General features: G+C 37.0%; 3 protein-coding genes and 1 long non-coding RNA gene across 6 annotated transcripts in view; 2 read left to right on the plus strand and 2 right to left on the minus strand.

The window, feature by feature from the left end:
- The first annotated feature begins 8,795 nt into the window (after positions 1-8,795).
- Positions 8,796-54,436, plus strand: OSTN (osteocrin). The gene is made up of 5 exons (XM_027582248.1): positions 8,796-8,833; positions 22,968-23,066; positions 25,405-25,619; positions 50,115-50,211; positions 54,267-54,436. Exons 2-4 carry the CDS (start codon positions 22,968-22,970, stop codon positions 50,197-50,199), a joined length of 399 nt encoding a protein of 132 aa, XP_027438049.1. The 5' UTR covers positions 8,796-8,833; the 3' UTR covers positions 50,200-50,211; positions 54,267-54,436.
- LOC113916247 lies at positions 21,668-51,479 on the minus strand. Its single transcript, XR_003517889.2, has 4 exons — positions 51,370-51,479; positions 49,796-50,034; positions 26,793-26,920; positions 21,668-25,594 (listed from the first exon to the last, which is right to left on the minus strand). It is a non-coding gene; the product is annotated as an uncharacterized LOC113916247 (long non-coding RNA).
- A 3,735-nt stretch (positions 54,437-58,171) lies between the features above and the next one.
- UTS2B (urotensin 2B) lies at positions 58,172-76,080 on the minus strand. The gene is made up of 5 exons (XM_027581690.1): positions 75,976-76,080; positions 70,459-70,557; positions 68,831-68,868; positions 67,426-67,516; positions 58,172-58,236 (listed from the first exon to the last, which is right to left on the minus strand). The coding sequence occupies exons 1-5, from the start codon at positions 76,076-76,078 to the stop codon at positions 58,211-58,213; spliced, it is 357 nt and encodes a 118-aa protein (XP_027437491.1). The 5' UTR covers positions 76,079-76,080; the 3' UTR covers positions 58,172-58,210.
- Positions 76,081-96,107: 20,027 nt separating this feature from the next.
- The window catches only part of CCDC50 (coiled-coil domain containing 50), a 67,844-nt gene continuing 19,772 nt past the window's right edge, over positions 96,108-144,179 (plus strand). Inside the window, exons 1-6 of one of the 3 annotated variants that reach the window (XM_027586636.2) lie at positions 96,108-96,246; positions 125,178-125,240; positions 126,047-126,173; positions 132,238-132,328; positions 140,340-140,457; positions 140,770-140,835. In XM_027586636.2, coding sequence (XP_027442437.1) covers positions 96,156-96,246; positions 125,178-125,240; positions 126,047-126,173; positions 132,238-132,328; positions 140,340-140,457; positions 140,770-140,835 — 556 coding nt within the window. In that variant the 5' untranslated portion in view covers positions 96,108-96,155. The remainder of the gene's footprint in view (positions 96,247-125,177; positions 125,241-126,046; positions 126,174-132,237; positions 132,329-140,339; positions 140,458-140,769; positions 140,836-144,179) is intronic. The other 2 variants (XM_027586637.2, XM_027586638.2) reach the window with 2 other exon arrangements.

Raw genomic sequence — 144,179 nt, forward strand, 5'->3', positions numbered from 1 at the left:
AATTGGACTTAATCAAATTAAAAATACCTACTCTGTGCAAGAGAATGTTATGACAATGAAAAGACAAGTCACAGAGTGAAAAAAAATTGCAAAACAAATCTTATAAAATTCTTGTGTCCAGATACACCAAGAACTCTCACAACTGAATATTAAGCAAAAGATTTGAACAGACACCTCACCAAAAATATACGAATGGGAAATAAGTACATGAAAAGATTCTCAGCACCATTAGTCATTAAGAATATACAAATTAAAACACGGTGAGATACCAATATACACTTATTAGAATGGCTACATTTTTTGAAAATGCAATGAGTGTCAAATGGTAGCAAGGGTGCTGAGCAACTGGAACTCTCATACATATCTGGTAAGAATGAAAAATGGTAGAACCACTTTGGAAATCAGGTTAGCTATTTCCTATGAAGTTAAAAATACACTTACAACATGATTTAGGAATCCTATATCTGTATTTGTCCAGGTGAAATGAAAACATAAATATCAACTCAAGGAATTCTACATTAATATTTATGGCAACTTTATTCATAATCACCCCAAAGTGGAAACTACCCAAATTTTCACCAACTCATGAATGACTAAGTAAATTGTGGTACATCCAACCAATAGCACACTCTCATTAAAAAGAAACAAAGTGTTGATACATTTAGCAGCATGGATAAATCACAGAAGATTTATTCTAAGTGAAATAAGACAGACACTAATGACTACATACTGTATAATTTCCTACAGCCTCCTGGAAAATGCAAAATTATAGGGACAGAATCAAATCGGTGGTTACCAGGATCTGGGGGATGGGTAGAGGTTTGACCGTAAATGGGCATGAAGGAAATTTGGTGGGGGGCATATAGACAAAGTATATATCTTGATTTTACTGGAGGTTACAGAATGTTTACATTTGTCAAAACTCCTAAAACTGTACATTTTAAAAAGCCAGATTTTGTGTGTATACATTGCATCTCAATAAATTTGACTTGAAAAAAAATGTTAGAAAATATCAGATTTTAATTCAGGTAAATTGTGGTATTTGCAGGCATTTTGGTCTTCAAAAAGGATCTCATTTGTATGTCTTTTTTTCTTTAAATTTTTTTATTGTTCTGTGAATCACATTATTATATCATTAGTTTTTGATGTAGTGTTCCATGATTCATTATTTGTGCATAATGCCCAGTGCTCCACACAGAACGTACCCTTTTTAATACCCATCACGAGGCTAACACATGCCCCCCCCAGAAACCTCAGTTTGTTTTTCAGATCCATCGTCTCTCATGGTTCGAATCCCCCTCGAAAATCCCCCCCTTCATTCTTCCCCTCCTGCTATCTTCTTTTTTTTTTCTTAACATATATTGAATTATTTATTTCAGAGGTACAGATCTGTGATTCAACAGTCTTGCACAATTCACAGCGCTCAACATAGCCCATACCCTCCCCAATGTCTATCACCCAGCCACCCCCTCCCTCCCACCCCCCACCACTCAGCAACACTCAGTTTGTTTCCTGAGATTAAGAATTCCTCATATCAGTGAGGTCATATGATACATGTCTTTCTCTGATTGACTTATTTCATTCAACATAACACCCTCCAGTTCCATCCACGTCGTTGCAAACGGCAAGATCTCATTCCCTCTAATGGCTGCATAATATTCCATTGTATATATATACCACTTCTTCTTTACCCATTCATCTGTCGATGGACATCTTGGCTCTTTCCACAGTTTGGCTATTGTGGACATTGCTGCTATAAACATCGGGGTGCACGTACCCCTTCGGATCCCTACATTTGTATCTTTGGGGTAAATACCCAGTACGGCAATTGCTGGATCGTATGGTAGCTCTATTTTCAACTGTTTGAGGAACCTCCATACTGTTTCTAGAGCGGCTGCACCAGCTTGCATTCCCACCAACAGTGTAGGAGGGTTCCCTTTTCTCCGCATCCCCGCCAACATCTGTCATTTCCTGACTGGTTAATTTTAGCCATTCTGACGGGTGTGAGGTGGTATCTCATTGAGGTTTTGATTTGGATTTCCCTGATGCCAAGCATTGTTGAGCACTTTTTCATGTGTCTGTTGGCCATTTGGATGTCTTCTTTGGAAAAATGTCTCTTCATGTCTTCTGCCCATTTCTTGATTGGATTATTTGTTCTTTGGGTGTTGAGTTTGATAAATTCTTTATAGATTTTGGGTACTAGCCTTTTCTCTGATATGTCATTTGCAAATATCTTCTCCCATTCTGTTGGTTGTCTTTTGGTTTTGTTGATTGTTTCTTTTGCTGTGCAACAGCTTTTTATCTTGATGAAGTCCCAATAGTTCATTTTTGCCCTTGCTTCCCTTGCCTTTGGTGCTGTTTCCAGGAAGAAGTTGCTGCAGCTGAGGTCGAAGAGGTTGCTGCGTTCTCCTTTAGGATTTTGATGGACTCCTATCTCACGTTTAGGTCTTTTAACCATTTGGAGTCTATTTTTGTGTGTGGTGTAAAGAAATAGTCCAGTTTCATTCTACTGCCTGTGGCTGTCCAATTTTCCCAACACCATTTGTTGAAGAGACTGTCTTTTTACCATTGGACATTCTTTCCTGCTTTGTCAAAGATGAGTTGACCATAGGGTTGAAGGTCCATGCCTAGGCTCTCTATTCTGTTCCATTGATCTATGTGTCTGTTTTTGTGCCAGTACCATACTGTCTTGATGATGACAGCTTTGTAATAGAGCTGGAAGTCCAGAATTGTGATATTGCCAGCTTTGCTTTTCTTTTTCAACATTCCTCTGGCTATTCGGGGTCTCTTCTGGTTCCATACAAATTTTAGGATTATTTGTTCCATTTCTTTGAAAGCAATGGATGGTATTTTGATGGGGATTGCATTGAATGTGTAGATTGCTCTAGGTGGCATTGACATCTTCACAATATTTGTTCTTCCAATCCATGAGCATGGAATGTTTTTCCATTTCTTTGTGTCTTCCTCAATTTCTTTCATGAGTATTTTATAGTTTTTTGAGTACAGATTCTTTTCCTCTTTGGTTAGATTTATTCCTAGGTATCTTATGGTTCTGGGTGCAATTGTAAATGGGATTGAGTCCTTAATTTCTCTCTCTTCTGTCTTGTTGTTGGTGTATAGGAATGCTACTGATTTCTGTGCACTGATTTTATAGCCTGCTGCTTGATTGAATTCCTGTATGAGTGCTAGCAGTTTTGGGGTGGAGTCTTTTGGGTTTTCCACATAAAGTGTCAGATCATCTGCAAAGAGTGAGAGTTTCACTTCTTCTTTGCCGATTTGGATGCCTTTGATTTCTTTTTGTTGTCTGATTGCTGTGGCTAGGACTTCTAGTACTATGTTGAATAGCAGTGGTGATAGTGGACATCCCTGCTGCGTTCCTGATCTTAGGGGGAAAGCTCTCAGTTTTTCCCCACTGAGAATGATATTCGCTGTGGGTTTTTCATAGATGGCTTTTATGCTATTGAGGTATGTACCCTCTATCCCTATACTCTGAAGAGTTTTGATCAAGAAAGGATGCTGTACTTTGTCAAATGCTTTTTCTGCATCTATTGAGAGGATCATATGATTCTTGTTCTTTCTTTTGTTAATGTATTGCATCACGTTGATTGACTTGTGGATTTTGAACCAACCTTGCAGCAGGGATAAATCCCACTTGGTCGTGGTGAATAATCCTTTTAATGTACTGTTGGATCCTATTGGCTAGTATTTTGGTGAGAATTTTTGCATCCATGTTCATCAAGGATATTGGTCTGTCATTCTCCTTTTTGATGGGGTCTTTTCTGGTTTGGGGATCAAGGTAATGGTGGCCTCATAAAACGAGTTTGGAAGTCTTCCTTCCATTTCTATTTTTTGGAACAGTTTCAGGAGAATAGGTATTAATTCTTCTTTAAATGTTTGGTAGAATTCCCCTGGGAAGCCATCTGGCCCAGGGCTTTTGTTTGTTGGGAGATTTTTCATGACTGCTTCAATTTCCTTGGTGGTTATAGGTCTGTTCATGTTTTCTATTTCTTCCTGGTTCAGTTTTGGTAGTTGATACATCCTTAGGAATGCATCCATTTCTTCCAGGTTATCTAATTTTCTGACATAGTTGTTCATAATATGTTCTTATAATTGTTTGTATTTCTTTGGTGTCGGTTGTGATCTCTCCTCTTTCATTCATGATTTTGTTGATTTGGGTCATTTCTCTTTCCTTTTTGATAAGTCTGGCCAGGGGTTTATCAATCTTGTTAATTCTTTCAAAGAACCAGCTCCAAGTTTCTTTGATCTGTTCTACCGTTCTTTTGGTTTCTATTTCACAGATTTCTGCTCTGATCTTTATTATTTCTCTTCTCCTGCTGGGTTTAGGCTTTATTTGCTGTTTCTTCTCCAGCTCCTTTAGGTGTAGGGTTAGGTTGTGTATTTGAGACCTTTCTTGTTTCTTAAGAAAGCCTTGTATTGCTATATACTTTCCTCTTAGGACTGCCTTTGCTGCATCCCAAAGATTTTGAACAATTGTGTTTTCATTTTCATTTGTCTCCAAGAATTTTTCTAATTCTTCTTTAATTTCCTGGTTTACCCATTCATTCCTTAGTAGGATGCTTTTTAGCCTCTATATATTTGAGTTCTTTCCGACTTTCCTCTTGTGATTGAGTTCTAGTTTCAAAGCATTGTGGTCTGAAAATATGCAGGGAATAATCCCAATCTTTTGGTGCCAGTTGAGACCTGATTTGTGACCTAGGATGTGATCTATTCTGGAGAATGCTCCACGGGCACCAGAGAAGAATGTGTATTCTGTTGCTTTGGGATGGAATGTTCTGAATATATCTTTGAAGTCCATTTGGTCCAGTGTGTCATTTAAAGTCTTTATTTCCTTGTTGATCTTTTGCTTAGATGATCTGTCCATTTCAGTGAGGGGGTGTTAAAATCCCCCACTATTATTGTATTGTTGTCAATGTGTTTCTTTGCTTTTGTTATTAATTGCCTTATATAATTGGCTGCTCCCATGTTAGAGGCATAGATATTTACAATTGGTAGATCTTCTTGTTGGTTAGACCCTTTAAGTAGGATATAGTGTCCTTCCTCATCTCTTATTACAGTCTTTGTTTTAAAATCTAATTTGTCTGAATTAAGGATTGCCACCCCAGCTTTCTTTTGGTGTCCATTAGCATGGTAAATGGTTTTCCACCCCCTCACTTTCATTGTGGGGGTGTCTTTGGGTCTAAAATGACTCTCTTGCAGACAGCATATCGATGGGTCTTGTTTTTTATCCAATCTGATAGCCTGTGTCTTTTGATTGGGGCATTTAGCCCATTTACATTCAGGGTAACTATTGAAAGATATGAATTTATTGCCATTGTATTGACTGTAAGGTGACTGTTACTGTACATTGTCCGTGTTCCTTTCTGTTCTATGCTGCTTTTAGGCTGTCTCTTTGCTTACAGGACCCCTTTCAATATTTCTTGGAGGGCTGGTTTCGTGTTTGCAAATTCTTTTAGTTTTTGTTTGTCCTGGAAGCTTTTTATCTCTCTTTCTATTTTCAATGACAGCCTAGCTGGATATAGTATTCTTGGCTGTATATTTTTCTCACTTAGTGCTCTGAAGATATCATGCCAGTCCTTTCTGGCCTGCCAGGTTTCTGTGGATATGTCTGTTGCCAATCTAATGTTTCTTCCATTATAAGTTATATATCTCTTCTCCCGAGCTGCTTTCAGGATTTTCTCTTTGTCTCTGAGACTCATAAGTTTTACTATTAGATGTCGGGGTGTTGACCTATTTTTATTGATTTTGAGAGGGTTTCTCTGTGCCTCCTGGATTTTGATGCCTGTTTCTTTCCCCACATTATGGAAATTCTCTGTTATAATTTGCTCCAATATATTTCTGCCCCTCTCTCTCTTTCTTCTTCTTCTGGGATCCCAATTATTCTAAAGTTGTTTCATCTTATGGTATCGCTTATCTCTCGAATTCTGCCCTTGTGATCCAGTAGTTGTTTATCTCTCTTTTTCTCGGCTTCTTTATTTTCCATCATTTGGCCCTCTATATCACTAAATCTCTCTTCTGCCTCATTTCTCCTAGCAGTTAGTGCCCCCATTTTTTATTGCATCTCATTAATAGCCTTTTTGATTTTCACTTGGTTAGATTTTAGTTCTTTTAATTCTCAAGACAGGGTTTCTCTAATAACTTCCATGCTTTTTTCAAGCCCAGCTAGTATCTTTAAAATCATGATTCTGAACCCGAGGTCCACCATCGCACTAATATCCATATTGAGTAGGTCCCTGGCAGATGGTACTACCTCTTGTTATTTTTGTTGAGGTGATTTTTTCTGTCTTGTCATTTTGTCCAGAGGAGAATAGTTGAATGAGAGAACAAAATGCTAACAGGGTAACAACATCCCCAGAAAATATACTCTAAACAAATCAGAAAAGACCTGAAACCAGGGGAAAAGAAAGGGAAAGAAAGAAAAAAGAAAAAGAAAAATAAAGAAAAAGAAAAAGATAAAAACAAACAAAAACAGAACAAAACAAAACAAAAAACAGAATATGAGCAAATATGATCAGGCTGGTGCATAGATCAGTGCCACACACTAGATTTTGGGTGTATTTTGGTCTGTTAGAAGAAAGTGCCTCCCAAAATTTTAAAGAAAGACTTATATATGTATAAAATAAGGGTTGATATGATGAAGGGATGGAATATGACTGTAAAGATGAAAATTATAAAAAATTTTATAAAAGGAATTGATAAGATAAGAAGTTGTTTGAAAAAGGAAAGAGGATTTAAAAAAAGAAAGAAAGAAAAAAAGAAAAAAAAGTGGAGAGAATGTGATCAGGCAGGAGACTAGAACAAAGCCATACACTAGAGATTTAGGGTATATTTTGATCTGTTAGGAGAAACTGTATCTCAAAAAATTAAAGAGAGAACAACTTATATATATATGCCAAAAATAAGGGTAACTACTATGAAGGAATAGAATATGACTCTAAAAATGAAAAATAAAAATGTTTTTTTTAAAAAAGGGATCGATAAGATGTTGGTTGAAAAAGGGAAAAAGAAAAATTAAAAAAAAAAAGACAGTTAAAAAAATTAACTTTGAATGACTAAGGGATCATGGTAAAAAAGCCATGAATTCTATGTGCAGTATTCCCCTAGCGGTGGAGTTCTGCCGTTCTCATTGATTGGTAAACTTGGTCTTGGCTGGCTGGCTGTTCTCGCTGATCTTCTGGGGGAGGGGCCTGTTGCCGTGGTTCCCAAATATCTTTGCCGAGGCAGATTGCCCCGCCCTTGCTGGTCTGGGCTAACGAATCTGCTCAGGTTTGCTCTGGGGAGCTTTTGTTCCCTGCAATCTTTTGGCACAGCTTTGGAGGACGAGAGTGAAAATGGCGGCCTCCAAATCTCTGCCCCGGCAGAACCAAGAACTTGGGCCCCCACTCCTCAGTGTGCCCCCAAAGAAAAACAGTCAATCACTCCCATCTCCCCAGTCTCCGGCTGCACTCCGTGCTCACCCAGCCTGTGACCGAGCGTTTCTATCTCTGGCACCCGACCCCGTGTGGAGTCTCCAAACCCAGCAGATCCCTGCGGTGCGCTCCCGCGCCGCTCCTCCTGGGGGAGGAAGGGGAGTCTCCCCAGTTCTGCCACTTGTTGGGTTTCTGCTGGAAGAGCAGTGGCCCGACTGTGCTGCGGATCACGGTTTATGGCAACCCCGAGCTGAGAGCCCACGCCTCGGCTCCATCTCTGCAGCCGGCTTCCCCGCTCCACTACCTGGGAGCTCTGCCGCACTCAGGCACCCCCGGTCTTTCTGTGACCCCGAGGGTCCTGAGACCACACTGTCCTGCGAGGGTTCCACCCCCCGCTTAGCCACTGCAGCGACGTCCCTCCGCCGAGCCAACTTCTAAAAGGTCCGATTTTGTGCTCCGCGGCTCTATCACTTGCCAGAAGTGGCCAATGGAGGCCCCCTCCCCAGCCGTCTATCCTCCCGAATATCTCCTCGGATTCACTTCTCCGCACCTCCTACTTTCCAGAAAGTGGTCGCTTTTCTATTCGGAGAGTTGTTGCTATTCTTTTCTTCGATCTCCTGTTGAGTTCGTAGGTGTTAAGAATGGTTTGATCCCTACCCAGCTGAATTCCTGAGACCACAGGAAATCCAGGTCTCCTACTCCTCCCTCATTTGTATGTCTTTTAACACGATTTTGAGGTTAAATAGTTTGCTGGGTCTTTTATCTACCCGCGTTCAATCCCTTTTCCAGTTGGGTTTGACCGAAAGTAAACATAATAGGAGATTATATTGAGAAAGCAAGTGAAATCTTGGTGTTTATTTCCTAAGTTCCCTCCCCTGTAGGTTGCTCTTGACTGGCTGTGTCCCTTGATGAAAGGTCACACTTCTGCCAAGCAACTTTGTCTACCCATATCCCTCTGTCTCTACTTACCTTTAATCCTTCAAGATTAAGGATACCTAGCTATTATTGGTTCTGTGGTACTGTGCTATCCTCTCTGGTTCCTCTACACCCTGCCCACATTAAATTCCCCACAAATTATTCCATTTCAACGTGCCATCCCTTTACTGTCACAATCCTGACTGATACAGAGAGTGAGGTTCAACTCCTGATTCCATCACTTTGTAGCTGTGAGCACTTGGATTATGCATTTCACATATTTGAGTGTTGGTTTTTTCATCTGTTTTTTTAAATATGAATAATAATACCTCTTCAGCAAGGTTGTTATGCAGATTTAATAATGATATACTAGCAGAAAAGTTTTCATTAATATTTTCTCCCTTTCTCATCTTAGTCTCTCCCTTCTATCACTGGATGTGTGTTCTCTTTCAACTTCTTCATATGCTCCTGTTTCTACCCTGTCTTTCAAGGTAACGGAATTTCTCTATCATGTATAAATGCGCAAGCAATTTACACAGGGGTATATAATGTGCAGAACCCTGTATAAATGGCTTAAATGTACCATGGTTATGTTCCTGGAATAAACTTGCTATTTCTACTGCTGCAGAACAGTTAAGTCAAACTTTTGAATTAGGTCAACAAAATCCACAAATAGGGTGGAATCTTTGGACTGTCTAAGCAGGGACAGATCTGGAATAAATCAGCCACAGATATCACTTGTCAGCATACTGAGAGAGGCATTTCAAGAAAGGGTAGAAGGTACGTCAAGAATATTGGCTTCTGGTAGCATTATGATGCATCCGTTAAATCTATATTGAGAGTTTTCCATCATGTGGATTCAAGCTAACATAATCATTTTATGGCAGTAATGTCTAAACAAGGGTCCACAATTAGGCTGTATTTTTATCTTGACTTGTGAACTATCACTGCCAACTACTCAAATTTCAAGCTTGTTGAGACATATGTTATCCCTGGAAACCCTTCATAAAAAAAAAAAAAAATGAAGTATTTTACTGTCCCACCAATTCAGTGTGCTCTGGTCAGTTCCCCATCTAGATCCAAATTAACCATGTAATAGTCTCTACACTAGTGACTAGTATTTTAAATGACTTTTAAAGCAAAACCAAAAAGAACAAATTTACTTCTATTTGCACAAAAGATGATCTGGCTTGGATTCTTTTTCTAGCTTTTTAAACAGTGAGACAAGATGAAGCTGTGGGACAAGAACTGGATATAGAATTAAGATATGCATTTGAAATCTGGTTCTGCTACTAGTTCCTAGCTGTGTGGCCTTGTAAAGTCACTTAATGTATCTAGCCTCAGTTTCCTTATCTGTCAAACAGAGACCTAGTGGTGAATCAAATGAGCTAATAATGATCTAACAGCATAATACCTCTAGGACTTAATAACTTATTTTTTTACAGTCTGTGTGTGTAAGTTTCAAATGTGATTAGTAGGAAATGGGAATGAAGAAAAGTTTCAGAAAGAAGCAGGAATGTTTTGGTGAAAAGGAAATTAAAATACTGGAGAGCAGAGAAAGATAAGAATGATTACAACGTCTGCATTTATAGCCCACTTGTCACAGTTCAGTATTTATAGGTTTGTTAGTGACAACCTTCCCAGTATAGCAATGTTAATTCTGAAGTCGCTGTCAGTTTCACTGACACAGCGCTGTGCACCTGACCGAGGCTGAAACTACTCACCATTTCCATAGATGATCATTGCATTTAGGGGTCCAAAATATACACCAATAAATCAGTTTGGGTTTCTGATTATAATCTCCCTAAATCTTACTTTGAAATACCCTAGTGAGTTTCTTTTTAACAAATCTGAGGGCATTTTTGTTTCCCAAATATGATTTGTAATTATCCGAGCTAGATTTTCTAAAACCTCAGGGAGAAGCGATGGGTCTAAGGCTGAACACAATACTAAATGTATACTTAAATTTTCCAGAGCCCAAGCTCCTGTTGTTACTTAAATACCATGATCAAAGCAATAGATAAATACGGAGAAGAGTAGGAGAGGGAAAGAGAAAGACTGAGAGAAAGAGAATAAGAGAGAGAGTGGGGGGAGAGATGGAAGAGAGGCTTGGGAAAGTGTTCAGTGGAAAATCTAGAAATGATGTAAGAGAAAGCAAAGGCAGGGATTGGAGTGAGGGGTGTATAACTGAGACTATAAAAACTCCGAGAGAAAACTCACCATCAGGGCTGAGTTTGGGAGAAACTGCACAGACAGGACTCTAAAGTTAGAATCTCCTGATTTTTCACAAGGTAAGTTAAATATAAAAGCTATGAGAAACATTTACAGTTTTTTTCCTTTGAGCTACTTTTTTTTTATTTTCACATACTTCTTAAATGTTTTGATTATATCTTGATTTTGAATGTTTTTTGGTGATATTTTCCTCTCTAAAATGAGTAGAAAATCTAAGAAGATATTTTTGTAATACAAAATTAAGGCAGAGCTAATTGTCAGACATTTCATATTTCTTAGATTATTCGTTGCTTTTGTTTCCCATTTCAAAACAAAGAGAAAGACAACTCAAGATAATGATTCTCTGTATGTGTTACTAGTATTAATTTTGCTTTCATCAAAGATGTCCAATTTAGTAAATGTTTAAATGTATAAAAGTGGTCTACTTTTAAAAGCTTAGGTAGAAAAGAAAGGTTTTCTCTTATCTTTATTTCTATCAAAGTTGGAGCTTAAGAAGTATCCCTAAATTAATCAAATTCTAAAGTCAGTATTCTATATTCATCGAACCTAGAGTATCCTCTGTTTTTTCTTCTTGTAAAACCCAAATATACAAGTATGATATTAATAACAGTTTAAAGTAGACTTAAGTCACTATTTTGTATTTTTGTATTCTTTTGTATTTGAAGTGCTCTTGCCATTAAATGATTGAATTAAGAGTTAATTTGAAACATACATTTGAATTATGTTTAAGAACAAATTTAAAACTTTGCTTCAGGTTTTGATCCATGGGAATAGTGTACACTCAATAAATTCAGTTTTACAAATGCAAAATATTGGTCCTTCAAATTATAACGATAGCTGCTATAGGTTTAGGAATGTGATAGTTATTTGTTTCTAAGTTATCTTTCTAGAAATTAAATAATTTTAACAATAATTTATGATAATTTTAATGCCCATATAAGCTATAAAATGGGTGTCTCCCCGAAAACATCAGGCACGGTGTGTGTCTTTACTTTGGCACTGGTCTTCAGCACTCTCCCAGAATTTTTCTGAGGAACTCTCCCATGGATATGAATTCAAGTCTCCTCTTTGTAAATGAATTGCACTGTGGTGTCACTCAATAAGGTATTTAAAGTTGACATTTGTTTCTCTCCCTTATTTCTCAGAGTTTTGAATTGATTCCTATATAATGAATCATGGGCAGTAGAGAATCTGATATGGTTAGTAGACTAGATTTAGGGTCTTCAGGACTACAATTTAACTTCTTATTCAAATACTTTCAATGATTTGAACCTTTGATTAATAAAATTAGACTAATTGAACTTGTCCCAAAGGAATAGAACTCAAAGTAAGCAGTCCCAAAATATTGTCCCAACTCTGTCACTATGTAGTTTATAACTTCAGGCAAATCTTAAGCACAGAGTAGGGCTCAATAATATCCTGTTATTATGGAAAGAGACAAAAGAACTGGAAGTACCGGGGATACTGCGTGGGAGAATGACCAAGGGAAGCTCCCACATCAGCCAGTTTTCCTATATTAGAGAATGAAGACTCAGTTTCACACTATCTTGGGGTTAATCTTTACATATCACCTAATTTAATCTTCTTGCCTATATTTCATCTGCCGACATCCCTACCTACCGGACAACCTTTGCTTAAAGACTTTGGCGCCCTCAGAGGAACACAAGTTTGGGGTCAGGAAACCAGACTTCTAATCCCAGTCCTGACTTCATCACCTTTCACTCAGGCTTCCTGGGGCTTCATTCTCCCCTGGAGACCGGGAGGTAATAAAAGATGAGCCCCAAGTTCCCTCCTAGCCCTGGGCACCTCTCTACACAGGCCAACTCTCCTGTACCTGAGATGTCTCTGATTTAGAGGTCTCTTTTAACTGAGCCCTCCCTCTTCTTTGCCAGATAGTTCTCAGGGTACCTCTCCAGAGCAGTGGTTAGGATCACCTGCCAGTAATTGCCCAGTGCCTTGGTTGGCTTGAACTGGCTGTTGCCCAGCCTTACCCTTATCAATATCCCACCAGCTCAGGCCTCAACACTAGGCTGCTCCCACAGGAACAGTTCCTCCACCATGCTTCACCCTGCTCCCTCCTCTTCTTTGTCCTTCTTAAATCTCTCCTTCATCTCCATTCCCTTGGCCGGCTTAACTGTCTCTGAGCCTCACTCTCTCCATCTGTTGAGAGTGTTAAATTTGACAGTTTCCAAAGAGCATCCCCTCCCTTTCTAAAATTCTATGTTCCCATGAGACATAAGGCTATAACCATGTGGAAAATGCAATTTTACTTATTTTTTTTAAGATTTTATTTGACAGAGAGCATGCCCACAAGCAACGAAAGATGCAGACAGAGGGAGAGGGAGAAGCAGACTCCCCGCGGAGCAGGGAGCCGGATGTGGGGCTCCACCCCAGGACCCTGGGATCATGACCTAAGCCGAAGGCAAATGCTTAACAGACTGAGACACCCAGGTGCCCCTAAGAAAATGCACTTTTAAAATGCCATCCATGCCACCAATGGCAACTTGGCTGTTGATCCACCAAGTCAGAGCTGTGGTTCCCATGGGACCACTTTGGTGGTTGCATTTCCCTGGAAGCTCTGACTTTTCTATCCACACCAGGGCTCCATGAGGCATGCTCTCTTCCTCTGCCTTCTCTGCAGTCCATCCCTTCCCAGCTCTTCCGATGCTGTGTAAGGCCTAGTTCCAGTGACGAGATCCTTCATTCCCATAATGCCCATGGTGGTTCTGCTTTCGTGGCACAGCTGATTGTGCTACGCTATACTGTCAATATCACAAAAATTCTGTGAAAATCACGATCCTAACAACATCGAAATTTTTTTAAAAAACAGTCAATAAAGATATCTTATGAACTAAAAAATGTATGTATCATATAAATTATATTAAAATTCAATTAAAAATTCACTTTTATTACTAGAATTAGAACTTGAATAATTATGTTTTGAGTATAACTGAGATTAATTCTCTTTGTTTTCTTCCCGTTGTGATATTCTGGTGTATGCTAATATTTTCATAGTAATATTTGATAGAAATATTATGGCTGAAATTAATGATAATGCATAATATACTGTAACACCAAATGTTGGAGTGGTTGCCACTTGTAACTCTGGTGAGATATCTTCCCTCACTCAATATTATTTTATTATAATTTATTTTCTATCACTTTGTCATAATTCTAGATTTCAAGTGATTTTGTTCCTTGAAATGAACAAGGATAAAAAAATATTTTTCATAACAAAAAAGTAGTATGACATGTTTTGTTAAGTTGCCAGATTTAGAAGGAAATATCAGGAGAATGATAGCTATTATTTGCGTAATTAATTTGTGTTAGTCACTTGTATTATTCGTAATCCTTATAATAAACCACAAAGTAAATCTTTGCCCCGTATTCTTGATGAAAATATTAAAACGGAGAGGCTAGGTAGCATGCCCAGTCAAGAGTCATATCCATATCTGTGTAAACTAAGGACTGACCCCTTTCTAGTAATTGACTTCATTGTATTAGAGAGTATACATGTGGGATGCATGGGTGGCTCAGTTGGTTGAGTGTCTGCCTTCAGCTCAGGTCACGACCCCAGGGTGTTGGGATCAGCCCCGTGTCAGGCTCCCTGCTCAGCAGGGATCCTGCTTCTCCCTCTGCCTGCCCCTCCCCCTTCTTCTGCACTCTCTCTCTCTCTCTGACAAATAAAAATAAAATCTTAAAAAAAAAAAAGAAAGTATACTTGCAATACAGGGAGTTAGGATACCAGTATTCTAAAGTAACTCAGCTTATCGCAGTACATTTATTTTAAAAAGCACAATTATAATATTTTTCATGTTGATCTAGCATGATTGATGTGCTGATAAAGGAGATAAATTAATTTCAAAATAATAATGTACTATGCAAATGTTTAAAAATGGTTACTTACAACAATTGTACTTGAAAGAAATAAAAGCATTCCAGGAAGAGTCTGGTGTTGCAGTAAGAAATCCCCGGGCAGGGCAAGTGGTTGAGGGGTCTCCATGTTGACCAGGCTGTGAGCAACTGGAGGACAGGGAGGGTGTCTGACTCACTTTTATATTCCTGGTGCTTGATATATAGTATCTGCCTAATAAGTGCATCCTTTTGAGTATGATAAAATTCATATTTTTGGTCCTTCATGTACATTTTAGACAGTATTTTTTAATTGATTATATTGGCTAGTTTAATGCAATTAAAATGTAAATTAATATTTTTATTAAATATTATATGTAGGTACAAAATGGGGTAAAAAGTAAAAGAGGTGGTAACATTCCACAATATCCTGAGGCTTATCTGTGCCATCTTTAATTGCATTTATCCTTTGAAATCCTTGTTATGCCAGACAAAAATTCTCCATGTTTCAAATGGCCAAGCAGCATATTTATGCACAAAGCTACCAGCTTTTCCCTATCCATAATTTTAAAGATTCTTGTTTTTCTCATTATAAAGCATTAGAATTAAACCACAAATCCCCTTACCAGAATTGTATACAATCATACACTAAAGTTTTTTTCTATTTCCAGGTGACATCGTTTTATTTCAAGAAACTTGCATTAATTCAGGGATCTAAGCACAAATTAATGTTTAATAAGGAGAAATCTTAAACTCTCCTGGGATAATTATTGGGGAATATTGATTCATGTTGCTTTCGTTAGAATGAGAATCTGAAATGTGAAACATTAATGGACTTACTGGGATTCTGGCATGAACTTTATCACATATTACTGTGTTTGTACAACTTGGGCAAATCTCTTCCCTTCTCTAAGCCTTGGTTTCCATATCAATAAAGCTGGAATGTTAATATCTGCTCTGCATTCCTATTTGCCTCCCACATAAGGCTGCTTCATTCATATATTCATTCATTCAGCACATCATGTTGACTCTAAACACTTTGTTAAATATATTTACCTGGGCTTTTTAGTAATGCAAATTTCCTTTAAAGTGTCATTGTAGATTTCCTTCTTAAATTTTTGCAAGAAAGAGACTAGTGGTATGATTGAAAATTCCAACCAAGCAAAAACAACAAAATTTTTGAAATTTTCGAAGGCAATAGTGTCTAAAATAGAATGAAAAGGGTGCCAAGTAGAATAAAATCAATTAACACATGTATAGAAGTAAATTCATTCTTCCTGATGCATAGCATTCAAGGAAAGTCCTTTAAAAAGGCAGGTGCCTGCCACATGAAGAACACGTCATCCGTAAACATTTTACTTTATAAGCAGTTTGTTTTGGAGACAGAAAAATGTTTTAGACTTTTACAAATCAGTTATACTTGAAGGAGCATGAAACTGAGAGTCTGAAAATCAAGTTGTTTTTCTGGCTCTTCTAACTGGCTCCGTGATTTTGGAAAACGTACTATTGCTGACTGAAGAGCAATGAGAAATGAGAAAGAACATGTTCCTGATATTTTAATTAAAACAAAAAAAGTGGGAAATGTTAAACTGCTGTCTCAATTTGCACCTTTCTTTTAGAATCATACTCAAAACATAAAGCAAAATACCCACCACACAATTTACTGAAAGTAACAAATTTTATAAAGAGAATTTCAAATAAATATCTCAGCAACACAAGCATTTTTCTCCAATGTATTTTTGTGAGGATGACATAGATAACATATATATATTAATTGACAGAAGCTACAACATGTAATTCAAACTGCTTTGGGGTGAAAATTCTCAGTGATTTTAAGTCTTTTATTTATGAGGATTCGAAAGCAATTCCCCACTCCTAAAGTTCTAAGTGCCACAGCTACACTGAGTTCTCTTGTTTGTGGGGCCAAATTCACCAGAGGCAGGGGAATTGAAGCTCCAGGAAGGAAGAGACCTCAAACTCACCTGGTCCGAGTCTCTGCCTTCCAGCAGACCTGGCTACTTGACTCTTCAAAGAAAACTAGTGGCAACCTTCTTACCACTTTGTTCAAATATTACCACTCGTTGAAATGTCAAAATTATCTGTATAATGTCAAACTGTAATATATCTCTTGGTTGTTTAACATAAATGTTGCACCTCTTGATTGTTTAAAATAAGTGTTGCAGATTGTCTTTATCAATGCCCCCAAATTTTCAGTTCCCTATCTAGTTGTTGAGTATAAGCTTTATGCTCCCTGGAAGGATTTGACTTCAAAGATCTGCCTTCAGCTCAATTATAATCCCCTTCATACCATGTAATTAATCTTTTCACATTATCTTATAGGTTACAAAACTTTTCATGTACAATTTAAAGTTCCCATTGAAAAGTTTTTACCTATCATAAAATAAGAATAAAAATGATAGGGTGTTTTTTTTTCATAAATAATTATATCTTTATACATTTTCAGTAAATAATACTAAATATAAGATTAAATACATGGGGCGCCTGGGTGGCTCAGTCGTTAAGCATCTGCCTTCAGCTCAGGTCATGATCCCAGGGTCCTGGGATCGAGTCCCACATCGGGCTCCCTGCTCAGCGGGGAGTCTGCTTCTCCCTCTCCCACTCCCCCCTGCTTGTGTTCCCTCTCTTGCTGTCTCTCTCAGCAAATAAATAAATAAATAATCTTAAAAAAAAGATTAAATACACTTATTGTTCTTATTTGGCAATCCTAAACCAAATCCATAATGTTTAGGCTATTTGTAAATTAATTAAATAACTTTCAATTAACTAAAATTGAAATGCTGTAAATTCATAAAGTGAGTTTTATTAGACAATTTTGACAACTTAAGCATCTTGTTCAGGGTCACTAAACCAATAAATAGCACAGCAAAGACACTTTTCTCTATCCTTCAAGTCTAATTCTGAGCTTTTTCCTCACCAGCGTAGAAATATTTTTCTGATGTTGTTGAATACTTATTTATTGACTAAAAGAGTTATATTTTTAAAATACTGAGCATAATGACTTAAGCATGACAAAAAAACAAAGTAAAAAGAGTAAGCATTTGAAAGTGCATTAGATGTACCATATTTCATCCATTCTGATGCACATTTTAACATCTCGGAAATTGGAATGAGTCTTATACTTGATAGCATGTCATAATTTAAATCATGTATAAAATGAGATCCCTTACTATAAATGACATCTTAAAATGAAAGATTTGGAGGCCCTCCTTTTCCAGCTGGAAATGTTTTAAATTCAAGAGGAATGTGTTTATGTCAAAACTTAGATGCAATCTTATGCACAGACTGGCTGATTTGAGGGACAACAGAAAGGCCTTATTAGCTAAACCTGCACTAACTATTATCATTACCTACAATGTCTGCACTTACACCAGAAAAGAGCCAACAGACTTTTTAAAAAGCCAACAGACTTTTAAAAAGCTAGAAGCAACATTAGAGTTCATTTAGACCAAGCCCATTTCACTCCGCCTAGAGAGGAAAGGGTTTGCCCAAGCGATATGGCCAACCCAAGGCAAGGACTGAGTCTCCCCAGACCTGGAGCAGGTCTTTTTCTGTTCCAGTGAGCCACACAAACTTTGTGTTAAGCATTGTCCCTTTTAGGTCCTCTTTTGAAATAAAAAATGAAAGTCACGCTGTTATCGACTCTTCCTGAAGCCTTCCTTTGTTAACAAAAGGACTTGGGTGACTATAACTTATAGAGCAGGGCACAGGGCACACTGAACTTACTCTGTTTTACAGACTTACTCAGGGCCAAGCTGACTCACCAATTGCTTAGATGCCCACCATCGCTTTCTGAGAAGACAGTGAGCAGTGTGGTGGGTAGGCTCACACAGTCATTTCATAGTGTCAGAACTAGGGACCCTTTACAACATGTCTTATTAAATCTCACTTAAAAAAATATAAAAGTTTAATTAGTTTGTGAGTTCTTTATCCTTTATCTTTAAGCCCTTTATTTTTAGTTTTTGTTGAAAATAAGGGTGCAGTAAAGTCTACTTTGAGTATTTCCAATCAAGTAACTGGGGTAAATTAAAAATTCCCAAAGTTACCAAGTTCACACCCAAACTCAGTACTCTTGAGACTTTCTAATAGATCTACTATCCATAAGTCAGACATTACTGATAAAGTCTCAGGTTGAAGAGAAATTTTCTTAATCACCAAAGTAAGTTTATTTTTTTTTTCAACACCAGCCCTCAAAATAGATAGTTTAAAAGTGCGATGAAAAAAATGCTTGTGATCAGATATTGGCTCACGTTTTTCTTTTCAGCTTAACCTCTCATTCTAACACCTCCCCTCATTCCTGTTTGCTTTCTCTTTTGGATCTGTGGTGCTCGATCTTTTCTTTTTTTCCATCCCAGCCCACAGGAGAGATTTTTTTGTTTTTATAATAACAATGACTCATTACCTCACCGATTCTCAACAATGAAACATCTTTCTTCATTTTCACAGAATTCTCATTTAATTCTAGCCTAAATATAATTAAATAATTTTTTTGCTACTGTACATTCAGAGCCTTTTATATGTCAAAATGCACTCTCAGTGTTCCTTTAGGGAGTATACGATATATGTTGCTTCCCCAGCTTAAATGACAAAACTTTAACCCCCTTATCCTCCCCAGACTTGCTCCCTCCATTGCCATCCAGCTACTGTCTGGAGGATTCCTTTGGGATATAATTCTGACATGTGGAAAAGTCTTTAAAACAAAGGTTGAGAAGTTACACAGTGTGAATGTTTGTTTATTCAACAGTATTATTTAAAATGTGAAAATGCAAGAACATAGTAGACCAATTGGCTGACAATGAATGAAGCAAGCACCAAATTTTGTAAGGCAGATCGCACGCTCACTGTCTCTTTTGAAGCTCCTCACTAGCCAGAGGAAGATTATCCAAAAATCACTCAATTCAAATTACTGATGTCCTGAAAACATTGCAAATATCTCCACTTTGGTGTATCCCTACAATAAACATCCTTCAGCGTTCTTTCTGTGATTTGGAGTGTACATGGGGCCAACTAGATTTTAAATCATAGGCTATATTTATCCACTATCAACAAAATAGGGAAATGGAGCTGAACCTACTCTTTTCCTTCCCTCCCTATAATTTCCTCTGTTTCTAATTTTGTGGCAATCAAGTTTCAACTAGTTAATCAAATGTCTTTTGTGTGGCAGGTGCCAGGGTGTTTGTTTTCATTAGTGTACCAACTGCCATATTTAGGAACTTGGCCTTCTGGTTAACTGGCTACAAGCATGGGTTTAAACCATTAAGTGTGTGTATTTAAACTCAGCATTTATTTTTACATCTCCCTATCCAAATAATCAGGATGTGGTTATCTGTAAGATGATACATTATGACTTTTTTTCCTACATACACCCAAGCACAAAAATATATGCCTCAAACATAAACATCAATATTATAAATGCCCATCATCCTGTGCCATTTATAATATTGCAGAGATGAAGAGAAACCTGGTTTGTAAAATGTACATAAAAATAGTTAAAGGAAATCCGCATGGAAAGGCTTACAAAATTGGGCCATTTCACACTTTGGAACCTGTTTTTAACATGATAAAAAATGAGGAAGAAAAACATCACAACTGTAGTTTATCTTTGATGGAATGAGAGAGCTATTTAAAAAAAAAAGATATGCCAGAAATATGAAATCATTTTTAAAAGAGTTAAAGTATTGATATATCTTCCTTTACATTGAGGAAATTTAGAGACACCAGCATAATCAGAAGGAAAAAATATGATTCTGTGTCAGATATTCTAAAGAATAGGTAATGTGCTTTTTGTTGGTATTTTTATTAGATAACTGTTGCATTCTTTCTTGTTATTTTTCTACTGTCTCTATTTAGACTCATAGTCATGATTTATTGTTTTTTGATACTTATAAAAATACTCAGCTCAGATATCAATTTGTCAGAAAGAGAACACAGAATACACTGCCCCCTTCCAGAAAGGGTGGAATATAGAGAAGTAACTAGTGAGTAACATTACAGTCCAAAATATGTATTGGTGGCATACTGAAGAACGAGTTTAGACTATATAACATGAAAATTAAAATTATATTCTACAAATGTTATCAACAATGCTAAAATATGTTTATACTTATTTTAAATGTTAATAGACATGGTTAACACAGATACTACCCTGTCTCTATAAAACACTTATTTGTCTATATTCTAGCAGATAGTCTTTATTGCTAAAATCTACACTGAGGTTTCACAGTAACAGTACTATAAGGAAGTTTCATAAAAAAATCTTGGGTCACACCAAAGCAAACATAGTTACTAAAGAAATACTTAGTAATACCTCATCACTGTTCTTTCACTTAAAATTATAAATATATTAGGGGATAAAGAAGTATACATGAATCAATTCAATCCTCTCAAAGTTCTTTTGAAGTGAGAATTACTCCTTGCTTCCTGAATACTAAAAATAAAGCTCAAGTAGATTAAATGATGCACATCCAACATCACTAATACTAAAGCCACAAGGAGACTCAAATCCAATCCCCCAGATCCATCTAAGCATCCCATCCTTTTTGATCCCAGCAGCTTTCCAAATGATTTTTTATGGACATAAATGTTCACTGAGACTTCTCATTCATAATGTATGACCTGGTTGGGCGGGTGGTTGGGGGAGACTTTTCCAATACCATGTACCAAGTGGTGAAGTCAGGCCCATTCTGTTTTAACCCACAGTCTGTAATCTTCCCTAAACCAGGCAATGCCTCCCCTTTTCCAGCAGTCAAATTGGCATCTAGAAGACATGGTATGCACCATAGATTAGCCTTAATTGTCTGTATAGTGTTTTTTAATGTAAAAAATCATAAATGTATAAATGATGTATCTTTGTGATTACTACACAGAATTAACAAATGTGCTATTTAGACATATTTGCTTTAAAATATATAGAGAGAGATAGATTAAAACTAAGTCCTGAGGTGCCTGGGTAGCTCAGTTGGTTAAATGTCTCCTTCGGCTCAGGTCATGATCCCAGGGTTCTGAGATTGAGCTCTGCCTTCAGCGGGGAGCCTGCTTCTCCCTCCCCCTCTGCCTGCCACTTCCCCTGCTTGTGTGTGTCTCTCTCTCTGTGTCAAATAAATAAATAAAATCTTTGAAAAAATAAAAACAAACAAAACTAAGTCCCTATGTTTCCCCCATAATCTTATTTAATTCCCTCCCTCCACAGAGGCAATCATAGTCATGAATCAAGTTCCATCGGTTTATATTTTAATATGTGTATAGATTTCAAAATACATAAAATTGCTTTGTGTATCCGCAATTTAGGTAAATGATAGCATGTCTTATATATTGTTCTACAACTTCCCATTCCCCCCCAAAGTGGTTTCTTTGAAATCCATGCATGTAAATACACATAACATTTAAATCATTTGTTTTCATAGTAGATACAGATATATTTAAGTCATCTGTTCTAAGTCCATACTATGGATGTACTTCAATTGATAAACCCATTTCCTCCTGAGTAGAGTACTTGGATTGATTCCAGTTTTTACCACTATAAACAATGAGTCTATGAACTTTCAGATACATGTCTCCATAAAAATATGTAAGAGTTCTTTTGGAATACATACCAAGAAGTGAAATACATGGGTTATAGGTAGGACATGATCATCTTCAACTTTTCTGGATATCGTCCAATTTTCTCCAAATGATTGGATTCATTTCCAACCCCACCAGTATCACTTGTGTTTTTCTGTTTCCAAGCACCACTCTAATATTTGCAATGTTCACTTTGAATTTTTGCCAATCTGATGTATGTCTCACTCTTTTTTTGCATTAAATAAGTTGCGTGTATTTTTGGATGATGTCTTTTTGGATGTTTATTTTCCATTAGGTTATTTCCTTTTCTCTGAAATGCCCATTCATAACTTTGGTCCATTTTTTACTTAATTGTCAATTAATTGCTATTTTTAAAATTTTATTTATCAGTTTTTAAATATTTCAAATGCTAATCTCTCTTTTATATATTATGTTGAAAATATATTCCATTTTGCACCTTTTGAATCTTAAGAAATCCTTACATGACACAAGGGCATAGATATATTTGTCTATGGATATGTGGTGCTTTGAATTTGTCAATTTAAATGTTTTTAGACACAGTGCATTTTCTCAGGTTCACACAGACCTCGCTGGACTTTATTTTCTAAAACCTGGCCAATTTCACACATTTCCCCTGGATATATGAGGTTATAATCCTTGGATTAGATAGTCAAAGAATAAGATTACACAACTAGATTTCTCAGACTTTGGTTGGTTCGAATTATGATTATGGCTATACAACCCCAGCCTAGATTTCCATGGAAATGAAGCCTTAATAGAATTCATTCCAGTAGACTGACAGCTTCTGTTAAGTATTACTTAATTTTTTCAGAGATGCACTCCAGCACCTAGAAGCTGAAAAATTTGGTTTATCGCCTGCATCTAACAAGTTTCCCAGAGCTTTTGTTTTCTATCTTTATATGCCAAAGTAATAAATGTTGACTTGATGTATGTGACCCTCAGATGCTGGACTGGAGATTGGCAAATGCACATTTTATTCTGGCTGTGATGTTGATGCTGTGGAGTTCAGGAAAAGTACGCTCAGTGGATGTAGCAACAGAGGTAATGGAAACTAGCCTAAGGGACCATATTTTTTTTTTTTATGAACATAAGCCATTTCTACTTATCAGAAGCAGGTGCTGCTGACAAATAGAGAGATGCTTTGATAGCACAAAATCAAGGAAATAGACTTTTTTTTCTATTGTCTTGACCTCACTGTAGATTCAGAGAAGGCCAGTTATCTGAACGCCAAAAAATAAAATGGAAGTAATAAAGATGTGTATTCCTTGAACAAAAAAGCATTAAGAGAAAATTCAATATCCTTTTGGCCATATTTTTAATTAAATCAATTACATTAAGATGAAGTGCTTTTGTGGGAAATTTGAAGTTGTTACATGTCAAAATTTGAGTCGCTTTGGCCAAACTTTGTATGACTATACAAATGTTTTCTTGCTGCCATGACTAAAGTACACAGAGAAATGTTAATTTGGCTAATTTGATCTTATTAGAAAGTGTTCTCTGTACTTTGTAAATAACAAGTGAGAATCTGAAAAGCACTTTGCTGAAGGAAGTTTTACATGAGAGCTATGTTTTTTTTTTTTTCCTTAGGGTTAATTAAGAGTATCTTTAAAAAGGAACAAAACTCTATTTTGTATGTGTGGCAGTTGGAAGAATGAAAACATATTTTTTGGAGGATGCACTAAGAGATGATAAAAGATATCCTATCTTTGCCCTTTGAAAGTTTGTCTACTACTCTCTAGAGTTTCTTTCTCATGATTATAGCATCCTTCCCTTCCCCAGTTTCTATGTTGTCAAGTTTATGGAGGAGAGTGATAGACGTTGAAATTTTAAAAAGGAGTCGGTGGACATTGTGCAGTCTGCATTATAAATAACAAGAGCCAGGAGAGATTTCTTATTTTCTTTCTACCAGATGAGAGTGTGTTTGCAATAATTAGCTTCTTGGCAGTATTCAGGATAGAAGAGAAAAGGGGGAGACAGAGGATAGAGAAGCAGGTTATGAGGTGATTAGGAGTGAAGCTACACTAAGCAGTGAAGAGGAGCTGATGTTAAGTCACTACTGATGGGAATCAGAAAGAGCAAGAGAGTTTTTCCAGGAAGAACTGACCAGACTTAGTGCAAATTTGGCTGGTTTAGGAAAGAGGAGGTTCAATAGCTTTGAGTCTAGGTGTCAGACTATATATATTTCACAAGAGAGAGTTGCTGGAGCCAATGATGAAAAGGCTTGGAAAATGCCGCTCTTTCATTTTATTGGGGAAAATGAAGAACATAGAAAGAGAACGGAAGAAATAATCTAAGAAGAAAGAAAGGAAGTGAAGAAAAAGAGTCTTGCCAAGACCAAGTCTGGCACAAGGAGGAATGTGACATACAGAGGGGCAGGAAGGAGATCCCTGGAGCTAGTTTCTTCCCACAGGGGAATATTCTCACTTTCCTAGAAAAGAAGTAATATCCCCTAGACTCCACAATGACTAGAGGCAGTTAATAGGAACACTTTTTAAAATGCTGTGACCAGGATTAGGAAAGGAAAAGACACCACACTTTTATGTCTTGAATACAGTGCAAAGTGGCAATATATGTAACAAACAAGAAATTTTACACAGGAGGATAAAGTCATTGGGATAGTTATGACTCACTGTAGACACTCATTAACATGTGGTAATACATCACATGGAAAGAGATAGTAAGCTTCCTGAGGGCAGAAACTGGATTTTGTTCATTTTTTTACCCCTCAGGTCTAATGCAGAACCTGGTACATAGTGGGTGCTTTAATGGCTTGATTCAATAAGGTGTGAATGAATGGTGAAACGATAACAGTGTGAGGTTTGCATTTTCAAAATTCATTCAAGAAATATTCAGAAATTTCCTGAGTACTAACTATGAGCAAAATACTGGCTTAAGCATTGAATAGAGTGAAAAAATAAAGGACTAATTAGACATAGTTATTGCCCCCAGGTTACTCACAATCTACTATGCAATACAAATTTATTGTACCAATCTAATACAAGGGAAAATGTAATGAGTACAATGAAGAAAGATAAAGTGCTATGGGAATGATAAGGAAGGATGCAGCTGTTACTGGGAAAGAACCTAAAAGAATGATCAGTTAATATACTAAATTTTAGAGGCAGACCTGTAGTTTTTCCTTTTTTCCTGTGTGTGTGTGTGTGTGTGTGTGTGTGTGTATTGTTTTAATTGTGTTTAGACATACATCATCTCTATGCATTTTTGTCTCCATAAGTCTTTTCTAGAAACATAAAACCATAAGAAATCAAGTATCATGGCAGGCAGGTGAGCTAAAGCTAGCAAAAGCCAAATGCAGATGATTATATATATTTAAGGTTTCTTTTTCTGAACAAATGGAATCACCTTTCTTGCCCTATAGGCTTTTGATTCTGGAGTCATAGATGTGCAGGCACCACCCACAGTCAGGGAAGAGAAATCAGCTACTAATCTGGCAGCAAAACTCTTGCTTCTTGATGAACTTTTGTCTCTGGAGAATGATGTAATTGAAACAAAGAAGAAAAGGAGCTTCTCGGGCTTTGGGTCTCCCCTGGACAGACTCTCTGCTGGCTCTGTTGACCATAAAAGTAAACAGAGGTAAGTGAACTCTTGGAGGAGGAATATTTTTATTTTTTAATTCTTCCACTCTAACTTCAGAAACAGAATTCCACATAAAAAATATAACGAAAACCTTGTAGGTAAACATATTTGACAGTGTTTTAGCTAACTTGTGAGTTTAATAGTATGATTTTGGAAATAATGGTTTAGGAAGGAAAATGACTGCTACAGTATGCATTAATATTCTTGTCATATTTTCCTGAGGAAGCTTCCATTGAATGCAAATGTAAAATAGTTATTATAAGACATTACAGCATTGGGAGATGAACGGGGATGTGTGTATTATGGGATAAATGTTATGGCCACTTCAGTTTTCAATTTAACAGAGATAACCAGAATTCCATTTCTATTTTCACCTATGATACAAAGCTTTCCAGAATGTGTCAATGAGCCCACTCTCATATACCAAGAGGTAGTGAAGATCTCTTAGGACTTGGAGTCAGAAAACATGTGTTTAAATCAAATTTCTGATCATTTCTAGCTATATGACTTGTACAAGAATCTTATTCTCTGTGCTACTCAGCTTATTTATCTGTAAAATGGGGATAATTACTTAACCTCCATAAAACTCAAATGAGTACTTTGTAAGCTGTTATTATAATAGAATTAGAGTAATTAAATCTCCCTTTAATCATTGAGTGAATATCAGCAGTCATTTTGATCTTGATTCATCTTCTACCTCCTCAGTCTTTGTTCCTGATGCCATACATTTCATATTAGCAATGTCACAAGAGACCACCCAATTGCCAAGGTCAGGAATCTGAGGACTTTACTAGGATTCCTTTTGCTTACTTTAAACATTCCATTTTTCATGAAATTCTTCAAATCCTATTTGCTTTGTATCTCAAATATCTCCAGAATATCTTTTTCCATTAAGGCTTTCCTAATTCTGGCCTAAATTATCGTTTTCATATTTGTTTTTTCCTCTGGTCTTTCTTCATTTCCACCTCTACCACCATCATTACCTCTTTAGCACCAATGTATCCTCTGCTCTGCTACCAGGGGGATCATTTAACACCAACATCTTTTGGTGAAACATTCCCATTGCTTACAAGACAAAAGAAAACTCCTCAGCAAACCCTACAAAGAATTTCAACATCTGGCACCCCATTTTGTCATGCACTTGCTTCCATGTCTTTGCCCCAGTCTCACCTGCTTACTTGGAGCTCTGGGACTTGTCATGTGTGTTCATAGTCCAATGTCTCTGCTGTGCTCCAGGATTCAGCATACAGGATGTGATTGGCTAGACTTCTCTTCTTCTTCTTCTTCTTCTTTTTTAACTAACACATAATGTATTATTTGTTTCAGGGGTACTGGTCTGTGATTCATGACTCTTACACAATTCACAGTGCTCACCATAGCACATACCCTCCCCAGTGTCCATCACCCAGCCACCCCATCCCTCCCACCCCCCTCCATTCCAGCAACCCTCAGTTTGTTTCCTGAGATTAAGAGTCTCTTATGATTTGTCTCCCTCTCTGGTTTCATCTTGTTTCATCTTTCCCTCCCTTCCCCTATGATCTTCTGTCTTGTTTCTCAAATGTCTCGTATCAGTGAGATCATATGATAATTGTCTTTCTCTGATTGACTTATTAGCATAATACCCTCTAGTTCCAGCCACGTCATTGCAAATGGCAAGATTTCATTTTTTGATGACTGCATAATATTTCATTGTGTACACACACACACACACACACACACACACACATATATATATATATACCACATCTTCTTTATCCATTCATCTGTTGATGGACATCTAGGCTCTTTCCATAATTTGACTATTGTGGACATTGCTGCTATAAACATTGGGGTGCACAGACCCCTTTGGATCACTACATTTGTATCTTTGGGGTAAATACCCAGTAGAGCAATTGCTGGGTCATATGATAGCTCTGTTTTCAACTTTTTGAGGAACCTCCATACTGTTTTCCAGAGTGGCTGCACCAGCTTGCATTCACACCAACAGTGTGGGAGGGTTCCCCTTTCTCTGCATCCTCGTCAACACCTGTTATTTCCTGACTTAATTTTAGCCATTCTGACAGTGTGAGGTGCTATCTCATTGAGGTTTTGGATTTGGATTTCCCTAATGCTGAGTAATATTGAGCACTTTTTCACTCTTGGCCATTTGCATGTCTTCTTTGCAAAAATGTCTGTTCATGACTTCTGCCCATTTCTTGACTGGATTATTTGTTTTTTGGGTATTGATTTTGATAAGTTCTTTATAGATTTTGGATACCAGCCCTTTATCTGATATGTCATTTGCACATATCTTCTCCCATTCTGTCGGTTGTCTTTTGGTTTTGTGGACTGTTTCTTTTGCTGTGCAAAAGCTTTTTATCTTGATGAAGTTCCACTGTTCATTTTTGCCCTTGCTTCCCTTGCCTTTGGTGCTGTTTCTGGGAAGATGTTGCTGCGGCTGAGCTCAAAGAAGTTGCTGCGTGTGTTCTCCTAAGGATTTTGATGGATTCCAGTCTCACATTTAGGTCTTTCAACCATTTTGAGTCTATTTTTGTGTGTGGTGTAAGGAAATGGTCCAGTTTCATTCTTCTGCATGTGGCTGTCCAATTTTCCCAACACCATTTGTTGAAGAGACTCTTTTTGCCATTGGACATTCTTTCCTGCTTTGTCAAAGACTAGTTGACCATAGAGTTGAGGGTCCATGCCTAGGCTCTCTATTCTGCTCCATTGATCTATGTGTCCATTTTTGTGCCAGTACCAGATCATATGATAAAAGAATAAAAGAAAACAACTGTCTTGATGATGACAGCTTTGTAATAGAGCTGGAAGTCTGGAATTGTGATGCCGCCAGCTTTTTCTTTTTCAACATTCCTCTGGCTATTCAGGGTCTTTTCTGGTTCCACACAAATTTTAGGATTATTTGTTCCATTTCTTTGAAAGAAGTTGACAGTATTTTGATAGGGATTGCATTAAATTTGTAGATTGCTCTAGGTAGCATTGACATCTTCACAATATTTGTTCTTCCAATCCATGAGCATGGAATGTTTTTCCATTTCTTTGTGTCTTTCTCAATTGCTTTCATAGTTTTCTGAGTACATATTTTTTTGCTTCTTTGGTTAGATTTATGCCTAGGTATCTTATGGTTTTGGGAGCAATTGTGAATGGGATCGACTCCTTAATTTCTCTTTGTCTGCCTTGTTGTTGGTGTATAGAAATGCAACAGATTTCCGTGCACTGATTTTATATCCTGCCACTTTACTGAATTCCTGTATGAGTTCTAGCAGTTTTAGGGTGGAGTCTTTTGGGTTTTCCACATAAGGTATCATATCATCAGCAAAAAGTGAGTTTCACTTCTTCTTTGCTGATTTGGATGCCTTTTCTTTCTTTTTGTTGTCTGACTGCTGAGGCTAGGACTTCTAGTACTAAGTTGAATAGCAGTGATGAGAGTGGACATCCCTGCCATGTTCCTGATCTTAGGGGGAAAGCTCTCACTTTTTCCCCATTGAGAATAATATTCGTTGTGGGTTTTTCATAGATGGCTTTTATGATATTGAGGTATGTACCCTCTATCCCTATACTCTGAAGAGTTTTGATCAAGAAAGGATGCTATACTTTGTCAAATGCTTTTTCTGCATCTATTGAGAGGATCATATGGTTCTTGTTCTTTCTTTTATTAATGTATTGTATCACATTGATTTGTGGATCTTGAACCAACCTTGCAGCCCAAGAATAAATCCTACTTGGTCTTGGTGAATAATCCTTTTAATGTACTGTTGGATCCTATTGGCTAGTATTTTGGTGAGAATTTTTGCATCCATGTTCATCATAGACCTCTCTTCTGAGAGTCTCCAAGCTACATGAAGAAATAAAATCACCACTTGAAGACTATAATTTATCACACCTGTACTTGAAAAATAATCCCTCACCTATATTTTGAAATTCAGACTCTATTTTAATTAAACACATACAAATTAGTTCCATTTATTATTCTAGGCATTGTGTTGGGCTCTGGTGGAAAACTGGAGGAATATATAGTCTCTTTCCCTCAAAGAAATCATATACTAATAAGAAATATGAAAATATTGATAATGAATTACAATGCAAAGCAAGAAGAGATATGTTTATAGAAGCAATTTATAAAGAAGGATATGGAATTCCAAGGAAGCAGTGGAACTTTAAAGGAGAAAATATTGTGCCTTCTAATAAATGTGATTTCTTTGATTCCTGGGTCTTGCAACATAGTCTATTCAATAATTGAAAAATCAATTTATAGATGTTACATGTAAATATTTAAATATAAATTTATAATAACATAGATACATAACATATATACCAAATACATATGGCATCAATATCATAAATACATATAATCTATATTGAGGTTTCATCCTAACAATTTCTTCAGGAAGTATCATAAGAGGAGACCATAATTGGGAGATATAATCTATCTCACATAGCTCAGCTTTCAAGAAAGAAAGGGAGATTGGCAAGCATTTAATACCCATTTGAAAAGATTTTCGCATATGAAGGCTACAAATAAGCTATTATAAACATTTAAAAAGTTAGGGAATATTGTTCCCCTGAACACTTCTTGAGAAAGCTGCTAGATGAGTTTCTTTGGATGACTGAAATGACTGGAGAGATATCATCACAAGAAGTGGTGTGAGCATAACTGTGGAATTAAAGTGAAACGATGCTTGCAAGGAAATAAGTGCTATGTGTTATGATTATACAGATCCATCTGACAACATAGACCCAACAAATATCTAACAGTTCGGGAACAGTAGTGAGGACATTTACAGTTTAGAATGAGTTTTAATTGTTTCATGGCTGCTAACTGAAAATCAGGGTTCTCACTACAAATAGTTGCTTGGAGACATGGAGAAGAAGGAAAAAAAAGACTACAAACTAAATTTAATGAATATTTTACTAAAGAATAAAAGAAAACAACTGAAAAGAGCAAAGACGAAGATTTTCATATAAAAATATTACTATAAAAAACATAGGAAAAAATTAAAACTTTCCTATAAAAAGAGCACAAAAATAAGACATATTAAAAACCTTATATAAAATATCAGCATATATAAATATAACACTTAAAATAGATTCTAAAAAATACTGATATTAATAAATGTAAATAGATGTAACTTGCCAATTAAAATGCAAATATTTTCAGATTGTCTGATAAAAGAAAACCCAACACTTTCCTGTGTTTAAGATACACAACTATAAAGATATTTATAAAGGCTGGCAATAAAAGAATGGACAAATTACATCAGGAAACATTAAATTAAAATATATTATAAATAAATAATAAATTAAAATTTTAAAAAGAGTGCAACTATTTTTATCAAAGAGAAACCACAGGGAATGCTAGGAAATAGAAACATATTAAGAATAGGAGACTTTAAATTTTTTAAAACCCAAGGCAGATTTTATATTTAAAATTTATAGAGGACATACACAATATAATCCATAAAATAGAATTTATAGATCTACTTTGAACCCTGATTTTCAATAATAGAAAATATATCTTCTCAAGTGCATCTGGCATATTCATAAAATTTTCTCTATTGGGGCGCCTGGGTGGCTCAGTCGTTAAGCATCTGCCTTCGGCTCAGGTCATGATCCAGGGTCCTGGGATCGAGCCCCCATCCGGCTCCCTGCTCGGTGGGAAGCCTGCTTCTCCCTCTCCCACTCCCCCTGCTTGTGTTTCCTCTCTCACTGTGCCTCTCTGTCAAATAAATAAATAAAATCTTTATAAAAAAAATTTACTCTGAGGTGACAAACCCTCTAGAAATTCTAAAGAACAGATACATTAAAAAAGCATTCACTAACTGAAATACAATAAATTAGAACTTAATAACAAAACCAGAAAACAAGAGGCACTTTTACCTAGGAAATATAAACCATATCGTTAAATAGGTGTTGGGTCAAAGAAGAATACAAAATAAAATTACACACTTTATTGAAAATAATAATAATGAAAACATAGTATTGGGGGGTATAAAACAAATATCAGATAAAAATCATCATTATACCAATAAAAATAAAAAGCAAAAATAAAGCAAATGACACACAAAAAAAATCTAGAAAGAACAACAAAATATGCCAAGAAAAGCCAGGTAAGAAAAATAAAGCAGAAACTAGGAACAATGACAAAAGTTGAAATCAATATTTGTGAAGCAAAACATAGGATAAAAGAAATAAATGTAAAGCCGTGTTTCTTAAATCAAGAAAAATCCAAGCCACTAGTTAAACTAACCTAATTAAGAAAAAAGTAGAAAGCAAACTCACAAAATTAGAAATGACAAGACGGAAACACCAAAATAGAGAATCTTTAAAAAGAAAACAACTTGGCTCAACTGTATATAAATAAACTGAAGACCTGGGAAAAAAAGATAAAATTTTGGAAAAATATCTTCTACAAACATTGACCCCAAAAGAGATGAATAGGCCAATTACCATGGAGATTTTTTTTTTTTTAATTTTAAAAGAGCTTGCCAAGAGAAAGCAGATCCAGATATTTTCATGGGAAGATTTTACCAAATCTTAAGTTATCAGATAATCCTATGGTTATTTTACCTTTTCAGATCTTAATAAACAAAGTAAATTTTCCAAGTTCATTTCCTGATACAAATAGAATATTGATCCCCAAATCACAAACATTACATTTTAAAAATGAAATTTTAGACTCATGTCATGTATGAATATCAATGCAAAAACTATAGATATGAAGTTAATAAACAGAATCCAGTAAAACTTTAAAAATATAACACATCTTAGTCAATTGGGCTTATTCCAGGAAAGTGTCATTCAATATTAGGAATTCCTTTAATGTAATCCATCCTATCAATAGAGCAATGGAAAAAAAGCATGTGATCATATCCATAGATGGCAGAAAAGGCATTTGACAAAGTCTACCATTTATTATATTTTTTTAAAGTACAACAAAATAAGAACTGACAGATATGTCCTTAATATGGTGTGTGTGTGTGTGTGTGTACACCCCAACCCAAAGCCAGTATCTTACCTAATGGTGACATATACTGGAAATTTTACTACATTGAGGAACAGGAAAACCATGCCCATTATTTCTACTACAATTTAGAAACGCATTTAGACAAGAAAAAACATCTGGAGACATAATAATTGGAAAGAAAGAAGAAAAACTATGTTTATTTGCAAATGACAAGTTGGGAGCCCCTGGGTGGCTCAGTGGGTTAAGTGTCTGACTTTGCTCAAGTCATGATCTCAGGGCCCTGGGATTGAGTGAGCTCCCATTGCCTCCGCGCTCAGCGGGGAGTCTGCTTGTGCTTTGGCCCCTCCCCTCGCTCATTCTCTCCCTCTCTTTCAAATAAATAAATAAAAATCTTAAAAAAACAAACAAAAAAATAAAAAAACAAATGATGAGTTGGAAAAACCAAGATAACTAATGGAAAAACTACCACAACAAAACCATGTTGATAAAAATGCAGAGTGCATAAATACATAAAGCTAATAGCACTTGTATATACAAGCAGAGATCAGATAGAAGATAGAAGACCTCCCTTACAATTGTGTAAAAATAGGAAAATATCTAGGCATACAGCTAGCAAAGAATGTCCATCACTCAGCCACAAAAAAGAATGAAATCTTGCCATTTGCAATGACATGGGTGGAGCCAGAGAGTATAATGCTAAGTGAAACAAGTCAGAGAAAGACAACTACCATATGATTTCACTCATATGTGGACTATAAGAACAAAACAAATGAACAAAGGGGGGGGGAAGAGAAAGGGAGACGAACCAAGAAACAGACGAACCTCTTAACTCTAGAGAACGAACTGATGGTCACCAGAGGGGAGGGGGGTCGGGGGATGGGTAAAATAGGTGATGGGGATTAAGGAGGGCACCTGTGGTGAGCACCAAGTGTTGAATCACTATATTGTACACCTGAAACTAATATTACACTGTATGTTAACTAACTGGAATTTAAATAAGAACAACAACAAAAAAGAATGTCCATATATGAGCATATATGAGCATATGAGGAAACCTATAAGAAAAATGCTAACATATGAAAAGTAGATTCTAACAAATGGAGGCTCACACTGTGTTCCTGCAACAAAAGGCTCAAAAGCAGAAAAGATGGCAGCTCTTCTTAAGTTAAACTACAAACTTAACACAATTACAATACAAAAAATACTCTCAGGTTTTTTTGGATCTAAAGAAATTGATTATAAAATTAATTTGAAAAAATTAAAAACTAGCATAGATGGGAAAACCCCAAAGAAAGAAAAAGAGCCCTACCAAATATTTTAAAATATCGTATTTTCCTTTCCATACAGTGGTATAATAGCCCATGGGTGGACCGAAAATTTAAAAAAAAATTTTTTTTAATTAACGGAACAGAAATTCAAGAAATAGACATATTGCTTGATTTAAAAAGCATCAGATATTAGTGAGTAAAAGGATAGACTGAATAAGTGACCTGGAAATATGGAAAACAAAAGATAAAATTGATCCTTTCTCAAACTATACATTATGATAAATTCTAAATGAATTAGAGATTTAAGTGATAAAATAGATGAATCCATTTCTATCAAGAAAACATTGGCGAGTTCTGTTCAGAGAAAGAGTAGGTAAAATCTTCCAAATTTCTGGTGCAAAAATCTAGAAAAGTTCAGGAAAAAAATAAGGAAAAACTAGATACATTTGATTGATTACATATTTTTTAACATTTCCATAGCTTCAGATACCATAAAGCAAAGTAAAAAGAAAAATATCACAGACCTGTACCTCTGAAACAAATACATTATATGTTAAAAAAAAAAAAGGTAGTAGGAAGGGAAAAATGAAAGGGATGAAATCAGAGGGGGAAGTGAACCATGGGAGACCATGGACTCTGAGAAACAAACTGAGGATTTTAGAGAGGAGGGTGGTGGGGGAATGGGTTAGCCTGGTGATGGGTATTAAGGAGGGCACCTATTGAATGGAGCACTGGGTGTTAAACAATGAGTCATGGAACACTACATCAAAAAATAAATAAATAAATAGATAAAAAACCTAATGATATATGTTGACTAACATAATAAAATAAAATTTAAAAAAAGGAAAAAGAATAAATTGGAGAAATGTGTGTAACTTATATCAAAGACAAAGTGTTAACAACTTTAATATATATAAAGAACTTTTAAACATAGAGAAGAAAATGAACAAGTCTATAGAAGAATGGGGTAAAAATAGTTTATAAAAAAGAAATGCAAAGCATGCACAATTCACATAAAAAGATGCTACCCATTGACATAAGAAAAAAGCATTTAAATTTTTCTGATATACTATTCTTGTGTGTGTTCAATTGGCAAAAATCCATCAAAAAGACAAAAGAGTCTTGCCCTAGACTCACCTAGTAGGTGGATTTTCAGGAAATATGGAAGAAAGAGAAATCTTCAGAGACACTGCAAGGATACCAAACAGCAAGAGTCAGACTATAAGATACTGCAAGATGAATAATCCAGTTTCTTCAATAAAGAATTACAAGGTTTTGAAGAAAAAGAAAGAGATGGAGAGGAAAGGACATCCTAAAGATTAAAGCAGAAAAAAACATTTATTAACCACATTTAAAAAAATAACTTTGGGGCGCCTGGGTGGCTCAGTCGTTAAGCATCTGTCTTCGGCTCAGGTCATGATCCCAGGGTCCTGGAATCGAGCCCCGCATTGGGCTCCCTGCTCGGCTGGAGGCCTGCTTCTCCCTCTCCCACTCCCCCTGCTTGTGTTCCCTCTCTCACTGTGTCTCTCTCTGTCAAATAAATAAATAAAATCTTTAATAAATAAATAAATAAATAAATAAATAAATAAATAAATAACTTTGTAGGAAACAATTGTGAATGTGAACAGGGGCTACTTGATGATTTTAAGTAATTAGTGTGTACTTTTAAATATGAAAATGGTACTGTGGTTACATTAAAAGTGAGAGAGATTCTCATTTAAAAGTTTTAACTGAAAGTATTTATCTTGCACTTGCTTCAAAATAGTACAGGAATGAGAATGGAATGGAGCAAGCAAGATTTGCCTAACTGGTGATTGTTGACTTAGAATGAGGGATGCTTGCAAGCTTTTAATACGATTCTATTTGGCAGGTATCTGAAATATCCCATGATAAAATGAAGGAAAAAAAAAAAAACTACACAATGAGAGAAATAGCAGATGAGATCTGGCCAAACAGTAAATGAATTCATCATATAAGAAGGCTAAGGAAATGCCTTCAGAATATGTCAAAAAAGATGGAGAACAGAATGAGAAATTATAACAGATAAATTAATCTAATGAGAGTTTAGTAGGAACAAATAGAACAGAGGGAATCACTATTTGAGGAGATGATGGGTGTTTTTCAATAATTTTCCAGAAGAGGTTAAAAAAAAAAGATAATTTGTCATATTCAGCAGTAATAACAAATTTTGACTGAAATAACCAGTGCTGCTTTTGAAAGTTTAAGTGGATTAAGAACAATTATTCTGTGGAGAGAAACTCATCTAAGAGATGGTTTACAAGCTTGAACATTCTTTGAGGCATGTTCTTATGAGGGCTTAATAGCATGGTGTGGCCTTAATATCAGATACAGATAAAAAGCAGGATAAGAAGTGAACTTGGGAAGGAGATTTGGTGCCACACAGGAACACCGTGTTCCAAAACTGTGTTCAAAAACGGCCGTGTTAAAAAACTATGCAAAGCCCATATAAACTCATTCAGTATCTCTGAAGCTAGACAGTGATGGTCCCATCCAACGTATGTAAAGCAAGAACGGATTTTAGTAGAGTAATTGATGATCTCTGGAGGTCGAAAATCATAGTTTTCAATTTCCTTTTGTTCTACCTTTCCCTTCACTTCCAACTACTTCCAGAAGTTAGAAATGAGTTAAGTAGAACTAACTTTTGCACAGTAGTTTCCCCATGAGCTTGAAAAATTGAGGATTTCCCTTAATCTAGACTTTTTACCTTTCTTCAACTCTGGAATTAGAATACAGAGACTAGGCTTTTCTGTACTCACTGGCATAGCAACAAAGTGAGCTTCAATGTCAGGATTGTTTTATTTAGAATTTATTTAGAATGATGTATACATATTAACAATTTTCTTATGTTGAAATGTTATTTATGCATTTTATATTTTTATTTTCAATAGTTGATGATTTACTCTTTCAAATTAAATTCAAAGGACACATCTTGTGGGGGGTTTTTTTCAGGATTTTTTTTTATAAGAATTCCTGTTCTTGGTCTCAAAATAAATATTAAATTTGGTTTGTATATTAAGAAGGTGGAAAACAATGGAAAATAAATATGCTCTTGCATAAAATATTTCTCTACATCTTCTTAAGTTCTAATAGAAAAACAATTTTAGATTTTTTTCAAAGTGTAATGATAACTCAAGATTAAAGATTAAAATTTTCAAGCATCTGTTAACAAAAATATCTTTGTATCATTGAAATGTATATAATAAAGTGACAGGACAAAAGTCTGCATTTTCCCATATTTAGTATAAAAAGAGTTTAAAGCTTTGCAACTATCTTATAAATAGAAAATTCAGAAAAATTATAGTAAATTTGCTTGGGAGAGTCATACATAAGGTTATTTGCTGCTCTTTTATCATATTTGAGACAATAGCCTTGGTCTACAAATCTGGGTAGCTTTAACCTCTTCCTTATTTATTTTTGAAATTTTCACAAATTAAGAATTATATTACTTTGAGTGTGCACACTTTCTTTGTTGCTTATAAACATCTGTGGTTTTCATGTGTATGCCATCAAGTTTTATCCTTCTCAGGCATGCATTTTCTACCTTCTCATATTCACCCACAGAAGGGCACAGGTCCAAGATCCATTTTCATACTATAGCCCCAAGATTTCATTCATCACTTAATCCTGGGACTCATAAGCTTTTTTGGGTCATGGGCCACTTTGGTAGTTTGGCGAAACCTATGGACTTCTTCTCATATTATTTTTCTTAAGTGATTAATATTCATAAGAGTTCAAAGATTACCAATGTATAGAAATAGAATTATCAAAAAAATTAAAATTAATTAGTATATAGCAACATATATGCTTATTTATTCATACACAAAATAACAAGTTCTAAGAGACAAATCTAAAAAGCAATCATTTCAAGTAGTTCTGAACATAAAAACAATTTCAAATGTGATCTGAACGGATCTGTGATTTCTATTTGTAACAAAGGTCTAGGTACTCCTAATGTTATTGTGATTTGTTCCCTGCGTTCATAAGTGAAGGAATTGCTATATTTCAATTAGAGGGTAATGAAACTGAAAATGTAAAATTTTCCCATCACATTTATGGATCCCTAAATTATGTTGGTACATGACTCCACATTTAAAAACTCAAACTTTTAAGCAAATGACGCTCCTTATTTTATTTTCAATTTTTGTAAGATAGAAAAGAAAAATTTTACACTCTGCCTTTGAAAGACTTCATAAGAGATGGAAACAGAAAGATGAATGACTAGTTGGGTAAAAATAAAAACAAAAACAATCATGAAAATATAAACAGAGCAAAGTCTATGTCAGATCATATTAAAATGAAGCAAAGAACCACCTCTTGGTTCCTATTTTGTATGATGCTTAACTTTTTTCCTACCTCAATTTGACACCAGCTTCATTTTCAAATGGATGTGCAAATTAATTCTCAGGGCAAAGTAAACCATGCTTTGAAGTCCAAAGTATTTTCCTCATTCAGTTCATTTGTTTAAAGCCTGCAGTTAATAAATGGTTTTCTCAATTATGCAAATAAAATGAAGCAGCTATGATTATATCCCTGGCAAAAGAGCATCTACTGTACGAATGACCCTTTAACATTAGAAGATGCTAATAATTGTACTGGAATTTCTCTAAAAACCGTTTGCCCTCACTCCTTCACGCAATGCTGAGAATACCTTGTGGAAAAGAAAACAAAACTAATACTTTATTTCTATTTAGTCACTATAAGCATCTTCACAATTGTTATTGCTTTAATTTTCTCATTAATATCTTGAGCTCAGCATTATTGCGTCAGTCGGGAGTTTCTGCAGGAAACAGGAAGTACATTTGAAATAATTCGAGAAGAGTTTGTTCTCAATAGTACTAGTAGAGGGGAAGAGGGGAATCGTAACGGATGGCGCAACAGCCTGAGACACGGGTCTAAAGGGATAAGGAAGGGAGAGGTTTCCAGAAGTCAGAGAGACAATCCTGAACAGTCAGCTGGGTTGAGAGAAGCAGTGACCTTCAGTCGGGGGAAGCGACCTGGCAAGGTGGGAGGCAGGGGGAATTCTCCTGACCTCGCTTCCTCTGTTCTTCTAGTCTCTTTCCAAGGCTGCCCATTGCCCAACCCAAACTGAAGCCAGAAAGCAAAGGCATTTTTCTGTGATCCAAACAGGTTAGCCTCCTGTACTGAAAGTCAAATGAGTAAAGGCAGAGACTGACTCTGGCAAGCGAGACGGAAGATACCCTTTGTAATTATGCACATTGCACAGATTCAGGTCAATAAACTTTGCTCCGGTACATGGTTATTATAACCACTTAGTTCAAAGAGAAGGACTCTATGCCCACGGAGTGGTATGATTAAAGTTTCTCCTCTCCCGTGCTTAGGCCCCATTCAAGCTGTAAAGCTGCAATGGGAAGGGGGTTGCTTGTAGTCAGTTTATCCTCGCCCTTTCCCCTACTACAGTGGGCTGCCTTCTGCTTCCCTGGTCTTAGGGATGGCAGTGCAGAGAGGTTAGAAAAAATCTGACTTGACTGGTACTATTATGCCTGGCTTTACTGCTCCCTGGTTTCAGTAAATGCTCAAAGCTGATTCCTTATCATGGGATGTTTTTTGGAGTCATCACATAACCGCCATTGGGAACATTGACACAAACATCCTTGCTTCCTGCAGTGTTTCTCCCCTGGTAGGTCATTTTGCCCCTCATCCTCAGCCTCCCTTCCCAACTTCTTCTGACAGCAGCACCAGCATCCTACTGAGGTCGCCTCACCATCACCCCTGGCAGCCAGCCCTTCAGGGAAGGTGCCCTTTATAATGAACCTAGGCCGACTCTACCCATGTGCTGGCCCTGCATCTGCTCCACGGAAACCCACCCCTTTGATTCCGGTCCCTGAAACTGAAGCTGTTCCTTATGTCACCATCTCTTCATTCTTGCCCGGAGCGATCTCTCACAGCGCCTTGCTCTTCAGATTTCACTGACACTATTCTCTCAGGCCTGCCCGCTTCCAGGGGCATATGTCAAGCCATCTAAGTTGTTTTGTTGAAGCCATGCCCCCCCACCCCAGAATATGAAAGAGGAGGAAAAATACCACTGTTCTCCAATAACTCATTCCACAGAAATTCTCCTTCTTCACCTACTCTACCTCTAACCTTTTATTGGACTCAAGTTGGGGAAAATCAGTTTTTAGGAAACCCCTTTGCAAAACCTGCATGAGTCTAGCATCTCACTTTGGAGTGCCAGAAGAAATACTTGCCACCTACTTCTGTTTTTCCTCAGCTTTTTGAGGCCACAGCCGAAACTGAGATAGAAAAAAATCCCATTTTAACATTCTGGTATATATGTTTGTTTGTTTTTTTCCTAATCCCTATAACTCTCTAAGAAGATATTATTATCCCCATTTAATTTGCATATTTTCAGGGAGATAAAATGATTTTCCTGAGATTGCCAGCTAGAACATTAGATTGTTTACCTCCAAATCCAATAACTTTCCAGGTAAATAGCTGCTTCTGATGAAGAGATTAAAGTTCTGCATGAAAAAGGCCCTTTTCCAAGGCCGGGAACAGCAAGGTTCACTTAGAATGTATGTATTAAATAAATAGTTTTGGAAAAATTATACCAATGATATATGGGTTTCTATCCTAAGCCAGACATTAAATTCAGACTACAGTTGAGAATAGCAGTTGCAGTTTCATTTTGTTGAATATGATTGTGCTTCTTGATGACAGTCACAAAGACTAAAGATGAAAATCCTAACATTTCATTTGCCTTTCTAATTAACTGGGAAGCAATGTTAGAGACCTAGGCCAACCTAGACATCTCATGATTTTTGCTATTCCTTTCCAGCTCTTATTTGGTGATGCCCAAAGGAGGTAGTTCAAAATGGGCTCCATTTCAGAGTGAGAAATGCAGGAAAATGATTCAGAGTATGGTGTACTATTTCCCTACTTCCTTCCTCCTAGTTGAAAAGCCTGGCTGTATAACAGGAAAGGCTCTTGGCATAATCTGGGGACATTGTTCCCCGTAATTGCTCTCTATTGCTGGCCTCTCATCATTGCATCTCAATACCACAGACTGAGACAGTCCCTTTGCCTTTGCTCCCTACCCTAACTCATATATGAATGAGTTTAAAACCTCCCAGAAGCGGCAATACTTAATTCCCGTAGATAGGCTTTGATACGTGCATCACCTACCCCCACCCCCAAAAGAAAATTCTAGAGGACATTTTTGTGTAAATCTATTTGCTGGGTAGAAGTTCTGAAAGTTTCATTAGACCTTCACAGAGGTTCATGAGCCAAGCAAATGCAGATCCCTTATGCCTTATCCTAGCACTTTACAGCAATTTCCAAATCAAGCATGCTTATGTTACTTTACAGAAACTTAAATCTCACTATTTATTCAGTGCTCATGGTTTGTTTCTGCCCATTCCTTGGGATAATACTTTAGAAGGTGATGTTATGCTTAGTCAGCACCATCATCATAACTTTAACAGAATCCATTTAAAATTGAATTACTACTTTGAAATAGAATTCCAGAAGTCATACATCAACTTTTTGCTGAGCAAAGTAGCACTTTCTTCCATCTTCCTAAATATATCCCATTTATTAAGCCTCAAATTTCCATGTAGAGGAACTCCAGTTAGGGAAAGACTGCTTCTTGTCCTACCCTAGATTCACTCCCTTCTGGAAGAGAAAGCAGTCATTTATCAAAAAGGCCAGTTACTGAGGAAGAGTGGAGCATGTTTCGTTGATCACCTTTCTTCCTGTCATTACTCGATAACCATGACTAGTCGTATAAATTGGTCTAATCCAAGCAGGAAATATAAAGAAGCCTTTCAAATGCAGGTGTGAAGCCACATCCTATGTTTAGCAGATCACTAATAAAAATGATATTTTGATTTCCATGCATTGATCATAGCTTATTTCTCTATTGTTTCAGAATGTGGACTCCAGGGGAAAAGGGGACATTGTGTATTGGCACCTAAAAACTACATCATCATTCAGACTTAATATGGTCCTCCATCCTAATATTCTGTAATTTGAATTTAAAAGCCTAAATGTCTGTTCCAAACACACTTCTGGGGACTTTGATGATTTACCTTTTCATTCTTTACAGGGCTTTGCTGAGTCCTTCATTTTAGTCTGTCCTCACAGGTCAGTCCTTCCAAGTTCATGTAGTGATAGCTGTCCTCCTATAGTCATTTATTCTTCTTTTTTGAAGTTTATTTACCTATTTAAGTAATCTCTACCCCCAGTGTGGGGCTTGAACTCATGACCCTGAGATCAAGAGTCACATGTTCTTCTGACTGAGCCAGCCAGGCGCCCTCTCGTTCAGTCATTCCTTAACTCTATGCCTTAATTATAAATTGTGAGACCAAGACTGGGACCATCATTTGCTTTATTGTTTCCACATGCTCCATACATTCTTTCTGGAACCCCCAAATTAGACATGATCTCTCCTCTTGTGGAATCCCAGAGCATTTTGAATCTCATGGTATTAGATATCTATTGCTAGGTGGGCAGGTTTACCCAAAACTTAGCAGCTTAAAACATGAATAAACGTTGACGTTCTCACATAATTTCTGTGCATCAGAAATCCAGAAAACTTTTGCCTGAATGCGTCTGGCTCAAGGTCTCTCTAAGGGTTTCAGTGAAGAAGTTGGCCAGGGCTACAGTCATCTGGAGGCTATACCAGGGCTGGATTATCCATTTCTAAAATGGCCCACTCAACATGACTGATGGCAGGAAGTCTTAGTTCCTCACTGGCAGTTGGCAGGAGGCTTCAGTTCATTGCTACATAAACCTCTCCATAGGGCTGTTAGAGTGTCCTTAGGAAGTGGCAGATGACTTCCCTAATGTGAGTGATCCAACAAAGCAGGGCAGAAGCTGCAATATTTTCATGACTTAGCTTTGGAAGTCACACATTCATCATGATATACTGTTAGTTACGGAGGTCAGCCTTGCTCCGTGCTGAAAGAGACTGCATTATGGTGGTATTATTGGGGTTCATGTTGGAGCCTGGCTACTGTACTCATCTAAGCTGTATAGTATAATAACTTAATTACATATTATACTAATCTAAATTACTGAACTACTTAAGGGGCACCTGGGTGGCTCAGTCAGTTAAGCGTCTAACTTCAGCTCGGGTCATGATCCCAGGGTCTTGGGATTGAGCTCCACATCGGGCTCCCTGATCAGCAGGGAGCTTGCTAATCTCTCTCCTTCTGCCCCTTTCCCAGCTTGTGTGTTCTCTCTCTCTCTCTCTCTCTCTCTCTCTCAAAATAAATAAATAAATAAAATCTTTAAAAAAATAAAAATAAATTATTGAACTATTTAAAAGGACATCTTCTGTTAACCATTACTATATCTTCCCTTTCTGCATATTACTCAGAGTTACTGGAGTGGCATGCCCTTGTTGACAGGGCCTAGCATTTTATTGCCCATTTAAGATGTACAGGCAAATGAGACTGTTGTTTTTAGGGAACATTCTCCACACTCTGATTCTTAGGTTTCTTTCCTTGGAACTCAAAATCATAAGCAGGATCAGTAAAAGTCGTTGTTGTATCCAACAATGAGGGAAAAAAAGCCATTTACGTTCACATGAAATAACTATTAAGATCAATGAAGTTCCAGTCCACAAAATAAGCCTTAAAATGTTTAAAGCTTTGGTTACTATATGGAACATATTTTCACAACATGACATAATTAAATAACAATACAATAACCAAAAAAGAAGGTGCAATCCTCAACTCATTTTATGAGAATTCATTATCTGATCAGCAAAACCATATACGGAGAGAACAAGAAAAAATTATAGGACAACTGCATTAATGACAACAGGTACAAATTCCTACAAAAAAATTAACAAAACAATTCCAGTAATGTATTAAAAAGGACAATACAGCATTATCATGTTGGATTCATCACATAAATACAGTAAAAGTTTCATTTGCTTTGGAAAGTCAATTAACAGAGTTAATAGAGTGAAGAAGTAAAGCCACATCATTCAATAGATGCAGAAAAGGTGCTCAATAAAATTAAGCAGCTACTTATGATCAAAATCACTGATAAACTAATAATAGAAATAGAAGGAAACTTGTTTTTTAACCAAGTAAGGGACACCTATTAAAAAACCTACAGCACCTGTTTTTAAATGGTGCCACAACAACAAATCCAATAAACTATGCAAGGTCTTTATGGAGAAAATTACAAAAATTCTTGAGAAGGTATGAAAGGTAACCTAAAGAAAAGATCTTAGATAATAAGATTCAATAGCATTAAGATTTCAATTCTCTCCAAACGTATTTATATTTTAGATTCAAACAATTCAAGGTAAAATTGCAAAAGGATTTTCCATGATACTTAATAAGCTGAATCTAACGCTTCTAAATAATTGAATATGAATATAGAAAAATGACCTTTGTCTCATTCCATAAATAAAAATATAATTTCTAAAGGATTAAGAACATAAATGTGAAAAGCAAAACTACAAAAAGAATTTAGGATGAAATAGGAGAATATCTTCATAACATTAGAGCAGAAGTCATTAATAAACAAAAAGTAAAAATACTGATAAATTTAAAAACAACATTAAGGATTTTCATAAAAGACACAGTAAAGAGTAACCACAAATGGGAGAGGATACTTGCATATAACTGACAAAATCTAACCTTCTGAGTATTTGTAACCCTCCTACAAATCAATATTTAAAAGGAAAACTAACTGGGGTATGTGGGTGACTCATTCGGTGAAGCGTCCCATTCTTGATTTTGGCTCAAGTCATGATCTTAGGGTCCTGAGATTGAGCCCTGGGTCAGGCTCCAAGCTGGGCACGGAACCTGCTTAAGATTCTCTCTCTTCCTCTCTTGTTGCCCCTCCCCCTCCATCTCTCTCCCTTCATCTCTCTCTCTCTCAAAAAAAAAAAAAAAAAAACAGAACAAAACAAAAGAAAAATTAACCAATAGAAAACAGGCAACAGACTTGAACAGACACTTCCAAAAGAAGAAATCCAAGTAGCCAATAAACAAAGGAAAAAGGGAGAAACGTATTCCGAGGAAACAAGTTAAAAGCACAGTGAGGTAAAATTACAAATGCTTGAAATCTTACCATTTGCAGCAACGTGTATGGACCTAGAGGGTATTATGCCAAGCGAAATAAGTCAGAGAAAGACAAATATCATATGATCTCACTCATTTTGGAATTTAAGAAATAAAACAGATGAACATAGGGGAAGGAAAAGAAAAATGAAAATCCCGCATTGCAAGGGCTGGCCTAGCCTTGAAACAATAGGAGCTGTCATACTCTGCTCTTGAATATGTAAATTGGTACAACTTTGGAACAGTCTGGCACTATGCAATATAATTAAGTATAGGCATAGCTGACAATTGTACTTCTAAAAGCACACTTGAGAGAAATCCTTAAATGTGCATTAAAGGCATCTATAAGAAAATTTTCATCTGAGGGATACATAACGACAAAAAAGAAAATAACTGAAATTTCCATCTGTGGTAGAATGTCTAAATAAGCTATTGTATATTAATACCATAAAATATTATACAGCAATGAAAACAAAGAACTTCAGCTATATATCTCAACATGGACAAATCTCAAAACAAAATATTTGCTGAAAGAAGTCAAGAAAACTTCATACACGATTTCTTTTAAATAAAATTTTAGAACCATCTACACTAAACAGGAGAGTTTTGAATAATAAATAGAGATTATAAGGAAAAGCAAGGGTATAATTAAACCAAAATTCAGTCTACAGATTACTTCTGGGACCAAACCATGATAGGGATGCAATTTGGAAGCAAGAACACTGGGGAATTCCAAGGTGTTGGTAATATTCTATTTCTTCATTTGGTGCCAACAGAAGTGTTCATGTTATTTTTCTTTAAACTGAACATAGATAGGGGCGCCTGGGTGGCTCAGTCAATTAAGTGTCTGCCTTCGGCTCAGGTCATGATCCCAGGGTCCTGGGATCGAGCCCCGCATCGGGCTCCCTGCTCAGTGGGGAGCCTGCTTCTCCCTCTCTGTCTGCCTACTGCTCTGCCTACTTGTGTGCCCTTTCTCTCTCTGTCAAATAAATAAAATCTTAAAAAAAAAAGAAACTGAACATAGATAAATCTATAGGCTATTTTGTATGTTGGAGTGATTTTCAATAAAGCATTTAAATACACATGTTCTAACTGTGTTGTTTTAGAATGTAAAAATTTTTTCAGAAACTGGATTATCAAAGAATATAAATGTTTAAGAAATCCTATTTAACGCAAGAAGTATATTTTAGTGTAAAGTTTAAAGTTGTATTTAAAATAATCAATCCATTCTCTTTATTAGTTTGGCAGATATTTTGTATCCTTAAACTATTTCAGAATCTTTTAAAATGGAAAAGGTAACATGGATATATAATATAAGCCATGTCATAACATTATTTTGTCACAAGAGGGACTAGTCAGAAAGTACAGTTTTTCCCTTTGGTCTTAAGAATATTTCACTGTCATAACATTTATGTTTTACACAATGTTTATTCCTACAAGAGTATGTGTTACAGAGTGTGGTACTGTGATACATATTTCATATCAGCAAAAATCTTAAGATAAATACTAGTTTGCCATTTTACTTCTAAATGGTTGGAGACTGTATAGAAATTATTTAACTTACTGAGCTATGGTCATTTTTTTGTTTAATTGCTTTATGGGAATAATTGTTTTAATTTTGTATTCGTGCTAAAAATTTTAAATTCTGAATGGCTTTTCACATATATTTATTTATTTTTCTTATTTGATTTCAAGATACAATGTGAGCACTTGAAACCAATCCCAAGTTTTAGAAAATGAATCAAAGTAATTACGGATCTATGGCTAGAACAAAAACATTCATATCCACTTGATCAGTGGTTTTCCAAACTCTGCTCTAAGCACCCTTAGTGGTTTCTGGAAGCTCTTTCAGGGACCACCATACATGGAGAAGGGGGGGCACTTCTTTCCAGGGACAGTTCTTCACTTAACATTTTAGGTATTGATCTCTTTTATAAAGCTTTTGTTTGTAGAAATAGTAAGCTACAAATAGTTTGAAAGCCAATGGACAGGACTGATAGGAAATAATAGTAGAATCAGTTAAAATGTATAAAATGATTTCAGGTGTGTTACCTCATTAGCTTTTCTCAGGCAATGTATGTCTTATTCATCACTGTATCCCCAGTGCAGAGAAAAACTAACAATGATTGTGCATAAAGCAATCAAATTTACTTAAGAAATAAGTGTTAAATAAACAAACTGCTCTGAAAGATAGGTAGAACAGGTTTTATGTAAATCTTATCAAAAAAGAAAGAGAAGCTCAGAATGACAACAGTCCTACAAATGCTTACACTATGGATAAGTAGAAGAATCAAATCGAATCTAAATCTTTCATATCCTGGTTCCTAATCAAATCTTGGGGAAAGAATGGAAGGAAAGAACATGGAATGAGGGAAGAAGGAAGGAAAAAAGAATTTATTTTGCTTCCGACCACTACAGCTGCCTCTTATTTACTTGAGCAAAAAAGATCAACAGTAGGAAAGAAAGAAAAAATGCTATTTTCATTTATTTTACCTTTATTTTTGAAAAAAATGAATTAGTACTCTTTTTTATTTAAATTCAATTAGCCAAGATATAGTACATCATTAGTTTGCATTAGTACTCTTAACCAATAAATGTTCTGTTCTAATTTATAAAGATGCATGAGACCAAAAGGAAAGCAAAAGTGTTACTTTTCCTGCCACGGTCCATTCCACAGGTGCTTTGAGAGGTCAGGTCACATGTGTGACACTACTCTTCTTCCCAGCTGCCATTTCCTTCCCCTTCTCACTAGTCCTTTAAATACCAGAAGGGGTTGGTTTTTCACTTCCTCTTCCTACAGGTCTGGAACTTCTCCTGAGCACTCTCGTCCACCCTGAGGTGGCTTCTATCTTACCCCTTTCCTGGAGTTCTGATGGAGGTAGTCAGTAAAGGAATTGAAAGGTTCAAGGACTAAAAGATCATAGCAGTCTGATTTTTTTTAATATATATCAACAACATTACCCTCAAGGCCAGTAATGGTGGGTTAAGTCCTTCTCAGAGTGCAGCTCTCTGACCAACCCACTCTTTTTCAGTCATCTTCCGCTTTTTCAGACACTAGACTAGATTACACCTACCCAGATAATCCAGGATAATCTTCTCATCTCATGGTCCTTTTTAATCCTATCTGCAAAGTCTCTTTTGCTAGGTAAGGTGACTTACTTAGGGATTCTGTAGATTATGGTATGGACATCCTTGAGGAGACCTTATTCTTACTACAAGGAAAATAACTGCTTAAAATAAAAGTCTATAAATTATACGAATAAAATAAAAAATATAAGAGGTATTTTTTCTTTTTTCCAACAATAATTATTTATATTTACATCAGAATGCCTAAGCACAACTGATATGCATACTTCCTATGACTCTTCATCATTAATTTTATGCTAATTTTACAGGTAACGTGTTTCTCCTTTGATTATCAAGTTGAATAATATGCAGTCAATGTAGTACCAAAAAAAATCCAGAAGTACAAATGATAGACTTCACTTAAAAGGCTATGTTTTTCAGAAATTTGAAGAGTAGAGGCAGAGGTATGGCTAGGTTAAGAGAAAGCACTAAATATTTTTTTTCCTGCATTTTCCCCCACTGATCAAACTGTTGTCTAGCAGACATCCTTTTAAGATCATATATATGATGCTGTCTGCATTGACTAGCAAAACTAAGGGCCAACCTTCTGAATCAACAGAAAAGAAGGCTGAATTAGGTAAAAATAAACAAACAAATAACATAATGTGGCCCTGTGCCCTATTCCTACAATATCATTTAGGGATAAGCTCCAAATCAGGTTCATGCCTATTTTTATCATCTCTGTCTACATAGTACTAAGCACAGTGCCTGGCATATATAAAGCATTAAATAAATATTAATTACCATCAAATTTATTGTTTTGATTACAATCAAGCAGTGTTCATGGAATGTTCTATGTGCAAGACACAGTAATAAAAATGCCCCATTTTCCATTATTCTCTATACTTCTCAGAGCTTTTAAATCAATTATTTACCTAATAGTGATATAAGGAACACTGATTAGACCTGGTAGTTAAGGTAAAAACTTGGTGTCAATAAAAATGAGAGATTTTTTTCCTCCACTTATTGACATTAAATCATTACTCATCTGAGAGTACTTAATCGTAGGTTTTTGAAAGCAAAGGCTATGTTTGACTTATCAATCCCAAGACAGCCACAAAAACATCCTTACATAAAAGTTACATAATACATGATAATAAGGGAAAATCATATTGAAGTTTTCATTCATTTTTAGTGCTTAAATTGTATAGTGTATATTGACAATCTAATGCAAGTAGTTAGAATAGAAGCTATTCAAAATATTCTGAAACAAATCTTTTTAATTCTTTAAGCTGTTGAAAACTGATTCAGTTGTCTCTGTCTCCATTAAGAAGACTCAAAACTTTTCATAACTCCAAGGCCAGTGAAAGTTATGTTCTGAGAGTTCTGGGACCTCCCCTATTAGGATTTTGACTTGATAGAACTAAGTGTTGACAATAACAAAGCAAATTAAAATGTTTCTTCTTTCTCAAGAGAGAATTTACAAAACATACAAGCTGGAAGTTCTCTTGTTGGATTTTTTAAACTTCATGTTAATAACGAAGCTTATTTCTTCCAAATAACATTTGGCACAGAGAATATATAGCAGACATAGACCACTGTGTACAAAGCTTCTCTGGGTAAAATCCGAGTGAAGACATGAGAAGCACATTTACTCCACATTCAGTGTTGGCATCAGCACATTTTCCTCCCCCAGAACGATTCTTCCCTGGAAGAACAGTTCTGAGTCAGAGACTGGGGAAAACCACTGACCTAGTGTGTCTTTCATTAACAGAGGAATACACCAACATTTGAAGAGAGAAAGGGACTTACCCAAACTAAACACTTAGCAGGTTGGTATGCTGATAAGACCTGGCTTTTCATCAGCACTGTTTGATTTTGGATAAGTAATTTAATTTCTCAAAGCTTCAGATTCCTCAGATATAAAGTAGAGGTAGTTACATTCACTTTGACCGATGTTGAAAGGATAAGAGATAGTGTCCGGCACATAGTGGATGCTGATGAATGGTAACTATCGTGTGTATTCCAACTCCCAGAGAAAGCCCCCAGATCTGCAAGAAATAAAAGAGCAAAAGTCATTAATTGATAACTTAGACTTTAGCTTAAAAATATTCTCCTTGGTTTGTTTCAGAAAAGTAGTAGATCATCCAAAAAGGCGATTTGGTACCCCAGTGGATCGGATTGGTGGAAACCGTCTCTCTAATTCCAGAGGCTAATTGATTCCAACCGTGAGTACAATTTGAGTATATGCAGGCTTCTGATTAACATCTCACAGTGGGCTCATTGATCCATCTTGATTTATAAATTGCCCTGTTACTTTCCTAGCTTACAAATTCACTGCTTCAATTCTTCTGTAATAATTAGTATATTGAGGCTAAGTAGCTTAAATGACACTAAAGAAGCAAAGGAATGTCCTAGATCAACTTCGCCATAAAATACATTCAGTTATTCCCACAGATTCTTATATAATTATTGAATATTAATATGTGAACAATGGTTAAAATTCTAATTGACATAATAAATCACCTTCATACATATACATAACTGTGTAGTAATCCCTCTATTATAAAGAAGACACATTTCAGTGACATACACCATTTTGTTACCAATAACTACATTCCCAGATCTATGATAACATGGAACAGAAGAGAGAGAAGGGTGTAGCAGAAAGAGTATTAGCCATGGAATAACAACACCTAATCCAAATCCTAGCTCTGTCACTCCTTCATTCATTATCCTGTTTCCATATCTTATTTCCGTACATCTTGTATATTTAGATAGTAACATAGTAGTATTGTGAGAATTAAATTAGATGTGTATTGGGCACACAAGACATGCAAGTGATCTTAGATTACAGTTCTGAAAATTTACTCTGTGCTGAGCCCTATACTTAGTACTATGCACATACTGCTTCATTTAAACATCCTGCTCCATAAAGTGGATCCTATTACTGTCTCCAGTATCTTGAGAAGTAGTACAGTGTAAGAGGTAAAAGTAGCAGCTGCAGAGAACCACTTTGTGGGTCAAATCCCAGTTCCTCTATCTGTTAGCGGTGGGACCTTGGTTAAGTTCTGAAATCCCCCTCCGTAAAATGAGGATAATAATAAAGTTCAACCACATTACATTGTCCAGAGGACTAAAGGAATTAATACATATTAAACATTTAGAATAGTGTCTGACATGTAAGTGCTCAATTATTATTATTATTATTATACAATATTGTATATTATATGGCATTGAGCTAGTGATGTAAGTAGCATTTAAATCCACAAAGTTTAAATTCTGAGCTTATATTTTCAAATATTTAGCCATATATATTATATATTTTAAACATGAAATGTTAAACATAAAATCTAGGCAATGTATTTTTTCTCAGGGAAGCTTACCGAGGATTCATCCTCCCTCCCAAGCAGATGAGACAAACTGGAACTGTTTTGACAATTTCAAGCATGACTTTCATGCTTTTTATTTCTCTCAGTATGATCTTTAGACCAATGATGCAGAGTCGCCTAAAGCATCGCATTAACCCTGAACCTCTCAATTTAAATCATGCCAGTTTGTTCTCTTCATCAAAAGCCCTAAACCACAATGAGAAGTGAATATTTTACTTCAACTTTCTTATTCTCAGAATGACTTAGTTAAAAGAAATTTTTTTTTCTTTTATGGAGCTTTGATCGATGAAGTTATGGGGTTACTGAATGTCCACAAATATAAGAGGACTTAACGAGTACTGTGAAGAAAGTGCATTTTGAGGAGTACCATCTTCAAAATGTGGATTGAACTTTATGTCTAGAGATATACCAAGTATGGTCATTCTTCAGAATTGTTAAAAATCACCACATTTTATTTGAGTAGGACCTAACTAATTGCTATTAAAAACCAAGTAACTCCTTGAAATCAGAATCACAATCCTCCAGTTTCTTGATGTGTTGAGAACATTCTGACACTGAGATTATAACAATCAACTTTGATTGTTTCCACATGTACTCTATTACCTTGGACTCCCTGGATTATCACCCATTCTAGTATTTCTGAATTAAACCAAAACAGGTTATGACTTAAAAAAATCATGCAGGAAACTCATTTTCATATAAATTTTCACATGAAGTTTTAGACCATCTAAACTCCAGATAGCCACTAAACTATGGAAAGGTATTTGAATTAATATGTTTCCTGAATCACTATGGGTGAAATCCAAATTCATATATTATGTCCTTGATTTAGTAGGCTTTGGTGAGTATGATGACAACCACTGTCCTTATTATTAAAGTTTCAAGACAGTAATATCACAAAAGAATAGGTTTAGAATAAAACGTAACATCATGTATTTTCTCTTTCCCTTTTGTCAATCATTGCAGGTGCTCCGGTCAACCATTAGATTTCTATTCATTATTTCCTGCCACTATGACCAAGATTTTTCAGATCCTTTTTTACTTCATCTTGTGAAGTTTTATGTTTTATAGTTTATGAATAATAAAAAAATAAAAAATATATGTCTAATTTCCATTTAACTTTTCAAAATCATTTTCTGGTATATTGTTTCTTAGTTTTTGGATTAAGTCACTGAATGATTCAAGAACATAGTCTCATTTAATCCAACCCTTTTGTTTTGTTTTGTTTTTTACAAATGAGGACATTGGGCCTGTGAGAGGAAATTGATTTGCTCAAAATTTTACAGACACTCAGAGCAAGAGCCAGAACCCAGGTCTCTGGACTTCTAGGCCAGCATTCTCTTCATGACCTATAACGTCTTCAGGAGGTTAAGTTGTCATTGCTGGATGCCAACTTCTCGGCTTACACATTTCTAAAACAAACAGAGGCAATATGTTAGACTTTGTGAAAATCTTTATTCCACTTCTGTGGGAGTTAATGTATACTCTTTTAAAGAAGGTTTATTCGTGGGTTTTCACCTTCTGGGTTTCACTATAAGTCTTCACACTAAAAGTGAAACTAGTTCTAATTGTGGAAGTTTTGCGTGGTTTGAGTTTAGATCTAGATATAGCCACTGTATGTTACCTAGTTTCCAGAACAAATGTTAACCTCTTCTCAGTATGTGTTTTGAAAAGGAAGATAACCTGGTATTTGCAACAATGTCTTCCTCAAATCACTAACATATTAGACCACAATTTTGAGTTTTTTTATAGGCGTCAGCTCTAAGCAACTCAAATTCAGAGAGAGATTCTGTGTAAGGTTTCACAGCTTCTCTGAATGGAATTAGAAAGTTCTAGGTCTCTGCCATTGAAAGCAGGATGTCTTCCTGATGAAATTGGGTAGACATAGGACTACTAATTATGCTACCCCTTGCTGCCACATGCACTAAGACTTTTTTTTTTAAGATTTTTATTTATTTATTTGAGAGAGACAGAATGAGAGACAGAGAGCACGAGAGTGGGGAGGGTCAGAGGGAGAAGCAGACTCCCCGCCGAGCAGGGAGCCCGATATGGGACTCGATCCCAGGACTCCAGGATCATGACCTGAGCCGAAGGCAGTCGCTTAACCAACTGAGCCACCCAGGCGCCCTGCACTAAGACTTTTAATAATGTAAGGCACATGTTGCTTATTATACTGACAATTGTTTTTAAAGATTTTATTTATTTATTTGACAGAGAGAGAGAGAGAGAGAAGCAAGAGAGGGAACACAAGCAGAGGGAGTGGGAGAGGGAGAAGAAGGCTTCCCGCTGAGCAGGGAGCCCGATGCGGGGCTCGATCCCAGGACCCTGGGATCATGACCTCAGCCGAAGGCAGACACTCAACGACTGAGCCACCCAGGCACCCCGACAATTTTTTTATTTTAGACCAATATTGATGCACTATCACTCAAATATATTAACAGAACTCTCAAAGAGCAGAAAAATCATATTTAAATGGCAGTATTATGGTTGGTCCCTTTAAGTAGAGCAAAATATACTATAAGTATCAATGTGTTATCATAGCAATAAACAGAAAGTAATAGATTTTCTTTATTTCTTTTGCATGTCATGGCAATGTCCTTGAACCATGATTGAAAACTGAAAAGAAGTAGAATACAGCAGGTACCCAAAGAAAGGAACTGTGGCTTGAGCATAAGCACTGGCTTATACATTGAAGATGTCCTTTTTATTGTGTTTTGATCTGAAATTATCATTTTGTATTATTGTCTTTGCAATTAAAATATGTCCCAGGGGAGAAAAGCTATAATGAAACATGATGTAGAGTTTTAGCTCTTCTCAATTGAAGTTGATGGTATTCCCCTTATCTATGGAGCTCTCAGTAGCTTTAACAATTTCAACTTTCCTTTTTACAGACATGACTTCCTCCGGTGAAATGTCACAGAAACATGGAAGATGCTTCAGTGAAGTTCTTTACATTCATTAATGATTAAACATTTAAGGAACTGACCTTCTGCAAATCCTTTCCACAGTTTGAACTTCAGTCCATCACATCATAGTACTGTTATAACTTCAATTAAATTATGCAGACCATTTCAATGCATGGATGTTTTTTTAAATATATATTTTAGTTACCAGGAATGGTTACCTAGCTCCAAACCTTGCTTTTCTAAGAAACAATCAAAACACACTATACAATGAAATGCTTTCTATAGCATTTATCATTTACATTTATGAATAATAACTGAAGATTGATTTTTTTTCTGTACAACTTAGGTACAATATGTTTGCTTATTATTGAGGAACAAGGAAAGACAATGCTGTATATGTTCTTTTAAATATTTGACTTCTCTTATATCCTTTGTGAGCCTCTTGGGTAATAATTATGAAATTGGGCTTCTTTTAACATAGTCACATTTCAGTGAGGTTCAACCAAATAAAACATAGCCCCAGTTCCAGAAATAAAAGAAGAAAGATTTATAAGCAAGGAAAAAAACAGCAGTAAGGAACCCATTAATTTTATTCTTCCAAAGAACTGAGAAAATACTTGTAGGTCAGAGCATATTGACAAAACTAGGAAATAAAGGATATCACTCATTTGTCAAGTTTGGAGGTCTCATGTCCCCTAATAACTTTTATTTTCTCTAAATTACAACTGGTAGTTAATTAAGAGAGGCGCGGCTAATTATGAGAACAACCACATAGGAGTAACAGATGAAATTATGGGGGAGGGCAAAGAATCACTAAGTAGTAAACCACTAGAGCAGGCTGGGGCTCATTAAATACACATAATTTTAGCACGGTACTTTTTAACACAGTTCAATAAGCCCATCATCTTGATGTTACTGACTCACCCAAGAAACTGTTTGATTGGTTTCATATACTGTATTTAATAAGGCAATGAAAAGTATAATATGTTTAAGAATAATGTCTTTAAAATGATTCAAATTATTTTTAATTGATCTACCAAAGCATAAAGTGTCATGTTCTGGAAAGTTCAATTCTCAACAATAGCTGTGATGTTACTGCAACTTAGGTACATAAGCCCATTATGCATTGGGTATGCTTTCAAAACACAAAGATAACTTATTTCTTGAACCAGACATTTAGCACAAGTTAGCAAAAGTTCATAAAGCCTCTGGAAAACACTTCTTTAAACCCTGCTAATCACTGTCAAACAGACCTGATATATTGGAGGAAAAAAGTTTGGTCAGTAGGACAGATGTTTATTTTAGCATAAAAAAGGAAGAGTATTTGAGAAGGTATATTCATATCACAAGGGGAGAAAAATGGATAGTTGTTATTTTTAACTAAAAAAATGAATAAATGTATGATTCAAAGAATAAAATGAACTCAAAGAAACATGTATATGAACGTGTTTCAATGAACATGGCTTTGTATATAAATTCTTAGTTTTGGGGAAATTTTTCCAACTGGTGAAAATCTTCAAATTTAAGTTTAGGAAAAAAAATAAATGAATGATTCTGTTAATTAGATACAACACTGTCAACTTGACCACTACAAGGCCATTTGATAGTCCATGCCAGGCAAAAGTACAACTGATTTGTCATTGTTCACAACTTAAACCTTAAGCATACAATAGGCAGAATAAATGCCACTGTTTCTTTATGCTTAAAAGAGCTACAATCTTCAAGCAGTAGTGAGTAGCTGTGTATCTTTTTTCTAGTGTTCTTTTTGTATCCAGAGAACAAATTTCAGACACAGTATTTCCAAAAGCAGGCTAAATTTTGCTATAACAAAGAGAAATTCTGCTATAGCAAAGAGAAATGAATTTTGAGAGAGCTAACCAATTCTGTTTCTCATAAACTTGCATAAGAAAATTAGCAGTGATACAGAGGCAAATATCCTGTAGGACTCACTATTTGAAGGAATTTTTTAAGAAGTTAGACTGTCTCTTGCCACTTTTCCCCAACCTTCTGCTGAATTATAAGAATGTGTTCTATTCTTTGGAAGTTCTTTCTTCCCTTTATCTCCATCTGGATATTTGTAAGCTACGTTGGCCTAAAATTTTCTCATGGCGCAGGTTAAAGTCGAATTAAACAAATTGATTTCCTAGCATCTTTATTTTTCAATGCAAAGTTATGCTTATGGCATTCAGTTTAATTAAAGTCAAAGGTACAATATATGGATTTATACTCTATTCTAATATATAATGCATTTATCTCATAATATATACCCGACCTCAATGAACAAAAAGAGAAAAATGTTTCCTCCACTTAAAACTATTTTATTTCATATTTTCATTTCTACCACTACTTTACACAAAGTAGAAAATAAGTCAGCAGTACACTAGTTTGAGATAGGGCATTCTTTTAACACAGCAGGAAATTAAAACATAATTTCTGTTAAGAACGTGATGAGTCATCTCATTCGTTTGTGAAGATTCACAGAGCAAATAGTAAATGTGGATTTCCATGTTCTGGGATCAATTACATGACCAATTTTTTCATGAGGGATGTTCATTCCTGATTACATCATTTTAAAATTTTCTCACTCTACAAAAAGTCTAGCAAATTCTACCTTTAATCTACAGATAGCTTTAGGGAATTAAATTTCTTAAAGCAAATTATTAAAAGACAATTTAATGGATTCTTCTAAAAAGAAGTAGCAAAACCTTTTTTGAATGACCTTAGCCCTGAAGGTTCAAAATGCCTGCATAGTGTTTAACTATTCCAAAGTTAATAAACATGAGATGATGAGAACAAGAGTTATCTTTTTTATAACAATATTATGTTTGTGTTTACAACTAGTGTAAATATGTGGGAATAATTAGGCATTACTGAACAACTAATACTTACGTACATTTGAGTGGCTCCTAACAAGTATATAAATAGCACTACAGATATATTACTCAACTTGGTTTGTTTTATGTTTTTTTAACTTAAACAATATTATTCATACTCTCTTATGAGTAAGTTTTCTCTTTGAGCACCACAAAATTAATATTACGTAGATAAGCTGCATTTCCCCCATATTGTGAAGTAAGGAACTGTGTTTAGGCTCATCTGACCTTCTATTCTAGTCCTTAACACTCTTTCAAGTTACTTTGACAATGTTTCTGTGCCAGTACATGTGACAGACAAAATTGAAGTTCAACTCCCAGCCTTTTGTTGATTAAATAAGCTTATTCAGTTATAAGCAAGAGCATTTTGATGTACAGATGTGAAAAAGAAAAAAAGAAAAAAAAAGAATCAAGAGAAAGCCAATAAGTTTTTGTTTTGTTTTCTTTATTTTTTAGCACAATGAGTGTAATCTCTTACAGACATGCTGAATCTCAAATAGTTCATGATGCTGTGGAGAAGGCAGAGATGAGAATTAAGAAACCAAAAGGCAAATTGTTTTGTAAGAAAGTTTTCTTAGTATCTATCTCTGAGACACCTAGTACTACTTTCTCCTACAGTCCAATAAACCATACATTCCTGCTTTCTAGTAATGTATCCATTTGGTTGTAGTAGTTTCAGTGACAGTTGTCCAAATGAACAGAAAAGAGATAGTAGCCAGCACAATCATAAGAAAGAGAAAGGACAATGATGCATATTTCTTCCATAAATTGAGACAATATAATTTATTTTAATTTTCCAAAGTGCTTTTTAAAATATTTTAATTGATAATAATTAGATACAACACTGTCAACTTGATCACTACAAGGCCATTTGATAGCCCATGCCAGGCAAAAGTACAACTGATTTGTCATTATTCACAACTTAAACCTTAAGTATACAATAGGCAGAATAAATGCCACTGTTTCTTTATGCTTAAAAGAGCTACAATCTTCAAGCAGTAGTGAGTAGTTGTGTATCTTTTTTCTAGTGTTCTTTTTGTATCCAGAGAACAAACTTCAGACACAGTATTTCCAAAAGCAGGCTAAAAGAGAAAGCAAAACAAATTCTTTATTAAGAGGATATTTGATGCGATATTACATTTCAATAAAGTAGGTTATGTGTGCCTCAGTATGAGAGAGTTTTGTAAAAGGAATGTTCTATATGGTTGTTATTAGCCTCATGTGAATCTGCAAATTAATTAAAATTAAATAAAATTTGAAAATTCAGCTTCTCCATCACACTAACCACATTTAGAGTACTCAATAGTGACTTGTAGCCAGTGACTACCATAATGGGCACTGCATTAGAGAATGGTCACATCATCACAGAAAGTTCTATTGGATAGCACTGTTCTACATGATAATGCATGTAATACAGTTCAGAGATTACAGTAGGTCATCCTATTAGATACATCCCTCTGTTTTATATTTGGGGTAACTGAAATTTCAAAGAGGAAGTCACATGAGTAAAAACTATGATAAATATGTTTCAATTTACTGGGGGGAAAGGAAGGAAGAGAGTTTAAAGTTCACTTTGCAGATCACTAAATGTTATTTAAGCAATTTAATTGTCACATTGAGTCTTCACATTCTGATCATAAAAATGATGCTTAAGAAAAATCAGACCAATTCTAACAGTATTTTAATTCCGAGAAACAAACTGAGGGTTTCAGAGGGGAGGGAGGTGTGGAGATGGGAATGGGAGGGGGGTACCCGGTGATGGGTATTAAGGAGGGCACGTACTGCATGGAGCACTGGGTGTTACACGAAAACAATGAATCGTGGATCACTACATCAAAAACATAACATAATAAAATTATATTAAATTAAAAAAATAAAAATAAAAAGCAGTATTTTAATCTTCAAATGCATGAATGAGTCATTTTAAATCTTCTGTAGGTTGTTCCCAATCACCTGACTTTTAGTAGCTTCATAGACTAATTATAAATTTCTCTAATTTCCTTCAAACTAAATGGTTTATAAAATTAAGACCTCGGGGAGACAGGTCTTTGATTCACAATTGATGAATGGGATGCCCAATGAAAAAGAGTTTAAAAAGATACTCTTTGAAATACTATTTGAAATAAATGATGAAAATCTGTCTGCTTGCCAGGTTTCCCTTTCTCTCTATTCACTCTCTAACCTGGAACCCTCAAGTTCATCACCACCTACACACACAGTGTTATGACAGCACTCAGAGTCTACTTTTCATTTCTACAAGAGCCACAGCTTCCTTTAAATGAACCCACATTCAAATCCTATGAAAGGAGTTTATTTTCAGACATTAAACTGAGGAGCCTGGCCCACTACTCCAGTCTTCTCTTTATAGTGTGCTTCGGAAAGTTATCATCACTGCCCTTGCCTTCAGATATCATTGAATATCTCAGTCTGTCAGGAAAATATAAATGTACACATATCCAAAAATTACTCATGAGTAGCTAGATTAAGTATGCAATGGAATATAGTTAGGGAAATTTTCTGGACTTGGATGAAAAGAAGTGTCATGAATGATGACATCCCCAGTAGAGCCAAACTCTTCAGTGCTTATTTATCATGTATCATCATGTGAAGGAAATCTTTTGCTAGCATTCTAGTGTCATCTGATGTCTGTTCGGTTCACTCTGGTAACCCTGTTTTCATCAGGATGCTATGTGTTGGACAGCTATATATTTCTTTTTCATCTCCCATCCCCAAGTTTCTTCAAATGTGCTGCTTCTATCCTACGTCAGCTTCTGAATCCAAAAAGCTAAAGTCATTAGGAGTGCAGCTAAGTAAATAGACCAGAGTGAGAGCTAAGGAGACTTTTTCTTTCTTCTTCTTTTTTTTTATTTGATAATTTGACATTACATTTTGTAAATTTAAGGTGTACAGTGTGTTACTTTGATAAATTTCTCTATTGTAATATGATTGAAGTAGTCTATGTCAAATTACATCTTTATAGTACAGTATTATTGTCCACTTTTCATTACACTGCATTAGATTTCTATGACTTATTTACTGCTCATAACAAGTTTATATACTTAAACACAATCAATCTTATCCAAACCCCTTGCCTCCATGATCCCCTGGTTACCACCATTTTCCTCTTTGGTTTTTCATAGGTTTGACTTTTTTAGATTCCAGATACAAGTGATATCATACAGTACTTGTCTTTCTCTGTCTGACTTATTTGCTTAGCATAATGTGCTCGTTTCATCCAGGTCATTGGAAATAGCAAGTTATCCTCCTTTCTCATGGTTGAATAACATTCCATTATACACGCACACACACACACACACACACACACACACACACAACACACACCATTTTCATCCATTCATCCATTGATATATACCTGGAAGTGGAAGTGTTGGGTCATATGGTAAATCTATTTTTAATTTTTTGAGGAACTTTCATGTTGTTTTCCATAGAGGTTGGACCAGTTTACACTCCTACCAATAGTGTAGAAGAGTTCCTTTTCACCACATTCTCACCTTCACTCCTTGTCTCTTGTCTTCTTGATGACAGCCATTCTAACAGGAGTGAGGTGACATCTCACTGTTTCTGATTTGCATTTCCCTGCTGAGTAGTGATATTGAGCATCTTTTATGTGTCTTTTGGCTATTTTGATATCCTTTTCAGAAAAAAAAATATCTATTTAGTTCTTCTGCCCATTTTTAATTAGATGTTTTTAGGGGTTTTCCTGTTGTTATTAAGTTGTGTTCTTTATATTTTTTAGATATTAACCTCTTATCCAATATATGCTTTGCTAAAATTTTCTTCCATTCCATAGCCTGCCATTTCATTTTGTTGTTTCTTGTGCTCTGCAGAAACCTTTGAGTTTGATGTGGTCCCACTTGTTAATTTTTGCTTTTGTTGCTTGTGCTTTTGATGTCATGTCCAAAAAGTCATTACCGAGACCAGTATTGATAAGCTACTGCTCTATATTTTCTCAGAGGCGTTGTATGTTATCAGGTCTATGTTTAAGTCTTTTATTCACTTCAAGTGAATTTTTGTGAGTGGTATGACATCAGGGTCCAATTTCATTGTTTGGCAGGTGTTTCTCCAACTTTCACAGCATCATTTTTTGAAGGACTATCCTTCTCCCGTTGGGTGTTCATGGCTCCCTTGTTGAGTATTAGTTGACTCTATATGCCAGGGTTTAATTCTAGGCTTTCTGCTCTGTTTCACTCACCTGTATGTCTATTTTTGTGCCAGTACCACACTGTTTTTATTACTATGGCTTTATAGTATAGTTTGAAATCAGTTTTTGTTCTTTTATCCTCAGAATATTTTGGCTATTTGGAGTCTTTTGTTGTTCCACATAAATTTTAGGATTATTTCTCCTATTTCTGTGAATAATGCCTTTGGTATTTTGGTGAGGATTGCATGGAATCTATAGATGGCTTTGGGGAATATGGCTATTTTAACAATATTTATTATTCCAGTCTCTGAACACAGATTTCTTTCCATTTGTTTGTGTCTTCTTCAATTTCTTTCAGCAAAGTCTTATAGTTTTCATGGTGCAGATCTTTCACTTCCTTGGTTAAATTTTTTCCTAAGTAAATGGACAGAGGGCCTGAATAAACATTTCTCCAAGGAATCCGTACAATGGCCAACAGACATATGAAAAGATGTTCAATATCACTAATCATCAGAGAAATGCAAATCAAAACCACAATGAGATATCACCTTATACCTGTCAGAATGGCTGTTATGAAAATAAATAAATAAATAAATAAATAAATAAATAAATAAATAAATAAATAACAGCTGTTGGCAAAGATGTGGAGAAAAAGGAATCTTCATGCACTGTTGGTGGGAATGCAAAATTGTGCAACCACTATGGAAAACAGTATGGATGTTCCTCAAAAATTAAAAATAGAACTATCATATGATACAGCAATTTTACTTCTGGGTATTTAACTGAAGAAAATGGAAGGAGTAATTTAAAAAACTACATGCATCCCTATGTTGATTGCAGCATTATTTACAATAGCCAAGGTATAGAAGCAATCTAAGTGTCCATCAATAGATGAATAGATAGGAAGATTGATTACACACACACACACGATGGAATATCCATTAAAAAATGAAATTTTGCCATTTGTGACAACATGGATGGACCTAAAGGGTATTAAGCCAAATAAAATAAGTCAAAGACCATATGATTTCACTTATATGTAAACTCTAAAAAATAAAACAAATGAACAAACAAAACAAAACAGAAACAGACTCTTAGATACAGAGAATAATCTGGCAGCTGCAGAAGGGAAGGAGTGAAATAGAGGAAGGGGATTAAAAGGTACAAACTCCCAGTTATAAAGTAAATAAGATATGGGGATACAATGTACAGCATAGGGAATATAGTTAAAAATATTTAAAAACTTTATATGGTAACAGATGGTGGATAGATTTATCCTGGTGATAACTTCCTAATGTTGTATTACTATGCTGAATACCTGAAACTAAAATAATATTGTATATCAACTATAATTCAATAAAATTTTATTCCTAAGTATTTTATTGTTTTTGGTGCTGTTACAATTGGGATTATTTTTCCAATGCTTCATCATTAGTATAAAGGAATCCCACTGATTTCTGTCGGTTGATTTTGTAATCTGCCACCTTATTGAAGTATCATTAATTCATTTCAATAGGTTTTTGATTGACTTTTGGGGATTTTGTATATATAAGATCATATCATCAGTAATTAGTGACAGTTTTACTTCTTCCTTCCCAATTTGGATGCCTTTTATTTCTTTGTCTTTCCTAATTGCTCTACCTAGGACTTCCAGTACCATATTGAATAGAAGTGGTGAGAGTGGGCAACCTCGTCTTGTTCCCAAACTCAGAGAAATCCCTTTCAATTTTTCTCCATTGAATATGATATTAACTGTGGGTTTGTTATATATGGCCTTTACTATGTTGAGGCATGTTCCTTCAATACCCAACCTGTTTTTATCATGAAAAGATGTTGTATTTTATTACATTAGACAGCACCATTCTTAGTGAATTTAGCAGGTGTCTATCAGTTATATACTAAATGATTAAAGCAAACTATAATATTCCCCAGTAAGTATAAGTTACTATTGCATTAGCTGAATCTCTGGGTCCATTTTAACTTCACACAATGTTATTTATAGTAGACAACTTCTAATTATGCAGTAGAACCACAGTTTAAATATAATGTGGGTTGTTTTTGTGACCTAACCTGGGCATCTACTTCATATGTTTATCACCACAAATATTTATTTTATTCCTACTACATACAAATATGTTTTAATATCTCCTTGCTTAAAAACAAAGAAGTTTCTTTGACCCACCTTCAAACTTGTCTAGCTAATATCCCAATTTTTTCTATCCTTTAGAACAAAATTTCTCAAATGTGGTGTCTATTGTCAGTGGTTCCTGACTAATGATAAAAATATTGTTTTATCATGTTCTCTTTAGCCCAAAGTCCACCAAACAATTCTTGTCAAAGCCATTAATAATCTTTCATTCCTGTTCAGAAGGAAAGTTGCAGTTGTCAACTTACTGGACATATTATAGCTTTAAATACACTTTCATTACTTCCTGGAAACAGTACAGTCTTCCTTTCTTTGTCACTTCCTTCCTTGGTAGCTACTCCTATTAAGTCTCCTTTGCTGATTCTCTTGTCTGCCCAAACTCTAACCTTGGAATCATTTGGGCTTCAGCCCTGGCAGTCTTCTTTTTTACATCTAGAGTCATTCCTTAGATGGTCTGATCAAAATACTAAGCAATATTGATATGTTGATAACTATCAAATTTATATCTCCAATATGAGCTGCTTCCCTAAACTTCAAATTTATATATTCAATGGTCTACTCAGATCACTACAGAAGTCCCCCCTTATCTGTGGGATGTATGTTTCAAGACCCCCAGTGGATGCCTCAAACTGGAGGTAGTACTGAATGCTATAAATACTATGTTTTTTCCTATACATACATACCCATGATAAAGTTTAGTTTACAAACTGGACACAGTAAGAGATTAACAACAATAACTAATAATAAATAAACTAGAACAATTATAACAGGTGATTCCCTGAGGTTATTAAGTTAGATTAAGATCATGTGCCTAATTTTGGCAGTTAAGAGTGTGTTTACCTCCATTTCTCTCCTGTTCTACTACAGAGACACATAGAGTAGATACAGAGTAAAGGAAAATGACCAACATACATGAGACTTCATGTAATCAAAAAATAAATCTTAAAGCAAGCTAATTCACTGAGATTGTAAGGTTAGTTTGCTAATGTAGTTTGCCTAATTTATCCCCAAATACAATTTGACAACAAATACAAAGGGAATAAAGAGAGTCCAGAAATACAAGGTCTCAAAATGTTGAAAGAACTAAACTCTTCTAGATCCCAAACACTATAAAATGAGATTCAAAACTACTCCAAGCAACAGAGGCTCTGTAAATAGCAGCTGGAATAAAGAACTCAGGGCAAAAATCAGATCAAGCATATAGTCTTTAAGGTATGTTCCAGACACTTTCAAAGCAACAGCTACTAAGTTGGGGGTAAGAATGCAGAATAATTAAAATTGCTTTTTTAAAAAGTATTTGCATGGAGCAAGTACATGAGAAGCTTTCTAAATTTTTGAAAGAACATCGTTGTCAAAGAAACCATAAAGCCTAAAATAAAAATATCTTTGACATTTAAAGACAAAATAAACCTTGGGCTTCCAACTTTGCAAAAGTAGGATAAGACCTGAGAAAACTGTGCCATCCTGGAGAAGGGAATAATCCCCAAGCGGCACATAAGATGTGTCCAGGGATAAAAATGAAGAAGCAAAAACCACAAACAGTGCCACCAGTGAAGCATTACAATGGGCAAATGACTCCTCCTAGGTATTACAGGCTCCAGCCAAGACACCTTTTCTCATCCCCAGGGTAGGAGATCTTTATAATATTTGCCTAGTGGGATTTCAGAATTGTTGGAGGGTAGCACTCTGTGTCTTGTTCATTTCTTTTATGAAAGGGATTATCCCGTCCTTGGTCCTCTACCAATTAGTGGATTTGTCCTTTTAGCTAACAGGTCTGTGAATGAAGAGGAAGAAGCCACATTGTAGCTGATGAAGACTAGTAAGTATCTCCTCCTGGAGACACTGTCCTTTGTTCTGGGTTCAGTCAGTGAAAGAGATCTGGGATTGTCTCTAATGGCAATAGGTTGAGTATAGTCTATGTGGTTAAGCAGAGATCGAAGGATTGACTGTGTGTGGTAGAGGCAGTGCTCCCCAAGTATTATATGTACTTCCTAAAATTTCTCAGCCTATCTTGCCAATAGTTTGGTGGCAGCCCACATGACTAATTCTAGCCAATGGACTTCAGGAGAAGTGTGACACTTGTCACTGAACTGAGGCAGTTTGGAGCTAGGATGTGTCCTCTATCCCTTTCCTGTGTCTTGGCAATATTAGGGACAGTCAAGATATAACAACCTTCTAGATGATATAGTCAGAAAATAGAAGAGTGTTGTACGACATGCATTGGACTTTATTATATAATAGGCCTCTGAGATTTGGATTAAAACTGGTACCACATAATAGCCTAAGCTATGCTAATTATAGGAAGGGCCAATAAATCTCTATCCCAAACCTTCTAGACCACCAAACTTTTTCCTCTTCCAGCTGCCTTTGGCTCAATAAATAGAAATTGCCCTCTTTTTCCTAGTTGCTTAAAACAAAAACTTTGGAATCATTGTTGATGCCTTCCCTTTTTTAAAAAACACAAACCACATGTAATCCTACAACAAATTTTGATGATTTTTTAAATTCAAATTATATCCAGAATCAGACCCCTTCTTATCGATTCACTACTGTAACCCTAATCCAAGCTACTACCACTTACCATCTGAACCACTAAATTCTCTTCATTAATGGTTTCTCTGCTTCTACCTTTGCCCATCTTTTGCAGTATATTCTCCATGAAGCATCAGAGTGGTTCTGTTAAAACTTATCTCATATTACTCCTTTTGCTACAAGTTTCCAGTGACGTCCCATATGATACCCAGTAAAAGCTAAAGTCCTTAGGTTCTGACCTTAGTCCTGAAGGTTCTCTCCCTTACAGCTTCCAATTCATCTTCTACTACCCTCTCCTTCAGGCTCACTAGCTGAGTCACTTAGCAGTTGGGTTATTTTTGGCATATAATTTCACTTCTCTGAGATGTAATTTCCTCATCTATAAAATAAGCGTAGTAATAGCTATCCTATGGTGTTTATGATGAAAATAAAATAATAATTATAGTACTGATCAAAACCACAAAAAACAAGTTAGGCTTACATAGTACTTACTATATGCCAGGCATTACTCTAAACGCCTTTCATATATTTACTCATCAAATCCTCCCGACAATCTCATAAAGATAATTATTGTTACAATTTGCATTTGGGGGCAAAGAAAATGAGACACAAGAAGTTACATAATTGCTCAAGGTCACACAGGTAGGGAATGTCAATGTTGATTTGGACCCAGGCAGTTTAGCTCTAGAGCCTGTGTATTTAGCCACAATATTTTGACATCTTTAAGTATAAAATGTCTGGTATAGGCTAAGCATTTAAATAATACCAGTGCATCCTCTTGCCACTTAGTAGCATTGTGAAATAGGTTTTTGAACAAGTTAAAGACAAATCTGGGAGGAGAGGAAAAATGTAAATAAATAAAATGAGTCTTAGGAAGGCTCACATCACTATATGAATGGAGAAATAAACATACACATTTTTCAAATATAAGAATCAATTCAGCAAGAAACAAGAATTTCCCAAGAAATGTTATAAAAAATAAGAGGGATCCAAAAGACAAATCTTTCTAAAATTAAATGTTATGATTCAAACCTTGAACCCAGTGTTAGAGCAATGAGGGTTCTCCTTACTTCAATAAAGATGTTCTAAAATTTGAATTGATTTAAAACCTGATTGCTTCTATTTGTGATTCTCCCAACTCCAGTCTTTAAGCAAAATAGCAAGCCGTAGTTCACAATTTGAGGCAATAAGGGCCTATTTTACTTAAACCTGGAACGTAAGACATTATTATCCACTCCTGTAAACATGACAGAGCTCAGATATATATATTCATATGGGAACATATTCATTGGCATCTTTTTTAAAAATAGGAACCCTGGTCTTGACAATCACCATAGGGTTAAGAAATGTCAAGTTAACCTCTTCCCTCTTAGTAATAATTGCAAAAGTAATCTTTCAGATGTCAATTTTAAAACTGAAATGAAAATTTACCTCGCTTATTTGGATGGGAAGATAGACCATCTATAGCATAGGATATCTCAGCATCTTTTGCCGCCATGAACTGCTCTTTTAGCTTTTCCAACTGTTAAGAATCAAATATAAAAAGTATTAATCTTTAATAAGAACAATGCTGCTTTCTGTTGAAGAAGAGGAATAATTAGAATAAGAAAGGAAAAAGAGTAGGAAAAATGGAAGAAAGGAAGAAAGAAAGGAGAAAAAAAGGAAGGGAAAAGGAGAAAAAGTAATAAAGAAAATAAACAAAAATAATTAAATGGAAAAATCCAAGGAAATGTATTTAGAGACTGGCTGGGAAAGGTACATGACTCAACAGGATATCAGGGGGGAAAAAAAAACAGTTTATAGTGAAGGAAGTCCACTCTGGGTGTTAATTAATGGGGAGCCTGTTAATACAGCCTGTGTTGCCGGACTGGATTTTATGTCACCTCTAACGAGCAGTTCTCTTAAGGAGCTCCAAAGAGTTATATAAATGTTTGAATTTCCTGAAATATTTCTCCTTTCCAGCAGGAAGTGATTATTTTGAGGCCCTATGGTTTTTACCTGGAATAAAACCCATGTTAATTTTTAGCAAGCTCTCTGATTGCCCATGCCCTGAAGACCTACTTCTTTTTGAACTCTACTCCAAAATAGAGTTCAGCCTGGCTGCTAAGGGTGTCCATGTGTGACCTACTCAGAGTGATGGGGCATGATTCTCTCTCTCCCAAACAGCCACACGGTTTGTATAATAATGGATTTGCATGCATGTATGTGGACAAGTTTTGAAATCATCTAATCTGGTGATTTTTCAAATTTTCTTCCCAGCATGTCAAGCAGTGGGCGAATAAGGCTGCTAAGGGACTCCCTATCAGGAGGGCTGAAAGCAGGTCAGGAAGATGACCCTTCAGGTCCCCAACCAGCTGCTTTAAGCAGGACAGCTCCACCTTCATATGCTTCATTTACTAGGACCACATCCAATTGATTTGGGAAAAAGTATTTCTACTTTTAAAAATAATAAGCATATTATTGAAAATCACCAATCTAAGTATAGCTTCCCATTTTACAGATGAAGAGATTTAAATCCAGAAAATCTTAATTTTTCCAAGGTCTTATAGTTAGGTAATTGGAGAGCTGGGATGAGAATCCAGATTTTCTACACATTTTATCTCAAGATCACTTCAGCTATATATAGTTTTGTTTTGGTTTTTTTTTTTTTTCTTGATTTTTTTAAGTGTAATTTGACTATTTTTTTTTTTCCCTAGTGAATAACTTTACTCTTTCTCTAGCAGGAATACAAAAATTTTACAGTATAGTACTAATAATTTTTCAAACTATGCCCAAAGAAAAGAAAATGCCTTAGAATTATTATTAAAATTGAAATGTAAGTATTTCACATTCTCACCTGGTTAAGTTCTTCCAATTTGTTAACCAGTTCTCTATCTGCAAGATACATTGGTCATATGAAAAATTGCATTGCAAGTAATATTTGATTCACTTCAGGACACACATTCAGGATCTTATGTGAAAGGCAAAGGTCTTTTTCATATGATTTAAGACCACACATCATCCCTGATATAAAACCCAAATGTTTTCTCAATGCCTATAATATTGAATTGCAACCAGTTATATAATGAGAAAATACCTAATTTCTAGCAATAAGCACAAAGCTTTCTAAAATAGGCCATGGGCGCCTGGGTGGCTCAGTTGGTTAAGCGACTGCCTTGGGCTCAGGTCATGATCCTGGAGTCCCGGGATCGAGGCCCGCATCGGGCTCCCTGCTCAGCGGGGAGTCTGCTTCTCCCTCTGCCCTCTTCCCTCTCGTGCTCTCTGTCTCTCATTCTCTCTCTCTCAAATAAATAAATAAAATCTTTAAAAAAATAATAAAATAAAATAGGCCATAGCTCTGGGGTGCCTGGGTGGCTCAGTCGGTTAAATGTCTGCCTTCGGTTCAGGTCCTAAACACAGGATCTTGGAATCAAGCCTGGGCAGGGAGTCTGCTTCTCCCTCTGCCTGTGCTCATGCTCACTCTCTCTCTCTCTCTCTGTCCTTGTCAAATAAATAAAGTCTTTTAAAAAAAAATCAATGTAAAATAAAATAGACCATAGTTCTAATAAACACTATTATTTAGAAATAAACTATTTTACTGACATAAGGAAATCTTCTGAAACAATATTAAGTGAAAAAAGCAGGACACCAGCATCTGTATAATTCAATTGAGAAAGATAAGCCCAAAATATAAATAGTAATTCCCTCCCTTACAGTTTGAGTATAAATTTTTCTTTTTTATAATTTCATTCATTTTCTTCAATGATAATATTTTACTTCTAATTTTAAAATGTTGTATTTTTGAAGTATTTATTAAGATATTGTTGTAGTCAGCACATTGTCCCATGAATAGACATTTTCTTCAGAAGCCCAGATGTTTTCTGAGAGTATATCACATTAACATGTTGTCACATTTTCTCTCAGGCTAGACTTACTAAATTTCTGACAGTATTTGTCATTTCTTGGAGAACATTCTCACACATAATTGTAAATTAGATTCTCCTGTTCTTCAAAGAAAAAAAAAAATCTCAATTGGTGTAGTTTACATTTCCCAATGGTTTATACTCCATCCATTTCCCACATTGGGAGAATTTGATTGCAAAATGTGTTAAAACTGCTATGAGACTGCAGTTAATTTGTGAAATTTCTAGTGGAAACCTATGAACAGATGTGAAGCATATAGTAAAAAAATATATACATATATATATTAACTGTACCAGTGAGGATTTGCAGAGATAGGAAGAAAATATGAGTAAAGATCACTGGTGTGTAACTAGATGGTTACCGATCCCACTGGGACCTTCTAATTGAAGAAAATAGGATTTTAATATTTGTTAATAATGCCATTGCTTTTAGCATGAATATGAAATAATAAAAACACTTAAGCCATCAGTGCAGCATAAAAGGGAGTACCTATTATTTTATTTAATATAAATATGCATTTAGAAAGAGCAAGTCAGAGGACAGAAAAACTTCTTGACTCACCAATGTTAGAAGGTCTTTGGAAATCAAAAGTTTTTTTCAGTAGAGCCAACAGTAGTTCTTCACGATTTGTATCTTCTTTATCTGGAAATGATTCATTCCCTGTAATAATCACCTCAGTGTAATAAAACCTCTATTTTCAATCTGTGTCACTGAAAGTATTTCTAATTAAATACATTTTACAGGTAACTATCAATGCATATAGTCACCAATAAAAGGGGTGTGGAGAAAGGTGTGTAATCCAAAACGATGGGCTGTTAAAAAAAAAAATCATTGAATGTATTGGAGCACTCAAAGAGAGATTGTGAGAGAGGAAGAGGGAGAGACAGTATGTCTGGAGGATGACACCCTAAAATTTACCTGCCATCATTCCTAGGTAGTAGAATCGCAGGTAAATTTATTTTTTACCCACATTGTTCAAATTTTCTACTCTTGTGTTTAATATGAAAAACATAAAAGTTATATTTTTAAAGAAAAAATAATTTTTGATTTTAAGATTTTATTTGCTATACACATTTAAATATGAGCCATTTTGTGTTCGGAGAGTGCCTTTAAACCATCTAGGGAAACCTGTGGAAGAGGTGGTATGATGTCTATTTTCTCCCTATTGACATCTTTCCATCTTTGTCAGTTTCCCTCCCAGCCCATTCATTGATTAGATGCTCAACTCTTTCAGCACTTTAAAAATAGAAATATCACCCACATTTTTGTAAATATCTTTATTCTGGAGTAGAAATCAGGACAATAGCCTTTACTCAAGCTATAAAACATGAAGACTCAACAAGATATCTATTAACAAATAATGCAATTGAAATAACAACTAGTGTATTACAAACAAAATAAACTCTTGTGAGGTGGCCTGAAAAATCAAACCTTTATCATAGAACTTCTATCGGATCATCTTCCCCATTTCCTAGCTCCTCATACTAGCTGACAGTGTGAACAGAAGGTAGATTTGTGAGTTTGAAGTTTAAAAGTGAGAATATTGTGTTTGTAGCTACAGAAATGGCTCATGACTTGACTATATTATTCCGTGGAATCATCTGCCTTTCCTGTGTCTACAAAATGTTTACTGATGAACTCAAAGGACTAAGAGACTAATGAAAGGAATGAGAAGCTTTGGTGAGGAAGCAAATGGATGACTTGGGGCAAGTGACAGCATTGTTTCCACACTGACCGAACATAGTTCACTGGTGCTCAGCTCTTCAATTTCCTTTACTTCATAAACATAGAAATTATCTGTGACATTCTGTTTTTTTCTATTGATTAATTAAAACACTAATAGAATATCAATGGAACTTTTGCTTCACATTAATTAAATGAAGACCCTCAGAGATAGTTTAGTTTAAGACATGGCCATGCAATAGGTAATTGTTACTACAGTTGTTTATGAAAACATTAAATCATAAACTTTAAAATGCTACAATTTGAAAAAGACATAAGGTACATATTATAGCCAGATGATAATGGCTACTTATTTCAGAAAGAGAACTGTCATAAGAGAAACTGATTCATTGCCTCAACTAGAGAAAGTATAAGACTAAAATGAAGTGGGGCACCTGGGTGGCTCAGATGGTTGAGAGTCTGCCTTTGCCTCGGGTCATGATCCCAGGGTCCTGGGATGGAGCCCCACGTCCAGCTCTGCCCCTCTTCTGGCTCAGCGGGGAGCCTGCTTCTCCCTCCCCCTCTGCCTCTCCCCCTCCCCATGCCCTCCCCCTACTCATGCTCTTTCTCTCTCTCTCTCTGTATCTCTGTGTTTCAAATGAATACATAAAATCATAATAAAAAAAAGAAAAAATATTTTTAAAAAAGACTAGAAGCCAGACTATGGAAAGAGCCAAGATGTCCATCAACAGATGAATGGATAAAGAAGATGTGGTGTATATATATATACAATGGAATATTATGCAGCCATCACAAGGAATGAAATCTTGCCATTTGTAATGACGTGGATGGAACTGGAGGGTATTATGCTGAGCAAAATAAGTCAATCAGAGAAAGACATGCATCATATGATCTCATTGATATGAGGAATTCTTAATCTCAGAAAACAAACTGAGGGTTGCTAGACTGGTAGGGGGCGGGAGGGATGGCATGGCTGGGTGATTGACATTGGGAAGGGTGTGTGCTATGGTGAGTGCTGTGAATTGTGTAAGACTGTTCAATCACAGACCTGTACCTCTGAAACAAATAATACATTATATGTTAAAAAAAAAAAAAGAAGAAGAAGAAGATAGCAGGAAGGGAAAAATGTAGGGGAGGAAATCGGAGGGGGAGACGAACCATGAGAAACTATGGACCCTGAGAAACAAACTGAGGGTTCTAGAGGGGAGGGGCGTGGGGAGATGGGTTAGCCTGGTGATGGGTGTTAAAGAGGGCATGTACTGAATGGAGCACTGGGTGTTATATGCAAACAATGAATCATGCTTCTCCCTCTCCCGCTCCCCCTACTTGTGTTCTTGCTCTCGCTATCTCTCTGTCTGTCAAATAAATACATAAAATCTTAAAAAAAAAAAGTCAATGAAAGAACAATTATTTTGGCAGTGAAAACAAAATTGCATAAATCCTCGTTATTTATTTATAGGGATTTTCCCATTGAAAAACAAATTGTCCCAGAGATATAAATAGAAGCTTGGGAATCAAAAAGTCAGGATTTTATCCATGGCTCACATTTTGTCTTTGGCCAGTCAAAATCACTGCACTTGGTGGGCCTCCATTGCTCTTCCTGTGAAATAATGAGATTTTCAATGTTCTTACCACAGTGCAAACATGTGAGGAAAAATGAGACCATTCACTGAGGACTTCACAAAATTAGGATGTTAGTAGTAAATGTTACTTCTGATTTCACGTGGATATGGGATACAGCAAAATCCAACTCTACAGCATTTTTCTAGAATCAAATTAAATATCGCCTCTGACCCCAGAAGACCAAACACTGATGTCCTTCTCTCACTGGCAGCATATTGAAAAGTTTTCTCTCTGGGACTCGCTTGGATCTGTTGCCTTGTGTGTAAATGGGAAGGATTAAATTACTCATAAGGTTATTTTCTGATCTAAATTGTCTATGATTAAAATGAGCTCCTCTCCATATACACATTTGTCAAAGCAGCCAAACGTTTGACTTATTGTGGTCTTTTGACACATTTTTCAAATAAGCATTTGTCTGCTAACAAAGTACAAAGAACACCCCTTGTTCTTTCTGTGTTAGTCAATACTCAAGACAAATGGCACAGTCTGCCAGCTTTCATTTGGTGGGCTATAGAAAAGCCTAGCGTGATGGGTAATGCTCACACTGAGCAAATTGCCTACCACAAAAGATTGAAGAGTGAATATCATGACCCAGAAGACTACAAAAAATTTATTAATTTTTTAGTATTTTATCATTTTGGGGGTTTCCAGATTTCTTTCTGGTAAAATTTCTCATCTGTCTCCACTAAAATGCTTCAAATTTGAACGAAAAGCAAGGAGACAATAAAATCTTTTGAGTCAGTATCTTAAGTAGTAATGAACCAGTTTTATCTGTGTATTTGCAAAAGCATTCACTCTGTCATGTCTGGGTAAATTTGCCATCTTCTGTGCTAAGGATGCATCTACACTCAGGTAATTTTTTTTAAAGATTTTATTTATTTATTTGACAGAGAGATAGAGTGAGAGCATAAGTAGGCAGAGTGGCAGGCAGAGGGAGAGGGAGAAGCAGGCTCTCCGCTGAGAAAGGAGCCGGACGTGGGGCTCGATCCCAGGACCCCAGGATCGTGACCTGAGCCGAAGGCAGCCACTTAACCAACTGAGACACCCAGGCGCCCCTTATACTCAGGTAATTTTTTTTCAAACATTTCTTTTATCAATATTAACTTTTATTTATTTATTTATTTTATTTTTTCAAATGACCTTAGTTCAAAGACAGAAACTTAGTCGAAGTATGTGTAATTTTTTCTTTTAAAACTGTATCTTTTAAAACTAAAAATGAAAACTAGGAAAAAAAGACTTATTTTCTATTATATTTCTTAGACAATATCTTAACTTTAGGAATAAAAAATATTTAAAAAATTTTTTGAGAAAACTTTTTCTTCAGAGATTCCTGTAAACGATGATTGCCTTAAAAGGTAGTGACAAGACTTTCTGAAGACAGTTATGCAAGTGTAGTTACTGGAAACAAAACTGGTAAAGAAAGGCAAATAGATTAATTTTCTTTTGTGAAAAATGTTCCACTTAAATATGCAGAAGTGGATTGTGAATTAAGCACATAAAACCTTCAGCTTTACACTTTCCTCCTTACTTCCTTCTAGTCTTTTTTTATGTTGTTAATGACCATACATTACATCATTAGTTTTTGATGTAGCGTTCCATGATTCATTGTTTGCGTATAACACCCAGTGCTCCATGCAGAACGTGCCCTCCTTAATACCCATCACCAGCTAACCCATCCCCCCACCCCCTCCCCTCTAGAACCCTCAGTTTGTTTCTCATTGACTTTTCTAAAACCACATTTAAGCAACATGGTCTAGTAAAATTGAATTCCATCTAAAAAAGAGAAACTTGATCCCTCTTCTCAACCCAATATCATGTAAACCAAATGTATTATGTTCTGATTTGTTTCCTCTATGTAGAACAAAAGGCTCGTTCCTTCCCATCAAGGTCAGTTAGATGACAGTAACCTCAAAATCTCAAGCTACAAGGGAAAATAGAGAGCACTATTTTAAGTTACTATTTTTCAAACATAAAGAAATATATAAAAGTTTCAATGAGGTTGTTTGCCTAATAAATCAACATTAAATTTAGCTCCACTGATTCTCAGATGAAGAGCTATTTCCACTACAAAATGCATTGAAAATTTTAAAGAAAGATCAATACAAGTTACAGTATTACAAGAGCAGAAACTTATTTTCTCCAACTTTACATGGCAAATATTTGTAGATGTCATAGATTAAATTACTTCATTTAACATAAGTATCGTAAATATGTTAGAAATCTGATAAATACAGTCAATGCATGATGTGGGTGTTAGCATCATCCTCCTGAAAATACTATGTAGATTTCCCCATGCATTATTATTTCCAAATCTCTGCAAACACAAATTTCCATCCTAATGTGTTATTCTCTGAGCCATTCTCCTTTCATAAGTAACATTTATAATCTCATTGGATAAAAATACTGTTTTCTTTCCCCAAAGGTACTTTAATGATATGCACATATTAGTTAATTGATTGTATTACTATTTATACATTCACTACCTTTGGTCATAGAGTAGAAGTAAGAAAAATGTGCTTCATAATTAGAAAAAAAATAGTGTTGTTGAAATAAATTTAGTATAATGTTGGTTAAAATTAATTTACTTGTGAAGAACAGCCTCACAGATTACATTTAATTTAAAACAGCAACTTCTGAAGAGATGTTTAATGATTACATCATACTCATGCCTTAAAGTATTATTTTGATATTGGCAGAAAAACCAAGGCAATGCAAAGAGGGGGATAAGGATTATTTACCCATCTGTAGGATTTTAGACTCATGTGTACATACCTTGGATCAGGTATGGCCGTCCATGCACCAATTCCAAAAAAATCGTTACAGATAACAAAGTTAGGAGTCCAAAGCAAAGAGTGGCTGAAAGGATCTTGTTCATGTTAAAAATCTTCTTCTGTGCTAGCAGAGAAACTGGACTCTCCAGGTCAAGATGAATACTTCAGTGGCTCTGGAATGCTGCAGAGATCACTTTTAAAAAGTGGCAAGTGTGCTTCAGCTACAAATGATCTGAACAAAGAAAAAAGCTTATAAAATGTAATGCATTCTGTCAACGTGATTCACTACTTGGAGAAGTGACAGGTTTGCTACTCGGTCAATGACAGGAAGAACCCAATCGATATATCTCATACCTGCCCATTTCACTAAAAGCAGGCATTCTTATGCACGCCCACGCACTCAGACACATACACAAGCTTAGAGCAAAAATTGGCAATGTAGAACCTGTTGGTCAGATTTTCATAACAATGAAATGGGAACAATGCCTTTTATTTGACTAATTTAGAGCCCCACGGAGGTCTTCCTAAAAGCCCATGTTATTTGCAATCACTGCTTCATTTTTAACCAAACAAATAGATTTGAGTTGGGAAGAGCTCAAATTGGAAATGAATCATAATGGGAACATTAATGTCTTACTACATTGAAGAAGGATGGTTTCATTTTGCTGCAACCAGCACTTCTAGAGATTAAAGCTAAATCTAATTAATTCAAAGTTGGCAAATGTCCCGTCAATTACACTCTTTAGTGCTTGCTTTAATTGTAACGGTTTTCTTTTTAAGTCAAAGTCTTTCGGTATATCAACAATTCCAATTTTATGGCTCCAAAGATGTACTAATGACCTCTGGCCTTGGCATTTACTTCTGTCAGGAGGACTCAATGCATTAGCTCTAAAACTGACTCAGTTCTCTGTGCATAAAGCGCAGCACATGATGATGTGAAAGTAGTGCAATATCCCAACTTTTTGCGAGCCCATTGCTTTAATAAATTCCCTGAATAAAGTGTCAACTACTTAGTTTGATATTCAGGCTTGTTTTTCCTTCACAGGCTCATTTCCACTACATGTCCTTCTGCACCAGTCACGGTAGGCTTTCAATTCCCGAACATATCTTGCACTTCCTCACTTCAGAGCATTGCTGACATATTTCTGTCTACCTGGACTCCTTCATTCCACCACCATTTTACCTACTCATCTCCTAAGCCCCTGATCCAATGCCACCATCTCTGTGTAGTCTTTTGGATCTCTTTCTCTTTTTGCTTTCAGACGTTAACAGTTTTTCTTTTTACCTCCTTTGGACTACCACAAAACTGCTTAGGTATCTATCATCACTCCATTCTTCCTTTCATTACAGTTATGTATCCTGTGTGTTTGCCTCTGCTATTAAATTATGAATGCCAGGATTCTTGGGCCTTTTCTCAGACCGGGGACTGACCATCTCCTTGGCCTCCTGCTTCTTTACAATAGCAGGGGCTGGGGCCAACTTCTTCGCCTCAGCCTTCTTTCCTTTCAAAGTCTTGGATGGCTGGAAGAAAGAGCTCTGATGACTCATTTCTAAACAAAATGTTATGTATGACTTTTGTTCCATAAACATTTGTTTCAGGAAATCTCATGTAACCCCTCTGAATCTTCTGTCATATTTTAACTGATATTGGTGAAGTGATGAAAAATAAGTTCCTTATCTGTGACCATTCCATCTACTTTGGGGAAAAAAAGCCCACGAATATCCTTAACTAAATCTTTTATCACTCTCTCTCTTAATAATAAAAATATTTTACTAAATTCTTCTCATAAGTATATAATCTAATTTGTTGTTCAAATAAAAACAAATTTTCAGGATTGATTGTATTAGACAGATAAATGAAGTTAGAATATTTGTTTCTGGAGTCGTTACTATTTGTATACACAGTAATAGTACATAATTGCCAGTAATTGAGCCATCATCCATGCCAGGCCCTATTCTAAGCATTTCACATATAGTATCTTATTTAATTCTTACAGTAGTCCCTCACAAATTATAAAGTTGTTTTGATTTTTCACCTTTTACAGCAAAGGAAGAAAGTTATGGAGCCAAAAGGAAACCTAGATCTACCTCAGAGTCATACTCCTACCCACGTTGTCTCTTGTCCATGATTGGGAAAACATAGAAATGGAAAGTGATTGGTTGTTCAAATCAGAGAAATCCCAATTTTAAAGGAAACTTACAACATTTTGCTTCAAATTTTCAAAAGTAATCCTCTTGATCACTTAGTCTGTATCTCAGTTGTTGTTTCTAAATAACATTTCTATTTTGTCAATGAAGACATTGTCATTATATTATAATGTACAGATAACTTTAAGATTCATTTACCTCTTAACTATTCTCATAATGAGTGACAGGAAAAGCACAGATAATCAGGGTCCATATGGTGACTCAAATACATTTGAATAATTACTTTCTGACTCTATTAAACAGTTGGGCTTTTTTACCAGTGAGTAAAAAAAATTAAACAATTTCATTTTGACCTCCCTCTGACCCTGTTATTTCTTGGTAGAATTCCTAACATACAGTTAAATGAGTGGAAAAAAAAATAGCAGAGAGAAGGGAGAAGGCAAAAATAGAGGCTCTGGCATTCTGATAAATGTGTACATGGATTTTTTTTCATTTAAAAGAGTTCAGAAAGTCCTTATTTGTCAAAATAAAATAGAAATATCTATTCAAATACCTTTACAACTTTTTAAATTGGGTTATTTGTCTTTTTATTATTAAGATGTGAAAGTTCCTTATATTCTGGATGTCAGTCCCTTATCCAATATATAATTTGCAAATATATTCCCACATTCTATGGATTGTCTTTTTACTTTCTTGATAATGTCCTTTGAAGCACAGTTTTTATTTGGATAAACTCCAATTTGTTTATTTTTTCTTTGTGTGTGTGTGTATTTTTAGTATATCTAAAAACCATTGCCTAATCCAAAGTCATGAAGACTCATTACTACATTTTCTTTTAGAGTTTTATGCTTTTAGCTCTAAAATGTAAGACTTTGACCCATTTCACACTAAATTTTGCATATGGTGTGCCATATGGGTCCTACTTTATTTCTTTACATGTGGATATCTAATTGTCCCAGCACCTTTTGTTGATATGTGGTTTTATTTCTGGACTCTCAATTCCTTTCCATTGATCAATTTGTCTATTCTTATGTCACTACCATACTACCTTTTTTTTAAGATTTTATTTATTTATTTGACAGAGAGAGACACAGCGAGAGAGGGAACACAAGCAGCGGGAGTGGGAGAGGGAGAAGCAGGCTTTTTGCCTAGCAGGGAGCCCAATGCGGGGCTCGATCCTAGGACCCTGGGATCATGACCTCAGCTGAAGGCAGACGCTTAACGACTGAGCCACCCAGGCGCCCCATACTACCTTTTTTTTTTTAAAGATTTTGTTTTTAAGTAATCTCTATACCCGACTTGGGACTCCAACTTACAACCCTGAGATCAAGAGTTGTATGCTCTACCAACTGAGCCAGCTAGGCGCCCCTACCATATTATCTTTTGCTTTGTAGTAAGCTTTGAATTCAGGACATGTGAGACTTCCAACCTTGTCCTTTTTCTGGATCTCTTTCATTTTCATATAAATTTTAGAACTAGTTTGCCACTTTCTATAAAATGGGCAATTGGGATTTTGATAGGAATTACATTGAATTTGTAGATCAATTTGGGAAATATTACCATCTTAAAAATATTAGCTCTTCCAATCCATGAACATAGTCCTTCTAACTGTTTGTCTTTAATTTCTTTCAAAGCCGTTTTGTAGTTTTCAGTAAACAAATAATATCCCCACGGAATCTGTTTATTTTTTAGTATAGAAATAAAACCCTGAAATATTTTGTCACTTCTTTACTAAGAAGAACCATGAGATATAGAGACCTCTCTGGCAGAATCCAGGGCAGAGTAATAATCAGAATAACATATACACCTAATATTGAACACGAGTAAGAATTAACATTCAGAAGAGGCTTTACACCAGTAGATGGGCACGACAACAGAAATTTCCAGGCATAGACATACTGTAATGTGGGAGTTTAGTCTGTTTTCAAGTAGCACTTTTGATAATGGTTGAAAGCGTAGAAGGTGTCTGAGTAGAAGTGAATAAAGGCTTAGATTCTGGTCAGACTGGAGGCTTAAAATCCAGTTTCAAATATAAGGTTCTTCCCTTATAGCACATGATGAAAAACAAAACATCTTTAAAAAAATGTAACTGAGGTGAAACCACAGTCTATGGGAACCGATAGAGAGGAAAAACCGGATTAAAAATCCAGGATCTATTAGCATTGTCTAAGCATTGTCTAAGCCTACAGAGGTTAAGCAGCAGGAAACCAGACTCTTAGAATAGCAATCAGAGGAAGAAACTATCAAAAAAAAGTTTAGGCCTCAGTTTAAAGGCTAGACACCCTGGCCATCAGCAAATGCCTCTAAACTCACCCTCTTCCTTCAGCTACCATGGACATAGTAGCTATAAAGATGATCTATCCTCACATTAGGAATTAGAACCTCTGTTTGCCACTATCATTTAAACAAAGCTATCTCTCTCTCATTTTAAACAACAATAAACTTTACTAGACTACTAACAGTGTCTTCTAACTACTGTCCCTACTTTCTCTCTCCATCAAGACTGAACTCCCAGAAATAATTTCCTTCCTCTGGTTCTTTCCCACATATCTACTTCAGTCCACTTCAATTTTGCTTTTACCATTCTGTTTCCAGCTCTACAAAACAGCTCTCTCCAAGAATCTCATTGCTGCCAAACTCAATGAACCCTTTCTGGTTCTCCTCTCCCTGGGTATCTTTTTCAGAATCTTCTTGGTTGACCATAGTCTTCTCATTGAAAAACTCCTTGGTTTCCTCCTACTTTTCTAGCCATTCCTTTTCAGTTTCTTTTAACATTTCCTCCTCCTCTGACCTTTGAAAGATGAACTTTGTCAGAGTTTTGTTCTAGATTTTCTTTTCTTATCATGCTTCAATCTCTTCCAGGAAATGCCTAACTTTAATTGCTACCTACATGCCAGTGACTCCAAAATGTCTGCCTCTCCTCACCTTTTTTTGAGTACCATACCTGGATTTTTTTTACAAGGTTCTCAACCACATCCAAAAGTGAACCCTTCATTTTCACTTTAATGTTTCACTTCTCTTCCAAAGTTTACTACCTGAGTGAGCAGCATGGCCATTTACCCAGTCATTCACTCAAGAACCCACTTCCTCTCCCTTACTCCCCAACTTTTCTACCCAATTGCAAAGTTCTGCCATTATACCTCTTAAGTATTTTTCAAATCTTTCCACATCTATCTTTTTGGCACCTTCCTAGACTAGAAAGCCAACATCTCACACCTATGCTACTGACATACCATTATTACCAAGTGTCCTTATACCCACCATCGCTCCTCTTTAATCCATTTCCCCACAAAGCTTTTAGAGTACTCTTCTGGAAATGCAAATACCAGTCGGTAATATTCCTACTTAAAACCCTTCAACCCTTCTTTGTTACACTTAAGATAAAGATTGAAAGTCATAACATGGTCCATAAAGTCCTGCATTATCTGCCTCTACCTACATCTTAAATTTGTCCAGACCCATCTATCCTTTACCACAGTTCAGCCACAATGATCTTTAATTCTTCAAAAATGTCAGGCTACTTTCTCCCACAAGGACTTTGTGTCTGCAGGGAGGCACACTCCCTCTCCCTACTTACACACACACACACATATTCCATTTTAAGCTTCAGTTAAAATTCCTCAGCAAAATCTCTCTGATTTTTCCAGTCTAGGTGAGTCTGCCTGTCATAGCTGTCACTGCACTGTACATTTCCTGATTAGCTAGTGTCTCAACTCTGAAAAGTTACTATGTATGTTTTTCTGCATTATCTGTCTTTATTGCACTATCAGATTCAATATGTCAGGGGTTCTGTTTGCTATGTTTATAACCATATTGTCAGCAACCACAAGAGGACCTGGTACATAATAATCCCTAGCAAAATATCTAATGATTAAACGAATGAATAAATAAGTAGAGTAAGAGTCCATTTGTAGTGCTGTTTTGCTTGGGTATCTCCCACTAGTTTGACTATTTCAAATCCACCTGCTAAAGGGAAGAAGGCTACTGACTCTTCTAGATGCAGAATAAGGCTCAAGGAAGATGAAAAGACAAATGTTTCCGAAATAGGCAGGGCCGAGATTTACAAATTCAGAGTCTCAGTGCTCAGAGGAAAAGAGGACAAGAGAAGGCAATGCCTGGCATATTTCTGTTGTTGTTTTTCTCCTAAATAGAGGAAATAGGTGGCATTGAGCAAGTGAGGTGAAGGGGGACCAAACATAGCTTTCATGTAATAGGCAAATTAACTAATATGTGAACATGTGTATAGGCCATGCAATACACTGTAATGATGCTTGCTCTCCTTGAGAGAGAATGTCAGTATCTGTGAGGAAGAACAGTGTTGAAGCCAAGAGATGTCAGAAAAGGAAAGTGACAGGCATCCTGCAGATTCACTGAAGGTCTGAATCAAGGCTTCTTCCAAAGGAGCAAAAAGCATTCTTTTTTTATGAGGATCTCTTCAAATGAAGATCTCCCCTGTAACTTCTGTGCCTTTTCCCCTTGTGCGTGACTCTTGGTCTTGAACTGCAGATTAAAGGGTTTGTCCCTTAGAAGTGTCTAACTCATAGAGGACTATGTCTGTGTTTGATCACTTTCCTGACTTGACGCTTGTTAGGAACTAATCTCGGGAATCCTGTTAGCTCTTCTCTGACCGTGACTTCAGCTTTTCCCTTTCTCTTACTCTGAGAGCCGATTTAGAACTTGCCTCATTATGCAGCGGAGATAGGAGAATATTTTCAAGAGACCATTCTTTTGTTCACACAGTTCCCATTACCTAAAAGATCCTTATCCTTCATTATTCTACACGGGAAACTCACTAAAAAAGGAAAAGTCAGAGGTCCAAGATTATATTTTCCAATCAAGAATTCCTTGATCTTCTTTGGGCAGAATTAATTGCTTCTTCTTCCATATAGGCATAATATAACTTGTGTTATTGAACTTGTTGCATTATGTTTGTTACTAATTAGGTCTGTGTGTGGGTGTCTCTCTAAATCTGAACTGCTTAAGCATAAGGATAATAATTCCTTATCGTTCATCGTAACATATATCATCCAGCCTGTGGTAGGAATTAAATGAAAAAATAGATGTAAAATATTTAGCATGGCTCCTGGCACATAGTTTGTGATTGCAAATGCTAAAGTGAATAGTAATTCCACCATTGATTGTCCTCATTTAAATAATCTCTATTTACTAAAAAAATTAATTTTAAGAAAACATTATTCATCATAGTAATGCACTTAAAGATATGTTTACATTGTCATCCAGCCAGGTTAAATGTTCTTTGGTGACCTAGTTAAGAAAAAAAGTTAACACCTTCTGCCTCTGCCACGTAACATTGGTACTTCCAAGCTCTGGGCTTCAATCTCTCATGTAAAATGTTGAGGTTAATTATATCCGACATCTCTTCCCCTTGAACATTCCATGGCAATATTCTGCTGAACACTTTCTTAAAACCTATTGTCCTCTATTTGTAGTATGTATAATCATCTTTATTAAAAAAAAGGAAAAAGATAATTCAAGATTATGTTTGTACATTAGCACATCCAACATAATATCTAGCACAATAATAGAACTTATAAAAAATTCATTGATGAATGATGAAAAAGTCACTGCTTTGTTTAACTCCAAATGGTTACTCTTTGCCCTCATAAATCTATTTTTTGTGTGCATTTGAGTTTATCACTTCTTTTCCTTTCATTTATAGGAGTGACTTCCTCCTTACCCATAATATGTCACCTTCCTCTCCTTGACTGAGCCATCTCCTCTTTTTTAGGTGAATTCCATCAAGTCATTTTGGGTGACCGAACATATTTATGAATTTACAGAAGACTTAGTCAAACCAGCAGGAGAACTTGTCCCATTCTAGCTGATGGCCTGAAGATTTGAATGAAAAACAATAAATTCAAACATCCTTGGCTTTGCATAATCCACTTTGCTCAGTCCTATATGATTCACAATGCTACCTCACTCTCCACAAATTTCCTTTCATTTCTCACCATAGTATTTTTTCTGAGAAACCATCTATATTATCAATACATTAAATAATGAATAGATAGATATTGAACAATTCAGTTTTATTAACTAAATTCTTGGTGATATTGATACATTTATAGAACTTCAGTCCAAAGAGCAGTGCTTTAGGGAGAAGATGCCATTATTGTAATGAGATTTCTTCCCTTGACACAAACTGTTAGGTGGAGTCAATATTTATGAAGCTTTTATCCTGACTTGTGTAATTTGTAACTCCTGCCTGGGTATGACTTTTCAGCTCAGTTGTTCTTAAGTCCATTAACTACTATAACAGGATGAACTCAGATTTATTGCCGCTACCTGGAGCTTTGCAAAGAGGTGTGAGTTGAAAGCAAGAGAGTCCTTGGAAATTGGAGGACAGAGAAACAATCAATTTTGTTGGCTGCTGAGATTCAGCTCCATAGATAGTTTTGGTATAAGACACCCCCATCAGGCACAACTTACATACCTTGAACAGATATTCATCCCCTCAAAGAGGGAAGAATTTAAGACAAGATTTAGACAGTAGTATCTAAGAACACATTCCCTTTCAAAAACAAAAACAAAAACAAAAACCTCACAGTTGATTCACAGGTGTCTATTTATCCCCAACATTATGACCATCAGTGAGGTGAGTGATATGGGGAATACAGTCATTCAAGAAGCTGTGTTCCATAAGGGAAAAGACCCATCAATAAGATTCATAAGGCCTAAATTCAATCTCTGATACACTACCCATGAATTTCATTACAATTGGTGAGTCCTGATTTCTTTTTCTTCTTCCACATCCAGTGTTCTTCCTAATATTTCAAGCTGATGGTACAGCGAGCAGTTGTCTATGGAGTATTATGTGCATGACCCTGACCCACATCCAACCCATTTGTAGTTACAGTTTTCACTCCAGCAAGACATAGACTAGGGTGAGCCCACTTGTTTAGATGCAAGTTGATACCAGATCCTTCACTGGAAAATTGCAGAAGAGAGATATGGCTGATGACTTTAAAAGGAAATCTAGTAGAGCTCCCTGAAACAGACTTCATCCAGTGAAAGACAGGGATGTGGAAAATAAATATGCTGGCTTTCTTGACCTTTACTGGGACAACTGTGACGTATGTCCTTCACTGTCACCCCAAGTTCCCTAGTGGATTATGCTCCAGTTGCCCACAGTGATAACTTGCTTGATAACATACTGTTTGGGTTTTCTTTCTTTCCCAGGCTCACTTCTCCTCTCCCCATCAGATCTCTTCTGATATTTCCTCCCAAATAAACTACTTTCATTTGAATCCCTGTCTCAAACTATACTTCCACAGAAATCAAATCAATAAACCACTAACACAATGTGAATATAATATTCACATTTCATTTTAACCTCGATAAGGAAACTCACCAAATATATTTATATCATTTATATTTTCCCTCATTACCCCATAAGATAAAGAAAGACTACATTGCTTTAAAACATAAGGAGTTATGTTAAAGTAAGTTAACTTCAGAGATAAAATCAACCTGCTCACTGATTTCACTGACTGTAAATTAGACATAATGATGATTGAACTCTAGCACATTTTATAATTAGGAAACACAGTCTTTTTGTCATGTATTTTGTTAGTTTATAGCTATTCTTGTTTTACCCCAAAAAACGTACATCAGAAACATAAATACAACCAGTGTCCACGTTAGCTTCAGAAATTGCCCAAAGTGTCATAGAGGTATTGGTAATAATCCCGAAGATGTGCTTGACAGTTCTTAAGCTGCTTGAGCACTAAAAAGTCTCTTCTGGTATGGAGGAGAAATTTTCATGCTTAAGGTTGCTGCAGATATCCAATAACTAATTCCCTGAAGAAGCTCTAGTTCACCTCTGGCAGACCTTTCATCCTCAGCACATGAGGGATGGGCTGCTGACAGGAAGCAGAGTGCACCCCACATAATTAAACGAAAGAGAGATTCCTAGTAATTACGTGACAAGAAAGAATCAGCAATCTCTGCTCCCCACTTTCATTAGCTAATGAATGCCTGGACAGGGACTAAGTCATTTTATTGTTGCAGAATTCTGTTCCTACCACTCTGGGTGAATATAGAATCATAGATTCTTGAAACCTGAGCTTCCTTTGAATCCTTAGCTTGACTTTGAATGTGCTCCATGGACTGGCCTCAACCTGCCTCTACTGTCTCCTTGCTGACCATGGCTCCATATGCCATTCCATATTTCTAATACACTGTGTTTTAGCCCAAATTATTCCAAAAAGAAACCCTGAGACAAAATTACATCTGAGCTTTACTGGAGGGTACTAAAGGCTGGCAGAATGTCCCACCTCAAAATACGCCACTTTGACATAAGGATTATTTAGAGTTAAAGACACTTGAAAATCAGCAGGTGCAAGAGGGGAGCTGTGACTCCTCTTTTTCTACCTGAAAGCAGGAGATTAAACCCCAGATGGGAAATATCCCTTCGATATCAGGAGGGATAAGAGCCTTTTTGTGCCCTTGCCTGCTAATTCCAACATCTGGGTCATCTTGGTGTCTGTGACCTCTGATGCTTTTTTTTCTTAATTATTCATCACATTTTCCTACTCCTTTGCAAGTCTAGTAATTTTTGGTAATGATTTCTTTTTTTCTGAATGTTTTGAAAAACACATTTTTAATCTAATTTGGATTAGATTTTTTTTTAAGTCAATTGTTGACTTTTGTCCGGGCAGATAGTTATTCATTAGAAGCTCTCTTTCCTTCTGTCAAGGTTTGGTTTTAGACACTTTAGATTAGCTAAAGAGTAGACTTTGCAAGTAAGCTATCCATATAACTTATGGCCTCTTTGGTAACTTATCTGAATGCTAGGTGTATTAATGAGTTCGCTCCATTCAGAATGCGTCTTTAATCTGACATTTCTATCATCTAGTGACCTCTTGAATTACCATTCCATTCTCTATTCTAGGGATACTGCTGTCTGTTAGGCCTCACAGAGTTTCATTTTGCGTATGTGCATGCTTTGTCCAAGCACTTGGGAAATCCTATGTACAGTAACCTCTTCAGTACCCTAACCCACACATTCCAATCATGTCAGCAGCCCTGCACTCCATTCTGTGCCTCCCCAGAGAGACTCTGCTTGGATTACACCCCCTTTATTTATTTATTTATTTTATTTAGTTTGTTATAGAGAGAGAGGGTGCACATGCATGGCAGGTGGGGGGAACAGAGGGAGAGGGAGAGAGAATCTCAGGCAGCCTCCATGCCCAGCATGGAGCCCAATGTGTGGCTCTGTCTCACAACCCTGAGATCACGACCTGAGCCAAAATCCAGAGTTGGATGCTTAACTAACAGAGCCACTCAGGAGCCTACACCGTTTTTATAAACATTAGAGAATTGTACCAAGCTACAGAGTTGGCAAGAGACCCGGAGGCTCACCTGACGTGTCTATCTTTCCTCGGGGATCATACTACCTATTGCCCAGGACTGGAAAACTGTTGCCACATATGTCTTCTCTAGCTGTACGGTCGCTTATGCAGGGAGGCTGTGTTTAGAACTATTTACTCTATCCTAACCAGAAATGCAAGCCTAAATAGGTTCTTACATTTTGAGTTATGAAATACATAATATTTCCTATGTAAAGAAAAAAATGGAAAATAATACAGTCACCACAGTACCACACCCAGATTCAAGGTCAACATTTTTCCATATTTGTCTCAAATATGTGGCCCTTTCTCAAAGAACTGAATCCTCACAGATACAGTTGAAGCATACTCTTGGTTATCTATGGATAATCTATATTATTGATAATATAGATAATCTATATATTAATATATAGATATATTATCTGTATATCTAGAATATACCACTTTATAGCTTATTAGCTTTAAACAATAACATTCATTTATTTGTTTAATATTCTACAAACTGGGCAAGATCAGTGAGGACATGGTCCGACATGGCTTTACTTAGAATGTCTCAGCTAGGTTTTGAAGAAAATGCTTGGCAATTATCTTGGTGTTAGCTGTCAGTTGGGAGCTCCACTAGAGATGTTGGCTGGGCATCTTTATTCCCTTTCACCTAGCCTCTCCATATAACTAGTTGAGCTTCTCACAACATAGAGATATTAGGACAGTCAGATTTCTTACAAGTCCACTGACTTCTTTCTAAAAGTAGAAGTTGCCTAGTCTTCTTAGTGCCAGAACTTACAAGTCTCAGAATGTCACTTCTGAGTGTCATTTTATTGATCAATGTCATCAAGGTCCAGCCCAGATTGAAGAGGAGGAGAATTAGACTCCACACTTTGATAGGGGCTACAATGTCATTTTGCAGGATGGCACATGTGATAGGAAATAATGTTGTGGTCACTCTTACAGATACAACCTTTGGCACATATTCCTCACATCCCCTACTTCTTTCCCTCAGAGGTGGTCACTGTAATTGATATGTATCCTTCTTATTCATATTTTATACTGTTAGCATAGCTCTTTCTAGCACTGAATCCCTTTTATACATCAAGCATTTTCCACATAGAGCCAATCAAAATATTGAGGAAATTTCACAAATGTGTTATAAGACAGGGATTCCCTCGATGGGTTTACCCAAGAATCTGCTAAGGCCATCACATTTCTGATGGCTTGAGCTTCATAGATTCATCCTTTTTCCTTCTCTCAATTTGAACTTATAGTCCTGCCTTTCTAGTTATAGGTATCATGGGAAAAATCACATGTAGAAAAAGTTTCCTAAATTATGGGTCTCGTGCAGAAAAACTAACAGTGTGGTTCATCCTTTAAAGGGAGATTCCAATCTTTTCCAGGCTGAAGCTCTCCTCTTAATTAAGACCTTTCTCCATACATAATTTTTGTTGTTGTTGTTAACCTTTGGTTGAAAAAAATACCTAGAGATAAAAAGTTATACTGATCTTAGTGATTACTTTGTTAACCTTAAAAATAAAATAGCCAGTATTTTATCAGCAAAATGGGTTTACTCAGGAATAGCAGAGAATTACATCTTGGAACATGCAAGCTATGGAAAAAGCATAGGCAAGTCCCACAAACAAAAGAGAAGAGGGTTATTTCACGGAGAAGAGGGTTATTTCATGGAGAAGAAGGAAGTTGGAAGGGGTTGTTTTGGGTGAAAGCAAGAGTGCAGGGTAATGATGGTTTCTCATTGGCTGGCTTGCAAGGGTAGTTGATTACTTGTAGGAGTGCAATGTACATCTTTCCCTTTTGGGGCCTGTAATTGATGATACTTTCTTGTTGATTATGCTTCTGTTGGGGTCTGTAATTGAAGATTCTTCCTACAACTGACATTTGAATGATGGGGTTCCCCTTTCTATGCTCCCCCTTCTAGCCTCCCATTGCATTTTAGTGAAGTTTCCCTTTATTAATTTTCACAAGTTGTAAATAAGTTTATCAAAACTGTACTTGTGTTCATTTAAAACATAGAAATATGCTTTATGAGAGATTTGTAGTTTATGCCGTCTGCATATAATTGTTGCTGTGTATATGAATTTATGAAACATAGTATAATAACTCCAGCATACAAAGCCCAGAGGTTAGGCACGTTTTACCATAGCTCGTACTACTGAACTTGGCTTTCTTGTGTTAGTTCATGTTTCTCCTTATGCTATGCTCCTTGTACTAATCAATACTTGTGCCAGTATGCTTAAAATCCCTGGTTGTGAAAACGGTTGACATCCTACTCTAGTCCCCACCAAGTCTTCTGGATGAGATTCTCTTGCCCTGGCTCCATATGGACTCACTTTCTTCATCACTGTTTCTTACCTGCACTCTCATGGCAGCCATGGAAACACCTCCCAAATGACAGGGGTGCCCATAATTTTTTTTTCTTTTCCACATTAGAAATATATTTATCTGCAATAAATGAAAGGCCTTTAAATATGCAATGGTATAAGCTACAGATTTCTCTTTCAATATGAGATTTCTGTTTCTCTAAAAATTCTTAATTATGTCTATTATCTATTAAGGTCTTGGTTTTTTCTTAAAACTCATTTCTGAAAAACACATTTTTCTTTTCTTTTTTTTTTAAAGATTTTATTTATTTATTTGAGAGAGAGAATGAGATAGAGAGAGAGAGAGCACGAGAGGGAAGAGGGTCAGAGGGAGAAGCAGACTCCCCGCTGAGCAGGGAGCCCGATGCAGGACTCGATCCCGGGACTCCAGGATCATGACCTGAGCCGAAGGTAGTCGCTTAACCAACTGAGCCACCCAGGTGCCCTGAAAAACACATTTTTCTTAAAAAACTTATTTTTAGGGGCTCCTGGGTGGCTCAGTTGGTTAAGCATCTGCCTTTGGCTCAGGTCATGATCTCAGGGTCCTGGGATCGAGCCCCTGTTGGGCTCCCTTTCCCTTGCATCGCTTGTGTGTGCATGCGCTCTCTCTCTCTCTCAAATAAATAAAATCTTTTTTAAAAAACTTACTTTTTAAAAGATTTGATTGATCAGCAGAGTCATGATCTGCTTTAATAATTCTTCACCAAATACTTTATCCAACTATTTATTCAACATATATTTTATGAGCAGATACTGTGTGCCGACACTATTCTGAGGATATAGTAGTGAATCATATAGACAAAGTTTCACTCCTCTTGGTAGACTGGGTGGACACAATAAACAAACATTTAAACATATAATATCTGCAGAGATAACTGATTTGGAGAGAATAAAAGAAGTATGAGCAAACTATGGAATGACAGAGATTAAGTTACTATTTTAGATAAAGTCAGGGAGGGCTGTCTGAGAAAATGGCATTTGAGCAGATACCTGAATAAAAATGGAGAAGCACATCCTGTAGTTATTTGGCAAGGGGTGGGGCAAGGGTAGGGGGCTTTCCAGGAAGAGGGACTAGTTAAGTGAAAAGGCCCTTGGGAGAAAATGAAATAAGAAAAAAACCAAAGACAAAACAACAAAAACTTTTCAAGAAAGAAGGTAGGATCATATCTCTTAAATAGTAACAATAAGTTAATTAGAGAAGGGCTGAAAACTGAGCTTGGGATTTGACATCATGAAGGTCATTTTTTATGTAATAAAAATTTTTTTTTTGGAGTGGTGGGCCTAAAAAGTATGACTGGAATGGGTTCAAGAAAGGATGGGGAAGTAGCAAGAGGAGATCATTGGAACAGATGAATGTTTCAAAGAGGCTTGCTATAAACAGGTGCATAAAAACGTAGTAATAGATGAAGGGGAATTTTAGATCAAAGGAAGATTTTGTTAAGGTGCAGGAATAATAGTACACTTGAATGTTGTTGTAAAGTATTTACCAGAGAGGAAAAATGATTACTGTTGGAGAGTAATATCCTTGAAAAAGTGAGAGGATGGGATGTAATCGAGACTGATATTCAGCAGATGTGAATAATTACAGACATAATGATTGCCAAAATACTAACGCTTTCAGCCTGGTTTATAATTTAGTGCTGTCTTGAGCCCCCTGATTGCCCCCACCCCCACTTGGACCACATCTCCTTTTCCTTGGGACTCCCTAGGTCTTCTCATCATCCAGAAACCGAAGGGTAACAGCTGGAACAGGGGGAGGATCCAAAACCAGCTCTGTTGCCATGTTTGTACTTCTGCCATTCTGGTTACTAAGTGTTTTGAATATCACCCAAGGATCCAGTGCACAGTGGAAGTGTTAGTCTTATAGAGGAGAAATAGACAGATGGATTGATAGATTTGGAAAGGGTAAGGTTGAAAGTCCTCTTTTCAATGCTTTTATTTTCTTAGTAGTCTAAGAAACTAAGAGTAAAGAGGGGCAAGGGACCATATAGGTAGGAGAGAAGAAGATGTGCAATTAATGTTTAATGGCATAAGAAATAAATTGGTCTGGGCAATACACAGAATTTATAGTCAATTAGCCATGGTTGGGATATTGCCATCCAAGTAGGAAAGAGGAAGACAGAGGTAAGGGAAGTGAGAGTATCTTGTAGGGCGTGATTATAAAAATAGGTCATAGACTAGTTAAAACAGAAGTAGGAGTATAGGGGCAAGTGAGAATCAGTACCAAGGCGGTAGGGGAAAGAGATGATAGGTTCTGCTGCTGTTGAAGAATTGTTGGAGTTGGGGTATTAGTAGAAGTGAGCTGGGGAGATAGAAATGGTAAGTGGAGAATGGCTGTTCAAGATTGTTGAAGGAGCACAGTTTTTAGTAATGCCAAATTCTAGTGAATGACCCTGGGAGTTTGGGGCTGAGATGGGGTGGGGGAGAAAAATCACTGGGCATAAGGAGGTTAAGAAAAGAGAGATCAGGTTGGGAGAAGGACTGTCTATGTAGACATTGAAATCACCAAGTTACATGATGATGGACACAATGAGAAAGAAGCTATCATCTTGAAGGAACAAGAAGTTACCCAAGGGTATGTAAATAACTACCATAGGACATGTAGGGAGTCTGAGGGTATGAACTTCAAAGACGCTAGACATATTTAAGAATAGGGGTGCCAGGCACTGTTCTAGGTATTAGGGATAGTAGTGAATAAAACAGATGAAAAAGCCCTGCCCTCATGGAGTTCACCATCTTGTACCACTTGGCTGCCTCTTGAATGTTCTGGTTTTCCGACTTGACTTCTTATGGCCAAACTCTCCCCATTCCAATCCATGTGTTTTGTTATTCCCAAATTTCCCCTCTTCACGTAGAAAATGTATCCTATAACTCTCCTTTACAATAATCTACTCAATTAGTGGTTTGATATTATCTTATAAATAAATCCTTATTTCTCCCTGTGGCATTTGAGTTGCAATTTAGCTCTGAATTGCTTGTTTGAGATCTGCTTAAAATTAGGGATTGGTACCTCCTCTGGGAAGCCTATCTTTTGATTCTTTTTACCGCAAAATTGACATTTCAGGACATTAAAATACATAAACTAGTTATAGGAATTCACTATACATTCATTTCCTTTTAAGTCATCAAAAGATATTTAGTCATTTCAGTCCTGTGCTGGAAAGTGCTGATCCTGTAACCCCGAGCTCTAATTGCTCAGGTCAGGGGTAGATACAGAGTAAGGGTGGAGGTGGGGAAGGATAGCCTGACTTTTTGGGGGATTTCCAGGTCATCTGGTCCAGCAACAGAAAGGGGCTTCTGGTCACTTTTCATTACTTTTTCTGTTGAAGGTGTCTGATTCCCTAAATAATAGACATGACTTTGTATATATTTATTTGTTTTTTCTCTAGGGCGGAAATGTGGATGTTTTTAAGGAAAACAAAGCAGTGACCCTTTGGCATATCTTATTTACCATATCAGTCAGAGTCTAGGCAGAAAACAAAAGCCACACTCAAAATGGTTTAATTGAAAAGAATATAATGAAGGACTATTACAGAGGTGTGGGTGTGGTTCAAGGAACTAGCAATGGTGGTAAGCCTTTACAACCCTAGGCCTGAAGGGGCACTGGAAGAAAATGGTATTATTAGAGACCGACGAGAGCTGTAGCCATGGAAAAGAAGCTTTAGGCAGGCATTATAATCAGAAGGCCAGGGTATGGCCAAAACTTTGGCCTAGTTCGAGGGGGAGAAGAGTGTAATTCATAAGCTGGTATTTCTCTCCTGCCTTCTTTTGATCTTCTGACAGTGCTTCCCATAGGTCTAACTCAACAGGAAGCACAAGGCAAGGAGGTCCTGGTGATGTATTCATAAATGTCAGCTCCCAGGGCAGAGTATGGCAGAGAAGTGGAGAAAATGGATTTGGAGAGGGAAACCAAAAATATCTATTACAAATATTCTCTACGACCATAAAGTAAAAAAAAAAAAAAAAAAAAAAAGCCAGTAGAAGGCAAGGAACTTAAAAATCACCATACAACTATCTTTCTAATATTATCACCTTCCTTTTCAAACATTTAACTTACTGAGCATTCTTTCTGCTTAATACTGGTCAGCAAACTTTTCCTGAAAAGGGTCCAAAAGAAAATATTTCAGATTTTGAAACCTAAGAGGCAAAATTGAAAATATTACGTTGTATTGACATAACCACTTAAAATGTAATCATTTTAGCATATAAAATGCAGTCATTAAAATCCAGTGGGCTTGGGGCTCCTGGGTGACTCAGTCAGTTGAGTGGTAGGACTCTTGATTCCCGTTCAGATCATGGTATCAGGGTGGAGGGATCCAGTCCCACTTCAGGATCCACTCTGGGAGCCTGCTTGAGATTCTCTCTCCCTCTCCCTCTGCCATTCCCCACCCTTCTCTTCTCCCTCTCAAAAAAAAAAAAAAAAAAAAAAAAAAAAAAAAAAAAATTCCAGTGGCTAGATTTGGCCTGTGAGCCATAGTTGATCACCCTGTGGCCTAGAAAGTCCTAGAAAGTCTTCTCCTAAATTTTTGTTAGCCTACATCTGCCTATTTTTTTAAATGGCCAGTCCAAATAAAACCTCCTCCACGTGGTCTGCCAGACTGAGACTCTTTAAGTTATGAATGAAAGAAAATCAGTTTTTACAAGCTTAAGAGAGTAAAATTACTAGCTTAAATTTGAGAGGATGTTGGAGGTAGATCCCGGAATTCAGGAGCTGCAGGCATCCCAACTATTCCAGGGATTGTAGTATCAGAACCTGCCCTCTTGAGCGCTCTTTTCTTACCTTTGCTCTTTCTGCAGTTTGGTTTCATTGTTTACTAGTGAGGGCAAAGCTTCCCCATAGAAAACACAAAGTACTTGTCCCTCTTTAGGCAATAATCCCAGGGAAGTATTCTGCTTGACCTGCCTTGGTCACTCACACACCCATCCTTCGATGAACATGTGTGGGTGGTGGTGGGGGTGGTGGGGGTAGGGAGGTTCTATGATTGCACATGCTTGGGAGAAGAGCCCACTGCTGAAGGGAGGGAGAATTCTATTGCCAGAAGATGCAGACAGGATGTCTATTTTTGGGAGATGAAAATGTCACAATTATAGTCCAATATGTGACATGCCATAAGAGAGATCATGTCTGGAATGTCTGAAACACGTTTTATCACCCCCCAGTACCTAACATCACATTTGGTAGACAGTCATGCGTTTTTGATGAATGAATGACTCAGTTCCCCCAGCTGGTTGTGAACGCTCTCTTCTCTAAACTGGCCCAGATATCAGCTGTTGTCTAGTTCTACTGTAGGTTGTCTTAGAGGTTTTCCTGTCCATATGCTATCTTTTCCCTAATCCCGGGAGGCAAAGAATGCCTGAGACAGAGCCAGGCAACAGGAAATCTCAGCCCCGGAACCAGAGCACAGAATGCTGTAGACGCCGGTGACAATACCGACTATGTTCTGGGTAACCCATGTGGCCCTTTTGTTGAGGCCGTCAGGACACAAAGGCCCCACCGACAGACGTGACCCTCCGAGGCTAGGGAGGCCCGGGGGCGGGGGCACAGCGGGAGCCCCAGCCTCGGGGGCGTCGCACCGCACAAAGGAGACAGCAGGGAGGCGGCCGCGGGCGCCGATCTTCGCTCACCAGCCACTCGCAGTTGCGGTTACAGACCTGCAGCTTCCCTCCCCCTCCCCACCCAGGCCCGCCCGCCCGCCTTTCTGTCTCCTCTCTCCCTCCGTACTGGACGGCCCGGGTCCATTTCCGGGCTCCGGATACTTGGTATCGATCGGGGCCGGGGGCGCGGGAGCAGGTGGCTGCGGCGGGGTAGCTGGACAGCCAGCCTGGGGCGCCGGGACGGGTCTCCCGACGCCTTTGTCGCCAGCCCTTCCGCGGCGGCCGCTCCTCCCCCAGGTCGGCGCGCACTGCCCGCCGGACTTTGCGCCGCGTCGGGCGCTGCTGCTGCTGCTGCGCGCGGGGCCGCGCTCGGGCCCGGCGGCGGCGGGGAAGCGGGCGGCGAGAGGCGGCCGGGACCCCGGCCCAACATGGCTGAAGTCACCATCGACCAGTCCAAGCTGCCCGGAGTCAAGGAAGGTAGGGGCCCGGGCGCGAGGCGCGAGGGGCGTGGGGCCCCTCCCCTCTCCCAGCCTGGCTCTCTCCGGGCGGGGAAGTCGTCCTTTTGGCCCCCGAGGCCCTAGCGCGGGGCCCCCCTGGTGCCCTGGCGCCCTGGTAGGGGACAGAATTGACTTGAGGTTCTACTGTGGTACCTTGGGCGAGTCATTACGTTCTGAGCCCGGTTTCTCCACTGCGAGGAAATGGGGGGAGAGAGGAGAGCACCACCCTCAGCAAGTGGTTGTGCAAATGTTCTAGCGAAGAGCAAAGTGTTGGTGAACGCTCAAAAGCTGGGTAAATCTGACTTATTTGTGTCCTTAAAAATCAAGGCCCAGCCTAGCTGGCTTGAAGGCTAGGAAGTGGGGAGGGGTTGACGTTCAGTTCCTTGTGGAGCCTTTGTTTTGAAACTTGACTCTTTCCCTCCTTCTCGCCACTTTTCCTAGCCCAGCGTCTGGCTGGCTGACTTTCCCACCTCCCTCAAGGTTTAAAAGTTTAGTCTTGGCACTGCCCAGCGTGGGCAGGCTGATGGGAAGCTGCTATAAGCATTTTCTTAGGAAAAGCAGGGGGTAAGGGGGAACAGAGGACTCACTGGTGACCTTGATTTTTAAAGGCTCTTTATACTGATGTCCTGGGAAATTATGGTTGATCAGTACTGGTCTGGTTTAGCTACTAGCAAGTAGCCTTTTGACTTCCCTTCCCTGCTCTTGGTTGACTGCTCCAAGATCGAGCATTTTTTTGTTGTTGTTGTTGAAATTTTGGGTGCTGGATCTCCTTAACCTATAGTTATCTTTGGCTCTTCTTTGGCCCCCGGAAGTGTGGAAATCCCAGAGTGCTATCCAGGCTTGCAGAGGTTGTCTTTGTTGTGAATGTCATTGTTTCATTTGAACAATGTGGCCTGGGGTGTCTTGGGAATGTGGAATTGAAAATAAGAATTTTTGCTTTCTTGGAACTGCATGTTCCATTGACAACTTGATTTGACTCTGATGGTCTTGTGGGTGTTCAGGCCGACCCCAAAATACCAAGTAAGCTTGACTGCTTTCTTTCCCAGAGTTCGAAACACTAGGGGATAGAGTAACTGGTTTTATGTAGAATTCTTAATGGGGCCAGGCTTGTCCTATTGTTCCTGAAGGGTATTAGAACTTAGACCTGAGATCTTTCAACCTTTCAGTTTCTAGCAAGGCTTTGGTGAAGATTCAGGTATTCACATGTAAATGTAGTTTTCACAACACTGTCAAGTCTGGTGCCCCAGTGAGAGGAAGGGCAGATCTACACTTTGAAAGTCCTAGTGTGGGGCGCCTGGGTAGTTCCGTCGTTAAGTGTCTGCCTTTGGCTCAGGTCATGATCCCAGAGTCCTGGGATTGAGCCCCACATCGGGCTCCCTGTTTGGCGGGAAGCCTGCTTCTCCCTCTCCCACTCCCCCTGCTTGTGTTCCTTCTCTCGCCTTTTCTCTCTCTCTCTCTCTCTCTCTGTCAAATAAATAAAAATCTTAGAAAAAAGAAAAAAGAAAGTCCTAGTTTCTGAGATTGTCTGGTTGTACCTAGCCTTTTGGATAGGAGTTTTATGGACAGATGTCTGTATGTTGAACGTCCCTAAAGAAAAAGTGACCCTGTGTAGTGTGTAGTGCTTCCTTGTGGGTGGGTGATGAGTAGAGTGAACACTGGAGTTCAAACACAACCTTAACAGTTAAGTATTAATCATGTGGTGCTGTGATTTTACGCAGCCCCTTGTACCTGTCCCTGACCTGGAACAAACTCAAAACTCACTTCCTTTATATGCATATATACGACTCTTAGGTCTTCTGGTTTCTAACCAAGACATGAATGATGAATGATGAATGATTTATTCTAGTACATTCTCAAGGGGTTCAAAAAAACACTTTCCATCTAAAAATGCAAGATGTTTCTATTCCTAAACTCTGGAATTTTTGCACATTCAAATTGGCTTTCACTTCGCATAATGTGGTGTTTGGCAGTCCAGTTTGTGTGATATGGTTAAGTGGGAAGGAAATTTGGTGTGGCTCTTTCATTAAGTTAGAATTAAATACTGATTGATTTTGAAGGTGGTCAGAAATTGTTGAGATCATTGTCTTTGCAAGCGTCTGACTTTTCTGGTTCCAAGATCCTCAAAGGAAATGATGTATTAGGCTAGGAACCTCCTAATGGTGGTGTAGTTTTTGATCTGGGAAGTATTCAAGTCTAATAAAGGGTATCTTTCTCTAATATAACTCTTAATTATGGCCCAGTAACTCCCTAACAATGCCTTTGAACCCTAATTTAAAGAGAATAAAAGTGGTGCCCATGTTTGGGTAAAACATACACATTGAGACTGTTCTTAATACTGAAACTCCAACTCAGTTTGTAAAGAAAGTTTAGTGGTAAATTGCTTAATATCCTGGCATAGATTTTTAAACTCTGTTTTTAAAAATCTGTCTCCTCCACTTCTCTTTTCAGTCTAAACTTTGGTAGATTGATACACAATTACGATTTGGGGTCATAGGGTGGATTCCAATAGAGATTAAGAATAATGCAGTGGATGTCTGTGGCTTCCCACTGCTTTTTCTTTGGGAGAGGTTGAGGGGCCCTGTGACCTTTGTTGTGAACATGTCAACAGAGGTCATGGGTAACAGCTGACGTCAGGGAATATTTTAATATTTTAAAATTTTCTTTTCTAGGTTAAAATCCAGTGCTTGCGTGCTTAGTTTTAAGGTGGTCAAAGATATTCATCATTTGAACAGACCTTTAAAAAAACCAAAGTTACAGCAGTATTTTTACCTTAGGAAATCTCTTAAAATAGGAGATAAAGGGACACATTTGAGTTCATATGTAAGTGAAAGGAATTAAGTCTAGCTAAATGTCAGCACATCATTATTTCTGGTTTAAAAGCACATTTGGAACACATGCATACTTTTTGTGATGGAAATACTGTTGCCAATGTTTAGGAATAGTCCTTTATTTCTTCTGAAACATTTGAGCTTCTACCCAACAAGATTTGAAATAATTCCAGCTATTGTTTTTTAAAGTATAACTCAAATGCATCGTGCAATTTGCGAATGTTAGACAAAGGTATAGTCAGGTTCCAACAGTATTCTGTAAGTTTCTTAGTTTAGATCTGAGCTGGGTATACATTTTTCTAAAAATGAATGCTTTTCTTCAGTTGACAGACTTAGGTTTTTGGTCAATTTTAGCTTCTTTGCTGAATTTTCTTTCTTTCTTCCTTTTTTTTTTTAAAGATTTTATTTATTCGTTTGAGATACAGAGATAGAGAGAGAGAGAGAGCATGAGAAGGGGGAGAGGGAGAGGGAGAAGCAGGCTCCCCTCTGAGTCAGAAGCCTGATGTGGGGCTCCATCCCAGTACCCTGGAATCATGACCTGAGCTGAAGGCAGACATCCTACCATCTGAGCCACCCAGGTGCCCCCAAATTTTCTTTCTGACACAATAGTCCAGACCCCTCACTTTCCTTTTTTGCCCTTTCCACTTAGATTCCCATATCACTACTTAATTTGGAGTGGCTCATTTATCATCATAATATTGCCCGTTTTCCTGTGTAACAAAGTTTTGACCCTTAAAGTGTTGGTCTAAGAGCTAATGTTAGCCTGTCCATCAAAGCCATTTCTAGACCCTTTTAAACTTTTACCAACTCCTTTGTAATTTTATAGGCATTAGAGTTTTCCCATTTTTGCCATTTAGCACAATACACCAACCCTCCCATCAGTTCCCAGTGCCAGCCTTCTTTTTTCTTCTCTTACAGCAGTAAGAGATGCAGGATGTATTATGTGTATGTACTAGTCTTCAGATGGAAAGTTCCACCATATCCAGAGTTGGTTAACTGTGTGTGTGTGTGCACGTCTGAAGTCAATGCACCTAGTGATTTTTCTTGAAGTAAAAGCAGCTAGCTGTTCTGAAAGAAAATCTTTTTTCTTTTATGAAAGATAAAGTTTAATACATTTTCAGAAATATGTCTAGAAAGCACTGATTCATTTTAGGTCCAGGACACCCCAGTGACCTAATGAGGTAAATTAAATTAATGGCACAAATCCAGAATTTTAAGGGGAAAGATACAAAGTTAGGTCTGGTGTAATAAGTTAAGCAAGTTTTCCCAGAGATCTTAAGCATATCACGTGCACACTAGGCATGTAATGTGAAGGCAGTGTCTGTGAGATATATAGCATCTGGCTCCAGGGCAAACTCACTTTCTCTTTTTTTCAAAATTCTACAGCAAGTTTTTTTTGTTACTGTTTTTTAAGGAGACAGTGGCTGGATCTACTTGAGTTGGGAGATTTGTATCTTACTTATCTTTTTTTTTTTTTAAAGATTTGTTTATTATTTATTTTGAGAGAGTGAGAATGAGAGAGAGAGAGAATACATGAGAAGGGGGAGGGTCAGAGGGAGAAGCAGACCCCCCGCTGAGCAGGGAGCCTGATGCGGGACTCCATCCCAGGACTCCAGGATCATGACCTGAGCCGAAGGCAGTCGCTTAACCAACTGAGCCACCCAGGCGCCCCTGTATCTTACTTATCTTTCTTTACCCTTGTCTGGCTTCAGGTCTTTCACATAGCCAGAAAATATTCAGCACATATTTGCATATGTGAGTGAATGAATGAATGAATGAGTGTATTATTAAATGCTCCCTGTTGGTTCAGGAATCATACCTCTGGCATAGTATATTATTATTATATATTAAAAATAATATTTTATATTCCTTCTCAGAGTCTCGGCAAGGGCAGGGAGAATGCCAGAATTAAATTTATAAAAAAATATATTTTTTATTTTATTTTTTTATATAAAAACTTTTAATCTTTTTTTCCTAATGTTTATTTTTCATAGGTGCATCTTAAAAATAGATTTTATCCTGTATAAATATATAAAACATAAAAATTAAAAAAAAAAAAGCTATGCTCTTCCTTCTGTCCTTGGAGGTAATCATTATCAAGAATAAAATTTTAGTGGGCGCCTGGGTGGCTCAGTTGGTTGGGCGACTGCCTTCGGCTCAGGTCATGATCCTGGAGTCCTGGGATTGAGTCCCGCATGGGCTCCCTGCTCAGCAGGGAGTCTGCTTCTCCCTCTGACCCTCTTCCCTCTCGTGCTCTCTCTCATTCTCTCTCTCTCAAATAAATAAAATCTTAAAAAAAATAAAAAAAGAATAAAATTTTAGTGAAAACACCTAACAAATGCTCTTTTGTGGTTTTGATTTTTATTTGAGTAATAGGTTTAATGCACTTATCTCACAGTTTGGAAGTTGGAAAGAATCTTAGATACATATTTAAAAAAAATGTGTGCCCCCTGTTGCGCAAGGGTAGTTACACAATAAAACATGCCCTGTGGTGCATGGACATGATCTTCACTGTAGTGGAGAGGCAGTTGTGTAGAGTTCAAGGAGTTGCTGTAAAGAACCCTCTAAATTCATACTGCACCCAAAATGTGTCTCACATAAAGGAAAAAGAAAAACTCTTCCAGTATGTTGTCATATGCAAGGATGCAATGCTTTCTTGCTTGAATGAATTTTAAAAAATGGATATAGCTGTCATTTGTAAATTAAGATTTTTTTTAATAAACTTTTTAAGTCATTGAACTTTTTTTTTTTAACTAACAGGTACCTAAAGGACAACTTCTTCCATGTAAGAAGAAACTGGAAAGTTAATTGATTGTTAATCAAAGGATCTCAGAGTAGAAAGCATTAAAAACCACTAATCTAAGCCAACCTCCTCATTTTCCGGAGGAAAGTCTGAGGGCTAGGATGGGGAAGTGAGTTGTACGGAACTGCTGAGGTTAAGTAGCTAGGAATTATTAGCACATTGGGACTAGAATTAGAAACATTTAAAGCTGCAAATATTCTCTCCTTTCCTACGTTCTCCGTCCTGTCCCATTTTCTCCCTTCTCTCCCACCTTTTCCCTTCCTTTTTCTTCCTTTTCCCCCTTCTGCTCGTCATTTCTATCTTTTAAATCATTCTGTAGATACATAAGATTAATTTCTAATGTGTTTCATTAATACTCTCTTATGCTTAGAACAGTAGAATGAAAATAGTGACAACAATTTCAGAGACGTTTTGAAGTTATTTTAGGGATAATGTTTATGAATGTTAATGAGTTAATATAGGCTTTATTTTATTTTTTAATTGAAACCTTTTTTTAGGTTTTATTTTTGATTCATCAAATGAATTACTGAGTGAACTATGGGAGGTCATACTCCCGCCTCAATGCTCTATCTAAAAACAAAAAACAAAAAACAAAAAACATGCATGTCTTCTCTGCTGTATTCAGCCTGATGGGGCTCAAGTTTAAAGGCTTGGGCACTTTGAACATATAGAGAAATAAACTCAAAGAAAGCCATAGGCCGTGGTTTTTCCACAGTCCTTGTCAGGGGTATAGGAGTTTTTATTTAGATAAATGAATTTGTCTTAGTGATAAAAAGCTATGTAATATTCTGCTCATAAAGAAAGCATTTATAGATACCACAAAACTTTAGTAAACTGCTTGAAATCCTAGTTTTCTAACTACAGGAACATATTTTTAAAATGAACCACTCTGAGTCATGGGGGAAAAGCAAACCTATCATAGCTATATTTGCAGTTTCAGAAGTAGCTAGTGGAAAGTCTATTGAATTAATATTTTTAACTGATGACCCACTTAAAGGTGTCCTGTGCTTCAAAATGTAAAATTAGGATACCCTAGATCTTGAATAAGACCTGCAAAGGATAATTGGTTTATACATGCAGAAGGACTTTGGGGATTATTTAGGCCATTTATTCCCAGATGTTTGAATTTAGAAATCAGTGCAAAAGAATTCCCAGATATTACTGTTAGAAGTCATGACAAACACACACACACAACCATTTATTTTGATATCATTTCCTTTACAAAAAAAAAAAACCCACATACATTAAAGTACATATGCATATGCATATGATAGTTGGTAACCATACACTGACATAAAAACAGTGAAAAGTTTCTCATAAACCAGAACCAGTTGTAATCAGTTTTGTTTATATACCAGTATTTTTTTTTCTTTTTAGTCAAGTTCATTGAGGCATAATTTATATACAGTAAAAATCCATCCTTAATTTACAGTTCTGAGTTATGACAAATGTATAGTCTTTTAATTATTCCAACAGTCAAGATCAGTACAGTTACATAACCCCCAAACTTCTCTACCCTTTTTCTCTGCCTCCCACTAGCCATTGATTTGTTTTCTGCCACTATAGTTGTTTCCTTTGCAAAAATGTCATATCATTTGGATCATAGTAAGTACTTTTTTGAGTTCAGCTTCTTTCAGTTAGCATAATGTATCTGATACTATGTTGTATGTATTAGTAATTCTGGTTCTTTTTATTGTTGAGTTCCAGGGTTTGGCTGTACCACAGTTTGCTTATCTGTTCACTTGTTGAAAAACATTTGGGTTGTTTTCACTTAGGGTGGTTATAAAGTCCCTGTAAACATTTGCATATAGAGTTTTTTTTAGTGAAAGAAAATTTTCATTTCTTTTCGGTAAGCACCTATGGTAGAATTGCTGGGTCATAGGGTGAATGTATGTTTAGCTTTATAAGATACTGTCAAACTGTTTTTTGAAGTGGCTGTACCATTTTGCATTCCCACCAGCAATGTGTGTGAGCTCCAATTGCTATCCTTGCCTAGAGTTTGCATTGTCAGGGTGTTTTTTGTTGTTGTTGTTTTTTTTAACTTTTAACTATTTTATTAGATGTGTAATAACACACGTGGCTTTAGTCTGCATTTTTCTAATGACTAATGATGTTAAGCCTCTTATCTTATGCTTATTTACCATTCTTATATATTTGTTTAAGTGTGTGTTCTAAGCTTTTGGCCCCTTTTTAAAAAAAATAGTTTTCTTTTTATTGCGTTTTGAGAGTTCCTTATATGTATTGTGGAGTCAGGTCTTATATCAGATATATATTTTGCAGATATCAATGGTTTTTAAACCTTGGTGCAACATTAGACTGTTCATGTTGGGAGCTTTACTATAAACACATTCCTGGCCTTACTAGATACCAGCTAAATCTCTTGGATATAGTCCCAGGAGTTTGTAGTTTTTATACACCTAATATATACTTGGACTTCACAATGGACATTTGCAATATACTGACGGAAAATACTGTGGTCACCCTAGTGCAGGAATCCTCCCTACTCTAATTTCTCAAGCTTCTGCAGTGGCACCTCATTTCTCTGTTAGTGTTCAAGAATGAGCAGCATTTTTTTCCCTCTCTAGTAATTGAAATTTGTTCCTCTAAGGTAGGGGTCTGCACACTATGGACCATGGACCAATGCAGCCTACCCACCACTTGTTTTCTTATAGCAGGTGAGCTGAGAATGGGTTTTATATTTTTTAATGATTGAAAAAAAAAGAGGAAGAAAGATTGGTGACATATGAACATGCTATGAAATTCATATATCAGTTTCTATAAGTAAAGTCTTACCGGAACAAAACCGTGCTCGTTGTTTACCTATTGCCTGTGGCTGCGTTCACGCTACGAAGGTGGAGATGAATAATTGTGGCAGGGACCATATGACCAGGAAAGCTTAAAATTTTTATTATCTGGTACTTTATAGTAACAAATAGTGGGGTTTTTTTGGACCATTTTTGATGAAACTTAAAAAAAACTTCCTGATTTAACTTTTTTTGATACTTATCACCATGAGCATCAATTATAACTTTTCTTTAATATGTCGGTGTTGTTGGGGACTATTGCTGATTGAACTCTTATGATAGTGTATTTTATATTTGTAGTGACTTAAAAATATAGACATACCTGATTTTTTCTTTTGAGGAAGAAAAAATTTACACTCCATATATATTTCTAGGTACTTCAAAATTGATTCTCTAGATGGAAGCCATGTGTAAAATAAGACTATGTCATATGCCAGCTCTGAGTAAGGGTCTGTGGGCTTTCATGAGTGAAGTGCATGAATAAACAGATTGAACTTTTTAAAAAGTTTGCTTATGACTTTTGGCTTATTGCTTATCACTGGCTCTCTTCAAAATGTATTACTGACTTTGCATGAAGGAAGTGTTACTTCATCTTCTTAGAAACTTCTGTCAGAAGTACCTAGGTTGATTTACCACTCAGCTTCGAAGGCTTAGTGTATAATGATTGTTTCCAGTCTCAACACAGTTCCTTAATGACCAAAGACCAGGGGAGTCTCCACTGGACTTTTTTGGCTTTTATTTTTCTAATGAGTCATAAAGGATGAGTCACTTTCCATTAACTTTACTTCAGGACTTTTAACTGCATTTGGAAAAGTGTGAGTGGTTTATAAGGGTATCTTTCCCTCTTCATTGCCTCCCAATCAACAACATTTGTTTTTGTCTTTTTTTTTTAATGACCATATAGAGGAGTCCATGATTTACTTTATTGTATTAATTACAGTAATATTTTAGTAGCACTTTTCTATCAAATGCTTTAAAATGTTAGTTTTTTTCTTTCATATTATGAAGGTCTGTAAAATATAGAATGTTAGGGTTGACAAATACTGTCCAAAGTCTTTATTGCCTAGATGGGAAACCTGAAGTAGAGAAAGAAGAGACTTGATTAAAGATGATTGTCGCCCCATCTGCACTTCTTGAGCTTGGTCTAACATCTGGGCCAATAGCTGATTGGAAAGAACTGCCCATTCTCAGTGTCTGTATTTACAGATCACTTTCTGGCTTTGCCTACAAAAGGTCCCTTATTCTATCAGTGATCGCTAGATTTTAACTTGACATGTCTGCTTCTCTTGTTTTCCCAGGTTTCCATGGTCAGACCTTATTATTTCAAATTGGGCTTTAGTGGACCCACAAAGCATTTCTTTTCTTTTTATAGTTACCCCATTAGAGGTTCACAGAGCCAGTCTTCATAAGGTCATTTTGGCTGTGTGTGTATGTTGGAGAGGAGAAACTAGAGATTTAGAAAATGGTTGGGGAGCCATGGGTAGACCCCAGTTTACTGTGCTTTTAACATCCCTGAAGTCCAGGAACTTGGTGTCAGTGACTCTCAAGCTCCCCACACTAGGATAACTACTAGGCTTAAAGACGGGGTCGCCAAAGAATTTATAGGCCAAACCTAGACACTGTGAGTAAAAAGGATGATTCTAATAATTTCACCAGAGTAGATGGATACTGGTAATCACACAACTAAAGGAGACATTGCTGAAATACCATGGGCAGTTGGGTGTGATGACTGAATGAGGTCCTCTTCTGGATATGTGAAGTTTTCATTGGCACTTAAAACCCGAAGGGTACCTTTCTATCATAGATTGTCTTGAGGTTCTTTTTTTTTTTTTTTTAAGATTTTGTTTGTTTATTTGAGAGAGAGAGAATGAGAGATAGAGAGCACGAGAGGGAAGAGGTCAGAGGGAGAAGCAGACTCCAGGACCATGACCTGAGCCGAAGGCAGTCGCTTAACCAACTGAGCCACCAAGGTGCCCCTGTCTTGAGGTTCTAAAATTGTTTTGTTTCATAATTGATTACTATGTAAAACATGAAAACTTATTCTTTAGATTGTAGAAGAGAAATCATTAGGGTGTCATTCAGCTATTCATTATTTGGGTTGATCAAAATTTTATTTTTTTTAGTTTTCTTTCTGTTCCCCATTTATGGGTTCTCTCCATATATTCCCCCCAAAATGTAGAGAATAGATGTTGAAAAGATTTGTGCCAATTAAAGGGAGGTAAGAAATGCAGACATTTCTGATTCCTTTACTTGGCAATATGTAATATGCCTATCATTTTTTTATTTTTAAATATAAAAGAAGGGTACATTTTTACTCTGCCAACCATCTTTTTAGTAATTGAGCTTTTCCTAGAATTATTTTACAGTATTTGCTCTAGTTTACTGATACGTTAAATAATTCATCCCAATTGAAATCAGGTATAAAATTTAACTTCAGCAGACTGACTTCTTTCTAAAAGGAAATACCTTGAACCTAGACTTGTAAGACCTGGTTTCACATTTTCTATTTACCACCTGTTAGGTGTAAGAACTCATAGATAACACGCAGTATCTCTAAGCTTTAGTTTCCTTAGCTGTTTATTGGAGATAATATTTACTGTGCCTAATACATGGGCTTGTGATGACAGTTAACTGAAGAAATGGATATGAAAACTTTCCGTAAAAATGTAGTGGTATATAATCAAGCTCTTGATGACATTACTGTTCAAATTGCCCTGTAATACTTTTGACTTTTTCACTTCCAGATTTGTTCCTGTGAGCCCTGTTGCTCTACCTGGAGTTTCCTTCTCCACTATCCAAATTCGGCCTGTTTGTACACCCTCCCACCCCCACCAGGTCTCGCTCAAGTGCTCATTTTCAAAGTCTGCCCTGCCCTGTTTCTTCTTTTCTGTGATTTCTTCAACCCACTTTGAACTACTTATTTCCTAAAGCAATATGATCATTCTCTGTATTAATTTACTCTTTCTCTCTCAACATGAGACTGGCAGCTGACTGATTTCAGTATTTTTTTGGGATCCTTACATATAGGAGCTACTCCAGAAAACTTGTCAGACTACCTGACAGCTTGTGCTCGGTGGGCAGACTGACCTGAGCTAACTGAACTGATGACACTGGATTAAGAGCTATGATCATTTGCATGAATTCACAGGGGTAGGAATAGAAGACTAGGAACAAGTCGCTTTTACTTTTTGTTGTATTTTTTTTCCATTTCTCAAATTTCTTTAAGATGTTGATTGGTATTGAGGTTAAATCAAGGCCTGAAAACACACAGTAATTTCCTTTGCAGACAGTGAGCTTACTTGTTTATGGATTGACTTTAGTTATGTAAAACAATGCTAATGTGTGCATATTTTCCAGGAACGTTATATGGTATCATTTTCTCACTGTTACTAGAGAACCCAGTTAAGTTTCTTAGATGGTGTTGGGTTCCATTCAGAATTTTTATGTTTACTGTTTTCTCTCAGGTTTATTTTGACATAAAGGGAGCAACGTTCTTATAAAGCTTAACTAAACAGATCAAGCATAACATGTATTTTTAAAGTTCTTGATTATAAGGGGGGATAATTGTGAAGAATCTGAAAGTTTTGGATTGGAGACTAAGGAGATGGATGTACATATTGCAAACTTTGAGTGATTTATGATCAAAAGAAGGTGGGAAGGCATGAGCAAGAGCTCAAGAGTTTTTGCTTTGAGCATGAATATGTCCAATTGTACTTAATTTGGAATGGTTTTCTAACTTAGGGCACACTGTTTAGTCTCTTTCAGCTTCGTATGATGTATTAGGAGTTAACACTGCTTTCAAAACAGGCAGTGCTGTAAAAAATAAATTTATATTTGTAGGCAGCTATTATTTTAATTTTTAAAAAAAACAGCCAAAATAATTTTGACTCCTTTAAAAAACAGTGAAGCAAGTAAATCCTGTAGAACAGAAAGGATTTGGACAACTTGTCTTCCTGTTCACAGATGCAGCTGCCCCTGAGTTTCTTTCACTTCCTCTACAGGGGAATTACGTGATAACCAAGTATACCGTAGAATGTACTGAAGCCAGTTTCAGTAGCATTGCAGAGAGAAATCCAAGGCATTTTAACACATTCCACTTGAACTTAAAACATTTGGTGATCTCTGAGAAGCATTCTGAATATGGAGGGTGCGCACTTTCCCAGGCTGTACTCTGATCATCTGGCCCCACATAAGCCTTTTAGTTAATGACACAGTTCATATTTATATTCATTGAACACTAAATGACTGATAACATGGTCTCCTTTTACGAAGAAAGCAGTATTTGGTGCAGGAGAAAGCACAACAGTTATTCTATAGGGTAGTCTTTTATATAGGCTGTGATGATCACATTTTTGATGATATGCTTGTGTCCAAGAGACAAGTGTGTATCACTTACTCTGAATCAAGTACATTTCATGCAACCCTGTGTCTAAGTTGGATGACTTTTTTTTTTTTTAAGATTTTATTTGAGAGAGAGCAAGCATGAGAGAGAGAGAGAGAGAGAGGACGAGTTGGTAGGGGAAAGGGCAGAGGGAGAAGCAGGTTCCCTGCCGAGCAGGGAGCCCGTCCTGGGGCTTGATCCCAGGACCCTAGGATCATGACCTGAGCTGAAGGCAGATGCTTAATGGACTGAGCCACGCAGGTGCCCCAAAGTTGGATGAATTCTTAATTTGGACTATTTCCTTACAGCACAGGACATTGAGGTTCTGATTTGGAAAGTGACTTGTCAGAGGTCACTTGGTGAGCTGCCGACAGAAGCAGAACTAAAATTCTGTCAGAATTTTAGCAGAACTAAAATTCTGGAACTAAGAACAAGGCTCCTTTGTACTTGTGTGTTCCTTATATGCTGTAGTAAAGCCATGTTTCTATACATTGGGCAAGAAATATCTATATTTCTTATAGTAAAGATACCAAGATGTCATGTGGATTTGGCAGAAAGCCTTCACTAGAGCAACTCAAAGAACAGAAATTAGGAAAATCCATCTAGTTTTAGGCATGCACTGTTTTTAATTTACATGTTAGTGTGTTTATATTTTGACCAGTTATACCTCTACTCATACCCTCCTGTCATTCCTGATGTTGATTAAACTATTAATTACATGACTTTTGTATATAATTCTACTTTGCTTTCTAACTCGATATTCAATTGAAAAAAGAAGTTTGAAGTGATGGAGCTTATTAAACATTTTATACATACTGATTTTCCTTTGACTCAGGCCCACAATATGTGTAGGAAACATTCTCCTTCAGTTGGACATAGGTTAGAAAGAGCTATAGAAATGTAGTAAGCTGTTGATTACAGTTTAATTCTTTGCCAGAAAACATTTCTACACATCGTAAGACAAAGCAATGATTGCATATTCTATTATAGATTCTATGCTAGACAAGTGACTAGATCTGTGTTAATCAGTGACTTAGTTAAGGGACCTGACTGGAAGAAATACTTAATGGGACATAACTATGGGACCTAAGAATTCCTTAATTCTGATGCTGCCAATAATAATAGATTCCATTTATTGAGTTTCCTTTTATTGAGTGACAGATGTATTCCTTGGCCCCTCACTTACCTAATTTAGTTCTCAAAACATTTATTCTCATTTTACAAAGGAGGAACCTGAGGCTCAAAGAGATTAAATAACTTGCCAAGGGTCTTACAGCCATTAGGTAAGCAATATTTTAATCCTGATCTGTACAACTCCAAAGTTTGTTTTGTTTTGTTTTCCTCTGAAATACTCTTCAACAGTAGGAAAAATCCAAAACAGAATAATGTTGCCACTTTATATACTCTTTATTTTTGTATTATTGAAGAAATCTCAGTTTTCTTATTGGAATTTACCTCTATGCTTCAGGTTTTGCTTCTTTCTTCTCATAGTAGTAGCTGTGTTTCCAGATTTCTTTAGGAATAGGGAACCATTAAAAGTGCACATCTAACTTTTAAGTACCACTAAAGTGAATACAAATTTTTCTCAATAAAATAATAATAATAATAATAATAATAATAATAGGGCCTCCTAGGTGGCGTAGTTGGTTAAGTGTCGGACTCTTGATTTTGGCGCAAGTTGGGATCTCAGGGTCTTGACATCAAGCCCTGCATCAGGCTCTGTGCTCAGTGTGGAATCTGCTTAAGATTCTTTCTCCCTCTCCCACTCCCGCTTATGCGCACATGTTCTCTCTAAAATAAATAAGTAAATCTTTACAAAATAAAATAAAATATCCCCTCTGATGAACTACACAGAGAGCCAAAGTGGTTGACAGAATCACTTTTTTTTTTTTTTTTTAGGATTTTATTTATTTATTTGACACAGAGAGAGAGAGAGCACACAAGCAGGGGGAGCAGCAGGCAGAGGGAGAAGCAGGCTCCCTGCTGATCAGGGAGCGCGACGCGGGGCTCGATTCCAGGACCCCGGGATCATGACCTGAGTCGAAGGCAGGTGCTTAACTGACTAAGCCACCGAGGCACCCCGACAGAATCACTTTTTAAACTCTTGGCACAACTCCGTGTTATCAGGGTAGGGATTTTCTAGGTGTGCTTTGAAATACAGGCCAACTTCTTTCAGTTTACTGTTGGGTTGCTTCCTTCTGTTTAGATGGAATTTCTAGGAAATCTGACTTAAATGTAAGCCTACTTGTACTGTAATTAGGAAGATAAATCTCTTGATCTTCTGGGGAGGCATTTCCCTAAATTCTAAGAATGTACCCGTGATCTCAAGATATCTTGTAGAAAAACACATTTCTGGTCAGTAAACATGACCAATTATTGAGCATATAGCAGCATGTCAGAGTAAAATTCCAAAAATCTCAAGATTTACCCATTTGTTTTTTGTTCATACTTTTAGATTTATATGATCTAAGATTACTAGAATTGTGTGTAGAGTTCTGACAAATGGTTACCAGAGTGGAACTGTGAGTAGTACAGTTTGCTTTATGGGAGCAAGATTCTAAGAGGATCTTTTTACCATGCCTACTTACCCATGACTGATATTTGAAACAGAATTTTGGGACAGGTGGGGGGATTTTGAGTATTACTCTTGATTTTTTAAAAAAATTTATTTTTTTTTAGAGAGAGAGAGTGTGAGAGGGGAGAGGGGCAGTGGGAGACGGAGAGAATTTGAAGCTGACTCCATGCTGAGCAGAGCCCTACTCGGGGCTTGATCTCATGATCTGAGATCCTGACCTGAGCCGAAATCAAGAGTCAGATGGTTAACCAACTGAGCTACCCAGGCGCCCCTTACTCTTGATTTTTTGAAATTGAAATGTGTTTACTAATCCTAATAGGAAAGAAAGTGCTAGCTAAAGTATCTCCTTGCAGAAGAGAAGTTCAAAGTGGAAATATCTGACTCAGGGTAAATAGAATTTGCAGTAGCTAGTACTTAAGGAAACTCTCTTGTCATATGAAGCCAATAAGCCAAAATGGTTTTCTTTTCTTGGTGTAAACTTGTACTTAAGTTGGGTTGGATGTGATCTTTTGGGTTTTAATGGGCATGACTGGGTTTATCCTACAGGGGTTTAAGGAGATGGGTGGCTTTTCTTTCTAGGCTAAGGCAAACAGAAACCAAAACCATTTGAGGGCTGCCAAACCATTTGAGGGCTTGTTTAAATGCCAGGAAAAGTGCCATTCAAATAGTGGAACAACAGAAGGTTGGAGTTTCTTTAGGGATACATGGAATAAAAATAAAAGCAATAAATTCTTACAATCTGGATATTCTTAGTGGAAAACTGCTTTGAAAAAAAAAATCTACTGCTTATTTAAGGTATTTAAGTATTTTGGGTATTTTGAGGACTGCTTGTGGTTATCAAGGGTCTATTGTTTTCTACATAGAAAGTCTGACTATCTCCATCAGAATAATTTGTGAATACTTTTTTTTTTGAAGATTTATTTATTTATTTGACAGAGAGAGACACAGTGAGAGAGGGAACACAAGCAGGGGGAGTGGGAGAGGGAGAAGCACGCTTCCCGAGGAGCAGGTAGCCTGATGTGGGGCTCGATCCCAGGACCCTGGGATCACGACCTGAGCTGAAGGCAGACACTTAAGCGACTGAGCCACTCAGCCTCCCCAATACTTTTTTTTTTAAATGTACAAATTTCCTGCAGTGCTCAAGTACTTATAGTGGTTGCTATCACTCCCGTATTTCAGGTGAGCAAATGTAAGTTATATTAATTTGTTCAAGATTATTCATCTACTGAGTGTTAGGGCCAGGACTGCAATCAGAGTAAGAGTACTTAGTTACACTGTACTGCATCCTTATGCAGTGAGTATTCACTGAATACAAGTGTTCTGTGTAGTGTATTGCAGAAAACACTGTGTAAAGAGTTTCATCATTTTCTTTTTTTTTTTTTTTTAAGATTTATTTATTTATTTGAGAGAGAGAAAGACAGTGAGAGAGGGAACACAAGCAGGGGGAGTGGGAGAGGGAGAAGCAGGCTTCCCGCTGAGCAGGGAGCCTGATGCGGGGCTCAATCCCAGGACCCCGGGATCATGACCCAAGCCGAAGGCAGCCGCTTAACAACTAAGCCACCCAGGCACCCCATCATTTTCTAAATATAATTTTTTTAAAAGATTTTATTTATTTGAGGTGGGGGGTGGGGGGAGGAACAGAGAGGGAGGGAAAGGGCAAGCCGACTCCACGCTGAACAGAGCCCAGTTCGCTGCTGGATCCCAGGACACTGATATCATGACCTGAGCCAAAACCAACAGTCTGAAGCTTAATGGACTGAGCCACCCAGGTGTCCCTCTAAGTGTAATTTTGATAGTCATCTTTTTATGTTCAATTAGGAAATTTTAAATCCATTTAAAAATAAACAAATCATTTTAAAGCAGGAGTGATTTCTTTTAAATCATTTTTGTGATATTAAAAGTAATTAACTTATTTAGCTGCTGTGTAAATTCATATATTTCTGAATTGTTCTGAAGTGGAGCATCCACTGAAAAGTAATTGTTCTTTAAGGAGTGCACCAAAGACCGTAAACTTAGGAGAATCTTCTCCACCTTTTATCAGTTTAATTTTCAAGGTCATTTGAGGTTCACAAATGTACATTTGCTAATTAGAATGCAGAGTTCTTCAGTAAGTGGTTAAGTAAGTATTAGTGTTCCAGTGGGTTTATTCAGTAGCCCACCAGTTAGGTGTATTTCCCAGAATTGAACTCCTTTAACTGTATTAAAAATCTGTTCACTTTCCTAAGTGGAGATTTGCTCACTTTGTTCCTGTGATATAAATTTGCAGAGTAGTTGTTTGATAAATGTAGAACAACTTTTGATTTTTTTCACTCTGCTGAAGTTAGCAAAGTTACCATCATTTTATAGTTGAAGAAAAAGGAATAGGAGAAATACCTTACAAGAATTTTGAAGATAAATCAGTGGCTAACACAAAACCAATAATATATTCAAAACCCTTGGTTGCCCATACTGTAAAGTGAGTTACATATGTTGGTTAAAATATAAGTGCCTATGCACATGTGTTGAACACATACCACGAATGATTAAAATGGCTTTGAATGCTACTGAGTGGTTCAGTTGTTTAAGTTGGCAATAACCGATCTATCACACTGTGATTATTTTTTATTTTTTTTAAAGATTTTATTTATTTTTTGACAGAGAGAGACACAGCGAGAGAGAGAACACAAGCAGGGGGAGTGGGAGAGGGAGAAGCAGGCTTCCCGCGGAGCAGGGAGCCCGATGTGGGGCTCGATCCCAGGACCCCGGGGTCATGACCTGAGTCGAAGGCAGATGCTTAACTACTGAGCCACCTAGGCGCCCCCACGCTGTGATTATTTTTTAGAGCAGTGCTGTCCAATAGAGCTTCTGTGATGGTGGAAATGTTCTGTATTCCACAGTGTCCAAAATGGTAGGCATCATCCCCACGTAGTTATTTAGCACTGAAAATGTGGCTAGTGAGACTGAGGAACTGAATTTTTAAAATTAATTTTAGTTAATTTGAAGAAATAGCTACATGTGAGTAGTGGCTACCATATACAGTGTGGGGAGAAGATTGTGACCCTAGTAGATAGAATAATGATGGATCAATAGAACATTCAGATTTGGTCTAGTTTAAGGAAATCTTTTCTAACATCTGTTCCGACGTTGGATGATGTAGATGTACATCATACGGGATTTTGAAGGGAGCTCACTCATGATCACTTGGTGAGAATGCAAGGACAGAGCCCAAGCACCAGTTTGTTGGGAAGGCAGACCAAGTGACCTCTAGGTTGAGGTCCTTTCGAGATGATGGGATGCTTCTTGAGAAGAAAGGAAGCTCAGTTTCGGTGATTTTTGTTAGTATCTAGATCTGCTTTTTCTAAAAATAGACAAGGTCTGAGTGGTAACTTTTCTTGAGTAGCTTTTTTTGTTACTGCCAACACAAAAAAGTTTGGCTTCAGAGTACCGATCCATAAAGTTGATGCCTGCAAACACAGGAAGCTTGTGAGGTTGTTTGTGTTTGTGGGTATTTTTTATCCTTTATGATAACTTGAGTCAGGTATTTCCTTATGGGAAGTCTTACCTGACAGTTCTACCAGGATGGGTAAATACTGCTCTGTTTCTACCCTGCTACCTTCCCTCCCCCCACTTTCTCACTTTTCCTCTCACCCTCAATCTTTTGCTCTGTCAGATGGAAATTTCTGACTCAGGCATTTTCACTTTTCCAATAAGTTACCCAGTTACTCTGTGGTCTCTGATAATGATGTAGATGGTTTGTGATATTAAAGTAGTACTTCTGATTTGAGGACTTACATTATCTCAGCATTTTCAAAACCCACTTGCCTGCAATCTAGTGTGTCTGTGGTTAACTATAATATATCCACTTGCCAAACAAGTGGTTTGGGTTACTGGGGTTTTCATTTAACTTGGAATTTAGGGGATTAGAAAAAAACACAAAATTTAGGAACTGATTTTAATAAATTGCATCAGAGGGAAATGTTGGGATTAAATCAATTGTTTTGCTTTTTAAAAATGTCTCTTTACTGTGCTTAGTCTTGTGCTTTTGTTGAAGGGGTGTGTGTGTGTGTCTAGGCACACATTTAAAACTCATGCTTGAACTGTTGATGATGTCCATTATATAATTTAGTGCTTCCTATTTAAGTTCTAGCATTATAACAATTTAGTTTTGTGCTTGCTGCTAGTAAAACATTTTTTTTTTTAAGATTTTATTTATTTGTCAGGGAGGGAGAGAGCACAAGGAGGGAGAGTGGCAGGCAGAGAAAGAAGCAGCCTCCCCGGGGAGCAGGGAGCCTGATGCGGGACTCAATCCTGGGACCCTGGGAATCATGACCAGAGCTGAAGGCAGACACTTAAACGACTGAGCCACCCAGGCATCCCAAAACATTTATATTCAGTGAATAACTGGTGTTCGTTCTTTTTTAGACAATAAAAACGGAGCAACTTTCATATTTCCCTGCTTTCTGTGGTTCTCAGGAAGATCAGATACAAATTGGGGGCCTTATGTAGACTTTATATTTGCTAGCATACTTTTTTCCTTAACAATAACAAAAATAAACCTTTGATTCTGTAACCTTAAGGAAACAGTATAATTAAACTGAATCAAGAAAACATTGCTAGTGCAACTCATTTTTTCCTAGTAAATATTTGTTTCATTGTTTAGATGTGAAAATTAGATTAAAAACATTTTATTATAAAATATTATTAAAAGGATTATAAATAATAAGACTACCCTTCATGGTAGATAAATTGGAGAATATAGAAATGCTTAAAAAGGAAAATGAGTGACATTGTAATTCTATAGTACATTATCAGCGTTAGGATTTTAGTGTTTATCCTTCCTAATATTTTATGACGTTGAAAAGTCAGTTAATGTCACCTATAGTCAGAAAGGCTCACAAGATCAGCCCATATAATGGAGAGTACCTTTACTTGTGCCTAGTTCATATAAGTCACATGGATAGTCATCTGTCTATAGGGTATATAAAACAACAGATTTCAGAGTGCCATTGTTTATACAAAACACCCCCATCTACCCAAGGCTGGAAATAGGATCAGTGGATAATCTCTATAGATTGGCAGTTTTTATCTTCCTGAAGACCGTTTTACTTATAGTTATTTACAGGGGGACTGTGTTGAAAGGAAATGGGCTTCCTGGGCTGAAACATTTAAGAGGATGGTTATTTGGACAGGATAAGGGTAGACTTGACAACTGTTAAAGCTCTTTCTGATAATCAGTTTCTATAATTTTAAGAAAGTGATGAATCAACACATTTTTATGACCAGTGTTTGAAGTTTAGAAATATTTGAAGAAACTAGGAAGCCTGGCCTGTCATCCAAGGCCTTTATTATTCTTAGAGATATTCATAGGAGATTAAGATTCTTGATACTCTAAGACAGTTTGGTGCTCTCACTAAAGCAGTGGCTTTAGCAGACCAGGTGTTTGGTAAACTTTGCAGAGATCCTGAGTTACACTATTCTGGTCCTTGTAGAGCTTTTTATGAAAAGGGTAGCTTTCTATCTTTAATGTTTGTGGCAGGATAATTCACCTGGAAGATGTTTTTCTGTTACAAAGATCCCCTGACTTTTTTGTTGTTGTTGTTTCTTCCAACCTTGACCTGTTTTCATTTACCTTAATTTACTAACACTTTCTAATTTTCAGGACTGTTTGGCAGCCTGCTACTGTAGAGTATTTCTGAAGTCATGAGGAACTTTTTCTCAAGTGATTCAGGACACTAGCTCCAAGATTCTGAAAATTCCTATCAGCACCTTAGTACAGATTGCATTCTCTGCTTCAAAATGCCATGTACATCCTATGCATCCTTTTGGGTTATTTAGCTTAACACATATCCTCCTGTGTAGACACACTTTTCATAGTCTGGGGGTCTCATCTTAGAAATAACACTTAACTTGTGTGATCCTTGGCATTGTTATTCCAACTCTCAGAGCCATCATTTCTTAATTAATTGCATTATGCATTTAATTGTGGTCTAAAGGGACCAAGAATTGACCATCTGTCTGAATGTACTACCTTTCTAGATATTCTAGGATTCTATCAGCTTCTATCCATTATAATACATATATCTGTAATTTGGGTGATGGAAGCAAAAACCCTTTACTGTTATTTTATTTTTAAGATTTATTTATTTATTTTAGAGAGAGAGCGAGCAAGAAAAAGGGCAAAGGGAGAGGGAGAGAAGCAGACTCTCCGCTGAGTGGAGAGCCTGACACGAGCTTGATTTCATGACCCCTGAGATCATGACTTGAGCCGAAATCAAGAGTGGGACACTTAACTGAGCCACCCATGCACCGCTCCCCCCCCCCGCCCCTTTACTGTCATTTTAAGTAATGTAGGTAGACATGCAACTCCTCAGCCTTTTTTCAGGTGAGCTGGAAGGTGAGGATGGCTCATATCTGCAAAAAATGCAATATTTAATTGTACATCACGTTATTTATATTAGTCATCTTTTTTCTTAGGAGCCCTCATTTCCACAAGTATTTATTTGAAAATCATTATCTCAGGCATTGTGATAAATGTTAGAGAGAAAATGACCCATAATATTTTTCCTGCCTTGCAGGATCTTGAATGTATGCTGGGGAAACAGATAGGTAAAGGTAATTATAATATGATTAGTGTTATAGTACTATATTTACTATATGCTGTGAAATCACCAGGGGGAAGGAAAAAAGCATAGGTGAATCTGCTGGGTGTGTGAGAGTCAGTTGTGATGGTTTGGGTTTTATTCTATACAATTGAATAAATAGAGAAATGACATTTGAATGAGGGTTTTGAAAGTTGATTATGAATTTTTTAGACAGTGGAGGGGTGCCTCAGGCAGACACTCATACAATCTGTGTTATGGTGACTAAGCTTCCTTCAGACTTGCAAGACTCTCCTGTTCTCTGTGTTCCACACCCACACCAACCAACCAAAACATAAACCAAAACCAATAACCATAAAAATCCCCAAACAGTTGAAACATTGGTTAATAGTACTTGACTCAATCATTTGTACAAAATTTGGATGAAAGTCTGTCTTTCACAAAGGAATTACAGAAATCTGTGTGCACTTTGCAGGTAGTTTAGTAAGGGGGGCAGGTATACTAAGGGTAACTATTACAGAAAAGTGGATCTGACTTAATTCTATCATGGGTCTCTTCTCAGAAGGATCCTGTATCTTCCAGACAGAGGGGATAGCCATAGTATATGGGATAGAAGAGGAGATTTGGAGACTTGATCAGAAAAGTAGTCCTGCCATTGGTGACTTTGACTAGGAACGAAGTAAATGAGGACAGAACACAATGTCATTTACCAGTTTTTCATCAGCCAGAATTAGGTGCCACTCTCCTCCTTCTGTCATACGGTACTTGGATTTTGTTAATTTCAACAGGATGGACATCTAGGACACTAAAAGTCAGAAGGATCAAAGGTTTCAGTTACCCTTTATTCGCTAGTAAATTAATTGCTCAAACATCACTGAGATCTTATTCTCATTGTTTCAACCTTCTGCCTGAAAGGGAAGTTCAGTTGTCAGAGTGGTCAGTGACTCAAAGCTATGTCTGCTATTTTGGGACTCATTATTGGGGCAGATGGTTAAGAGAGTGTCCACAGTCTGCAGCTGGGCATCCCTAAGAAGCTCCCAGGCTGGTGGTGGTACTGGGGGTAGGGGTTCGTTTTGGTGTTGGTATCAGTGGTGGTGATATTGGTATACTCTTAGTCCCTATGTATGTAAACTTTGTTGGGGATGAAAATGTCATTAGGGTGATAGCTGTTTACAATTTCTCCTGCATCCCATTTCTCTTCTACTCAGGCAATTTTATTAGAGCTTTAAATAAAGAAAAGAGACTCTTCTTTAATAAATTAGGGAGACATTCCTTTTGTAGGGCAACAAACAAAGGCATAAGGATTTACATGTGTTATTTCTTCATTCAAATTGTCTTCAGCATCTCTTGGACACATTAGTCTGAAATTCATTAATACTGTTTTTGCAAAGGGAGGGAAGCTCATTGATGTTGGATGGAGAGTGGGGGACGTGGGGGGAGATGGTTAGATCCCAAAGGGAGATTTTCCTCAGAATTTCCCACCGTACTCACAGCTGAGGGATTTTCTTGTAGATCACCCATGAAACACTGCAAATGAACTTTTTATTGCCCTTGTTTTTCAGAAGTGAACACAGACTGATTGCGCCAGACTTATTCTTGGGAGATAGATAGACAAAATAAATGAGGTCCCATTTTTTTTAGGAGACTCTCTGAGGTCCCATTTTTATTGCTCTATTTGGGGACCTAGAATCCACCTTCTGAGCACATGTACCAGCCTTACCTAAATTCTTTTGTATCTGCTATTTCAGAGAACCGAATGCAGATTTGTCTTATTTACTATTACTCTTTTCTGACATAATGAATTATAGACTCATTACTTCCTCCAGGAGTTCTTTGAGCAGAAATATTTGGGGTCAGAAGAACTTGGTTTGGTTTCCAATTCGTTTGTTTATTTGGGGGTTGGGCTATCTTGGTCAAGTCACTTTATTTCTCTGAGCCTTCGTTTCCTCATAAATAAAATGAGAATATTGATAAAACCTTTACCTTCAGGTGGTTAGGAGGAATAAATATGAAAGTGCATTGTCATCAACAAAGTGCTTCATCAGCATCAGCTGCGGCAGCCTGTCATTACCAAACTTTTCAAGACAAAATGTGTGTCTGGGATATCATCCTCAATCATAGAGGCTGTTTTCATGTGTACAGAACAAAGGAAAGCAAGTATCATCCCTGCTCTCAGTGTAATGAGTATGTATTCCATCTGCTGCTAACAGCATTTACGCAAAAATAGAATAATTCACAAGCTACCAGAACATAAAAGGCAATACAGACACATTGAAAGAAATAGTTTCTAGGGAATGTATTATTAATCCAGGCATTTGTATGTGGGTGGAAGCTTGTAAAGATTGACTCGTTAGAATTGTATTTTCAGGAAGTTTTGGGATGTGGGTAAAAGGACAGAAGGGGAATGACTTCTTCACTGTTTTTTTTGGTTAGTAAGAGTTAATTGGTCTCGGGCGCCTGGGTGGCTCAGTCGTTAAGCGTCTGCCTTTGGCTCAGGTCATGATCCCAGTGTCCTGGGATCGAGCCCTGCATCGGGCTCCCTGCTCCATGGGAAGCCTGCTTCTCCCTCTCCCACTCCCCCTGCTTGTGTTCCCTCTCTCTCTTTGTCTCTCTCTGTCAAATAAATAAATTAAATCTTTAAAAAAAAGAAGAGTTAATTGGTCTCTCCACTGAGAATGCCTACCCCTTTTGCCCTTATAAGAATTTTAACCTTCCTTTGAATTTTGTTTTGTATGCTAGCTACTTTAAGGTTTCTTGATACCTCTGTCTGAGTCGCTCCCATTCCTTATACTTACCTCCATTTCATAACAAGCATAACTCCTCCATTATTTATGGCTTCAAAGAATATTCTGTAGGTGTTTATAACATTAAATTATATTATGTTCATGTACTTTTCTGTCATCTCTACCTTCTTGATGGCTTGGAGATGATTTATTTATCCTAAAAGAGAGCTCAGCAAGTGTTTGTCGAATGAATGTGTTTACTAGATACATGCTATGTCATTTATTTAGGGAGATTCATAAATGAATGAAAATCTCTTCAAGGAAAATGGATGGGGGGAGTGTGTGTGTGTGTGTGTGTGTGTGTGTGTGTGTGTGTGTATAAAAATCCCACTTATTTCTGAGATTTGCTTGGGTTAATGTAAATAATTCATTGTATACTTACATGTATATATCTGGATTTAAAAAAATCACTAAAACTCTATTTCATTTAATGGGAATGGGTGGGAAGGTTTCTAGTTTTTATTTAAATGATATTTGAAAATTTTACAAGTCTCTGTGATGCTGTCATAACAACAAGCTTAATTCTATTCATAAAATTGTTTTCTTTTGTCTGTGGCATTTTTACTGTTTTTTAACTTTTTGACCAGTGTTTCTTCATTTTTTTTTCTATCAATATCTCATGAAGTGTTACTGCATGCTACATCCAATGCTAATTGTGTGGAAGGCGCAGAGAGTAGTCCCACATGGTCCCTCCCCTGAAGAGTTTGCAACTGGTTGTGGAGGCAGCTGTGTATTTGAATTGAAGGATAAATATATTTCTTTCTGTTGATCCTCTTCAAAAGCAAGGAGGCAGAATTGCATGGTTATCAGTTTTCAAAAGAGACTTAGGCCCTAATTGTGGGGAAAATATTTGGGGTTAGAGGGAAGTCTAAATAGGAATGAAGCGGAGTGATGGCGTTGCCTTAATGGCAAGATCAGCCTGGAATTTGGGTGAGTGAAAGTGAACATAGGAGGGAGAAAGTTTGAGAAGTGGGAGGATAAGAGTTCAGGGTCCAGGGGTACATCTTTTTTTTTTTTTTTTTTTTTAGAGATTTTATTTATTTATTTGACAGAGAGACAGCGAGAGAGGGAACACAAGCAGAGGGAGGGTGAGAGGGAGAAGCAGGCTTCCCACTGAGCAGGGAGCCTGATGTGGGACTCGATCCCAGGACCCTGGGACCATGACCTGAGCCGAAGGCAGATGCTTAACCAGCTGAGCCACCCAGGTGCCCCTCCAGGGGTACATCTTAAATTTGCCTGCAGAGAAAGGTCAGGTATGGTGAATTTATTCTGTTTACCCTCAGTAAGGTTTATACTGTTTACTTTGAAGTAGATTAGGGAAGGAGCAAAGACCTAGGCTCTGAACTTGGCCTGGCTATGAAATTTTTCTATAATTGCCAGTCTGATTACTGATTTACAAAGCTGGCCGGATGTGATTATTTTCCAGCCTGTAGTAGAGTCATGCTGTGAAGAATACAGAGGCACATCTTGAAGGGAACGAGTGGATGCAGAAGAAACTGGATTAAACACATAATACTTGGTATAAATGAGATTATATATTTGGAAGTTCTTAGTAAACTCTGAAGTGCTAAGTCAGTGTATTGACAGTACAACTCTGTGTATGAGTGTGTGCACTTCCTTGTAGTCATTGAAGATCTTCTAGATTCTCTTCTAACTCAAGCCCTAACCCATATATGCTCTAAGAAGATTTAGGATCAAATCACCATAATTGAATATAATTTGTTCTTGTTGTTTAAATATTAAGAAATCATTGAGAAGAGTCATTGTTATGGTAACTGGTAATTGATAAACTCCTTGTACCTGTTATGTTAGTGTGTCTCCAGGTTTATGATTTAGCCATATATGCTGTTGATGGAATTAAAGATGTAGATTTTTAAAAAGTTTGTATTTAATTATAGAATTTAAAATGTAATATGTAAAAAATTTCAAAAAGCAAAAGAAATACAGAAACCCACAAACCTCTTGGTCAAATTTAATAGATGTTAATATTTGCCTTATTTGCTTTAGTCTTCTCTGTTTTGTTCGTAAAGCAGTAGAACTTCATCTGATATAGCAAAGACGCTCCTGCCCTTTGTCTCTCTCTGTAGGTGAGCACAATTCTAAATTCAGTTTGTGTCAGTGCTGTATATTAAAAACATTTTTATTACAGGTGTTTATATCCATAAACATTGTGTTTTTAATGTTGCACTGACTAAAAGAAAAAGATATTAAATTATTGCAGTTCTTCATATGGTTATCCACGTGGAAAACTGCAATAATTTTATAATTTTTTAATTTTATTCAGCATGACATTAAAAATATATAAAATATATTGTTTGACATAAAACTTTCTGCCCTGATAACATAAATTGAAGTGGCTTTTAAGTTTTTTTTTACTGTAACCTACAGGATGAAATATGTTTTATATTGTGACCTAATACATATCATATACATGTATATATATATACCTGTGTGTGTACATGTGTGTATATGTGTGTAAAACTGAAAAAGTTTCTCCATACCATAGTTGCCTCCGCTGTGTGTTATACTCTGTTCTCTAGCCTATTCATTTTTAAATGCTTTTTCTAGACTTAGTAAATTGATTTTATGACCTAATAATAGGTTGCCATCCATGAATTGAAAAATATTAATCTCAACAATCAATCTAATCTTAATCTAAAATTAATACTGACTTTAGTATACAGACATAAACTTTCGTAGTACAGTAAAAGCACCTCAGATAATAAGGCAGCATATTAAAATAGCATTCTTTTGCACAAGATTTGATTACATCCATTTTCGTTAATTGATTCTGAATATTTGTTTTCTGGGAACTAAATCCTACATGTCTTAGCCATTTAATCAATTACTATTAATTAGCTAAGCATTTGGTCAGTATCGGATGTCTCCTCTGGCCTGTCCCAGCCTCCTGGTCTGCCTCAAGTCCAGGAGAGCTTTCATGGTGTCAGGAAAGGAAAGAGCTCTTTCGGGCTCAGGCACTGGCTTCTCGCCTCGTCACGAACAAACTGCATACAACTTTGTAAGTCCTTGGTTCTTTCGGGCCCTCATTTTCCTCACCTAGTAATTGAAAGGGTTAACTAGCTCATTTTGAAAGCACTTTCATTCTCTGAAATACAGACTAGGATCTGGGACACAGTTGTTAGAATTTGCTGAGAATATATCTGATGTTAAAGAATAGGACTTTCTACTGGAATTACTAGTTTCACAGTTGCATTTGAACAAGGGGTAAACAGGTCATATATAGTTTAAATAGTTCTTGGGCAGAAATGATTTGTAAAACCATTTTGGAGTAACCTTAATGTCCCAAGATCTACCTACTTTTTTATTGCATTATTTCTCCGGTACAGGGCTACATGAATGTATATGTCAGCATATGTAAGTGCTAAGAATGGCAAAGATGTGTTTCTTTATTCCATTTTAGTTAAATGTCCTCATAGGCAAATCCAGAGCCGCAGAAAGAAATCTATAACCTCTGGTATTCCTATGGTACAGTTTTCTGAGTCCTACCTATTTAGTAGTTTATGGCTTTGAGGAATTTTCCTTTTTTAATGTGAGTTACATGTTTGGAATAGAGTAAGAAGGTATCACCTAAACTACATGTCCTTCAGACAAACAAATAAAAAGCACATTTCATGATACGAGTCCTTCGTAAGTATTGTTTTATGTATGTGCTTGTGTTAAGAAACAGGGGTTTTGGTGTAGAGTGGACCTTGGAGACCATCTCTTCTCATTTGCTTCTAAAAAGATAGGCCAATGAGTGCTCCTGCCTGGATCTCCAAATCGAGGCAACATTAGGGGCAGGTTTCTGTATCCCCTGAGGTTCCTATTTTCTTTTGGTATACAGATTCATTTTAGGGAGCTCTACATTTAGAGAGACCTGGGGAGCCAGTTCTAACTCATGTCTGAGGGTGTGGATGCATTAAAGAATGTGATTATCCTTGAGGTAGAGATCTTTTCCTAGTCCGAGGGACTAATAAAGGTGTGTTTTTCCTTAGGGACACCAGGCTAGATGTCAGTCTCTGGGAGAGGATCCCCTCAACCCCAGATGACTGAGGCAAGGGCTAGATTTCTCTTAACTCCTCTGACCATGCGAGAACTCAGTTTTCTCTCAGCTGCAGTATGCAGAACGTTCTTGTCTCTTGTATTATGGCAGCAGTTCTTGCCCTCTCTTAATAGGTGTGGATTAGAATTTCTGGACCTCTGGGTTCTGATTCTGTGGTTAATATAGTTAGGCCAGGGACCAGAGCTAACCGTTATTTTATGACACCCTGTGCTTGGCACTGAGCAGGTACTATGTGGATTTTTGTGAATGAAGACTTAATACTAACTAGTCACTGTTTTGCATTTGCATGTTATAAAGTTGATCATCCTAAAATATTTGAATTTATTTTTGAAGTAAACAATTCTTCTTTTAACATATTAAAATATCACCGATGAGTCTTCTTTGCTTTTCTTCCTTCATCCTCTGCAGTGTGCCGAGATTTTGCTGTCTTAGAGGACCACACCCTGGCCCACAGCCTGCAGGAACAAGAGAGTGAGTAATGGCCCTCATTATGTTCTTCCTGTTTTCTTTTTTAGTGGTAGCTTGAGGCAGGTTTCTTAGGGTGAGGCAGGAGAGAACAGATTCACCAGGCCACACTGTCCTTCTATCCTGAGGGATTTATCTAGGCAAATGTCACCCGCGTGGAGAATGAAGTTCTGGGTATTTTGAAGTATGGCAGCTGCCAGGGAGGAGGAGACTGCTGGGTAGGTGGGAGGAAAAGAGGGACTTGAACCTTTTCTCTTGCCCTAGTGTTACAGGAGGGAGGCACTATCTGGCGTCTTTTCCTTCCCCTAGAAGAGGGTCCTGAACCAGATCTTTCCAGGCATTGGCAGGATCTAGATTGTGGATTTTTCTTAATATTTATGTATGTAATTATGGAAGCTAAATCTAAGCTATACATGTTATATAAAAGTACATATTTGTGAATATGTAATTTGAAAATCATTCATGTGTCAATATAAAAATTAAGTCTTGAAAAATCTAGTTTATAAAGAGAGTGTCAGCTGGTGGAGCAGAAGGAGCCTTGGCCTTAGCCTTAGAGTATATGTGTGGAAGACCTGGTACTACCACTGTTTGCCATGGGACCAAGGGCAAATTGCTTAACCTTTCTGATCCTCACTTTTATTAATGGAAAGATAAGAGTAATTCCTCTGCTGCCTGTTATATAGCATTATTGAGAGCATACAGTGAAGTGGATGTGAAGCTCTTTTTAATGGAAAAGCTCTTCTTCAGTTATTGTGAGGCATAAACCCAAAAAACACAACGTTGTCATTCCTTTCTTCAATCTTTCTGTCCAGTTGAGCATCATTTGGCATCGAACATTCAGCGGAACCGTTTGGTCCAACATGATCTCCAGGTGGCTAAGCAGCTTCAGGAGGAAGATCTGAAAGCTCAGGCTCAGCTCCAGAAGCGCTACAAAGACCTGTGAGGCTTTGGGGTGTGGGAGGGAGTCATGCTGGGACTGGTTTTCTCTGTGGAGTCAGCAACCAGGGCAGGGAAGAAGACTCTGTGTCTGTCCCTCTCATGCCTTTCACTATTAGATTATAAATCCTGTAGTGGCTATCCCATAGTTTCCTTTGACTTGAAAATTTTTGTTCATTGATGGAACACTTTCTGAGTTTTGGGACATGTGGATTCTGGTATGAATTCTTAACACTTTTAACTGTATGACTTTGAGACATTTGTTCCACCTCTCTGAGTCTATATTCCTTCCCTGTAGCATGTGGAAAATAATCTCTGTCCCTTTTGCCTGTAGGTTGTTTGGGGGAGTCCAGTGAAATACTGGCTATCAAAGAACGTTATGAGTTATATTTGATTCCTTTCCTCTTTCCTGGTGGTGTTTGCTGCTCTTATTTTCCTTGAACCTCTTGCTTTTCAGGGAGATGCAGAATCTTCTGGAAAGCTCTGAATTACACCCTCAGTTCTTTTTATAACTTCTGCATCTAACAAAAGTTCTTTCTCAGTCTTCTCTTAATAGTTAGAAAAATGGAAAGATAGCATCTAAAGTCTCTTCCAGCACAATGACTTATTATTTTTTTTAATGTGCTTTGAAAAAGCTCACAAATTGCATTTCTTAACTTGAGAGTGGCCCCTAACCCTAAATCTCAGATGGTGGATTTTATCACAAGGTATTGTTTTGAGGAGGAAAGGGTAAAGGAAGAAGTGAAGGGACCCTTAATTTACTATAGTTCATGTTCAAAGAAACAGGAAAACCTATCATTTTTGCTGTTTTGAGGAACGGTTTTTCTGTTTTATTATTCGTAGAGAGAATTTTAGTCATCATTTTGTTCAGCTTCCTTATTTTGGAAATAAACATTCTTACTGACTCTTGCTATACAAAGAGACCACAGATAGGAATAAAATGTAGCCACTGCCTTTAAGGGCCTCAAAATAAAACACTGAACATTGTAAATCTACAGATACCTGCACAAGCCACAGGGAATTGGAGAACATGTTTCATGCCTATGAAGAGGGGAGAGACTGGGAAACCCATCCCAATGCAGACAGTACAGTTAATCTGAACCTTGATGGTTAATTAGAAGTGTGTAGTCATAGCTGGGGTAAAGGATTCTAGCCAGAGGAAGTAAAAGGGAAGATAGGAGGTAAAAGAACCTGGAATCTCATGGTAGCTACATGAAGTTTTGTATTGCTGGACTGCAGGGTGTGAATAAGGGCATGGGTAGGGGATGAGGCCAGAAAAGTAGACAAAAGCTGGACCAAAAGGTTACATAAGTTATATTTTTAGGAATTTAGATTTTGTAGATTTTATATTATAAACAGCAGAGAACCTGTTGGGGTTTTCATTTTGGGGCCTTCTCTGGGGGCTGGATCGTTGAAGGATTGTGGGGGCAGCTGTTAAGCAGTGGTCAGATGAAGAAATGACAAGGCTTGATTTGAGGGTAATGGCAATAGAATTAGTAGAGATTTGACGTGCCTCTGGGTGGCTCAGTCGGTTAAGCGACTGACTCGATTTCAGCTCAGGCCCTGATCCCAGGGTCATGAGATCAAGCCCCATGTTGGGCTCCATGCTTAGGGCAGAGTCTGTTTGGGACTCTCTCTCCCTCTGCCCTTACCCCTGCTCTCTGGCTCTCTCTCTAAAATAAATAAATAAATCTTTAAAAAAAAAAAAGAAAGGAAGAGACTCGAGATGTGTGGAGCTTCAGGGTCATAACCAGAGGGAAAGTCAGAGCCAGAGCTAGAATAACATTCTAGAGTTCTCAGTTATTGTCCCTTTACAGGATTCACAGTGCTTTACTCTGAAGGGCAGTTCTGAGGCCGGTGCAGAGGTTTAAGATCCAAAATTAGGGTAATGATAGTGAGTATAAAGAGATTATTCAGAGATTATCGAGATAAAACACTAAATATAAATGAGGATTCCGACAGTGATGGATTATAGGTCTTAAATTAGAGGAGAGCCAGGTATTATATTTCTGCCTGGGACTTCAGGGTTTTAGAGGTATTCATAGCTGAAATAAGTAAGTTAGAAAGGAAGTTTTTCTGATTTTCACACCCCGGTAATTTTGACATTTGCACATCAGTGGATGGATGAAATGCTGTAAATATTAATGAACTGGAATGTCTCACTCCGTCTGCATCCTGGGGTCCCTGTCCAATGTCAGGTTTGCCAGTTGTTGACTACTCCTTTCTCCCTTGATTTTTCTTCCTCAGAATTCTGTATAATTCTGGGCCTGGTCCTTCATGGAAGTATGATTTGAAGTTATTAAGCTCAGCTTAAAACTCACTTCTTTAAATTTTTTTTATTATTTTTAAAAAATTATTTAAATTCAATTTATTTAACATATAGTGTATTATTAGTTTCAGGGGTAGAATTTAGTGACTCATCAATTGCATATGACACCCAGGGCTCATTACATCAAGTGCCCTCCTTAATGTCCATCCCCCAGTTACCCCATCCCCCCACCCACCTCCCCTCCAGCAACCCTCAGTTTGTTTCCTAGAGTTAAGAGTCCCCTGTGGTTTGCCTCCCTTTCTGTTTTCTTTCTTTCTTTCTTTTCTTTTCTTTTCTTTTCTCTTCTCTTCTCTTCTCTTTTCTTTCTTTCTTTCTTTCTTTCTTTCTTTCTTTCTTTCTTTCTTTCTTTCTTCCTTCCTTCCTTCCTTCCTTCCTTCCTTCCTTCCTTCCTTCCTTTCTTTCTTTTTTTTTTTTTTTGTTAACATATAATGTATTATTTGTTTCAGGGGTACAGGTCTGATTTGTTAGTCTAACACAATTCACAGCGCTCACCATAGCACATACCCTCCCCAGTGTCCATCACACAGCCACCCCATCCCTCCCACCCCCCACCACTCCAGCAACCCTCAGTTTGTTTCCTGAGATTAAGAATTCCTCATATCAGTGAGATCATATGATACATGTCTTTCTCTGATTGACTTAATTCGCTCAGCATAATACCCTCCAGTTCATCCACGTTGTTGCAAATGGCAAGATTTCATTCCATTTGATGGCTGCATAATATTCCATTGATACATACACACATCACATCTTCTTTATCCATTCATCTGTCGATGGACATCTTGGCTCTTTCCATAGTTTGGCTATTGTGGACATTGCTGCTATAAACATCGGGGTGCACGTACCCCTTCGGATCCCTACATTTGTATGTTTGAGGTAAATACCCAGTAGTGCAATTGCTGGGTCATACAGTAGCTCTATTTTCAACTGTTTGAGGAACCTCCATACTGTTTTCCAGAGTGGGTGCACCAGCTTGCATTCCCACCAACAATGTAAGAGGGTTCCCCTTTCTCCGCATCCCCACCAACATCTGTCGTTTCCTGACTTGTTAATTTTAGCCATTCTGACTGGTGTGAGGTGGTATCTCATTGAGGTTTTGATTTGGATTTCCCTGATGCCGAGCGATGTTGAGCACTTTTTCATGTGTCTGTTGGCCATTTGGATGTCTTCTTTGGAAAAATGTCTGTTCATGTCTTCTGTCCATTTCTTGATTGGATCATTTGTTCTTTGGGTGTTGAGTTTGATAAGTTCTTTATAGATTTTGGATACTAGCCTTTTATCTGATATGTCATTTGCGAATATCTTCTCCCATTTCCCTTTCTGTTTTCATCTTATTTTTTTTTCCCCTTTCCTTATGTTCATCTGTTTTATTTCTTAAATTCCACATATAGGTGAAATCCTGTGATGTTTGTCTTTCTCTGACTGACTTATTTTGCTTATCATAGTACCATCTAGTTCCGTACAAGTCATTGCAAATGGCAAGATTTTGTTCTTTTTGATGGCTGAGTAGTATTCCAGTGTGTGTGTGTGTGTGTGTGTGTGTGTGTGTGTGTGTGTGTGTGTGTGTGTGTGTGTGTGTGTGTGTGTGTGTGTGTCTGTGTGTGTGTCCGTATGTGTGTGTGTGTGTGTATACACACACCACATCTTCTTTATCCATTCATCTGTCCATGGACATCTGGGCTCTTTCCATATTTTGGCTGTTGTTTATACTAGGAAGTACATCTATGTCACATTTGATTTGGACTTGTCCTCTCTGCTGAGCTTCTGCTTTCTTCCCATCTGTTATCATCTGCATATAATTAATAGTTGTTAACTCCTGTAAAGATTTTACATGAATTTGGAAGATCCGAGTAGAGAAGTCTTTGAAAACGAAGACCATGATTTTGTATATGATTCTTAATTGTTAGAAGTGAGTAAATGAAAAGAGGATATATAAATAAAAATTATTCTGAGTAGATTTTCAGTTCTTTGGTTTGAGTGGTTAAGAATCCTAAAATATTAGACCTATAAGATGAAGTCGTTAAGTCCAAATACTTCTAGAGCTGGTAAATTGCCCACAAGAGGGCACGGCCGTCTGGCTGTCAGTGACGGGACCAGAAATCCAGTCTGCAGCAACCTTCTCCAGTGGTTTTCCTACTGATTCGGAGGGTCTTGCCGTCCCTTACTTGTGCTGTCTTACCTTCTCTGCCTTCCTTTCTGTCTTGTGTGTGCGTAACACATGTGTACACACCTACGTGTATACACACATCTTCCACCTACACCTGTTTCCAAGCATGTTGAAAGTGACCCGTTTCCATATAGAATAATTAGAATAATTTTTATCCTTTCAGTTTTGTCAGAATAGAGTATATGGGTTTTAATTCCTTAATTGCAATTAGGATTATTGCCCCCTACAACACTTTTGAATTACAAAATGCTGTTTGTTAAACATGGAATATACCACCAAGACTGAGATTCACTGAGTATTTTTTTTTTTTTTTTTTTAAGTAGACTCCACACCCAGCATGGTGCCCAATGCAGGGCTTGAACTCAGGACCCTGAGATCAAGACCCGAGTTGAGATCAAGAGTCGGACACTTAACTGACTGAGCCACTGAGGCACCCCTACTGAATATTTTAAGTTCACTTGGCAGGGGGACAGTGAGAGGATATATTTGTTTAGGAAACAGACTGCATCCATAAGTCACAAATGTAATTTTATTCTATCATCTTTTTAAATAGTAAACTCTATGCATGTTTCTGCTCTTCATTCCTAGCTAACAATTTTGTGTAAAGGTTGGTCTCCAGAACTATCGCATTTGGGAGTTTTGGACTGTCTGTTGACATTTCTTGAAACCTGAAGCCAAAAGACATGCACACTTGTAGCTACCTCTGAGAAATCCAAGTCCTATTTTGTGTTTGAACTGCTGTTTTAGAGGTGCTGTTTTAAGGATCTGTTTCTTCCACCAAAATCATTCTCTTGTTTCTTCCACCAAAAAGTATTGTGAGCCTCTGAGTGCAGAGTGAGGATTTCCTCATGTTTGTATCCTCAGTGTTGAGCATAGTGCAGGTGTTATTTAAATCTTTGTTGAATGCATGAATGCCCAAACAAAACAAACTGTGCTGGCCACAGTATTACATTTGATTTTCTTAGGGCCCTGAGTATTAAGAAAACTGGCATCAGCCAGAGAGGTGTCTGTTGGGAACTGAAGTTGGGGAGGAATTTAAGTATTAGTGAAACTGAAAAATACATCTAATTTAAAAATTTATAGAAATCATTTTAAAGTCATACCAGCACCTCTAAGTGACCACAGTGACATATAGTAAGCTCTCTCCCAATTTTTTTCTGTGTACTCCATATCTATATTTTGATACTTGTGGACATTAATCTCATAGTCGATGTCTCCTTTGCATATTCTTGAGAAAACATGGCTGTCTGTAGAGTGGCCCCGGTATGGTGAGGTGATTCAGGAGGGTAGAATAAGCATGGGACTTTCCATTGTAGTGCCTGGGGATTGGATTCTGGTTCTGCCACGTATTTTCTCTGTGATCTTAGGGAAATGGTTTCACTACTCTGGGCCCCAGATTTTTTATCTGTAAGATGTGATAATATCAACCTCTTTGCATCACTCTTGTGAGGATTAAGTGAGATAAAAAATGTGCATGGGCTCATAGTGAGTATCCAGTAAATTGTGTTATATTTATAGAAAAATCATTCCTTATTTTCTTTATTCATACTGTTTTCACTTTTATTTTTTAGTGAACAACAAGACTGTGAAATTGCTCAGGAAATCCAGGAGAAGCTGGCTATTGAGGCAGAGAGACGACGCATTCAGGAGAAGAAGGATGAGGTACAACTTAGATAAGGCCCCTCCACCCCAGCACAGAGGAATGGCTGCTTTCAGTATTCACGGGCTCAGGGTAGGGTTCCCGGATGGGCAGCAGAGCTCTTGTCTTTGGGGGTGCATAGTCCAAGTATTGCCTTCCCTGGACCACCTTTTATTGCCCCTTGATAACCTAAGTGAAATCTTAAAAAATGACGGTAATTCAACATAAGGTGTGAATTAGTTTCCTAGGACTGCTTTTAACAAATCACCAGAAACTTGATGGCTTAAGACAGCAGGAATATATTCTCTCACAGTTCTGGAGGCCAGAAATCCGAAATCAAGGTTTTGGTGGGACCCTGCTACCTTCTGGGAAAGATGCTTCTTTGCCTCTTCCTGCCTTCTGGTGGCTCCTGACAGTCATTGGCATTCCTTGACGTGTCACAGCATCCCTTCAGCCTCTGCCTCTATTGTCACATGGCCTTCTTCTTGTATCTTTGCTTCCTCTTCTTTTCTTATAAGGGAACCAGTCATTGGATTGAGGACTGGCCCTAGTCTAGTATGACTTTCTCTTAACTAATTACATCTGTGAAGACCCTATTTCTGAATAAGGTCCTATTCTGAGGTTCTTGGTAAAAATGAATTCTTAGGGGACACTATTCAACCCAATACAGGCTGTATATCTGTGGGTTATTCCTACAGTCTTAAGAGAGAGCAGACGTGAGTGTAGGCTGAACAAGAGTCAGGGGGTGTCACTGTGAGAAGCCAGGAGCCACCATTGCTCCCACTCTTCGTTGTTTGTGGCTTCACTCTCCTATGAGCGCTGCCTCAAAGAACTAACTCATCTGTTTGATTCTGTAGATATTTTTAAATTGTATTGTTTTTAAAGCTGAAAATGACTAAAAGTAGCAACAGCGTTTTGTTGGTAAGAGGACTTGAATTTGCAGTTAAATATTACTTGCCTTTGTGTTGGACTTTTAGCATTTCTTACAAACAGTTCTTTTTCAGTTTGTATTAATTCTGTGTCTGCCTTGCTGTTCTTGGCCACAGATTAAGGTTATATTTAGGAAGAAAATGATTTATAATTTTAATAATAGAATGGCCATATGATTTATTGTATGTGTACTCAAATACTTTTCTGGGTTAAAGGGGGTAGTATTAATAGTTACATAAACTGGGCCTGTCCTGGGTACCAGCACATGTGGTCACCCTATTAAATAGGTGGGATGAGGGCCATCCGTAAACTAGCCTGGATATATTGCTGCTCCCACAGAGCCATCCTTGTTCCTGTAAGACTCCTTGTTCTATGCCAGGTGAGCATGAGACACCTGGTATGTGTGTATTTAGCTGTTTCTTTAAGAAACAGACGATGATTTTGTGATCATCAGAACTGCAAGTAAGAATTAGGGATTGCTTTTTAGCCTTCCTGTTATCAACACAGGAACTCTTTTTACTACAGGATGTGTTGCCTCTCTGTAACGCTTTGCTTTGGGGATGAAACTGGGAACTGAAAGAAGTGATTATATTTTCTAAACAGGAAAGCTTCTATTTTAAAAATAACAGAGTAATGAAGTTGGCTTCTTATAAATGCTACTGGTGTCCTGTGATTTTTTTTTTCCCCCCATTCAGGAAAAATAGGAAAGAAAGAGAGACCAAAACACTTTATTTAGGCATGTAGAATCTAAACAGCAATCACAATAAATAGTCTCCTGGTAATACCAGATAAAGTAAGCAGTTTAGTGATTAACTCTTTTTCAAATTAAGAAATTAAGACTTGAAGAATCAGTGACTAGTCCCCAGCTATAATAAGATGCCAGAGAAATGTCTGTACAGTTCAGGTCCCCTGACTGACCGCTTCTGACACAGATGTCCTATGTATGACACAACAGAAAACATGTAAACTTTGGAGTTAGAACGTTCTGGATTTGAATCTTAGCTCCTTAACTTTTAGCTGTGACTTTCAGAATCTCACTTAACCATGTAGAACCTCAGGTTCCAAATTGGAAAAGCCATGATAATTGTACATATCCTGGAGGGCTGTTGTGAGGTGTAAGTGAGATCATGTATGTAAGGCCTCTGGGACATACTAGGTTAATAATTTCTCTTCCTTTTTTACTTTCTTGCCAGTCGTTTCCACACCATTCGGCCTTTTATAACAGCTCTGATTTCTCTTATAGAAAGAGATGTGTGCTAAATTAGAAAGGGGGAAAATAAACAGGCTTAAGTGTATTCCAGTCTGGTGTGATCTGAGCAATCCTCAAGCATTTCCTTGCCGTCGCCGGCCTCCCAGCTAGCCTGCCTTCCAGTACTGTTTGACCGGCTCTGATGGCCCCATTCCCCAGTGCAGTGGAGAGATTAAAGGAGAAATCCAGTTGGGGGAGATTTTGTGAGACTAGCCTTAAAAACTCCATTCAGACTCTTTGATTTTCCAGCTGATGCCTTAGATTAGAAGATGCCTACCATGCCGAGATACTCTCTTATCAAAAGATAGGACTCTCAGCTGACTGGTATGTTATTAATATTAAATGAACAAAATTTGAGTAGTAAAGCTTCTCATTGAAGGATGTATGATGCCTATTTGTTTATTTTAGTCCCTGTGCCTCGCAGAGGAGACTGAGACTGAGATGAGATAATAGTGGAAGTTTTTCTGGCCAACTCTTAAAAAACATTGCCTGTTACTCATGAACTGTCGTAATTCTTTTTTAATTTTTTTCTCTGTCTATGCTCTTCTATTTCCTTCTGGAGTCTGCTTAGCTAGTAAGTTCTTATTGAACAGCAGGGCTATGGAAAATTCCTCTCTGATCACCCACATGTCCTTTTCAGAGATTTTTGGGGTCAGCTCTCTTCAGTAGTTTATAACCCCCCAAACAACCAGATGTAGAATCCAAGGCCTCTTTTCTCTTGGGGCAGAGTGTTTTTCTTGAACAACATTGTACATGAGAAGTTATACAACTCTGTGTGGGTGAATTACCATTTCTGGCTTTGTCATGCTATAATTTTATTGTGCTTTTTAACAGAGCATAGATGAAAGTAGCATTTCCATGCAGGGAGACAGATGTAAAAAGTTTTTTTTTTTTTTTTTTTTTTTTTTTAAAAAGGAAAGAAAGGAAGGGAAGAAAGAAAGAAAGGTCTTCAATATTCTTACCAGATTGTAGCCTCCCCTCTCCTGCTTCTCCCCTACTTTCCCCCTTCTCTTTTTTCTTTTTTCTCCCATCCTTCCTCCTTTCCTCCCTCCCTCCTTCCTTTCCCTCTTTCTTCCTTTTTTTTTTTTTTAAACTTTTTTATGTAGTGTGATTATAGTAGTTGCATTGCTCTCTAGGCCCCTGTTGAAGCAGGGTTATAGCCTTTGAGAATACTGGACTGTATGAGTTTGTAACTAAGAAAAGTGGACTAATCCCATTGGGATTATTCTCTTGGGTTTATAGCATTAGCATTTGTCATTGTTTCATAAAGCTAAGGAATGTGTGTTTAGTTGATGAAGTTATTTTTAAATAAAACTCTTAAGCATATGTTGTGTGTGTTTCTGTATGTGTGTGTGAATATCTATAGATACACATATGTGTCTTTTGAACCTAGATCCAAATATATGTGAATGTGCAACTATTTTAGGGCAAAATTTTTTTTTTTTTTTTTTTTTTTTTTTTGCTTAAGTAAACATTAGCATGACCATGCTATGAAAAATCTGTGGCACTAGTCCAACAGTTTGAAGCCACTTATAATATGAACTGTTCAGGGATAGACTTAGTAATCAGTTTACATTAAAAATTAATCTAGTGTGAACCATGGTACTTTTTCATAACATTCTTAAAGTGATTAGAATTTCATGTTCTAAAAGAATATTTATGTAAGTTGGTAATATTTAGAGCATAGCTCAAATAACAGTACATTTTAGCTACTAAAAAAAAAGATGCCCTTTGTTTTGGCACTTTAAAAATAAGATTATACATATATGGCCAGAAAGGGGGAATGAGTAGAAGGTTTTTGGTTGAGAAAATTCTTCTCTCTTCTTATCTTGGTCATAAGGATGTTTTTACATCCATAGAATTGCTATGTTGTTTTCTGTTCTTAAACCCTCTGAAGATTATACCTGTTACGAGTTCCTTACTGAATTAGATGTTAATTGCTAGTTGATGAAGAAATGTAGCAATCTAATGGAGTGGCTTTCTTTTTTTTTTTTAATTTTTTATTGTTATGTTAATCACCATATATTACATCATTAGTTTTTGGTGCAGTCTTCCATGATTCATTGTTTGTTCATAACACCCAGTGCTCCATGCAGAACGTGCCCTCCTCAATACCCATCACCAGGCTAACCCATCCCCCAACCCCCCTCCCCTCTATTTTTTTTTTCTTTCCAATAGTCACTTGACAATCACATTTTTAGATTTCCTTGATTGTTTTTATGCCAAAGATTTCCTCATTTTGAAACCCACTACCATTGAGGAATAGAAGTGGAAACTTTCAGGGAAAAGTAACCCTGATATAAAATTATATAAACCAAAAAATAGCCTAAGGAATCCAATATAATAGTTTAGTAATTTTTTAAAATTTTATTTATTTGAGAGAGAGCGAGAGAATGAGCAGGGGGGAGGGGCAGAAGGGAGGGAGAGAGAGAACCCCAAGCCGACTTCCCACTGAGTGTGGAACCTGGTGCGGGGCTCAGTCCCAGGACCCCAAGATTATGACCTGAGCCGAAATCAAGAGTTGGACACTCAATCCATTGAGCCCCAATGGTTTCCTAATTTGCCATCTACTTGGGAAAGATGTTTTAGGCTCCTCTGGGCTCTGCTGCACCTTGTTTGTGATAATGCCTCTCTTAGAGCACTCACCTTTGCTTGTCTTAAATTACACTAATCATTTTGCTTCTAAAACTTAATAGGTAAGAACTTTGCAAATATTGGCCATATATCCTGTTTCTCTATAGGTCTGTAGGAGAATGTTTGGCCTATTGAAGGCAATCAGTAAAACTACGTTTTTATTAAAATGACTTTTTTTCTAGCATCTAGAGATCCTTAACTGTGTTCTGTCTTAATGCTCACAGTTTCACATTTTCAAGATTTGGATACAATGGTGAATTTTCATTCCAATAAATCTATTTACCAGAAAGTCTTCTAATTACAGAGTTTTTTTGTGTTTTTTGTTTTTTGTTTTTTTACACATGAGCCCAAAGTAAGCCTACCTGATTAATATGATTAATTAAAAAATAATTGAAAATGACTTCAGAAGGGCTTATGAGTTCTTTTAGGTTTGTTTTCTCAAGTTATGTTTTGTGAAACAGTAATTCTATAAGGTTTATACTTTTATGTAAAAAGCTTCTTTCTCAAAATAAATTTGAGTATTTTTAGGTTATAGGAAGATAACAGGTTTCTTTTACCAAAGTTTTAAAGTAGGCTAATATGCATTTTAAAGAGTTGGATGTAATACATGCTTTCCACTGAGTGCCTTGTGTTTTTTGGAGAACCTTTAGAGACTGGGGTTCTCAGGAACAAAGCTTTGGAAATGCTGTTCTAGACTAACCTTTAACAGGAAGGAAGCTGAGGAGGACCAGGGAGGTTGTTTATGTCGTGGGTGACTAAGCTGCACGTAGCATCGTGACTAATTGCCATCTTCAGTTTGTTTCAGGGGACGTTCTTTCTCCTGACATCACCTCCCTGAAGGCAGTGCATAGTAATGCTGCAGAGGGGGGAGGGGCATGCACTTGGGCCACGCCTCAGCTCTTAACACAGCAGTCCCTTGTCAGTGAGGCCCTGATCCTTTCCCTCATAGGCCTTGGCAGCCTATCCTCTCACCCAAAAAAGAGCTGAGAGCTTAAAAGAGCAAGAGGTTTGGGTGCTAAGGTGCATAACTGTTATTTTCCTTGATGAAAAGCACTTTCTTTGACTAGTTAATGCACGGTCAAGAAGCAGCATCATCCTTGTTTCTTTCCTGGTTTTTCACACAGAGAACACGGCTTATTACTATGTATTCATTAGGACAAAATTCAGTAGCAGAAAAGCAAGTATAAGGTCTCTAAAGCATAGTTTAATTTAATAATTTCTGCTGGCAGTTGGACCTAGTAATTTTCCTTTATATTTTTACTCCATTACGGCAAGGGAAATTTCTTGTTTCCTATAAAGCAAACCATTTGTACTGTTAGGTTCTTAGTAAACATGATGACAACTCAGGGAAATTTTGCATTTTCTTCCTATTTTGCAATAAGAAGTATAGGGATTTGAGAAACTCTTCTATAATAATACTAGCTTTGGGAGAACAAGTTATCTGTCTCTTGAACTGATTGATGTATTACTTTATAAGACATCAAATATGAACCTGGCACAGGGGCTATACCTGGTAATAGGTTTATTAAAATGATGCATTAGGGAATCAAGACGTTTGACTTTAAGATTGATTGGTAATGTATGTGTATAAATGGATGTGTGTGTGTGTATAATATGTAGATATAGATATGTACGTATATCTATAGATATGCATGTATGTGTGTGTATATACATGTCCATATATATAGAGATGATTGAGTAGTTGATTGGTAGAAAGGTATGTATATCTTTCACAAAAATTTATGAGAAGCTTCCAGCATAGAAATCAGTTAAAGACATTATATCAATAGTATATTCGTAAGTTTGAATTTAGATTTACCTAGCTGCGGCACCCATCATGTTTCTACACTGACATGAAAGTAATTGATTCATTCAGATGAATTTTTTTTGAAGTTTGCCTTCCAGCCTTAGTATATTCTTCATTTTGACTTATTTGGAAAATTGCAAAAGGGAGAGTAGTAATGAATTCTTGCTTCAAAATTTATATCAACATCTAAGTACTTCTTGTATTCCTTATTGTAAATATAAAGTAAGCACCTCAAACTACCTATGATTTTTATTTTTCACCAGGGAGTGCTGTTGCATATTTGTTTGGTCTTTAAGAATCTGGTGACACCTAGGGACCGTCTTTCCATAAAAGTGTACATGGAACAAAGTTTATGTGCTGCTTTGTGGTTCTTTCATAGAAATAAGCTTCAGAGTCAGAACACTGCCACTCTTTAGCTCAAACCTTTAGTAACCCTTGATCCCTTACACTGTGGACTCCAGACTTGTTGAGATTATGTGTAAGGAGTGCATGTGATCCAGTCTCAGACTGTTTTTCTAGCCTCACTTTTCTCTGTAACACCCCAACTCCTGTGTTCTAATGGACTGTTGGTTGTTGCCCATTAAAACATTCATATTTTTTCTGAGGTGGTTCTCCCTCCTTACTTTGCCTATTGGAATTCAGTTCAAAACCTAACGCAAATGCAAAGACTTGCACTATTAAGCAGAAATAAGACTTACCTCTTTTATACTCACATTGACATTTTTACCCTCTTACTGAGGCATTTATGATTTAATGGTATTATAGTTATTTGCACATACCTTTGTTTTCATACAATGATGGTAATCTTTTGGGGGGCAGGATCAGAATGTTATTCATCACTCAGTAACTGCTAAAAACTTGCCTGGAGATGAAGCAAGGGGGAGACAGAAAGAATACTGTTTTCTCTTTTTCAGTTAAGACAGTGGTACTCTAATGCAAAGCTAAATCAAGGGTCAGCTGAAGAATTCTTTTATAAAGTTTTAAAATTAAATTATACACACAATTTGTAAAGTTTCATAGATTACTGCACTCTTCCATCCAGACTTACTGAATCATCAGCTTGGAAAAAGGGCCCACAAATAAGTATTTTAGAAATTCTGTTGTATAACCAGCGTTAGGAATACTAGGTTTGTAGGTCTCCGGACTGAATTAAATTTAAATTTAAATTAAAAAAAAAAAAGCCTTTCTTGTTCATCTGGATCATGTGCCACTCCTGTTGAGCAGTTATGTATGGCATTTGAATAGCATGAGCTTAATGCCAGAAAGTCTGGAAAGCTATGGACAGAGCCCACAAAAGCTTGGCAGTGGAATATCAAACCACTGACTTGTAGGGCTACTGAATGGAATCTGTTCCATTGTAAAAGGTTTGTTCATTTTCTGGTAATATTGATTAGCCTTCTCTCTGTACTTGCAGGACATAGCTCGCCTTTTGCAAGAAAAGGAGTTACAGGAAGAGAAAAAACGAAAGAAACACTTTCCAGAGTCTTCTGGATCCAGTGCTTATGGAGATAGTTACTATTATGAAAATGGAGGTAACAATGGCTACATTATGATTTACTCTGTCCTTAGACTCAACCATAAGATGTCCCTTTAAATTTGTCTGTAAAGTGACCTCAGGGCCCATGTGGATTTGTGGCCAAATACTCTCTGAATCTAATGAATTCATCTGTTCCTTAGTTGAATGACCAGAGCTATTTTTATGGCTCTTAAAACAACTGTGGTTTTGTGAGATTTGACATGCATTCTGTTGTGCTGTAGCCACTTGGAATGCTGTACTACATTCTAAGCACATAAACTGGGGTGTAGAAAATGGGGATGAGTCTCTGGGCTTGATCTTTCTCAAGGAGTCTGGGCAGAATGTCCGAAGCAGCAGAGTGCCACGAATAATGAAGATGATACATCATACATCAGTTGGGTAACAAAGCTTCTTTCCATGCCTCTTGTATTTCAAACATAGGCCGATGAGTATGTGTGCTGATGACAAAATTAAATTCAAATATACTGTGTTCATTATTTGTCCTTGATGCTTCCTTGCTATTTGATTGCCATACAGAAAAATTCCTGAGGGAGAGAAGTCCCTTCCGAATTTCTCTTCTCTAGTATCTGCTTTTGCAGTGTGGTGGTGGTGATGGCATTGTCGTGGTGCCAGTGATTCTTTATCTTAAAAGTGTGTTGGGAAATGAGTATTTGCAAGTATTGTTCCATCTTTTTTCAAGATCTGTCAAAGGAAAGACATTTCTTACCTATTACCAGTATTTATTGTAGTTCAGCTTGGAGACCAGACTTAGGATAACAAGTAAGTAAAACCTAAAGCATCTTCTAGAGGGTAAAGATATTAAGGTCAGTGATCCCCAAGGCCTTTGTGAGCCAATTATCAATTACTTCTCTATAATTTCATTGGAAAAAGGAAGTAGGTATTTGTCTTTGATGAGTAGAATGAAAGGGATGCACATGTAGATGTTAGGATTATTATAGTTGAGTGCAATCTTGCCCAGTCACGCTCTAAATTTATTGTTATCAGTAGAGCTCGGCTCTATTGCATTTAATGAGCAGGTTGGTTCTCTATTGATTGTTTGTGCTCTTCTTCCATATGTAAAATGCTCAGCTCTTTTTTGAAAGCCATTTTCATTATGCTGGTTTTTCTAATGAAATCATGTATTACATCATTTAAAAAGAAAAAAAAAATGTTGCCATATATTTCTGTGCTAGAGACCAGAGGGTAAAGAGTTTATTCTTGAGCTTTAATTAAAAGCTTAGAAATGTGCACTGGTGGTTTTCATTTGTTTTTATTTTTATTTCTGCTGTGGAATCATGTTCACTGCAAATAAAAGCAACTGTTTAAAACTATTAAGTCTATAAAAACATTAGGATGGCAAGTAATTAAGTATACTGAAGTATTAATTTTGGCCTTCCTCTGTTAAAACCTTTGACTAATTTCAATCGGGGCTCAAATCTGGTGGTTTTAACCAGAGTGCTATCATCCTCTAGGGCAGGAGACCATGTTAAGAATTCAGTGGTTTTTCAGGGACACCTTAAAGTAAAAAAAAAAAAAAAAATCGTGAAGTTGTGACTTCCTGATCATATGCATATAAATATTAGAATTCCTCTTCAGTTGTGTTGTTGTTGAGAGTTTATAGATTGCTAAACATGTGTGATCCTCTTTCATTTGCCTTTGAGTCAGACCAAGTTAAGTTCCATAGAAACCACATTATGATTCAGTTCATATGCACAAAGTATAATCCTTGTGTCCTTTGCAGTGGTCTTTTCCCAACACATAGGGATATTATTTAATTGTACTTCTCTATCTTTATGTATGCTATGATTTTTGCTTTAATTACATAATAATTAAAGTAGATCATTATAGAAGTGGTTTTCTTTTTCGCTTTTATTTTACTTAAGCTTAAATCTTAAAAATGATCATTTATAGATTTTCTGCAAATCTGAAATTATCTAAAACATATGTCAGATTTATATCAGCTGAAAAGGTATGTCTTGTTCAGTTGTGAATCCATGTTTTTCTTTCAAAGCCATACCTGTATCATAGGCGTATTAGTAATTTTTTTTTAAATCATGGTCTTTGGAGTCATAAGACCTTAGTTCAAGTTCCATCCCTTCCTTAGAACAATTGTGGTGTTGGGAAGTTATCTACTGTAATCACACTAAGCCTTTTTCTCATCTATAAAATGGAGATTTTAAAAAATACATCCTTCACGTGGATGTTGAGAAGATCAAATAATGTAATTTTGGTGAGGACTTAAGCTTTAAAGTACTGTTGTTTATGCATATATCAGTATTATGTGTATATAACAATATCTTGCATATCTACACAAAAATCATCTTATTTTGAAAGACAAACATGGAAGCACACAGATAAAATGTGTATATATATGTATGTGTGCATATAAATATATATGCATTGGCTATAAGTAAGTTAGTTATATTTGCCAAGTAACTTGGTCCAAGGAACATACAAGTCTCAGTCCTTAACTGGATAGGGTTTCAAAGGATTCAAACAAATTCCCCGACCCCAGTCTTTTTTCTTTCCCAGGTTTAAAGATAACCACAAGTGAACTAGACGCATATATTTTTTCCTGTCAACTCTGTGAAAATGTAGTGACAGCTCTGTTCTCATTCTTGGAGCACACTTACCTAAAGTAGAAGTACTAATATCAATTAACTTTTTAGGAAGAATTAAAAGCAACAACAAAACAATCATAGCCTCACATATCCACGTCAAGAAATAAAGCCGCCCTTGTTTTGGGGCAGGAAGGCAGACTTTTTTCACGCAGCTCTCCGTGGAACACCGGTATTAACACTAAACCATCGTTCCCCGAATGTGGGCATCGTTTAAGTAGCAGGTCAATATTATATTAATAATTCACAGCAGTAGCCAGTTGATTCTTTCTCAATTGTCAAGATACACTTAAAATAATAGTTTGGTAAAATAATAGCTACTTCTCTATCATAGAGAATAATTGTTCTGGTTCACTTTTATGTAAAAAATAAATGTAATAAATTCTACAGATGATTTTGTAAACTTTTTAGAAGACAGATTTTATTTTATTTATTTTTTAAAGATTTTATTCATTGGAGACACAGAGATACAGAGAGAGAAAGCATGAGCAGGGAGAGAGGCAGAGGGAGAGGGAGAAGCAGGCTCCTCGCTGAGCCAGGAGCCCGATGTGGGGCTCGATCCCAGGACCCTGGGATCATGACCTGAGCCGAAGGCAGACGCTTAACCATCTGAGCCACCCAGGCGCCCCTAGAAGACAGATTTTAGTTTAGACTTCATCTTTGAAGCAAATTTCCTTTTCTTCTGGAAAGCTCGAGAGGAAACGATTTGAAGTTTTTGAGAACCCTTATGGCATCAATGATATATTTAGCACGTATCTCCTCTTCCTCTGTTCCTTTATTCGATTAGCAATAACGAACTTAAAAAAAAAGAAACAAAACCCCTAAAAATTAAGAAAATGTATAGCTCGTTATTTCCTCTGTATCCCATCAAACTGGGGTGGCTGTTTCAAATGCAGTTCAGCAAGTGGGTAATTTCAACAGGGAATGTATCTTAGCTAATTTAGCAGTTTTCTGTGGAATTAGGATGTCTTTTTATTACAGAATGTACTTAGAAAATGTTAAAATAAATATGCCTTGCAAAGTGCATAGTAATGTCTTTCCTTTGTTTTCATAGTATGCTCCTGCCTCAATGAGACCTAACAAAAGCACCCCTCTATGTGCTGTTTTGTGTTACATTTAG

Source organism: Zalophus californianus, chromosome 1 (genome assembly GCF_009762305.2).
Source record: "Zalophus californianus isolate mZalCal1 chromosome 1, mZalCal1.pri.v2, whole genome shotgun sequence".
Classification (NCBI taxonomy): domain Eukaryota; kingdom Metazoa; phylum Chordata; class Mammalia; order Carnivora; family Otariidae; genus Zalophus; species Zalophus californianus.

Excerpts from the sequence above, each read along its gene's own strand:
- OSTN (XM_027582248.1), top strand. The coding sequence starts at position 22,968 with ATGCTGGACTGGAGATTGGCAAATGCACATTTTATTCTGGCTGTGATG. Across the intron at positions 23,067-25,404 it reads CAGTGGATGTAGCAACAGAG|GCTTTTGATTCTGGAGTCAT; the intron begins GTAATGGAAACT and ends CTTGCCCTATAG. Across the intron at positions 25,620-50,114 it reads GACCATAAAAGTAAACAGAG|AAAAGTAGTAGATCATCCAA; the intron begins GTAAGTGAACTC and ends GGTTTGTTTCAG.
- UTS2B (XM_027581690.1), bottom strand. The coding sequence starts at position 76,078 with ATGAACAAGATCCTTTCAGCCACTCTTTGCTTTGGACTCCTAACTTTG. Across the intron at positions 70,558-75,975 it reads ACGGCCATACCTGATCCAAG|GGAATGAATCATTTCCAGAT; the intron begins GTATGTACACAT and ends TGATTATTACAG. Across the intron at positions 68,869-70,458 it reads CCAAAGACCTTCTAACATTG|ATAGAGAACTGGTTAACAAA; the intron begins GTGAGTCAAGAA and ends TGTATCTTGCAG.